Source organism: Necator americanus, chromosome IV (genome assembly GCF_031761385.1).
Source record: "Necator americanus strain Aroian chromosome IV, whole genome shotgun sequence".
Lineage (NCBI taxonomy): Eukaryota > Metazoa > Nematoda > Chromadorea > Rhabditida > Ancylostomatidae > Necator > Necator americanus.
The window spans coordinates 11,179,390-11,309,857 of NC_087374.1; the positions used below are offsets into that span (position 1 = coordinate 11,179,390).

Genomic DNA, 130,468 nt, shown 5'->3' on the forward strand with positions numbered 1-130,468 from the left:
AAATGGTTGCCCTTTGCGCAAGTTAATACCTCATTTTGATGAGGACAAGTAGCCTGCTTGGGTATGAATGGTCGATTCAAACAACCCAGGAGAATTAGAGAGTGAAATATGATGCATGTTTCTAGGGGGTTTGTAATTCACTGTGACATATCTCCTCAACTTGGAACAAAGACGAGTTTCCAAAAAAAAAGAACAAAAATAAAATGATTTCGCCAGGTGGATTGGTTAGATGCTATTTTTTTCTGGATGAACTAACCTCTGAAGCATTGTTTGATGGGCAACTAATCTTTTCTTGTCCGTCTTTCGAGTAAGTGTAAAGGATTAGAAATAAACCATGACGGATTGGAGACTCCGGTGATACATCTTAATCAAGAGCATTTCTGTGTGCTCACGTCATTAACTTGCACCCGCTAGTATTGAAGAAGGGATCTTCACGAAGAAAACTCACTAGTCGAAGAGATCGCAAGCCGAGGTTTACGGAAACTCAAACCTATGGAAGGAAGAGTTAAGAGAAGACATTTAAAAGCTCTTAGTGATGTTTCTCTGTTGTTTATCCCATAAGGGTGCTAGTTGTAAAACTTCCCATTGGCTTAAGTTTTGAGGAAGAGATTATCTGGAAAATATGTGTAGGAATATTTCTTAGCTGATAGATCCTGCGTCCCTGATCATCTTTACATGAACAAGTGTGAAATGAGTGAATGCAATGATCTTAAAGGCAACGTAACACGAAATTGACGTGCTACAGAAGCCGCAGGAAAGAAGTTGAGTTCGGGTTGGAGATTGCGGTACCAGCCTTCCTCAATTCTCCCTCAAAAGAACGGCGTGATAACATTAGTTTCTACGCCCCTTCCCCTCTAAACCCCGTACACGCGCCGGTCCACTCAGAAGCTTACTCATTGGTTTTACTTGGGTGAGGAGTCCTCAATAATCTTCAACCGGAGTGCGTAAAGAGGGTCCTGTCAGTGTTTTTAAAGAATGTCCCGATCATGCCTCCGCAGAGCAATTAGTAACGAAGTGTCTCCGATGGACTTTAACAGTTATTGCAACCAAAATAACTGACTATGCCTACCTACCGCTGATCATACGCTCCTTCACCGGCTAGGATATAATTCACGAGCACTAAATTGTTTTGAGGAATCAGACACATCCACTTAAAATTTTTCTGGTGCAAATTTTGAGGAGAAATATCGTGATGTAAGGTGATCTCAAATTTCTAACCTTGTTGGAAGCAAGAGAAATTCTCACGTGAAATGTGAGAGAAAGACGCATCTAATAGCATGAAATTACGTATATGAATATTTCCGTTAAAAACGGAATATTCCAGCTTTCAGAAGCAACGGAGTGAGGATTATCGAAATCCTGTATGATCCAAGCTTTTTGTGGCCTACATTTTTTCCATATGAAACTATCGAATAATGTTGCTAGTTGGTAAACAGGTGAAGGAATAGGTACAAGAGTAGTGATAAGAAGTTCCTCGTGTGGATGGCAAATAGGTGCTTGAGAGAAAAACAGTTCATTTGATAAGATTTCTATGGTTCTCGATGGTAGCACCTATACAAAAGCCGCTCCTTCTCTTAGAACCACAAAATATCATGAATTATAGTTGAGTCAAAACGACGTGAAGTACGGACAGTTGTGCAAGCGGCTGCGCTCGAAGCGGCGTGGTGGAGCGTAGCGGTTGGGATCGTGCAAGGACCCTCGCTACCGCCACCCATCTCTGCCTTTCGCCATGGTTCCACCTCGATTTCAACCGCATCGGAACGAGCGCAGCCGCTTGCGCAACTGTCCGTGCTTCATGTCGTTTTGACCCGACCGTATGAGTACATTAATTTTCTAATTGATTCCGTAATTTTGACAACTCTCACCATTCTTCTTTTCATATTTCCTTGTAACGGTGTAGTTCTCTGCGCATCCATGTTCAGAAGAGTATCTAAGACGGTTGCTTCTGTCTCCATGAACTACAATGTAAAATACGCCCCGCCCTTGCAGACACGTTGCATCGACGAGCGAGCGGTCGAAAATAAATAATCATTTCAAGATCAATCATCAGTCCATCATTATTTTCCTAATCCTTTAGACAGTGTTCATGGTTCTGAATGGAGTCATCACTCAGACTGTAAACTTCTTTTTTAACGTATTGATCTTGCTACGAAGTGTGTCAGTGTCAGTAGGTAATAAAATTAAAAAAAAAGAAATTTCGGAGGTCAGTCGAGAAATGCTATCTTTTCAGGTCAGTATCGTATTCACATAATACAGAGTAGAAGTGGAGGATGGAGGTTTCATCTTGTGTTAGCGGCAGTTTTCTTCATTTGTCCTCAACGGTTGCTGTGAAGTATTGCAAAAGAAAATCAAAGATCAGGCACGCTGGTTTTCCGGAGCGAAATGGGCGGAACTTCCGCTGACTGGTTGTCACAATGTGGAAACTGACTGGACAACTATTTCATGGGAATCGGGATGGGATTTCCAGTTAAACCGATAATCCTGTCTAATATTAAATTAGCACAACAACAGCATTAAATTACACTTTTTCTGCAAAGCATCAGGTTTCCACAAATAAATCAGCATTTGGCAGAACGTACGTTTTTCAAGATCAGGATAAAGAAAATTTTTCACAACCACTTCCTGCTCCTAAGAGTGATTAATGAATCCTACCTCCACAATCTGCACAATGAAAAATGGTTCTCCATTTTTCAATGCGGAGGATGTATTGATAGTATCCATTCATCACGATCGTTGAACATGAGAAAAAAGTCAAAAAAAAGAACGAAAAATGAAAGACCTTAGAAAAACCCTGAAGAAAATCTTCAGAAGCATGTTAGCAGATTGCGCAGAGTTATGCAGAGCTGGTAGTGGTTTTAAAGGCAGCATACCACGAATCTGAGATGGTGCGGATTTCAGGTAGAGTATCCGTATACGGGGTCGTAGATTATGGAGACGCGGGTAGTCACACCCATCTCTCCCTGTGTAACTGCAAACAGCCGCCTCCAGAATGTAGTTTTGTGCGACACCATCTATTGCAACGCTCCACCCCTTGCGCCGCCTCCGCCGTGGAATTCGTCGAAAATCAATTTGGCCTGCAAGATAGGCAGTAAGGGACGCTACTCATGCAAGGGTGACGCGCTGCAACAGAAGGGTTCGTGCGAAGCAGCATTCGGGAGGCGGCTGCTTGCAGTGATTCAGGGAGAGATGAGCGGAACCACCCCGCTCTCCATAATCTACGACCCCGTATACAGAAACTCCACCTGGAATCAGTACCACCCCATATTCGCGGTGTGCTGCTTTTAAATACGAGTACGTGGATATTAGGTGTTGTTCCGTTGCTAAGAAATGATTTTAACAACAAACAAACAAATAAAATGTATGGTTACGTAATAATGAGTCCGGCTGTCATAACGGAAATCGAAACGTCCAGAAGTGAGAGAAAGAATTAGACCCAGAAGTGTATTTATTGCTGAGAAACAATGCACCAAACATACACCACAGGTGCTGCAGAAGCAATGATACAAATATCTCCATCAGAAAACAAAAAAGTTGCATTTGTAGTGCACACGGATTTTTCTGATTGTCTTTTTCTCATTTACCTCCTCAGGGAGCAATGACACTTAGATGCTTAAATGGCCCCACTGGACGTCGGGCCTTAGCATCTTTTCCACTCGTTTTGTTCCCTTGCCATTGTCATCCATGATGTTCTCAAGTTTCGTGAGTGACGTTGACAAGGTCCTCAAGCCAGCTTCACAGGTGCACCAGCTGAGCTCTCAGTGGTACATCCGTGAAGCGCACACATCACTCCATCTCGTTTTCGGCCTTCCTCGATCGAGAGACTTTATCACCTCTTGGGATCTACTCTAGCGTTCTTTTAGTTCATTTTTGTTGTCTTCTCATAATGCAGCCGGCCCATATATGCTTTGATTTTGATATATGTTCCGCTTGCTCGCGAAAACGGGAGATTGCTCTTAAGTCGGAGTTGCGAAGACCGGGTAGGAGTTGTATGCGCCGGTTAAAATCCGAGTAGCTTCCTAGACGTGGCTGTGGCCTCTGACCGCTTTTTTCGTTGTGTATTAGAGCCTGGAAGAACTGTCGAGTCCAATACTTAGGCGCAGAGATTTTGGTCCGACCGTTGCTTCTCTGACGAGTCCGTATGCTGCGCACGCTGCTCGTATCCTTCTATACAGTTCTTCTTCTAAGCCGTTTTCCATATTTATCGAACCTACAAGGCAGACCTATGATGGTGTTCCAACTATTTGGAAGCCTTCTAGTTGTACTCGTCCATCCTCGCAGTTGACGTTCTTCATGAATTGTGTCTTCTTGCGGTTTATTCGCAACCCTTTTCTCTTCCCTGGTCCGTTCAATTCCTTGAGCATTGTCTCTGCTTCATTTGTTTTCATTCCCCCTGTAATGCAGCCGTGAACAGCCATGGGGATATAGTATCGTCGTATTGTATCCTCTTTTCAATATGGTCAGGTAGTGGTGGAAAAGCTGTATCATAGTGGTGCATCTATCGTAGCAATTGGCTAATGTAATCACATACGACGCGTCCACACTTTGATCAACTAGTACTGAAAGTATTGCAGTGGTTTCCACGCTGTTCAAGGTTTTCTCATAGTCAACGAAAGTTAGAACAAGAGGCAGCCGGTATTCCAGGCAAACCTCTATGACTCTCGACATGGTCCGGATGTGCTGCTGAGCCCTTGACAGAATCCAGCTTGCTCTTGGGGTTGGATTTCATCCAGTATCCTAGAAATACGCTTGACAATGAGCTTAGTGAACAATTTGAACAAGACGCTCAGCAAGCATATCGGACAGTAGTTCCGAAGGTCCTCTCGGTCACCTTTCTTATGAATACGAACGGTTCGCTGGTTTTAGACTGGACTAGGGATCCTTTCCCTTTGAAGATTGGACGTCATGTAGTCCGCTAAAATTACATGGCCACCCGTGGGGATGATCAGGCTTGACACATGAGTTGACGGACAGGAGAGGTTCAAGCATAACCTCTCCGTAATGATTTCCATCCCATGATGAGAACATATGCGGATCCCTTTTTCACTCAGCAAGGCTGTTAGTGGAATATCATATTCGCGGAGGTCCCTGCGGCACTTCTTTTGACTTGTGCTTCTTTGTGCTGCTTCTAGAATCTTCTCCTGCATGTGTTTCGAAATAGCCTCCTGCAAGCCCTTTCTGCAGATGAATTTTGCTTCTAACCGCTCATGGTGCGATTCATTCGGATCCAGCCTCAGAGTCCTTCTTTTTCCAACAATTCTTTGGTGGTCTTTGAAATCCAATGCAAGTTTGTCGTTTGGAGTCTTTAGAGGCTCGTTCAGCACAGATTCGCAGCACTCTGAGCTGGTGCTGAAGAATGCGATGAACAATTCTACAAAAGGATGGTACAACCAAGATGTGGTCCACGATTGGGTCCTCCACGTGCCATTCACCTTAGGACAAGGTGTCGCGAGTATGCAATTTTGGTGTACGACTTCTTTCCTCCTTCGTTGCCGATATCAGATGTCTTTTTTCCACTGTGTGGCTAAGTCGTATCTTCGCACGAATTCGATCTTCGCACTAGTCGTGGCTTTGGGCGATTCCACCGACGATTAACTTAGTTATGTTCCATCCTTATCACATAACCACAATATTACACACCATTAATGTATTGCTGACAGCCTCTGTAGCCCTCACCGAATTGCCTTTTAATCTCACCACATTTTGTCATCTATGTACTGTAACTGAGAAGCCACAAAACATAAAGGGGGCGCAGATTTTGTTTCGGAGGCTGCGTCGCGGAGCAGTGTTAGAGCGCAGCATCCCTTCACGACTGAGGTGATTCGTAGAGGTGTGTATTGAAGACAGTCTGGAAACGTTGTGCATATTATCTTTCATCCTTCCTCAATCAGTTCATGAGTCATGTTGTGCAACTTCTACGCATATTACTCGTTAAGTGACTGTTTGCAAAACAGGGGCAGGTATTGCGGGTTTAAGTCCAGTTTGATTTGTACCGTCTGGAAAATTTGTACTTATCTGTATTCTGGAGGGATGGTTATGGCGTATCCATACCACATCTTAGTAGCTTCAAACTACATGTAACTATCCTCTAAGACTCGTGCCTAGGCTTCAAGGCCCCGACCCCTGTAATTTCGTTCGCACATTAGTAACTTTTGCCTATTGCAGAGGAGAGAATTGACCCCTCCTCCCTCCACTCTCACCGGGGCACGTTGCTCCAACTGTTATTTGCAACTTCTACAACAGTTGCTTATCGTTCCAACATCATCACAGCAGAAAGTGGAGTTTGTCAAGTGAAATTTATTACTTCGGTAACAGCACTAACTTTTTCACATTTGAGTAGGACAGCAACACACTTATGGAGAAAATAAGGAACACTGATTATTTGCACACTACAGAAGCATCAACGTAAGGAAGGAAACATAGTTTAGGTGTTATAGTGATATCACTCCATGAAAAAAAATCACATGAATGAATACAACGCTGTTTTTCCCATGCGAATACAAAACTGTAATGAAGTAAGTGGAATTCTCTACGCTCCTCGTATCGGATCAGTAAATAGGACTTCGCAAACGACGTAGTTGAAGCAGCTAAAAGCAATAAGGGAAGAAAGTCAACAGATGATAAATTGAGAATAGATTACGTCTCTTTTCATGTGAATTGTTTCATGGAATGTATGTCAATTGAACTGTGTTCCTTTTTTCATCAGTGCTGCTGTTTTGTGCAAGTTACCGGTGCTCGTTCTTAATTTCTGCCTGTATTTTCGCCCAATTCAAATTTGAAAAAGATGGTATTGCTACTGAAATGGAATGATTTTTCCTGATCAAATTGGTGCTGAGGATTTCCTCTTTAGCTGATCATATGGACTAGCAGAGTTAGGGACTCTTAGAGAAGTTACAAATAAACGGTACATATTATAATGGAGCGATTCGTGCTAACATTTCGTGATAGAAAAACTCTAGAACAAAAAAAAACCTCTGTTTGGTAAGCAGTCAACAGATCAATAAGGTGTCTGGAACCTACAAATTAGGTCATATGTGACTAAAGAAGGTTTGTGTTTCTTCTATGAACTCCTGTTGTTTTCTTTTCATGTGTGCTTTCAGTTCCTGTCGTTTCTTCAGAGTCGCTCTTCACGTCAGTGTAGTCGTATTCGTAGTTTATGCGTCGTTCTTCTTTATTCATGTTCTCACTGCTACGCTGGTACTGAACCGCACCCTTCGAGTTTATAGAAAAAAACAGATATCTTCAATATACGCAGCGTAGCAATAAATTTGAAAAGCACAAATAGCCTATAAAAAGTGATGCTAGACTGGTGAGAAGAACGAAATTGGAGAAACGACGGAAAATGAAGTAAGAACATAGTCTTGAACAGCCTGACAAAAGTGAAATGTAAGCCTGCGACGAGGTCGCTCTGCTCTGTGGCCTGCCGCAACGCGGCTGCGGGAACAAAATCTGCGCACACTCTATGTTGTGGTGGCTTGTCTGTAACTGCATCTATCTTTGTAATCGTATAGTAGGGTCAAAACGACATGACGCACGTACGCAATTGCCTACACGGCTTCTTTCGAGGCGCTTCAGGGGAGCGTAGCGGCCAGGAACGTGGTGAAACCCTTGCTGGCACCACCCATCGCTGCAGTTTGCGACGGTTCCAACTTGGTCCCAACTACTGCCTTCACCGCGCCATTTCGAGCGCGTACGCAAATGCACCGCACCTACACTCGTGTTTCATGTCGTATTGACTCGACTATACAGTCGAACCTTGCTGACATGTGGCCATGAATAATTTTTTTTCAAAGTGTTTGATGGTAAGTCTAAAGTGTCCTCGATAAACTCAGTCGATAGAACTCAAGCCCATAACCCGATTAGTGTCATGTATCGTGATAAAGATCAAATCCCGGCACGCTACGAAAAAAAAAGACGATACGAGATCCGCGCGATTTTTCGGCTTTTGTCGAAGAATCATCTATTTTACTCCACATTTCCTCAGGAAGTGCCTTACGTATGACACAAAATCCCACATTTTTGTGTTTTTGTAGGCGCGTACAGTACATTTATTACCTGCTAACTGCAAACTGTTCTCACAATGAATGAAATCAAAGGACGATATAAAAAACAAGAAATAGTAGCAAGTGGTGGAATGATGAGAAGTAAAATGTGTTTATGGTATAGTCAATATAGGTCGGTATAGCACGAAATGAAGGACAAGGAGTACGTTCGAGGCAAACAGTGAAAGGAAGAGAAAACAGTAAGCAAAGGGTGAATAATAGCGAATAATGAGAAGCTATAGAATGAGTCTTATTCTTGCTAGGAGCCTGGAGATATTCATATAAGAAAGAGAACACCTTTTATAAAGAAATAGACAATAATAGGGGAATTTCACACTTTGTGGAAATAGCAATCATAGTTAATTGTAGAAGGAACAACAATAATTTAGTTGCTCGAGGGACTGCTTATTGTACAGTAATGCGACAATAGAAACAAAAGGTTGGAAAATTAGTTGAGATCGATCTCGTCGAGCACGCGATCGATGTGTTCTACTGCCGATAAACCCATTCCAGCCCATGTTTCATCGTCAAGGATCTGAACGCGATTCGAAATGAAAGTGTTGGTTAACATAAACGAAGAATACAACGATAATATCAAATTTCCTCACAACAACAATTATTGAACTATTCAAAACCAACCTAACTTGAATAAAGTGTAGTCAAGGGACCACTCAACACTGCTTTAAAGGCATCACCCCACGAATCTGAGGTGATGCAGATTTCAGGTGGAGTATTCGTGTACGGGATGGGAGACTATGGAGAGGGGGGTGATTCCGTCCATCTCCTACTAATTGCAGTAAAAAACGGCCCGGAAGATGCGGCGCCGCACAAGGCTGACGCGCTCCAGTCGAACTCCTTGTAGAAAATAGTGCGCCAGAACGCCTGAAGCCGTATCTTCCGGACTGTTTTTTTTACGGCAATTAGGATGAAATGGACGGAATCACCCCCCTCTCCAAGTCTCCCATCCCGTATACGAATCCTCCACCTGAAATCGGTACCACCTCAGATTCGTGGAGTGATGCCTTTAATAGAATTGCAGCAAAAACGTTACAAGAGCGCGAAAACCGTTCTTAACTATCAAAGGTATATTGCGGAAAAGCTAACTTTTAGGTCATTTTTGGCTCCGTTGAAAGTACTACATGTTATGAATTAGCTATTCGGTTCTAGTAGGACTGTTTGGAGAGTTTGGTGAAGTCAAAGCACTAGTAGTCTTAGCTCTACCTTCTTCTTCTTTTTCATTTAGTAGCTTTAGCCTCTATGTCTTAGATCCTCCAAGACTAAGCCGGCCGAGCCGAGTCTAGGCCTCGGGGCCCAGACTGACCCAACTATTCACCTCCTGTATGTCGATTTGTGAACATTTTCAGATGGTTCTCAAGTAGGGGATTTGTTCATTATTCACTTGAAGGCATCACTCCACAAATCTGAGGTGGTGCGGATTTCAAGTGGAGTATCCGTATACAAGGTCGTAGATTACAGGTTCATCTCTCCCTGCATCACTGCAAACAGCTGCATCCAGAATGCTGTCTTGTACGACGCCATCTATTGCAACGCTCCACCCCTTGCACTGCCTCCACCCTGCGATCATAGATGCGATAGTCGGAGCCGGTGCTCTGACCCCCTTCACTTTTGGACGGCTGGCGCAAGGACCCTGTTCACTTGAGCTGCACCCCATGAGCTAAACCCCCTTCACCTGGGGAGGGTTCGGCTTCTTTCTATCGCACCTATGCCTGCGATTCGTCGAAAATCCAATTCGGACTGCCCCGATAGGCAGTAAGGGACGCCACGCGTGCAAAGGTGGTGCGCTGCAATAGAAGGAGTCGTACAAAATAGCATTCAGGGGCCGGCTGCTTTCAGTGATTCAGGGAGAGATGAGCGGAACTACCCCCATCTCCATAATCTACGACCCCGTATACGGATACTCCACCGAAATCCGTACCACCTCAGGTTCATGGTATGCTGCCTTTATGGACGGCTTTTGTGCTCCATGAATGTTTCTGCGCTCAAAAGTGCAGTTCAATTAGAGCACTGTTGAACCGTGCCCCCAACTGCAGTTTACACTCTAACCTCTAATATCACCTTTATATGGGTCTCGAGATTGTCGTTATCTGTTTGAACCGCACAATCCCTTAACAAACTTGTGCCGTCCTCCGTATATTTCCTCCTTCCGTGAATCACTTGTGCTCCATCGTCTCCGAGTTGAATGTAAATTCCGGGAGAGCCCTGCTCATCTTCCAACACTATCCTTCGCTGTATTAATTCAGTGTCATCGTCTCTATAATAGGAATTCCATTAAAAAATCCAAGCTAACCGCCGAATATTTCAAAAACATCGCATGTAAGTGTAAAAAGAGGAACATACGGTAGTTCTACACCAAACTCCATTGTCGACGAATAACCGGAACTTGATTCTCTAGGAGATAAAGTCCTCCTCACCACCGGTGAAAGAGGTACCGAATAGCACCTTTCCGTTGGGAAAAACTGCGTTTCCACCACCAATGGTGCTCTCAATGAGCCTGCTTGCTTATTTTTATCTGAATATTCTCATTTATCGATGTATTTTCCAAATTGTACTCCATAAGAATAAGTTATTCACTAGTGATACCAGCGATAAGCGCTGCCATTTGTGGATTGCCTCGCATGTTGGCAATTGCATGAGGACTGTATCCGCATCCGTTCACAGCCAAAGGATTCGCCTCCGATTCAAGCTGCAAAAAAAGATGAAAATACTAATGTTATAAAATCGAGTAATAGTGAAAATAATAAATACAATATAATAATAATAATACATAAACTGAACAGTGATCAAATAATTGACGATTATAAGCAAGACGTGGGTCTTTCTCCAAAACAAAAATTTTTGTTTATGTCAAATCCAAGGTCAAGGAAATCCCCCAAAATCTCTGTTCTGTTTGCTCTGTTTAGAAACTAGATATTAAAGAATAAGTAAAAACTTCATTTCATGATTGGTGGAAGCTAATACTAGATGAGTAAAATCCGCAGCGTAGTGTAGAAAGCTCGATGAAAGTTAAATAAACTGTTTTTTTTTTGTTGAATCATGATGCGGATGGAGTCCTTCACTGAAAATCGAACATAGCACTTGAAAAAACTGTTTGTCATTAAACTTACGAGAAAAATTACAGCATTAGAATGACCATTCATTGCAGCCAAATGAAGAGGAGTGTTTCCTCGACAGTCCTGTAATGCCAGGACTAATTTACGCTTCTTTCGAGACCATGGTCGAAGAAGAAGCCGTAACACAGGAACACTACCGCAGTCTGAAAAACGAGAATTATACTACTGTAGTCATCATTTACTACTGAAGTAAAGCTATTTTTTGCGACGAAGAAAAATCGATCGAAACAAGTAGAAATCGAAATATAAATAAAATCGAGAAAACTTACATGCAGCACAATGCACAGCATTTGCTTTGTCTACTGTTGTCCATAAGATAATGTCGCTACCGCTCCGATTGAGGATCCATCGTACGATATTTTCGTGACCACAAAGAGAGGCAATGTGTAGTAGGGACTGACCTGAAGACGTAGTTGAATGAAAGTGTGTCAAAAATCGTCTCCTAACAGTGAACAAATTCGAAAAGATGTTTTTGTAGTCAGGGAATTAACGCCGAAAAAAGGAATATGAGAGATTACTGTAATTCTGCACTCTTTTATATTATTCCTTCATTTATTTTTCTCCAATCATACATTACTGCATTTATACATTTACCACATACATTCGTATATCCATATGATAGTTACAGTGGTGAATTTGGCTCCAACGCATTTGAGAAGTCAACTTAATTAAAAACACCAGTCACGATTTACTACAGTGATGGAATTCCTCCACGAAAGAAAGATAGGGTGAAAGGTGTAGATCAAGAGTACAAAAACGCACTAATAACTCTGTTTGTTCTGGAAAACGAAGCTAGAAACGACTTTGCCGATCGAATCTTCCCACGAGACACCTGACAACACATCACTCAATTCTCACTACGTCTTCTCCCTCTCGCACGTGGACGCGTCGCATACGTGACATGTTCTCGCGTGCCTCGTATGCGACGCGGTCGTTTTCTACGCTGTTTTTAAGGACTTAAGGAGGGATGGGAAGGGATAATAGACAGTGATCACGCACATATTTATGATCTACACATCAAACCCTACTTTTTCATGGAGAGATCCTAGCAATGTCAATTTCGCGCAATTTTAGTTTTGAGGACCATTTTTCTTGTTCGTGCATAAGTTTATTCTCGTAGTCAATCAAAATTAAAGGCATCACTCCACGAATGTGGGGTGGTACGGGTTTCAGATGGGTTATGCCTATACGGGATCGTAGATTATGGGGAGGAGGGTGATTCCGTCCAATTGTTCCTGAAACACGGCCCGGAAGATGCGGCGCGTGCACAAGGCTGGCATGCTCCAATCGAACTCCTTGTGGAAAATAGCGCCCCGGAACGCTCGAAGCCGCATCTTCCTGGCCATTTTTACGGCATTTCGGGAAAAAATGGACGGAATCACCCTCCTCTCCATAATCTTCGACCCCGTAGGCATAACCCACCTAAAACCCTCACCACCCCATTCGTGGGGTGATGCCTTCAAAACTTAGAAGGAATCAATTCCAAATCCATTGTTACTTGAGTTCGCTTTCTCGCGTCCAACAACTGTGGTCCTCGCTTGCCAAACAACAACTAACTCTGGAACTTGCCGAACTTCCACAGTCAGCTGTTAAACTTTGCAGAGTCTATTACTTTCAAGTTTCTAGCTCGAAAAAAAGTGCTGCTTTTTTTTTTCGCCTTTTCTTCTGAATTACTAGCTCCCGTAGCGGCATTTGCTATCGTTACTTTTTTATGGGCACCAGCTCCCTTGCTCATTTCCTTGACGCGTTTTTTTTAAATAAAATACGACTCATTTCAAATATTCATTTGTTTTCTGCTCGTCTTGAAAGAAAATCGGTTTTCCTGCTATTATTTTCCAGTAGTTCCTTGAAATTTTTAAAAATCAGAAGAAAAATAAGTTGATGTTGTTATAAACTGAATGTGAACGAGAGAAGTAGTGGTAATCAGCTAATGGGCATCGGTTCGGACCTCTCGATAGCTTTCTATCTTGTCCTCTACGCCAAGCTTTTAGTTTGCTTTGTCATCTAATGTTTGAAACTTCAAGAGGTCCAAATGAGTAAACTTTTCCTGACTATTCAATTTCTTCAAATCCTTCGGGATAGGTCATTGGTCGCACGCCGTAAATATAAACGATTAAATTTAAGCCTTTTTATCGACAGGGTGGATGCTGCGTTTTGTTTCTTGAAGGTTTTTTTTTTTGTAAAATAATAGGTGAAAATAAAAATTGATTGAAGTCGTAGTTCGAAACTAAATAAGCCTGAATCTTGTCATGCTACAAGTGGTAGCTCGATGTTGAACCGTCATCAGCTAAAACAACCAGTTTAATTAGTATAATCAGTAAGTAAATAGCAAATAGCAACAAAAAAAATATTTAAAAAATAAAATAGTGGTAAACAATTAATAGTAGAGATATTACTACTATTATTACTATTGTCATTGTTATAATTATTATTGTTATTATTAATAGAGGTTACTATCGCAAATAGTTAATTCCCACCTCTACAACTGACGCTGCTGATTTCAGCGTGAGCTTTCTCAACAAGATACCGTAACGCATAGATATTTCCTCCTTGCACAGCGTAAGCACAGGGTGTACATCCTAAAGTAAGTCGAGACAGTACAGTTACGTGTGGTGGTCTCGTTCATACAGTTCCTCACATACGGTGGAGAGAAACCTCATTTTCAAAGATACATATCGATAGACTCACCAAATACATCTCTGGTATCTACCGATTTCGGATCGCATTTAATTGCATTCTTGATGTAGTCCAGATTTGCTAGAATCAGGATTCGTATAAAATTTTACAAACGATAAAAAAGTAGTGAAACAGTAGGAAATGATGTTATTATCGATTATTATTATTAGTGGTTTGATGCATTGTTTTCTTCTTCAAAACCGAGCAAAAAACTCTTTCAACATCACGTGGAACTGTGAAGACACGTATAGAGAGCAACTGGAAAATTTCCTTAACGTAACTCTAACGTAAATTCAATCCTAATTTAAACTCAATTTGAACCTTGGAAAATTTAACTCAAAAGAAAGCGTAACGCTTAGAATAAAAAAAAAGTTCTTTCTATTTTAGCAGAACAAAGTTAGCAAGCAGGGAAAGAAATCTGTAAAGGACTAAAAAAGATTTTTTGGTGAGGTAAGATGAATGTCATCCTACCAAGAGAAGGAAAAACTGGGATTCCATTCCGAACAAGTCAGGAGAAATTTCATTAGCAAAAAATTAACGCTGTTCCAGAGTTTGTCACCTTGTGCAGCAGCGACGTGTAGCGCTGTCATTTTGCAAACATTCGGCAGTGAGGCGAGTTCTTTTCCGAAACGTTTAAGAAGCCATAGAGCAATTTTATTGTTTCCATGAGCGACACTTGCTATTAGCACAGAAGTACCGTTGACATCTCTGAAATTTAAAATCACTAGAAAAAATAGATGTAAACAAAAAAGGCGAAATTTAAACAGAAATAAATAAATTCAAAGACTAAATTGAAGTAAATAAAGTACGTAAATATTAAATATGAATACGATATTAAATAGATGTATTAAAATTCACCAGCAATTGTGTTCAACCGAGTAAGCGCCTAGCGTGTGCCGCAACGCACCCTCTGCCTCCACTTTACGCACGCACTCTCTTTCCTCTGTCCCGCTACAATCGAAAGTGGATCAATATATATTTAAAGGCATCACTCCACGAATCTGAGGTGGTACGGATTTCAGGTGGAGTATTCGTATACGGGATGGGAGACTATGGAGAGGGGGGTGATTCCGTCCATTTCTTCCTAATTGCCGTAAAAAACGGCCCGGAATATATGGCCTCAGGCGTTCTGGCTCACTATTTTCTACAAGGAGTTCGACTGGAGCGCGCCAGCCTTGTGCGGCGCCGCATCTTCCGGGCCGTTTTTTACGGCAATTAGGAAGAAATGGACGGAATCACCCTCTTCTCCATAATCTACTGTCTCTTATAAGGATACTCCACCTGCAATCTGCACCACCTCAGATTCGTGGGGTGATGCCTTTAAATCTATTCGACAACGACTATAGTTGAAGTTTTCGACTGCAACCTTGATTTCCAGTCATCGTACTAAGAAAACGTGTACTCGTATTGCTACAATAGTCCAGTAAACAGTACCGTTCATTTTTTCAATGATTTTTACACAAAACTACGAGAGAGAGCGCACTCGACACACGTTTCTCGAAACAAACAATTTTGGGTGTACGAGTGGAAAGGGTGTGACTCTTGAGAATTGTAAGAAGAAGGAAATGGTAAAAGCACGCTTCGTCGACAGAACGTGAGTACTCGACGCGGAAAAGGAGTCTCTTCTAACTTCTTGCTCTCAAAGAGTGCGCTGAGACACGTCACTGTGGCGCCATTGGAAAGTCAGACATCGACAAAATCGTAAAATAAAAAATCTCAAGTTAGGGGTATCTCGGATTTAGCTGCTCTCAGTTTTCAAAGAAATCTCAAAGAAAGAAGAAGGAAAAGAAAGAAATGTTAGAATGTGGAGACGAAGTTGCACTGAAACCGAACTTTTTAGAAGTTCTACTACTCTCCTTCATATTCAGAAAAACTGTGTACGAGTTATCTGTGGTATTTTGAAAGATGATGAAAATAATAATAAAAGATACGCAATTCTACATTTAGTGGCATTAGGATCCAATTTTAAAGAAATAATTCTACATTTACGCATTCACGAAAGGAATAATTCTACATTTAGTGGCATCACAGTCCTATTTTAAATATTATCTACGGATTTAGCTCTACCATTTAATATGACTATCTAAACCACCTAAGAGATCCTACAATTCGTCCACATTTCTCAAGGTTTGAAAAGAAAAAAAGGAAAGATCTGAAAGAAGGAACAGGAAGAACGAACCTGGTCAGCGCTGCTTTAAGCGTGTCCTTAGTCTTCCCAGATAACAACAGCTCAACGATATGATCATCTCCTACAGCGACAGCGATATGAGCCGGTGTTTCTCCGCACAACGAGGTCAGCTCACGTAGAATTGGAGCTTTTTCCAGTAATAATCTGAAATTATAATAGGTGAAAATCCACACTTTTCCCTCACAGTTTTCCGGAAATTCTTTCGTGTTCGTCGTCTAGCACCGGCAAACCGTAGAACAAACATTGGCTGAGCGGACGAGAGAATCCATGGGGTAGTGATTTGCTCAGCAACTCAAATACGTTGACGGGTAAACCGGCACCGGCACCGCGCGGGAAAGATCGGATAAATTGTTGAGGTACGTGGAAGTAACTCTACTCTACTGCTCTGATACAGTAACCCAGGGAATGTCATTCAAATCGAAACTGTCTACAGCGGAGTGCATTTTAACATTTCTCGAACTTCAGCTGACTTTAAGAAAGAAACCGGAATCATGTGTGGCCGATTCCTGCATATGAATAACGGCTAATCCGTATTGAACGGCCGCAAAGCACTTGACGAATCCAGCAAAAAAGCAAACAGAAGGCGAGATCAATTTACGCGATCATGACTTTCCACAACAGAACAATCTATTTCTTTGCTATAAACACTTTAGGCGAAGAGTAAATAAAGATTTGTTTTGTGAAGCTGATCTCTGTTTGCATTTCTCAAAAATAATGTGACCCAGTCAGCTACATCGTAAGTATTTGCTCTAAAGCTAAGCGGTACAGTACATAGGTGGAATGAATGTGTTCAGTGATTTAAAAAGTACACTTGTATGAAGAAGAGACGCTAACAAATGAAAATAGAATAAAAAAACGTTCGTAAAAGCTAAAAGAAAAACACTTTGTCATTTTTCAAGATATTATATTGTATTTTTTTTCACTATATAATAAATTAAAGTCATAAAGTTATGTCAAAAACATTTCAAGAAAAATACTCCCCGCAAAATGCTTAAGTAGCGTTAAGAGAGTATTTCGAGTGGATTGTAAACATTTACACCACAGAGCTGTAAGTTACCAACTGAAGTGAGCTAAAGTACTCAGTAAACCCCTTTGTTTGGTCAGAGAAATATCTCAGGTACCAGTAAACCTGGAAAATTTGAAGACTAAGGAAATAAAGCAGCTAACATTATATTTTCCCTTCAAGACCAACACAAAATTGTCTGGAATGTTTCGTTAGGTACTCTGTAATACTCTTTTTTTTCTAACCCGAGCGAATTTAATAACTATCAATTGGAAGAAATATTCATTGATTGTTTTAAATATAGATACGGTGTATCCATGCTTTCCATATAAATGTTCCAGCATTTTCCCGCTGGAACACAATATTGGATGCTCAGCCGTGAAGGACATTTCTGATGTGAAATTCAAATACCGTCTCCTCTCTCGTCGTGTGCTGTGAGCACGTAAAGAAAAGGGAAATGGGGACAAAAAAAAGAACACCTAAGAAAAAAAGGGAAAGAGGAGTCCAGTAGAAAGAAAACTCAGATCTCCAACATATACTTGAAGACACTTGCAAAGTGCGTCACTGGGAGCCACTTGAAATGATGAGTGTTGTATTAGTAATAATGCAAACAAAGCATTTAAATAGAAACGAAAATGACGAAGAAAATTTGCAAAAAAAATTGCAGAGGAATCGGAGTCACGAGAGTGATTTGAACAACATTTATTAGAATCGTCGCTGTTCTTTAAGGGATTTAACTATTCGCCTTCTAACCAAACTTATTTATCAACATTTGTTTATTTGATGGGCAGCTTCTGATAAATGCTATAGAATTTTATATATTCATTGATAAAATATTACGAAAAGAAATAAATATATTAGTGGATTGAAGCGAGGCCAATTTTATCGAGTTCTTCAAAGTACTATTCACTTCGAGATTGTTTTCATGACAGGAAAGTGTAAGAAGATATTACCTCGCCACAGATGTACTTGTGGAAACGTAAAATAGAGGTGTAATAACAATAACGGTGGAAAAAATCAATACTTCCTAAATTTTAAATCAAAAATAAAAAGGATGAAATTTTAGAGCAATTTCAAAGTAGAACAATATTTTCAGTGGCTTTTTGAATACTTCATAAGAGATGAAGAGGTTTGAAGGTTCTGGAATGCAGTTGAAAAGAAACAGACAGCAAATTTGTGTTTATTTTCCGTTTCACATACAAAGGTAAACAAACGAGATTTTTTTCCGGATTATATGGAGAATTTTCGAACAATTCGCTCAAATCGATATTTTGCGATCTTCGGAGCTTTCAAATTCTTTGAAAATTCGACATTCGAATGGCCGAAGGGTAGCTGCATTTGAGATTTTCAAATCATCGATTAATTCGAACAGCTAAATTCTAGAGTGTAATGAATGAATGAATTTATTCGAACAACCCAGCTCTTCAGACATCTGTGTGAGAGAACGAATAACTCGAAACGATTATTCGAGTCTTCACCATTGTAGTTTCGATACTATTTTACCGTTATCGTTATTTTTGAAAAAATCATTATAAACAACACAAATGCATCAGTATGTGGAAAAGAAATCAAGGACTGCGCCATTTTCCATTGTCGAGAAAAATTTAAGTACAAAATTTTTTGCGTTTTCTTTTAACTTGGACCAAATTTGGTTTCCCGTTTCCGTGCACAATCGATGTATGTGAATAAAAATAAATGAATATACATAGAAGGTATATGATAAGGAATGAACAAATAGTTCAAAACTATAAAAGTGAATGCTTCAATACTTAATATACGAATAAACGAATTTTCTCACTTTCTATGGGACCGCGTGAGTGAGTTGCTGGAGTATTTGAATGATGGAAAACTTTGTGAAAGATATACGAATTGTTTACAAATATGAACACCGATTTCTTAGTTTTCTTGTGCAAATCCAGGGGAAATTTGCACTCATTTCTAGGAGATAAGACCGGTTCAATATGTTGTTTAAGCTATTTCTGCTAGTTTGAGCGAAAACAAGCCGGGAAATGGGTGCGTAAAGGAAATCTACTCAGAAAAGTTCGTGAGGAAAACTAATCGGAAGCAAAACAGCAGAGAGAAGCAGGAGAGATGTAAATTGTAATATTGAGCCGATACAAACTTAGCCAATGCGTAGTCCTTCGCCCGTGCAGCTTTATGCATGGCGGTCTCGCCGAGCGGATCCTTCTGTAGTAGCTGTTCGGCGGACATCCGCAGAAGACAATTCGGATGTCCCAAGCGAGCTGCTATCAACGCATCACTACATTGGTGCTCTGTCGGTGGCTCATCCGATGTTTTACTCGCTGACCTTAAAGTAATCGTGAAATCACTGGTAGAAATCAGAACGGAGAAGAATATTTGACACAAACCGCTCCCCACGCATTTCGTCGATAACGAGGGAACTGAGGCGAGGATTTGTGACACGCCTCTCGACGAGAGGCAGGCAGGTCGGTTGCGGCGGTGTCTGTGCCGGTGCCAGGATTCAGCCAGTTTTTGAATGTTTGACTCGACGAGTAGTTTTCTGATTCGCACAAATAACAGCAAAAATATTTCCAGTTTAGTAATATCCTAGCAGAGCAGCGGATTAGTGTGCAAACATCCGTCAGCCATATATAGAGCGGAAAATTAAACGAATGAGTACAATTAATATATAAGACTAAGATCTGCTACGGCTTGAGTTTTTCCACAGTTCTTTTCTCAGTTACAAGTTAAGACAAACCTTTCGTTCCTCAGCTACAGAAGTAAAGAATTTTCCTCTACAGTCCCTATCACTATACAAGATCTACAAAAAAGTAACTAGTGAGTGAATAACGCCTAAAATGAAAAGTAGCATGAATACGTGGTCTCAGAGTTTCACACAGAACTCGTACTGCAACCAGAAAGCTGACCTACGGTCTTCCAGCGGATTTCTTTTTAGAACAGAGGTTTTCTGATTGCATGTTCTTCTGTGTGAACGTACCCGGCTAATTTCCCTACCTTCACCTCAAGAAGCCAAGCTGTTCTTCTGATAATGTGTACCGATCTATTATTTTCCTATGCTCACACAAATGTGTCACCTTCGCTTATTTAAACAGTCATACTCTGAAAAAGTTGAAAGTCGACCCGTCATTTGAAAACGGAAAGCTCGCATATTTTTGTGGCTAGTTCGAGTCGATTAATCGAGTACTCGAATACTCGTGTTCGAAGAGAATAATCACTGGAACAAACACATCAGTTCAGAACTACGGTACAACTGCTTCGATCCCTCTGGCATTCCATCACATTACTTCTGTATCGCCGTCTTCAAAAAATCGCTTCACTTCAGCTCTTTGAGTCTTAACACACTCACCTCCACATACGAGTTACGAACATCCTGACCGTGGATCACCGAATACACGACTAATCGAGTCCCGGTAAGTTCTGTTGGGAACACTTATGTTCCAAAAAAAGAAAAATTGCGAAAAAAAAAACTCTCAAAATTTTAAGATATCCTGGAAACATCCGCATGACACACGGCTGGTCCTAATGTTCTCTGCGAACCAGCTTCTGTCAAGAGTGTCGACAGGTTAAAACTGTTGTCACCGCAAGTGTTTTGGCGCCATTAAACTGGTGCAGCCGCAGAAAATTCGAACTCAATTGAGGTTTGAACCGTTCCACCGGCCAAATGTTAGAGAGTGTCCGGATATTTAGAGTATATGTGCATCGTCGTCCGGAATTTCTCAGAAAAATTGTGGCTCCTTGGTCTCTCGCAAAATAAGAAGCAGGAATCTAGTGTCGTTGGTGCAAACCAGCCACACTGCTCCGATTAGAGATTTTCAGCGATTTACAGCAAAAACATTAGCTTCGTTAATTCTTTGATATAGCGTTTTTTAACACTTTGAGGACAGCACAGCTCAACGATAAGTCGCCTTTTTATTTATTCATTTACTTGGTTTTTAGTCGCTTCGGACAATAAAAGATCAGTGAGTGGCAGACTTTTCGACGGTTATTTTTCAATATCTCCTAGTTTTTTCAGAAGGTTTTCCGTACTTAAGGAGATTATTATCATCGTGCTTGATAGGATTACTATATTTTAATGATACCACACACAATAAGGACCAAAAAATGAAAACAAGACCGCGTCCGATACGCAAAAAATCGTGCTGTCGTCAATTGGTTAACGGTAGTTAGCAGAGCCCGGTTTCTTATAACCACATAGCGAAGTGCAGCACGCAGCTCCTCGGAGACTAAACAGTGTACACACGCGGAACGATCGACAATAAACTGATCTGCACAGTTCTTATCATATCCGTTATTGACGGACTTCAATTTTTCTGTATGCATTCAGAAATTAAAAGGTATCTCTTTGCACTGGTTGTTCACCATCACTGTTGACGGCACACCATATAAGTTTCAGGCAAATTTTTTACGGAAACGTATCAAAAATCCAATGAGACTGATATTTTCGTTCTGAACTGTTGCCGTACTGGGAGCCAACATTTATAGAACGTTTTCTGTAAATTCATTTATAGAACGTTTTCTGGGTAATTTCTACTACAACTATTAAATGAAGGATAAAATGCAGGCGTAGATTAATCTCTGTAGGGATGCGTCTACGCGTTCGTCTTTAATTCAGAATCGTTTGAGGTTCACGAAAGAACTCGTGCTTTGTCTCTACAATTACTTGCAGGGGTGTACCGATGTATCAGGTCTGTGTTTTAATCCACGCTTACAAGTCAGGTAAGAATTTATCGACTCCGAGGGGATGACGGCTTTGGCTAGCACTAGGACGGATTCGTACCTCCGATCGATTGTAGCCACAGCGGAACCTCTCATCCACTGCGCTACACGACCCCAAGTAGTAAATAAAGTAGGCAAATTATAATAGCATCAGCATAGTCGGTGGATTGACTTAACTACATCTGGAAAGTAATAGTATGTGGGACCTCATTTTCAAACCATCAAACTGTTTGCAAACGGAATTGGAACAAAATCAGAACTAATATAATTATAAATAGGTGCTGTAAAAGGACACTTATTAATTTCCGTAATATAAAACTTACGTACCTAGATACATATTTAAATATGAACAAGTATTCAGTTATTATCCATATCTGTATGGAATGGAGAAGATAGGGAGTGGAAAGGAAAGGAAGATTCCAATGCAAAAACTTCATCGAGAGTTCATCGCAAATTAACTACAAGAAGCTAAATCACAATCCTCGCAGCAAGTTCTTTTCTCATTCGAAGCTCGCACTAATCTCTTACATGACACTCCGTTGGGGCTATTCTTCCAAGAACTTGACAGACAGCTTTTCTCTTTGCAAAGACTTTTAGAAAATCGCAATTAGATATCTAATTTCTAGAAGAATGTTCCTTGTGACAAGGCAAGGAGTTTTCGCGAGAATATGAGGGAAATTCCAACTTCAATTATTCCCATGAAGACTGTTTTTGTTCCCTATGTCTCCTTTTCTAACCATTAAGATAGCTTCTCTCTCCCCCCCCCCCCCTATTAGAGAGATCTCAGTCGGTTGCTCAGCAAGTATCCCCGAGTGGCGGAGAGATGGCTAAAGGCGGATCAGAAGCTGGCCTTTGCTTGCACTGGAGCAAGTGAGCTCAGGAGAAGGTAATGCTTCTGTTGTGTGAAGGTTATCCCACACTATCCGCATGATACAAGCTGGTCAGGCCAGAAGAATCTGTTACCAAGTTATTGGGAGGTCAAGAGAGGAAGTTTGAAATCGCTTTCAAAAAGAATTACCTTCACTGTGGTCCACTGCTAAAAAGAAGCGGCGAAGAATCTGAGATTACTTCACACCGTGGTATCGGAGCTTAACAAGTTACAAATGATAATTAGAAAGAGTCTCGATACTACAGAAGATCGAGTGAAGAGACGAATCGCTCACGGAACGTTGCCTGTACCATTTCAGAGCAACTGCACATCCACCAGCAGAAGAGTTGGCAGAATTCGTATCCTCGACAAGGTAAATGTGGCAATTTAAACAACTGACGACCCGGATCGAACGCCTACGGACAAAAAAGTGTTGACCAACGCCAGCTTCGACCACCTTCGTCGCTTACACTCTAACATCAAACCAAGAAAACGAGGAAGTTGAGGCCTTCTGTGTATGTGGGCTTCAAGAAGTTCACTTCGAATACCATAGATTCTACAAGGTTATGGTTGGAACAACAACCTTGTAGAAGATATGGTATTCGAAGTGAACTGATTCCAGAGGAATTCGTGAAGAATTTCGGGATCCACGGCCCATCAACTAATGAAGAGGATCACAGTGACAACTAATACCTTCACGTTAACACAATGTTCTCCTCCCTATCTTAAACATGGGAATCAGTGTTTTGATTAAAGCGAAAGGGGGGATTCGATGTTCTATTTGGTATCAATGATCTAAGATTGAGGACGCCATCATTTTTCCTAGAAGTTGAAAAAAAAACTGACTACGTAGTGCGTTCCAACAACCGGTCTTGAAGAATACCAGTGAGTAAATTGGTACACGAGGAAGGAAAACCGCAACCGTCAACTGCTACTAAACTTTCTCCACGAAAGTATTCGAAAGAACATTTTATGCCTTTTGTGCCGCACACGAGAAGAGAAGCGACTCTGACAGCTCTGACAAGTAGTCGAAACAAATAGATGCATCGTGTTTAATGTTGAAAACCGCTCGGATAAATTGAAGAATAAGAGGAATACAAGTGAAAGATAGTGTGTGTATTGAAAAAATTTAGCTTGTCAGCAGATTTTTCTCCATAACAGCCTTCATAGTCAAGTTTTTTTCTCTCAGTGCTTTGTTACGTTTACACTGCAAAGCGCCTTTCGCTTTCTCTTAAAGGCGTCACCCCACGAATCTGAGGTGGTACGGATTTCAGGTGGAGTATTCTTATAGGGGATAGTAGATTATGGAAAGGGGGCGATTCCATCCAGTTCTTCCTAATTGCCGTAAAAAACGGCCCAGAACATGTAGCGCGTACACAAGGCTGGCGTGCTCCAATCAAACTCCTTGTGGAAAATAGCGCGCCAAAACGCTCGAAGCCGTATCTTCAGTGCCGTTTTTTTACGGCAGTTCGGAAAAACTCCTGTAAAAAACGGCGCTGAAGATACGGCTATCTTGGGACGGGATCACCCTTTTCTCAGTAATCTACGATCCCGTATACAAATACTCCACCGGAAATCCGTACCACCTCAGATTCGTGGGGTGATGCCTTTAATAGTTGCCGGATAGAAGGAAATTCAGGAACCAATGATACTCACTAGAACATTGTTACGCGATTGATCAGCTTTCCGGAGCGATGAGCAATGGCGGAAATCGTTTAAAAAAAACGCGACACTCAAAATGTCAGTAAATAAAATAAAATCACTCAAAAAGTCACTAAATAATAATCCTAGATATCAGAGAAATGTTCTTGTACAATGACAGGGATTAGATGATTAAAGGCCGAAGGATAAAATGCCCAGCCTTGGTGAATCCGTTGGGATGCAGCAACACGTTCGATTACGATTTAAAATCGAATCTTCGGACAAGTCTGGTCCGAATTTTTTTTATCCACGAAGCGCTGAACCAAGACCTGGTTGGTTTCGTGTGGTATCGAAACATCTGCCGTGCAAGCCATACCTGAACCTCTCACCATCTATAGCCGCCCCCAGTAGACAATTACAGGTGAAAAGAAACTCATATACGATTTTCTCGACTAGTCCACGGGAATTTCGGAAAATCTCCCCACTTGTTCTCGTGGTGGAGGAGAACGTCTACATCGCCACTACAACCCACTTACCTAATCCGTGATCGCTATCGGAGAACCTCTATATGTGTACATACAGTATGGGTATCCGTGTTTGTAGATTCCACACCAAACTGGAATGCGCTGATGACGCTCTCCTTAAATGGAATGCAAAAATCGACGAAAAAGAAGCGAATCGACAAGCGAAATATCGAAACTTCGTCGTTTTGCCTTTTGAAGACCCATGGTTGTTTTGAATTTCACTTTCTTCGTAAAACAAACCAACATATCCATAGTTATGAAGTTCCGGTGTTCCCGTGACAATGTTTACCATGAGTGCTAACGAGTTCTGCACATTGCCAGTCAAACTAGATTGACGATTGCATGAATTCACATGCAAACATTTCCATTCTACATAGGATTAGAATCAAAATAAGTGTAAACCCAAGCAATTCCGGGTAGTGGTGGAACACGTAGCTTTCACTGATTTCCTTGAGTTGGGGAGGGGACCGTCGTTAAAGGCATCACCCCACGAATCTGATGTGGTGCAGATTTCAGGTGGAGTATTCGGGATGAAAGACTATGGAGAGGGGGTGATTCCGTCCATTTCTTCCTAATTGCCGTAAAAAACGGCCCGGAAGATGCGGTGCCGCACAAGGCTGGCGCGCTCTAATCGAACTCCTTGTAGAAAATAGCGCGCCGGTACCCCCGAAGCCGTATCTTCCGGGCCATTTTTTATGGCAATTAGGAAGAAATGAACGGGATCAGCCCTGTCTCCATAATCTACGATCCCGTATACGAATACTCCACCTGAAATCAGTCCCACCTCAGATTCGTGGAGTGATGCCTTTAAGGACTCAATGCCGATTGCGGGTGCAGCCGAATCTGTGCTTGCAGTGCAGATTGTCGGTAAAACAGAGCAAGCACATCCTGGACTCGCTGGGTTCAGTCACAAAACCCCGCTGGTCCAACCGAAGTTGTGGTCGGCGTCAGGCGAACGTTCGGATTTTCATGACAGAGGTAAATAGATGACGTAAGGGGTTACACTCGATAGTTATCGATAGTTGTCTTTGCAATAAAATCGAGGTACTATTTGAATATATGATTGGGAAGAACTCGAAAATTGTACAACGAAAATAACTTGTTAAGGTGGACAGCCCATAAAATGACTGTGAAAAAAATGTCATTTTTTAGATTTTGGGACACCAACAATTCAACATATTTTATAGTTTGCACCGTAGAGATAGAGGTAGTAGGTAATCATCATCTAATGTTCAATTCCCATGACTTATTTTTTCCATTATAATTTGTTTGTGGTCAACCAATCGATACTACGAAACGCATCCGTACACTCAATATATCAATAACTTTTTCATCGGACTTTTTCTCTAAGATGTGGCTGCAGAGAACTTTGCTGCTGCGAGACATTTTAGACTATCAGTAACAGAAAATGAGAGTAGATAATAACTTCATACTGTCAATTTGTCAATTTTAATGCACTTAAAAGTGAACTAGAAATCCAACTGGTAAGACACGAGTTTGAACAAGAAATTAAGGAACGAACGAAAAAATATAGTGGGTCAAAACGAGGTGAAGCCGCGTACGCAATCGCGGCTTCTCTCGAGGCGCTTCGGTGGAGCCTAGCGGCTTAGAGCGTGGTGAAACCCTTGCTGGAACCATCCATCGCTGCAGTTTCCGAGGGTCCCAACTCGGTTCCAGCTCCTGCCTCCACCGTTTCAAGCGCGTGCCCAAATGCACCGCAACAACACTCGAGATTCATGTCGTTTTGACCACCCAAGTATTTCAAACTTCAATCATAGCGCTATACTTCAAAATTTACCGTAATTAGGCATTGCTATTCTCCACGTCTATCAGTTTAAAAGGTGATTGTACTACTGTAAACTCTAAGCTTCTTTGCTAATGATACGTAAGTGCACTGGATCAGTGAGACGCTTGCCTCACGCAACTGCACCGCAACCGCACTATACTCCATTCAAGGGGATTTCACTTTTACAGGGATCACGTCGTAATTTCCTTCGCCGATGTATTAGTGCGATATAAAATACTGTAGCTGTCACAGATTCGTGATCTTCAACACTCCGAGAAAGATTCTCCTAAGTTCTTCTTTTGATAGCCGACAAGTCGATGGAGTACTTTTCGAGACAAAAAAAAATGTAGTAAACGGTTTAGCGCACAGCGCAAACTTATAGAAAAAACAACTTAGGTAAACTACCTAGTGAGGGAAAATCTTCAAAAGAATGTGTTCTGAACAGATTAACACACGACAGAACGACGAATCAAGTCCTTTCCGTTGATAAACACCTCCACATTGTCAAACAAATAGTTCTGTGTCCTATCAAACGTGCCTAGGAATGAATCCCAGTTCACTGCTATTATCGCAAGAATTAAGTGGAACACATTGCTGGCATTTCTAAATAATCGCTAATTAAAACGGCAATGACGTGGGGCCGCCTGGAAAAAATCAGGAATTTTAACAGAAACGAGAAATTTTACGAAACAACACTCTACCAGAATTGAATACACACAAATGAACCCAAGGAAAAAAACCGCTGAGAAATCAGAATACACACTCTCAAGCTCACAAAAGGGATGAAAATAATGGTGAGATTAGCTAATGACAACCCTAACACAGAATTAGGGTATCCCTATTGAAGTTTATCCCCGTTACTCAGCAAAGAAAAGTTACCAGTGTGAAAACTGGTAATAAATTTGAGCATTCGAATTTCTGAAAGAGAATTATTCAGGTACGGTTTATCGTTACAAAAACTAATTGACTTGCACCACCTTACATGATGAACTTCAAATTTTGTATTTGAAAATAATTGATTTTGAATAAATAATTCAATCCAACACGATAAAAGAATAGTCCTTGCTGAAAACCATTTGGGGCGAGTCAACGCCTTCCGCTTCAACCAACAACCTGAAATGCAGCGTGCAGGGGTTCCCATGCGGTTTCTTACGACGATCATGGAGAGATGAGCGGAACCACACTGCTTTCCGCCATCTACTACACGAACTCCACTTTCGGTGTGGGTTCCGCACCACGTCAGAGATACGCTCCCTTTAAAGGCATCACCCCACGAGTCTGAGGTGGTACAAATCTTAGGTGGAGTATTCGTATACGGGATCGTAGATTATGGAGAAGGGGCCATTTCTCTCTGTATCAGTGGAAACGGCCAACCCCGGAACGCTGTTTCTTAAGACGTCCTCAATTGCAGAGCGCCTCAATCGAAAACACATTCGGATGAATCGCAGGCGGGTCGGGGTTGGGCGGAGCACAAACGTTGCGCATTGCAACATAAGCCGTCATAAGAAAGAGCATTCAGGGTCGTCCGTTTCCAGTGATACAGGGAGAAATGGACAGAATCACTCTCTTCCCCACAATCTACGACCCCGTATAGCCATAACCCATCTGAAACCCGTACCACTCCAGATACTCCACCTGGAATCCGTACTACCTCAGATTCGTAGGATGATGCCTTTAGAGATCGCGTTGAGGCCGCCTACATACACTTCTTACTGATGTCAACTCAATGTTTTTATCATCGCAGAGGAACCCGGTATCAATTTATCTAGAGTGATAAAGAGCTTAGCCTTTCTAAAAGGCACTAATAAACTGCCGAAAAGACAAAAGTTGACGATAAATCGACCAATCCTGGCGACTGCTTTCGAGCTACCGCACTTTGGCAATTTTTCTATCAAAAAAAAGTTTCTGGCAGCGATAGACGACGTCAAAAGTGTTCAACCCGATGAGGGTGATGCGTCTGTCGCATCATGTGTTTCCTCTGCCTCTGCCATTCAGTGCCGACTATGAACGTCCGGTAAAGACCTATCTAACCCAATTCGCATTAGAGATGTAACTCAGTGATAACGAGTCACCGTTGCTTCTGCGCAATCAATCGGTCAACATCTCCAAAGGCCAGCTAAGACTTTCATCTTTCCGGAATAGTTCAATTGGCACCAAATTTATCAGAGAAGATAAAAGGCTGGGATCACAAATTCGATCACGCCTTAACACGATGAAATCAGCACGATTTCATTTGCTTACTGAAATTCTTAGCTGTTAGTGCTTTCACTTAGTGAATACTTCAATTTTTAGTCATAGTACAATGAGAAGATTTCTGCCCAAGGTAAAAGGAATTCTCAAGAATCCAAGAGGCTATAACTTTTAACTCGCGGTTATAGCACAGTTAAATTTTGTGAACTAGACATTGGATTTGCTTTAATTTCCATTCGCTGGAAAATTACAATTCTAACAACAATTTCAACAACAATGTTTTGCAACAAGCAAATTATAACAATAAGTAACAGCAGTAGATTTAACAACTTCAAAGCAATAGCTGTTATTGCTTTGATCTCTTCACTGACTTCTTCATTTTCTCCACCCATGCTTTTCTGTCCTTTCGGAACAGGTACATGTCACATCGCAGCATTGCAAATTTCCAGAACTTTGAGTCGTTCTGAAAATTTTAATTTGAACAAATTGAAGCATGTGAAATCGGGCATTGATGCAAACTCCTCCTCTATTCTCCACAACCATGTTAGACCCTTGTACGCCTTCCGAAAATTTTCATTTTCAGTCACGAAAAGGCGTCGGTTCTCAGCTGCCGCTAACATGCAGCCAACACCAAATGTCTTCAACCGAAAAAAAGAAGCACCATCGACTAGTGGAGGACAGATGAGAGAAAGGATGTGTCAAGCAAAAAAAAAACGTAAATCGTGGCAGACGGGTTGCGCCAACCCGGTCGAAAACATTCAACAATATGAATATACGTCCTTTGAAATTAAGAATCCAAAGAAATCGGAACAGTCTAGTAATGAGAAGATTTTGTCCAAAAATAAAATGATTACTACATTTTGATTTAAAAATGTTGAGTGATGCCAAAAAAAAAATGAGTAAAATTCGTTGTCAGCAAGAAACAATATCGGTTTCACTCAAACTCTCACTTTATTGTGATATGCGTGCCCGTGAATATGGTAGTAGCAAACATGGATCATGGACTTCGTTTCTTTATTGCATTTCATAGAGGATCTTATAAAGAAGTTTCAAGATACTGCCTAGGTAACTGTGTCGGGTCAAAACGATACGAATCACGAGTGTAGTTCCGGTGCATTTGCGTATGCGCTCGAAACGGTGGAGGCAGCAGTTGGAACCGAGGTGGGACCATCGCAACCTGCAGCGATGGGTGGTGCCAGCAAGAGTTTCAGTACGCTCCTAACCGCACCGCCTCGAGAGAAGCCGCGTACGCAATTGCACCATGCACCATGTCGTTTTAACTATACTATACAAAGAAACCGCTTAGGACAAAACTAATGCCCATAAATCTGCAACGTATGTGACACGAAACTAAATCTCATTAAACATAAATATGTGGCAACTAGAAAATAGAACTGATGTCCTAAATATGTGGATTTCACAAAAGTCAAATCTACATGTAACGTTACGAAAGCCATTGATGTCAACGAAAAGTACTGCCAGTTGGCTATATCCCAAAAAAAACATTGCTACCCCTTTTGATGATAATTTTTGTTTGCTCCTTAAATTCTTCAACAACTACCACTTTTTCTTATGTTACAACACTGAAAATGCGCTCATTTTTACTTTTTAACTCAATGTAACTTGCCCGCACCGCCAACCTGAGTACATTCCAATTATTTACAAATAATTATTGACGAGTAATTTTCGTGACACTAATCGTTTGGTTAATATTTGCAAAGCAAAAGCAAAAGAAAATCAAGAAAAATTCCAATAACTAGTCCAGTGACACATACATAGGACAGTAACAACAGTGGAGTCAAGATTTGCTAAACTAACATGGATTGGGACGAGTTTCTTCATCAGATCCTGACGTCTCTTCACGTTGAAAACGGAACAATCCCAGATCGTCTCAAACACATGACTGCCATAGACATCCGAAATTAGAGATCCCCAATCACTCTGTAAATAAATCGTTGTAGTTATGTGAATCTTGAAATAAGCCTTGTAACTCACTTCAAACGCAGAAATTAGTTTTTCTTTTACATTTTCATCAATCGTGGGACTCTTGAAAACAGCCTGCAGGACATGAGAAGCGCGGTTATTCTTCGCCTCAAAAAAAGTAAATTAAAAATTGCTCGAAGTGAAAAAGAAAACGATTAAGTATTAGCTTGAGATGATATGAATAAACAGAAATGACACCGGATGTTCTCAGAATCTTCACATCAATATTGCTAAGATTAGAGATCTGGTTCATCGAGTACTTTATTAAGAATATAAAACTCATCGAATTGTACAACGAAGAAGCCTCTAGAAACCTCACACACGGATCTACGAAGCTGAAAGCTTTGGCCCTGCTTGTAACTCATACTCATATAATTTGTGGTATACAATGGAAACGAAACATTAGACAATCCATAGGTTCAGAAACTACGGTGCTAGGCCGACCATTACAATCGCAGATCTGAGTTTGCCACTTTATATTTTCGAATCGTTCCGCAGAACACGACTGAAGACAGAACAGAACCCGCACTCTAGCTATGAAGTACCAAACTCCTTATACCTAAGAAGTATTAATTCAAACTTTGCGGTTGCGCTTAGGTACATATCCACTTTCTAATGATACTTCTGCTACAAGCGAAAGTTCTTCGGAGAATTCCTGACTACTGTTTTTCACAGTATCCGCCATCTTCTGTCGCTGCGCAAATCGAAACTTGACAGGAAATGAACATATTCTCTCGTGATCTTGGCTCAAACAAACAAAGAAAGTCCTCTCAAAATCACCTATCATAAATTGAGGATATGTTGATAAGAAAAACAAATGTTGGGCAAGGATTTGGGATCAGACTGACAGTTTTAACGAAACTTCAATATAAGGATGAAGTATTCTTTACGAGGTGAAATATAGAAGTCATAAAGTTACTGGCGTATAAATCCACTCGAGATGCGCCAACGCGTTTTACTGGAATTCGTAATCGTTGGGGTTTTGGAACGCGTGTTGGCCCATACAATGACTTGCGGGGACCAGTCGATGATCAAGTCAGTGTTTTTATCCTCCCAGACAAGTCTGGTACCAATTTATCGACCCCGGAGGGATGAAAGGCTTGGTTTGCACTAGGGCGGTAACGAACCCTCGACCGTGTGGCTTCAACGGACCTCTAACCGACTGCGCCACACCCGCCGCGAAGTGAAATATGTTAAGAATCAAATTGCTGAAAAGTAGGAGAGACGAGTAGCGAATAGAGAAAGAAAGGTTTCCTACTGAATGAATACCAATTCCGCACCATCATAATTATAGAATTTGTCAAGTAATTTTTGCAATGTAGCAGAGCAGACATTGTGTCAAAAAAGGAAGAGAAAAAAGCAAACAATTCAGTACTTTCTTACACTTTACCATATGTGTAGCTTAATAGCTGGGGTTAATTAATAGCTTAATAGCTGGGACAAAAGCTAGAGAATAGTCGAAATCCGGAAGAAAAGTCCACCAACCAGCTGCACTATATCACCGGGTGAAAGTGCCTCCAAACATGCGGTTAGTGTCTTAGTTTTCTTGAATGAAAGTAATACTTCCATTAACAGACATCCCTGGAACGGATGCGTTTATTAAAAACAACTAACACAACTGAATGAAACAGAGAAAAACAAAATACAGAACTAACATGTAGATTGCACGCTCCGACATTCAAAGTTTCTCCGTTGTATCCATTTAGTGTGATGACATTGTAGAAGAAGTTCAGCTTCTTATCCACCTGAAAACAGGATATAACAGCCTATGGAGTAAAAACGCATCACGATCGCTAAAGCCTGCTGTTCTAATAAAGTATGTGCGATTCTGCGTAAGAAGAAGGTGATTCAAAGCGGAATAAAAAGAAGTCGTAGCTTTCCAAAACTGCAGAGGTAGGCCCAACGGTAGGAAATGCTCACGTCCCTTATTCGAGAAGAGCCAGCGTTCATGTCTGGCTGTTCAGCACAGCATAGCCTTCAAAGTCTTCAAATATTTGAACTTTGCGTTATATATATATATATATATATATATATATATATATATATATATATATATATATATATATATATATATATATATATATTTGAGCGATAACTCGTTTCTTCCGCAACTGCTGGGAAAACGATGCTCTTCAGCGCTTAATCTACAACGAAACAGACTATCCTGCAGATGATTTGACAGAAATTGGAAGAATACAGCAGCAATTTTAGGAGCCACATGAAAATGCGACTAATGCAGTTCGCTAAGGTTTCCTTTAGTAGCCAAGAGCACATTGGATGACAAAACTTCAAGTCCTAATTCGATTTTTGACGTCGTATATCGTAAACGAAAAGTGTGAGGAGCCGGAGGGCTCTGTAATCAACCGTCGTTTTGTGACAAAAAATCAACAGTCTGCCGAAGAGCGCAATGCTCGAATTTAAGGTACTTTCAGAACTGGGAAGAATGGTTTGATTCTGCTGCATGAAAATAAAATTCTAAACGAAACCAACACATGCACTTCAAATAACACGGCAATGAAGTGAGATAGTCATGTTGAAACGACTTTAAACCTGATAACCATGAGCAGTGTGGCGGGATAATGGTTGTGATCGAGGTGAGATCCTCGCTAAAATCTCTCATCACTCCAGATCAAATGCAGCTTATGATGGTCCCACCTCAATTGCAGCCGCTTACGCAAGCTCGACAGGCTTCGGGTGGTTTTGGTCCAAATATGCATGATATCTCCTCGTAGTCAATGTTCAACAGTAGTAGACTAACAATAGCCAAAAAAGCATAGCCAACATAGCAGACTGAACCCTGCTGCTCTCATCTCCGCATGTATAAAAAAATTACCTTATCTGCTTTGAAATAGCGCCGCAATTCCTTCAGCAGCGGTGCTTGTAATTCTTCGTGTCTTGCAGCACATTTCAGCAGGGCCTCAGCAACTCCCCACCGGTTTTTAGAAAGAAACGTGGAGAGTAACGGTGTTGCTTCATGACAAACATCCGTAGCCTAAACAATAGTTACCAGTGAGCTGCTACGAAAAAAGGTAGGAATTTTACGACATATGTAAGTTTTAAAATAAAAGCTATGCTACCAATTCTAGGGTTTTTACACTTGCGAAGAACTTCTGCAAAGGAAAATTTGCACACGGATGAGATGCCAGATCAGAAACCTTAAGTAAGGTCAATATAATCGAAGTAAGCAATTTGCTAACATTGAAGCACCAACATGTCCGGTAATGACCGTCTCCCATAAAGACTGCAATGTCTCTTCACGGCATGTAACAACTAACTTCTCCCATACTCTTGAGCTATTTTTACCCTGCCAAAGTTGACGAAGATTCTCACCTATAAGTGTAAGTAGTGCGAATTGTAAGAAGAACCATATAGAAATAAGAGTTTCACAACATACCACTTTCACTTGAATTTGCAAGGAGTTTTTCCACAACTGCTGTTGACTTTCCTTGTTTAGCAATGCTATCGGCCTCTAGGACATCCTGTATGACAAGGGAAAGATGAACATTTTCCAAGGCTGCTAAAATATTTCTTATTTCAGAAATGTGAGCACATAGCCGTGGTGTCTAATAGTGTCTAATAGGGATATTCGCACAATTGCTCTTCCTTGTTTTAGCAATCATTATAACCATATTATTTTTACTTTTTACTTTTAACTGATTATAAATATACTTTAGCAACGAATCTTAAATCAATCTCTTCAAAATCTTCGAGCAGGAAAGTTATAAATCTGAGATAGGAACTCTTTCTCGGGAAGCTGCCTAGGGTGGTCAGAAATGGTAAGAAGAGTTTGACTTAAGCCACTTCAATAAAGAAGAACGTACGGCTGGATAAATTGTCCAATGCTAACAAGGTTATACGTTCAAAAACGCGAGATAAAGAGGTATTTAGTTCCTCGCTGCCTTTTCCTTTCGGTTGAACTAGCTGCATCTCCTGGAAAACAACTGCTGTCGGGAAAAGTTAGAGGATCCGAGTACTTTCGAAAGAAACGTGAAGGTAAGAGAACCTTTTCCTTGTCTTTTCTCGGTAGGCCACAAACAACTCTAGCGAGGCAACGAATAAGGAACGATGAATGTTGACTGCCTACAGCATCTTTCCAGTTGTCGCATAACAGTTCAGCAAACTTTTCAATGAGCTAAAAGTTCTTTTTTCTAGAGGAAAAAAGAATTGGAAGGTATGGGAAGAATTGTTATAACAAACTAAAGACATGAGAGTTACTTGGACTTGTTGAGTGTTGTTAACAGGATGGAGTGCATAAAGCAACGTTTCTATGGTTCGAGCGGATATTCCAGAGAAGAACAGGCTCAAGAGCCGTTTATGTTTCATTCGTGACAATCCAGATAGGAAAAGAGTTGCTCCGTGTTGCGACGAACCTGGTATCAAACAGCGGTGATATGAAAACATAATTTGTTGTTTAATAGTTAAGATAGTAAGGAAAGCAAGAAATAATAACACCTTGTAAGATTTTGGTTATTCAAAACGCTAACTGCAGCAATTGAATATGATAAGTTTGAAAACTTCCAGAACTTCCACCTTTCTAACAAAGGCGATCATAAATTCGCAAGACCAAAGAGTTTTCACAAGTTGAGATAGATTCTCTGCGAACACAGTTTGACTAGTTTTATCATCCCATACAGGAACGACAATTGGACCAAGTTGACAAAAAAAGCGTTCAGCGAAAACGAGAATTGCCCTTACTTCGGTCGCACCTGATATATCTTTAACTGTGTTTGTTTTATATTCTTTTCTTACAGTCGATTTATGCATTAAAAATGCTCTTCATTCATGTAGACCAACAGATTGAAGTTTAAATTTTCAAGCAATCTGCCTAACTCTATTGGAGAAACAGAGTTATTTTATACAAAATTTCCAAGCCTGAGAACAAAACACTCAACCGAACACGCTTTCCACGATGATGCAAGAATCCCTGAAGGATAGAAGCTTCTCTTCTTCTCCCGAGCACTCCTCTGCGCACTTTTCCAAAACGATATTCTCTAAAGCTACATGTTTATCAACTTGAAAACCAGAGGATTGTTAGATTCGAAAAAGAGTGCATGACTTGTAGAGTAGAAACTCTCTCACAAATTGCACTACTAACCAATATGGCCTTCTTGCTGCTTCATTTGTTCAATACTTTTCAAATAGGCAACCAATTCACTGGGAAAAGTCCCCTCATCTTCTCGACTATTATCCGTTTCTGTCTCAGGGACAGTTCTAGATCTTGACATTTCTTCATCCCCTTCATAGTGACCGGAGTTCTGCAGTATGAGAAGTGAGAAAATAAACAAACAGAGTTAAGCTTACTGGAGATTTTGTGCAACTTACTTTTCTGAAGTCGCTACCACCAAAGTGTCGGCTTCGTTTAGTGGGAAAGGAATGGTTCGAATCTGCTTCATTTTCCCAATAATCTCCACGAGACCCTTTACGGGGAAACGTGGGATTCTGTTGAGTACAACCACTGCTAGGCGATGCTTCCACAACAGGAGCGGATTGATATCCATATTCACCTAGTCCATTCGGTTTCCTTACTTCACCTTCATCTCCGGAATTGTCAACTTTCCGTTTCCTTGTCATCTCAAATATAAACTAGTAGTATTAAACAGGTAATGCACAAACCAGTCAACGATGCTATGGACAATAGCGACCCAAATGTGCTCTCAGAGTGTACACAACAGGATGCAGTTACAACATAAACAAAACCATCTGAACCACATAAAAGGTTAAACTCAAGTGAGCCCAAATATTGCATAGGCACATCTGCTCTTTCATCTTTCTTCATAAACTACAACATACATCACTGCATCGATAGGCAACGAATTCAGCACTCCGCAACATAACGCACCTAAAGTCACTTTCAAAAAGAGTTCGCTGCATCTTTGACATATTCTTCTACATCTAAACTATCATCTATCTCCTAATCGAACCAAACCGAAGGCCATAATTTGAATAATGACCATACACATCATTTGAATTTTATCATCTTTGTGAATCATAACTTTAAAATAAAGATAACACGATGAATTTTGTTGGAGAACACCACAAAAAGAAGGAATGACTATCAGGTATTGTTGAATAATTTACTGGAATTCGAATTATTTGACACATTTCTATTAAAGTACCACTCATCAACTTGCAAACTATAACATGGTTTAGTGAACAGCCAGACGATATCTTGTTTTATCAACAATACAAACTTCAAGAAGCATATGGCTTCAAGTCTTTTACACCGAGAAAAATTGAAAAGGAAGGAATGGAATAATAGAATTTTCGAGCTTCATATCAAAAAAACATAAACTTCTATAAAACTTCTGAGTGTTAAATCACTTATACGCTTACATTCCCACAGCAATTCGTGTTAGGAAAATCAAAATCAAAAAGTGGCGGTATCAAAGTAACAAAAACCGCACAACTATAAGAATTCGCGGAAAAATGTACAATCATAAAAGAAGACATAAAGGAACTTCTGAGCGACAAAGATTCACGTGCAATGGAACAAAACATATTCGAATAGAAGTATTGGGTAGAGAACTAACGGGTCCGAAAAGGCGCTAAATGGTCGAAATATAATAAAAGCAGGTTTATTTTGTTCAGACCCGTTCGAGCGTTTCGATTAAAGTCGCAATGAGAGAAGGGCAGCAACGGTGCAGTTGATGACTATTGGGATCGGGCCCGGTTCGAGGAGTACCAGCAAAATACCAGGAAGAAAAGAACCGATGAATAATTTAAAACAACAGCACATGATGCACACAAGTAAGGACGAATGCGCGAAGAACGATAAAGACGTTACCTACTGACAGGCACGTGGGAACATACACAAAGAAACGCTGCAAAGACATTGAGCTTCAGATATTACGTAATAGCTATACGCGATTGTCACATAATCGAAGCAAGAACAGAATTCCCGAACGGAAATGACTATGGAGAGCGAAATGATATGAGGAGACGCGGAAATGCTCTAGGTTCAAGGCGCTGATTACGGAGCACATGCACTCATTCACAGGATTGAGCACTTCTTCTTCTTTCTTGGCGCATCTCGATTTCGCTCTCGGTGCTGCAACAGAAGTAAAATAAGAATCTGCTCGTTAAAATCGATATTATTACGTTCTATGTGGAAGGTTAAGCATGGAAATTTTTTCCAGATGAAAGAGGACATCGGTAATTGCTGAGGTAAGGCAATCTAAAGGAACTAAAAAGAACTGAATTAGAGACGATGATCAATGCATCCAAGTGAACGACTTACGCTTGTGTTGCAGCGTAAGTCTCTTCTCTACTCGAAACGCACACTTCTCTTAATCCTCAAATCTAAATTCCAAAAAAACTGAGTCATCAACTGATATGACTAGAAAAAATTCTTCAGAAAAAGATATCATTAACTAGAACAAACAGGCGTTGTTCAACGGTAAAACAAGAAAGATATTCTTAAAAAAAAGGGCGTTTGGAAGAGAAATGCGTTCTGTTATGAAAGTAAATGGTATGAATTTACTCCCTCCAAATCAGCCATTAAAATTTTACAAAGGAACGAAGTTGTCTAAACCACTTATTTCTTTACTTCGTTTTCCGTGCAAAACAGTCAAAAGAGTATTGCAAATTAGTATAGTATTGTAAACTCGTTAGGTTTTCTAAAGTTGGTCTTAAGGAAGCATGAGAAAATACCAGCAACTTCTGCATGATCTTTCGGAAAACAATGCGAAAGGCATTTTTGTAAACTGTTGCTCAACGTAATAGTGTTACAAACGCGAACACGGAAACTGAAAATAATGTGTTTCTTAGCGGTTTTTGATAATAGCATGCAGAGATTCAAGGAAAACAGAACAAATAAGTTCTGGCCAAACTTCCACCTCTGGAACTCCGCATATTTTCTGGGTAAAGAATGAAGAAAACACTTCGTAAAAGTAATGTGGATAAAAATGTAAACGATACCAACATACAACTCTAATTCCCTACCAATTCCATATTTTCGGAATTCAGAATAAAATGAGATTAAAGGCCTTGATTGGACGATCCAATAAAATAGACTAACCCTTCTTATCTCACGAACTAATGTGTAGAATGCGTCGTCCACACCCATTCTGGTCTTAGCTGATGTGTCGACCATAGGTATACCTAGAATAAAACGAGCAACTGTAACAACAAGCTTCAACGTGACTCAAACAAAAGACCCGAGACAACTTTCATCCAGAATAGGTGACTGCGTATTTTTCCGCACCCTCAGAGAGGGCAGAAACATTATTTATGATGATAGCGACGGTACTATACCTCAGCATATCGCACAAATCACAAAAAAAGAGAAGGGCGCGATATCGTAAGAAAAAACTAACCAACGTTTGCGAAAAGCAAATTTCACAAGACAAGATGTAGGCAATATAAACACATTTGAAAAAAATTACCATAAGCTCTAGCGGCATCTGCCACAGTTCGTCCATCTACGGCACGTTGAGCAAGATCACATTTGTTTCCCACCAGTACCATCGGTACCTAAATGAAATTAAATTTAGAAGGTAATGTTTGCCTGCACGTCCGAATGTCTAAATCGGAATTACGTCATGCGGGTCATTCATCTTTTAGAAAAGATTTTTGATCATTACAAAAAGTGCTCAACACAACGGCTAAAACCAGAATAGGTGTGGACGGTGCATTCTAAACAATAGTATGTGAGATAAGAAAAGTCAATCTATATTATTTTTTGGGCATCTCAACCAGTAATGGACGTGAAATTGGCCTACTGGTACCTGGTTTCTTAAACAAATGTACCACTGTCCATGAATATCATAGAAAAAAAAACTAGTTTTCACTTCCCGCTAAGCAAGAATGAGCAGCTGTATTCGATAAGTGTTGGCAACGACACCAGCTAGAACAAAGTGGAGACCTCATTCGTTCAGTAGCTGTACAAATGTACTATTGAACGTTTGACGTCGAAAAAAAAAAACAGAAAGAAAACTTGACGAGAAAATTAAGTGCTTGCACCCAATACGTAAGAAGAAAAATAAGAGGTGTACCATCAACATCTTAAGAGTTCTCAAATATAATATTTTTCGGAACGATGAAACAAAGCATCCAGAAGTTAGACATTTTGAAACAACCGTGGTGAGATATCTAGAATCACACGAATCAGTAAATAAAAAAAAACTAAAGTTCTATTGGAAAGAAAACTGCGGCACAACCAGACAATGTGAAACGTAAATAGGGTGCACATCAACACAGTAGAGGTGGCTGTAGCGCAGCCTGAAAGAGGTTTCGCCACGAGTGCAGGGTCGATGGTTCGAAACCATGCTAAAGCCTACCAAAACTTGATATAAATAGGTCAAAACAATCTGAAGCTCGGTGCAGCTGCGTAAGTGGCTACGCTCGAAGCAATGCGGTGGAGAGTAGCAGTTGGGATCAACGGGGGTGGGGACCTCTGCAAGCAGCACTCACAGGTGCAGTTCGCGATGGTCCCACCTCGGTTCCAACAGCTAACTCCACTGCATCCCTTCGAGTGCAGCGTACGCAACTGTACCTAGCCTCGTGTCGTTTTGACCCGACTATACATAAGTAGCTCCCACAATCCAGTGCAAACTCGATCTCAAATTCTGAAATGAAGTCGAACCCGTTGGCGCCGATAATCCGAAAGGGATTGATCAATGAGGAACACTTTATTCTTCACCAGATTAGTATGTTAGCATCACAGGGACACTCAAAAAACACAAATGAGAACCTTAACGCACTGCATTCGGATAATGAAAGAAATAAAAGGTAAGGTAAGAAATAAGTTCATACTTACGTCATCACTATCTTTTACCCGTCGTATTTGTTCGCGGTAATTGGCGACATTTTCAAATGATTTCGATTCGTTTACAGCAAAAACAAGCAGGAATCCTTCACCTAAACGAATAAATCATGAACCAATGTAAAGGGTAAACTTAAGAGCAACTGATGAAGCAGAATTGCTAAACTAAATTGAGTATACCTGTACGCATGTATTGATCACGCATAGCAGAATATTCTTCCTGTCCCGCGGTATCCAGAATGTCCAGCAAACATGTTTCACCATCAATCACAACCTATAGATCAGGAAATGAAACTTTCTGAATTCACCAAAGAAATCATTCTACCTGTAATTCTACTATATAAGTATTAAGAAACCAGAAGTAATTTTCAGCTCACTGTTTAATCTACCATTAACATAAACGCACATCATAACAGGATATTAAAGGTCATAAGGAAAATTTCGTGCAGCGGCATCGTAAGCCAAATTGAGCACGAGTAACCAATCAAACCAGGTTTCACATATAATCGCATTAACTTTGCACTGCTGGGTGATACTGTTTGTAAACGTTTTTTCTATAAAAAAAAATAAACAAGCAAATAATCAAAAGAAGTACTGACGCCTGCCGAGACATTTTCAGAAAGCATCAGATATGTTGAGAAAAGATATAATATTTGGGTTAGAAGGGAGTGAGCCTTGCTATTTTCTACAATACGTTACTTCACCCTCCAAAAAAAATAAGTGAAAAACTCGGAAACATTTCGTAACATATCAAAAGAAATGATGACTGGTAAGTAACCTGTTTGCGGTAACTGTCCTCAATCGTTGGATCGTACTCTTCCACGAAATGGTTCTGAATCAGCTGAATAGTGAGAGCCGATTTGCCAACACCTCCATCGCCCACCACAACCAACTTGTATTCCGTCATTACCCAACCCTAAACAGTTCTCGAAAAAATAGCTCAACAACAAAGAGTTTAAAATTACCCACTACCAGAGGAGTCGAGCTCGTTTCTTCAAATATTCATTGGAGAAAGAGAGAGAGAGGATTTCAAAAAACTGAGGAAAAACACGAACAAATCTGTTCGGTAAAGGGTCCTTCTACAGAATATGACTGAGTACAAACGATCATAGTTGAAGACTATTGATTTATCAAAAAAAGGATAAGGAAATAACTCAGTGTTATTGACATACATTCAACCTGTCGTAAGATGAAATTTTCCAAATAGTGGTAAAAAAAAGTACCAAAACAAATGTTTGGTTCACTTAAAATCCACAGTAATAACAACTTGGTCGCTTCCTCTCCCTACCGTTGAAATAAACACCAAAATATCTATCAAATATGGATTATTATCAAAGTAGATTGTTGCAAAAGTAAAACCGCTAATGACATCCAATTATTACTTCATTTTCTAACAAATATCATTAAGTATTAGTGTGTCATCTTGCCGACGTTTAGAAGTACCGTAAGAAACTGTGGAGATGAAAAATAAGAGAATGAGAGAGCATCGAGAGCTTCGTTACCTTCAAGTGACGAATGTGAAGAAAAGAAACGAAAAATTCGGCGCGTTCGTTTCTTCGTGTGAGGAAAACACATAAGAAATGACAGAATCGATGCATAAGAAAGAAACGGAGTCAGTCTGCAGCCGGCTACAGCTAGCAGACGACGATTCTGAAGCGATAGCGAAGAAGTGCACGACCAGACATCGGCATTCGTCCGCTCATCAAAGTCGTGCCGACCGGACGCGACGCGACCGCGCGCGCGGGTTCGAGTCGGCCACCGCACTACGGCGGCCGTCCGCCGGCCACCCCGGTGGCATCGTGCCAGAATCCTCGTCGTCTCGTCCTCGGGGGGATTCCCCGATCGGCTTCTGCTGAAGCAGGGACTTAAGTGGAATGAGTGGGACTGGCGATATTACTTTCCCGTCGTCCGTACATTCACAATACGTTGACGGTTTTCCTGGCACGGAAACGTTCGTATGCTCGATGTCGTCCTGGATTCATTCCACAATCTAGAAATTTGGGTTCAAACGCAGTTTTGCCGTTTATAGTTCTAGAATTCAGCCTCCTTGCACATTATCCTATCCTATTCTGTTAGCTTACAACGTTACTCTATGTCCCCAGTTCTTTTTCCACGTTTCTTTGTCATTTTTATTCCGGAAACTCTTTCTCCTTCGAGACCTTTGAGAAATTTTTTGTGGATTTTGGAGAAGAAACACGTTCTAGTCTACAAGCACAATTTTCTTTAACTACTACGACAAAAAAGGATTTTTCTAGGATTGTAGTAGTACGATTTACTACGACAAAAAATCCTTTTTTTTGTCGTTGCTCTCAACTTTGATTTCAAGAATTTGGTCCGTCGCCTCTGACCCGAGGCTCTATCAGTTGCTCCACTAGTCCCTACCTCTATTTATTCGGTGTCTGCCCAAGTATGTGGGTTTTTTTCTGTTTAGGAACCACAGATGCGAGGTTTGGGCTTGATCTCATCGTATTATCACGGTTCTTGTTGAGTCCCTTCGATCTAACTTCTGTTTTTAGGTGGTTTTTACTCACTCAGGTCCTTCTTAGTTCAGAAGGTCCCTTACATGGGCTCTCGATCGTTATGAGGGAGTAGCGCTTTGTAGGAACAACCCGTGGTTCTCGTTCTCCTGGATTCTTAGTCCAATAAACGTGGCCCGCTTAATTATTTTCTGTTTCTAGCCGCAAGATACGCAGAAACTCCCATTTTTTATTCTCTTTTACTCAGAGCCTGCAAAAAAATTATTAAAGATAGACTGATTAAATTATTGGAAAATTTCCGCTCTTCACCATGGGCTCAAAATTGCTTTAAATCCACCTCATCCCCGAAGCTTTCGATGTTGAGTTTTCCCCAGTATTAAGTAGAGTTTAGGATGAACTTTGATAGGGAAACAGTAACAACGGGAGAAACTACACGAATCCGGGAATGAAAAACCAACAAAGAATCAGAGTTACCTGTTTATCCGAGGAAACAACTATTTGCTCCAATAATAATTCTATGGAATTAAATAAGGAGAGAGATGAGAACACGAAATTATTGGAGAAGCATCAGAGATGGAGTATGCACAGTTGAATAAAGTCAGCCAAATGACAATTCCCGTACCTATTTAACAGCTGCGTATTCGTTTTTTAAATAAACGCTCAGTGTTAAGTAAGAGTGGGAATGAAATTTGAGGAATTTCACCTTTTGGAATGAGTCACCTGCACATGACATCATTTGTTCGATTATTTCTTAATCCATAGTTCCTGCACTATTGACATCACCTTTAATCAATACATCTCCGCACACTCTGTTTTTTTTTTTTCAAAATGTTTTCGTCCGAATGTTTTCCACACCAATTGGACATCACCATATTATATTTTTCATTTTATTTATTCACATATTTTATGCACGTGTTTTTTTTACCCGCTTCATATTTTCATGGATTTTTCCTATTCGTTTCATCTATCGGAATCCACAAAACGGTGCTATGCTGTCATTCGGTGGAAGCCATATTTAATACGGCTTTCATCCATGGTTTCAAATGTATGTATTTCGGAGAAAATCCGAATGTTTTCTACCAAAGAACTTTTTTTTGGAAATGAAACTGTGTACACAGCAAATGAATATAGTAGGCTTTCTGCAAGTTGCAGATTTCTAATTTATTTCCGTTATTGAGTATAAAAAAACACCACATTGTGTTTACTCGTATTTTTTGTAGTTTGAATGAACTTCTATTTTGCCGCTCTCCAACCCGTCTGAATTCTTCCATACTGAATTTATTGAAGTGTATTCGGTCGTTGCTTTTCTCTAGTGGTACGAATTTTTTTAGCAGCTATCGATCCGATGCGTTAGTTCTTTTATCTATTCTTCTTCTCTTCTTCTTTTTTAAGCTTAAATATTCCTAAAAGTAAGAAATAATAGAGGAGTGCAAGTGGGGAGAAAATTCTCAAAGATGTGGTCTAAACTTTTATCAGTTTTCGATCAAGGATAAAGCGTTGGAGATTCATCCTCTTTAGAGACCATTTATTTATTGACAAGATATTTATTGATTCGCTCACTGAAAACACTTCCTCTTATTGAAGAATCCCATGCGATCCTTAATCAGGAAAAAAAAACCTGACAGGAAAAGCTAGCTTAGGGGTCACCTCAACTTCAACCACATAGTACTTCTCCTTTTCTAACGGTATCAACACTTTTTAGGCCCCAAACACCTGTTCAGCCATCAAAAACGCCGAAATTCCCCGAAAAAAGTGCATTTGTTTCAGGTTTCGCCTGCAATCCTGCTTCGTTCTATACTTTTCTAAACAGTTAAAAACATTTTCAATATTTTATATGCATTTCCACTCTGCTCGATCTTTCATGTTCATGCTTTGGACTTGTCTTCTTTTTTCTCAGCACATTTCCTTCCATCTGTTTGAAAAAATATCTGCAAAGAATGAAAACAAGGATGCAGGGATAAAAACTTGGCCTGCGTAACAACAAGGTAAAAGACACATCTAATTACCTAACAGGATTTCTTGCGCTACGTAGACTTTACAAAGGTGACGTTAATCAATCCGCTTGCAATGCGCCCCCACGTGCACTTCAATTCAGAATCGCTTGAAGTTTATGAAGGCAGCTTTGAAATATCTTGCGAGTTCGAATCGGTGTGTCAATCGAGTGTTTTTATCCTCGCAGACAAATCTGGTACCAACTTATCGGCCTCGGTCGAATGAAAGGCTTGGTTGGCAGCGAGCCGGGCCCGAACCGTCGATCGTTCAGTCAGAGCTGAACCTGTTACCGACTGCGCTACATCCTCCACCGCAAGTCGGATTGAAGCCGAACGCGTAGCGAATCCTCGTATCGAACGCATAGGCGCATCCTCGTAGGGATTATTGATCAACGCTCCAGACCTCATCGTTTGTGCACTGTTGTGTGGGAGGTAATATATGCGTGACAGTTGTACAGACCACGCAATGATTTTCGTTTGAGCCTTCGTCATAGGCCGTGTGTCTTGTTTTATTCAATACGCAACTGAGCAACTCGACTGACAGACAAATCGGTCAGTCCAGAAATGGTAGTTCCTTCAATCAGTGAGAATAGACATGCCACTCTCTTGCTAGGTCTTACTATGGTTGGCGTATTTTTCAATTTTCCGGAAGTATTTCTTCATGCACAACTAAAGCTTCCTTTTCTCTTTCCACTGACTTTTCTCGTTCTACTGAATGCTTGATGGCTTGATGCCTACCTGATACTTGTTTCTTCTACAATTCGTGATTCTTGTCTCAATAGCAAAAATCAATTCCGTTTATTTATGTGTACTCAGTTTGTTCGAAGAGTTTTTTTTTTTGCCATAGTGCACCATAATTTTTTCTCTTTCAGACGGTTTGGCACGGAGGCGCATTGTGCTGTCATCTGAAGAGAACAGGAATATCCCAGCACCCTAAGGGTGCTCTAGCCGAATGTCTTTGGGTAGACTGCATCGTCGTCGAATTTTTAGGCTCTTCTCCAACGTTTACCCTAGTGAGTGAAGGTTGAAATACAATTTTTTCGTATATACGCGTAAATGTCCATATACCAGATTTTTTTTCCAAACCTAGACGAGCTATGTGCTGTCGTAGGACATGAATAGTCCGAAAGAGTGATTATTTGCGTCGTCCTAGTTAAGATGATGGAGGATAGGGGCAGGGTTCAGTGAAATCTCAGTGATACGTAGTTCCCTCCACTGCTAAATGAAAATTGGGACATAGCTTAAAAGTGTTACAGCGAAGACTCAAAATATTCTCTATTCAAAATATTTCTCTATTCTAAGACTCAAAATACAAAATATTCCCTACAAATCCGGAAATGAGCTCCCGGATAAGACAGACGAGGACTTCAGACTGACCAGTTTACCCGCATAAGCACCTTTTTACAAATGTAAGAAGGATGAAATGAAAAAAATACGAATGGGATTTCTACTAGTTCATAGAATTGTTCTATCGACAGTATTCTGTTTAACTCGTTCTCACTTTGCATTCCGTGCAGTGAGTGGTTAGATGAACTGATCGGAAGTGGAACATCACTATGGGTATACTAACAAACGTAACATGTTTACTGTAACATAGAATTTGCTCCTAAATCAATCTTTTCTATTTTCTGGATTATATGGACATCGCACTTGTTCCTTTTTATAGTTGAAAACTCTGTCCTAACATCTTTTTCGTGTTGGAGAGAACTGAACGACGAACATTCTTCTGGTGGAGTTCCTACGATTCACCTTATAACGCGCGACCACGTGCACCCGCCGGTTCACTCAGCAGCTTCATTTAGTCGTTTCACTTGAATGAACTGCTAGATAAACCTCGTTGTTTGTTGTGCATTCGCGGTGCGTTACAAAGTGCCTCGTAGGAAGATTCGTACAGGGAGGTCGTTTTCCACGTTGTTTTTCAAGAATATAACGGGGAATTGAACGTGATATTCTTCATACTTGTGAACTACATCCTTAACCCTATCGTCTGCTGAAGAGATCTCCACACTGTAAATTTCGTGGTTTGTTGCCTTTTGGCGAACCAATGTGATTTCTAACGTTACATCTAAACTAATAAGTAATTTTATGGGATTGGCTCTGCCCGGATATGTAGATGAGAGTCCCGAAGTAATGCTTAGAGAAAGTTTAACTTTGGTGAAGGGAACTTGGAAATGTCTAAGTTTTACAGAAGTTGTAATGTGGTTTGTTCAGTTTTCGTGTCGCACATTTCTATCTTTATCTAAGAGGAGAACCGAGAGTACGAAGAAGGAAAAAAAGAAAAATAAAAGAAATATATTGTTATGGGCTTTCTCTTGCACTTAAGAATACGCTACGGGCGGGTGTGGCGCAGTCGGTTGGAGGTCCGTTGAAGCCACACGGTCGAGGGTTCGTTACCGCCCTAGTGCAAACCAAGCCTTTCCTCCCTCCGGGGTCGATAAATTGGTACCAGACTTGTCTGGGAGGATAAAAACACTGACTTGATCATCGACTGGTCCCCGCAAGTCATTGTATAGGCCAACACGCGTTCCAAAACCTCATCGATTACGAATTCCAGTAAAACGCGTTGGCGCATCCCGAGTGGATCGATACCCCAGTGACTTTATCCTTTATCCTTTTTTAAAGAATGCGCTAGAGAAAATGTGGTGGATATTTAGAGGATACTCAACTAGAAATCTGTTGTGATTGGTCTATTTGGTCAAAGGATGAGAAGTTCTGTACAATATCAGTTAATATCATTTGTTTATTGTTTGTGTTATTTCTTTAAGTGATGTAAAATCTTAGGGCTTAAAACTTTACGTAACATCTTTGGAATTCTATCTTTACTACCCATTCGTGTTTGCGTCATTGGCGAAAGTTTGTTTCCATCGTTTCAATTGAGTCATACTCAACGATATTCCTTAGAGTGTTTCCACGCACTTTTAGGGGTGTTCCTGGTTTTCGGGCGTCTTGAAGGCCGAAATCTTGGCTGTGAGATTTAGATTCCCAATCTTCTTAGAAAATCAGAAAAGACATTTCTTAACATGTGAAGCTTCTGCATTAATTCCTAACGCTTATATGAGCAGGGTTGACAAAAAATACATGTGAAAGTGATTGGAAAATGGCCTCAATTGTTTGGTGTAAGAGCACAGAAATTTGAAATTCAATGTCTCCTCGCAACCATTGCTGGTTTTATACTTTCCCTCGGTCGCGAGACCGGTCAATGGGGCGATTCTGCTGACTAAAAAGGGTGTTACTAAAACTATGACCATTAAGTAATCCTAACCACACATAAGTTTACCAAAAAAAGAACCAGAAACTCTTTTTTAAAGAAAGAAAAAAAAAGCTCCTAGAAGTTTGCCGACGCCTTCGGCCCTTAGGTGCGATAGGGAGAAGCCAGACCCTTCTCAGGTGAAGGCAGTCTAGCTCATGGGGTGCAGCTCAAGTGAAGGGGTCCCTTCCCCAACCGTTCAAAAGGGAAGGGGGGTCAGAACACCGGCTCCGACTATCGCATCTATCCTTCGGCCTATCGATTATCGGTCTATCGATTAGTAGAGACGTGCTGATGATGAAAGGCGCCTGTAACGGTCCACAAAACAACTTCGACGGCAACCAAAAATATTCATCATAACGCAGCGCCACGTAACAGGGCACATGTTTCTGTAGTCAAACGCGTAGGCTTCTGGTTAGTGAGATAATGAGGATGATTTGAGTCGATTCAATCCATCCGGAGAGCATATTCCTTGGTCGGCATATTTCTGGACTCCATTGTTTCAATCACGGAAGGTCACGCATTTCCTATGGATATACTCACAAACATAACATAGTTACCGTAACGTAGAATTTCTCATTCTATTATACATCAATATCTAGCTGTCATACATGCCGAATTCGATTGCTTTTGCTAACCACTATGGATCCACCGTAATCTCAAGGTTGTCCCAGCATCAATGGCAGCTGGTTTTACTTAGTATTGGCTCCCTGTTATCTTAAATGTATGCTGAGCAACCGGGCCTATTCTTTTTTTTTTTTCAAGCGCTATACAGCAACAGGCCATCATGTCACGTTTGTAGGATGATTCTCGTTATTGCACCATCCGGAAACTTTTCTCACATGAGGTACCAATCTATACTATAGGTTTACGTTCGACCATTCATCTGAATGACTTGGCGGGTACGATTCAAATCGGATCTTTAACTGTTCCACAAATCCCGCCAAATGGTATTCTAGTCATTGCACATGAATCAATAGATCATTGCTAAGAAGAAATAAAATTAAATTGTGATATTTCCAAGTTGTGGAACATATATCAGGTCAATCTGGAGGCAGATTTCATTCATTCTCATCCTGTGATTTTCTTCTCTTTCCTTTTTCTTGGAATTAGCAGTTTTCGGAATGTGCTACCATTTCTCCTCCATGAGAAAAAGTTCTCGCTTTAGCTTGCAAAAAAAAACCAAAAAACAATAAACGTGATTTCCATAAGTCTATTATTTGATACATTTTAGTACTTATTTCAAAAGGAACATACTTAATTTTCCTTTTGCAGTAGTCATAATTTGTACGATCATTTGGGGAGAATGGTTGAACTTCTACTACTGGAGATTATATTGGAACATCCGTCGATCCACCTCAGACGAATCATTAGGCATTCTAATAGTGGCTGATCCACAACTAGTTGGTTTCAAGAATGAAAATCATATGCTCGGACCGTTGACAAGATGGGATTCGGATAAGTGAGTCCGCATTCAGCTCATCGGATTTTCCCAAGAGTGGAATGCCATCGATTTTTTCAAATTTATGAGTAAGTTGGAATTTTTAGGTTTTTATCGAAAGGATTCTCTCATGCATTAGCCGCTACACAACCAGATCTCGTGATCTTCCTTGGAGACCTTTTCGATGAAGGTCTCGAAGCCAGCGAAACAGAAATTCAGTGGACTGTTTCAAGATTTTTCGACGTTTTTGACTCTCCATTTCCGGTGAGTAGAAATTTGTGAGTTTTGGATTTGTGACGGTTGGAGTGACGGGAGATCTTTGCTCTCTCCGTTGCTGATTTTAACTCGTTTACAATTTGAACTCGTCTATGGATGTTGTCGATTTAAAGGGCGACTCTCTTGGGTCGTTCTCTTCAATGCAGTTGACTTATGCAACTGATTTAGGAGAAATCTGAAAGTTAAAAATTTAAAAAAAAAATTAGTAATCTTACTCTGAGGTACCGGACTTGAGATCGTCGCTCATTTCGGCAGCTCCGACTGGACCTGAGCGAGGGTCCCAGCCATTTACGGAAATGCACCACAACTGAACTCATTTTAATCATATTATAATGTTGTTGTTAATACATCGCTCATCTTATTACTTCCAGAAAATTTTCATCAGTGGCGATAATGACGTCGGCGGTGAAGCAGAACCTGTGCAAAGTCATCTAACCACTCGTTTCAGCCATATTTTCATTAACTCATTTCCAAACTCACACAAACTCTTCGATCGGCTCTCCTTGACAGAGGTAGGAGGATTTTTAAAAAAACGTAGAGTGTGAACGTTCTGTAGACCCTTGTTTCGACAAAATGTTAAGTCTTGGTTTTCAGAGGATTTCTATCTTTCATGTCTCATTAAAAATCTGGTGAATTTAGTTGTTTTGGGAGATATTTTTGAGAAAAAAGAACAAATTTTTCCTAAAACAAGTTTACAACTAAATTCACTTTCTATCGTTACTGTATTTCAGGTGAACTTGATGAATGGTGAAGTCACTAGTATTCTTGATTCTTCGCTTCTTCCGAGCTTAAACCTAATCTTCAGCCATGTACCTTTTGCCATCCCCTCCTACCATGATCCGAACAATTTCGTGAGTTACTTACCATTTCTCGTTCACTCATCTACGTAACATCCACTCTGACAGCTGTCATTGTCCGCCGATCAAAGTGTCATTTTTGGCGAAAAATAAACTCCAGAGCTGGCAGAGTAAAAAGTACAGTTTTGTTGTTGTTCCTGAAACTCCTTGTTAGTTCGCTTCCTATAAAATGGCGTATTTGGTTAATATTATACACCTTCATTTCTTGTTCGCCTCAATCAGGTCCTTTCAATGAACGACAATCATTTATTTCCATAAGAAATTTCTGATTTTAGGTACAGATGCGCTAACACAATTGACATTTCGATTTCTCATGCGAAAGAAAATATTTTTTGATTTCAGATAAAGACGCTTCAGCCCGATCTCATTTTGAGCGCTCACGATCATAAAGTGAGTTTAAGTCAAGGCTTAAGACAGCAATGATTTCGTATGCAGAAAAGAATTTCTGTTGATGAGGTTCAGCGCAACTTCCATCGTTTATACTTATTTGATTGAACAAATGAACTAAGAATGGTGAATGAAGCACTCGTCAAGGTTTTAATTTGTTCCCAAAACTTGGAAGTTTGACAGAAGAAGTCTTATCAGAGCTATTTTAGTCTGTTTGAGTAAGAATACTATTTTCATTCTCTAGAAGTATTTTATTACTAGTGTTTGTTAAGCTGGCACTCATCAGACCGGAATTATGGGTCAAGAAGACCAAGGGATCCTTAGGGATATCTTCACCACCGTCAGCTTTGCAGGCTTATGTCCATCGTCTTCCACGAACTGCTGGAATAGCAATAAATTCTACAAGTATCACTGGTTCATACAAATCGGCGGTGTTTTCTGTTGGTGGAGATGAGCCCATACTCGAATTACAAACTCCAACATGCTCGTATAGGTATGTCACTTTTTTTCTCTCTTGCTACAGAAATTCCACAAATTTATAATGCATTCACCTCACAATTGCTCTTTTTACAGGATGGGAGTGTATGATGTTGGCTATGGATTTGTTCAGTTAGAACATTCGTCGGATAATGAAAAATTCATCGTATCATTTTCAATTCTTTGGCTTTCTAGTCGTTTTTATGCGTTGATTCTTTATGCGATCGTTCTTAGTGTAGGTTTTCTTATTCTAGTCATAAAGTTAATACTTACATTGTTTTCTAAGAGATTACGATATCACCTCCTGCCAAAGTAGTTTAATGTCTAATTTCTGTGAAATTCTCTCAATTTTACTTTTAGTCTTTGTACTTCTCGTTATTGTTTCACACTTTTCTCAGGTGTGGTAAGTACGGGTAACTGTAGGTGGTGATTCGCGCTTAATATTATCGACTTGATATTATTCGGATTGTTAATATATTATCATCTTATAAGTTCGATAAAAAAGTTAATAAATATAAAGGATAAAGTTTCTGACGTTAATCAATCCGCTTGGGATGCGCCTCCACGTTCACCTAAATTCGGAACTGTTTGAGGTTTACGAATGTGTAACTGGTCCGGAGGAATGAAAGGCTTGGTGAGCACTAGGGCGGATTCGAACTTCCGCTCGATTCTGCAGGAGGCGGAACCTCTAACAGCTACAATACACTATTTATATATACAATAAATATAAACGGCAAAATATATTCTGCTAAAAGTTACAACATTTCTGAATATAATTCATTGTAAGAATTAAGTATTAAAACGTTATTTAGTTAATCATTAAAACCAATAATATAAGAAAATTAACTTCAAATAGGATCAAAAATAAAGAAATTATGAAGATGTCACATTTCTCTGTCTGAAACCACAACGAAGCACCTTGATCTGGGACCTTCCGGGGACCTATCGATAGTTTTCTGCTAACTAGAAAAAAGTTAAATATATATATATATAAAATATAAAAGTGCTTAAGGAATTCTGAGAGGACGTTAAATTGTGGATGATGCCTGCAAAAACAAAATCACTCCTAACAGTGAATTTTGAGACTATTCCCCAGGATGTACCTGTCTGATTAGTGCATATGGTAAAACGAAGTTATTTAAATTGACGTTCAGCTCGTTTTATGGAAATACTTCTTTGAATTTAAGCCACTCAAAAACCTCATCATTTATGTGATGACCTAATACAACGACCACGCGTGTTGACTAATCGTTATTTCAAAAAAAAGTAGTAAATTTCGTAAGTGACGCTGACCAGGAGCAGATCACTGAGTCTCCAGCTCGGCCTTCCGAACTATGGACAAATGGTTGGTCTCGCGAGTACTCTCTATCTCCGAGCATCCACTATTAACGCTTTCCCATTCATCGCAGGGTTTTTTTTTTCGGAATGTAACCTATGCATTTGCGTTTCGCTTCCAATACATTTGTTTATTGTTCAGTTTCTTTCGGAATTCGGAATTTCCTCAGTAGTGCTAAGAGATATCACTAAAAAGCAACTAGTTCAATGTAGAATGTTCTAGAACTATTTGTTCGAACGGTAAACAGAAATCGTCAAGCTCAGCGTATATCCTGAAACCTCCGCGTAAGTCTCGGGAACCAACAAAGTCCGCCTGGAGACGATCAGCTAGCGGACGGTGCGATTCTGGTTGTAATACTTCCCTCCATAACGACGATACTACTGTCACACCTTTGGTCCGTAGAAAAGCAGATTTTTTACATACATTTTTGAATTTGCATTGATTTGCTTCTTAAAGGCATCACCCCACGAATCTGAGGTGGTACGGACTTCAGGTGGAGTATTCGTATACGGGATGGGAGACTATGGAGAGGAGGTGATTCCGTCCATTTCTTCCTAATTGCCGCAAAAAACGGACCGGAAGGTACGGCTTCGAGCGTCCGGCGCGCTATTTTCTACAAGGAGTTCGACTGGAGCGCGCCAGCCTTCTGCGGCGCCGCATCTTCTGAGCCGTTTTTTACGGCAATTAGGAAGAAATGGACGGAATCACCCTCCTCTCCATAATCTACTATCTCTTGTAAGAATACTCCACCTGAAATCTGCACCAACTCAGATTCGTGATGCCTTTAACTCTAACAAGAGTTGTTTTGGAAAGCTCCAGATTCTCTTTGTAGCGTAATATAAAATACTACGTTACGAACATTGGATGTTGCTACGGTATCAAGAGATCAAGAAGAGGCATGCTGAAATCGACTGGAGCAAATGTTAAAAGAGTGGTCACTATCCAGATTTCACTTTGAGTTATTGCTATTCGAACATTTCTCTCAAGTCTTGCAAACGGGTTTGTTTTCTTGCTTTTCTTGTTTTCAAAAGTCCATGATGTGCATCTCGGGACCTATCTTCGCTTTTCCATCGACTTCTCACATATCGGCTATCCTTTGTCTCCTCCTATTTTGCTAACCGCGCCCCTCACTGATGCGCGACAACGATCTCCGCAATGACACCAGGCACCTTAGTCACTTCCCTTCAGTTCCCGTTATCGTTTGCTTTTTCCTTCACTTTCATCACAATCAAATTATCCAGCATCTTCTCCGTTCCCACGCCTGCTTCTACCCTATCAGGATCATTTCTACTCTGAATGTCCTTGTGTTTGTTGTCGGTTTTCTCCTCCTGCATGCCTATTATTGATCGTCCCACGGAAAGGAGACGCACCGATAGCGTAGCCGTGCGTCTGCTGAAGCAATCACTTCGGAAATGGACAACGCGGCGACGTTATTGTTTGCTTAGCGGTTGAAAAAAGAGGGAGAGAGTGAGTGTTCAGTGTTTAGTATTCCTTGGTTCATGATTTCCGGAGTGAATCCTCGGAGTTAGCTTCTCCTACGTGGTCTAGGGCCCTGTTATTTCTTCCACTTTGCAACGGATATAGATTTTCAAGTGGCTCTCCTCCTCTGGACGGAACTCGTTCGCATTTATCTTCGCGCTAAGCAATTCCCCAGCCCTGCGCTTCCATCCGCACAACTTCTCTTTGTCTTAGAAAACTAGTTCTCATTTGTTGTTCACTTGTTTTTCCTAGGTGTTGACCACTATCCGCTATCTTTTTTTTTCTTTTGATCCATCATTTTGCTCACCAATTCTATCTGGAAATAGGAGAGAAGTTTTGAGGCAAAAGTGAGGAGAACGTTCTTTGTGAACGAAACTTATCTACCACGGGAATCTGCTCAAAATTCCATTACTTCCCCCTTTAATAAATGTCCCCCATCATTTCGTTTTTTGTGAACGAAAAAAAGGAAGCCATTAGGGCACTCATGAAAAATCCAGAATTTTCCTTTCCCGAGGACAAAATTAGAATGCAAGTCTTCACAAGTACATAACTATTCATAGGAGTTTTCAGATGTTTCACATTCTCGCTTTTCAAGTTGCTAAAGAATACACATAATTTATTTTCACATTTCTAATGCTTGTTAAATTTTCCATGCAATTACAAAAATGAAATTTTTTAGAGTTAGAAATAGGAGATAATTCTTCTCAATGCCACCTCTTCTGCTATTATCTCCCCATACAATTTTTTTTTGTAATTCTAAATACTCTTCCAAATAATCCAATTCCAAATAATCTCATATATTACTGCAAATTCTCCAGTATAATTCCTTCCTAATCCTATGCACTTCCCATCCCGATTTCGGCAAAAGAGACGCGCTCAACAATTTGATTTGTCAGTAGAAGCTACAAAAAAGAATTTCGAGAGGTTAAATGTGTTTTGCTTTTCCGAGAGTAACTTCGTTAATCATAAGGTCGTAAGGAAGATAAGAACAGTTCTCGTCTATATTTGAAGGAATCTCAAATTTTTCTCTAGATCATACTGTTGATTTTTGCAAAGACATTTCCACCTGGAGGATAATGAGGAGAATGAAGCACATTGCCAGAAATTTTCACAATAAAAAATATGGAGCAATGGTATATTTTCAGAATCCAAGCATTTCTGGAAATCTCTGACTTTTCATCTGAACGATGCACCAGTCTAACATTTTGAACAGAATTAATGCATTAAAATTGAAAATGTCTTACTGAAAAAATGGGAGCAATATATTGTTCTCATTATATTGTTATCCTTTATATATTGTCCAGAAATCACCAAATCCCCCTCGTTAGAATTTCGGCATTTTGCTTTGAATTTTGTTATTTTTATCGGGTAAACGAGGCTTTTGTGAGATATTATTCATAGAATGAAATTTTGACCTTCTCACCGTCATGGAAAGACTATTTTCAAAATGAAAAATGCATTTAAAAATTAAATCTAAATATTATTCATTCATTTCTGTGCAATTTCTTTACCTGAGTTCCAAATCCCTCTTATCATCCCATGACGTCATTAAAGCGCTGTCGTCACTTCGATGATTCAGCACCACAAAATAGACGTTTGGTCCATTCACTCAGTGACGTCAGCACGACTCACTCGAATTTAAATATAGAAATTCATTTGGAAAAGTAATGTGAAAAAATCGGCGGTGTAGTGCAGTGGGTAAAACGATTCTTGATTGAAGTGAACGTGGGGACGCATCCCAAGCGGATTGATTGACGCCAGATGCTTTCTCCTTATTTTTTAAACTTATTTTCTTTACTTATCTTTCTTTTTTTAAGTCTATCTATCTTGTTTTTTATCTGTCTTTTTAATTTATTTATAAGTATTTTTCCACTTTCCCCCATGAAATACTCATGTGAACAAATTCATTTCCATTCTATTAATGGAAAACGCCAGCATCTGCGATCAGATTCGGGATTTCACGACCTTTCCACGAAATTTGTTTCCGTGTTCGGCCCATGATCGTTGTTCATTTTCCACAGCGCTCATCAGACATGTTACCTCCGTTAATTGAATGCAGCCCCGTAGTCTTTGACCCGGTTTTTGCTCCGAAAGAGCATTGCTTGACATTCAGTTGAAAACAATGTCCGTTCTTGAGCTCATTGAATTCTCGTCTTGGAGTCTTAGTGGAGTTATCCGGCTATTTTAATAATTAGTAAGAAAAAGACGGGTTTCTGAGCAAATCACCTCTGATCACAACCACCTCAATGTCCTTTCATAGATGGAATAAATAACAAATAACGAAATAACACGCTTGATTTGAAAACGCTTGCAACTTTTGTAAATTTTGTTTATTCATTATTTACTTCCGTCTGCTCCTATTGTTATGGATGCCATTTACTTTTATTCGTTTAATATTTATTGCCTTTTTGAGATTTTTGGTTGCCCAACGCCACTTGTGGAAATGCTTGGAGTTATAGTGGAGGCAGCTAGTTTTTTTTTTCGAGAGAATACATTGCAAACTTATGTTATTTTACTGTAGGCGTTATTGATCGATTAGTTATTAGATCGAGATATCTCTCCCTGTGTATTTCAGACATTGATCTTTTGTCTTTGACATTGTTATGATTGAGAATTTCACTTGTGGTAATTTTACTTTCTGACATAATTATGAGTGAAATTTTCACACAATTTCGTAGATATCGCCGTTTTTCGTCTTCAAATTTAAAAAATTTAGCAAGAAAAAAATTCCAGATTTCTATTTATTCGTAGAACTCGTTGAGAAGAAAAACTTCAAGTTAATGAGTTTGAATACGATCAAAATGACGATGACCAGAAGGAGTCCACCTCAGTTACCAAAGAAACTTCCCACCTCTTGATCGCAAATTCGAAATGGCAATTGTTCAGGACGTAGTTTGCACTTATAGCACAACGAAAACGAGAAACAGCTACAAATTCAGGAGATCTGAGATCTCATGAGCATCAGAAGCGCTAGTTTATCCAACAAAACGACTCTTTACACCAATTAGATTGACAAAATGGAACATCGTAAGATCAAATTTTCATCACTCATGCGGAAGTTAGCAAAACTTTGTTGCTTAATCTCACAACCGATTCATTTTACAGATTTTCACCTTGGTTTCACTTTTTACTCAAGCAAGTAAGCACTTACCTTGACTATCTTCCAACAAAACTCCGTAAGGTCAACCTGTATTCAAGAAATAAATAGCAGTACTTCGTCAGACAAGTGAAATAGGAGTAAATCCGAGTTCTTACCGTAGTTCATGGCCTACCACCGTGCCAAATACTTGCACTTCTAACAAATTTCCTTGGTTGTAAAGTCTCGCAAACAAATATCGTGCATTTATTTATTGAAAACACCTGCAGATGTGCCATAAATTAAAAAAAACAAGATGGAACAGAGCTCACTAGAATTTCGCCTGAATTCTACACAACAAGACTGGCCCTTCAAAGCATGAGGAGTGGTGGATTGGCAGGTCATTCTCCTGCTACAGAAGGCGAGAAATCCTCACGCGAGATCCTTTTCCCAGACCCAGAACGCTACGGTAGATAAACGGATACCAGAGTTTGAGTGTTAACCTCGAACGGAGGAATCCGTCAGGGACCCTGGGCGAACGGGTGGGGGGACCTCAAGCGCGAGGGCTCACCAACTACATGCGATCCATTTCAATTAATTTCTATCCTGAATTCCTGTCACTTTTTCATTAGACATCAGTAGTTTTCAATTTCATATGTGCAGCTGTTGGATGTTTTTTTTAAAAGAAGTGCCAGTGTTCAAAGCATTTGTTCATTAATGCAACGACAAATATTTTTATCTCGTCAACACCGCTGTCATTCAGAGAGCGACGCTGAGCAGATAACTTTTTTCAACGTTTTTCTCTAGCAGCAAACACTCCAACATTATTTTCTCCATAATTGTTTCCTGATATTTTTACTTGGCGAGAACCTCACGCGTCCACTATTCTTAATTAACGAATTTTTTATGCTATCCGTTCTTATTCGTGGTCAGCCGCTGTTACTGAAGTTTTTTTGAAGGTCTCAGCTTTTTCTGCTTTTCTATCTGGCTTCGAAATTAATCAGATATTTCCAAGGATAGTGTTGAACCTCTATTTTTAAAGTAATAGCACCTCTAGTACGTTGCTGCTCCTCTGATCCATTTCTTTTAACTTCTTCCCGCTTTATAAAATTTCCATTCAACTGTTTCTAGAGCACGTAGATGTTTTGTCTATTCACTACATATTGTTGGCAAAATATTAATTTGTGAATTTGGTTTCTTCTTACAAATGCGTTTGTTCCCCTGTTTGTTTGTTTGTTTTTCTACAACTAAAGTACGCTTAAATATTGCTAATTACTTTTTATTTATTTTAAATTTCAAATATTACTAATAAAATATTTTAATTTTGAACCTCATTAAGCATTTTCGATTATCGCCTTCTGGCGCAATTCCTTTTTTTTAAAGAATTTCCATTTTCAAAGCAACTGCTCTTCATTCAACTGATAATATTTATTGATCGTTCAAAATGTTCAGATTTCTGTAAGAACTGCGACATGAGCGCTTAGTTATGCGTAATACATTGAACTTCCATGCAAAGTGCGCTGAAGAATTCTCCTCTCGAAGATTTTCTTCCTTTTTTTTCCTTCGCAATGTCCACAAAACATCTGTTAGCTCAGATGTGCACGTACGAGCAAACACCGGTGGCTGTCACCGCTCATCCCGCTTCATTAGAATAATTATTGAAGTTCCTTTTGCGGTGAAATTTTCCAGCAATCCATTAATGGAGCAGAGAGAGCTGTATTTGGTTGAAAAGATGAACTAACTTTACCATTGTGAGGTGAAGTTTATGACTTTTGCTCACTTTTTGAAGCAGAGGTTGTTTTCTTTCTAGTACAACTGAAAAAACGAAATTTTTTCGAGATGTGAGAACGTTTTCCAATAATTTCCCGGTAGCTGTCCTCCCTCTGCATTCGCTCATTCTGCAAATGATACTGTTTTTTCAAAGCATAAACTGAAACCTGGAGGAAGAATTTTGAAAGAGCAGCATTGAAAATCCAGGAAGAAAATGGAGGAGGTTCCATGAAGTGAACGGAACTCTAATCTAGAAAAGTTTTTGTTTATCTGACTTTTGAAAAAAAATAGGGAATCGTTCTTTCTGGATTCTCATTACTTGTCATTTCCTATAGTAGCGACGCTTCCTACGTGCTCACTTCACCTCACAAATGAGGCGGTCTTTTTCATATACACGAATCAATGCTTAAGAATTTATAAATTTATAAACTATATCTTTATTTATAAATGTATTTTATTAAAATTGTGTTGTGTTATTATGTAAACTTGTATTTATATTGTAAATTTAAAACTTTTTAGCAATCTCTGAGAGTTTACAAATTCATAAATCATATTATAACTTATAAATGTGTTTTAATAAAAGTTGTGTTGTTGTATTTTCTGAATTTTTGAAACTTATGAATCTATGGTATTTAGAAGAGTTATCTGTATTCCACCAAAAATAGCGGGACTGGTGACTGGTGTTTGTGTAAAATTAAGGACTTAAGCTTGATCAAATTCCTCAGATTTTTCTGGTAAAGTTTCTGCTAAACATACATTTCTGTAGTCAAAATTAGGGCCCTTTAGTGCTAATAAATAAACTAGTAGTAGTTAGCAAGTTTCTGCTAAACATACATTTTAGTAATACAAGTAAATGACAATGTTTTTACACGTCATAAGATTAATCAATTGATTTTATCTCCATCGGGGAGCAGCAGTGTTGATTGTTTGCGAATGTCGGCATTTTATCTCTCGTATTCAATCAATCAGCTGAGAAGCATCTCATGTTTTCAAGAATCACTCCAAAGAACTCTTATGAACGTCTTTACTGCAAAATATTCTAACAGAGAGGATCAGCGTACTTTCTATTTTAGCAACCTCTGAGAGTTTACAAATTCATAAATCACATTATAACTTATAAATGCATTTTATCAAAAGTTGTATTGCTGTATTTTCTTTAAACTTATGAATCTGTGTATGCAGTCACCAAAGATTAGAAAATGTCAGTATTACAGCCTTAGCGCGGAAGAATTTCCAGAAAGGAGGTCAAAGAAACCTTCACCTCCTGCTGGCTCTCTGTCCTTACAGAGAACTTTTTTTTGAAATTTTGAAAGCTTCATTTATGAAATTTCTAGACATTCTCCAAGGCTAAAAGGTGTAATATAGAAAAAAATGCTCTGAATACTTATATATGTACTTTGTAGTGCACTGGATATTTAATAAGGGTTGTAATGTTTTTTAAAAAGTGCTCTGGAGGCTACTTGCGGTGCATTTGGTATTTCCACTTAATTTTTTTAATTGTATAGAAAGCGTTTTATTTACAGTAATAATTTATCACTGTAAAACTAAGCTATTTCTCGAAGGAAATCCTATGGTAATTCCTCATTTGTTACTACTTTTCCGAGATAACTGGTCAGCTCAAAAGCTGCTGTCAGTTTCTTATTCCTTCTTTCATTTGTCTTCTTTTTTCACTAAGGCAAAACAGCGTACATGTGGTTTGATTGAGAGCAGAAATACCTAGGCCATTCATTCTTTGTTGTTCTGCGAAACACGGAGGACAAATAACTGGTGCTGCTTTTCAAAGTGATGGGGAATTCTGTTGACAGCAGGTTGTTATTCTTGTAATCCGAGCGTTCCTATGATTCTTTGCCCGTTGTACTATTCACTCTTCAAATTTTTGTCGTTCTCTTTCTTCATCCTGATAAATGTAGAAAACTAGCAGAGTTCTTTTTTTCAGCTTAAAATTGAAATCACGTAGTTTGATCGTGAAAGAATCGAAGCTTGATCGACGAATGCTCAATGCGCTCGAGCCGAGCACCAGCACACCCTCGGTGGTCCTACTGCTTACACTGAAAGCGAAGTATGTTTGAAGTTTTTTTCTCGGATTTTTTCGTTCTTGATTACTAGTTTGTTTACAAAATTGAGTTTCGGTAACATTTCATACTCTAACTGAAAGATTTTGTAACCGTAGGAAAGTAAGACCCTTATGAAATAGGATCTACCCAACTGGAGAACGATCTCTGGCCCAGAAATAGGCGCAGCCTGGACGCACGGTTGTCCAGTGCAAATTCTCCTCGAGAATGAACGCATCACGATGCGTACGCTCGCTGTAGCTCTTTTACCTGGGAATATCTATCCACATGTTCATGGATATAAATGTAATGTATATTATACACGATATTTATGGAGAAATGGTGAGGTCCTGCAGCGAGGTGACATTGCACTGAGTCCGCGGCAAGACACTACCCAAATAGTACTGGATAAAATGCCAAGAAAAGAGGGCACTGATGATTTCATTTCCATCGTATATATTCTCCCAAGTGCAAATAAATTAGATCACAGGTCAATGAGCGAAGGTGGGCAAGAAAGGAGTGTACTACGATGTTCTGAGTACGGTAGTTGAGTCGAAAATTTGTGATGTGTGGTGCATTTGCACAATGAGGCCAAAGTGGGAGGTCCCAAGTCCTAAATTCCTTTGATTTTGATTTAAAATGAAATACTGCGGACATTATTTAACAAATGACCCACTAGAAATTGAGTTTTTTCTTGGACCTGTCTGTAGTGAAACGGATTGGGTTGTTTAAAATGTGTTATTCGATTCTAGGCCCAATTAACATGCGAGTTTCCTACGGTAATCACAAAGTAATCGGTTCCTCACTCCTGTTTTTTGGACCATTTGAAACAAACACCTTCGATGCTCTCATCAACTCGAGACGCAGCACTCTACGACTACAATTTCAATTCTGTAAGGACCTATCACCTGTCAATTATGTAGGGCTGAGTACATTGGCGAAACAGGAAGATCACTGTGTATCCGCGTCAAGGAGCACCTAGACGGACTCGTAAAATCAAAGACATCATCCCCTTTAGGTGCTCATGAGCGCTGGTCTGCTTTTCTGACGTTGCTTTCAAATATTCTGCTTGCTAGATCATATCTTGTGGGAGGACGAGGCGTTTGAGAGAGTAGATTACACATGTCTTTGATTTTTCCAGGCTCTGAAGAGGGCGACGACGCCGAAACGTTAGCCAGAATAAAGTTCAATAACAATCTTGGTTCTGCTTAAGAAAGTAGTACGCAATCAAATTTCAATTCTGCCTTCACACCTTCTCAGATTGCGATTCAAATTTCTACATAAATTTCACTTCTCCTCCAAAGAGATCCTCCAAACGCTCATCATATAATCTTCCATAAATTTCACAAAGCTAGTTTTCTTCAGATCTGCTAATAACATGCTGCTCCTCCGCTTCTGGAACAGAATTTCAAATCTTGCAGAAGAATTTTAAATTCTAAAATCCTAGATGTCACCGTTAGAAACAAATAATAGTGTGCCAATAAAAATAATTATTAAACGAGTAATGTTAAGCCGTTTAAGAATTCCGTAAATGATCCCCACGATTTGATTACGTGGAAGTTCCCATTTGTAGGTTTCTTCTGAGAAATTAATTCTTCATAATCAAATCTAAACTTCTTCCAAAAAAAAAGTAGAACTTTTGGGCCAATGATTTTGCCGTAGCGTCACGATCCACTAGAGATACCTAGGCTGGAACTTTTCATCAACCTAGCAGCTTACAGGTCTAAGAAAAAGTTAAAGGGATTATTTTGATATATCCAGATGACTCCATTAAAATTTATTTTCAAATATCTATTGTATTCTAAATGTTTATTTTAGCAAGCTAAGGGACAAGGATGTATTCTCGAAAAGCGACCCAATGTGTGTCGTTTCGCAGTTCGTTGGACGACTTACTGGTGAGTTTTATACTGCTTTCTATGTATTTGTATTGTATATCTGTCAACTATACACATATATTCGTTTTATATAGTTAAATTACATGCGAAAGCAAAGCACCACGTCCATTTATTTTTGAAGATTTGGATCCAGGATTTGAATGTGTTGGATCCAGGATTTGAATATGTTTTTTTTTACTCGAAAAAAGATGGCGTTTTTGAATAAACTCTCACCGACTTCCATGTAAACCCTTCGTTTTCACCAGCTTTTCGGCTATATCTGCGGTGGATGTGGCGAAGTGCGTAGGCACAGGATTTTTTTCTATTACAGGCAACGGACATTGGAAGGAGTGCGGTCGAACTGAACGACTTCAAAATTCGCTTAATCCAGAATGGGCTACTCAAATACGGATAGAGTACTTCTTCGAGGAGAAGCAAAGCATGAAGTTCGAAGTGTAAGTGCTTCCTCAGCATTTAATCAGCTTGGGATATTAGAACGAGAAGCGCGCGAAGAAAGAAGACCTCAATTTCTCACAGAATTATTATCCTACAGAGCGTTAACGTTTTAAAAGAGATCATCAGAGAACTGTCATTAAAGAATTACACTGTTGTCCACTAATTATGTTGCTTAGTACGGTTAATAACGTCTCATCCCTCGTTGTAGTCTCTCCTTATTGGGTTCAGGAAAAATATAGCTGGATAAAAACATATTTTCTATCCGGCTATTGCAGTTTTGATAATCTGGTCCCATGAAAAAAGCAAAATGAAGGTCGTCTCTCATTGTTAACATGAAAGAATGACACTACCTGGTAGCAGAATAAGGAGCATTTTGGGCTTGTTTAATCAATCACGCATGGAGGAAAATTATTTTCTCATTTAAACACACATTTTTGTAAAACGAACATGAATGATTTGCACTTGACATGAAACAGTTTTGAGGGATTTTCTAAGGCATCCAGAAAACGGCGGTCAAAATTAGTCTCTGTAGAGTTTAACACGAAAAGGTTTTCATCATTTTTAATTGACTGCTCCCTCTCATTTTTTATTTCTTACTCTCGCCACTCGCTTTAAAGATATAAAAAGGGAAAAGCTTTGCTACATCGATCAACATCCAGACAAGCGTGACTGCTATTTTGCTCTTTTTTCGTTACCGGTTCTCAGTGTTATGCTAATTTTCTTCTGTTACCATGCAAAACCACAACTCAGTAGACAATGAATGGTCAGATCATTAACAATTTTCTTCGCTATGAATTTCCCAGTAGTCACAGTATTAGGCGCTTACGTGTGCGAACACTTTACAACAGTAATCTCTGGTTGTTTCACGTGCAGATGTGGAGCTCCGAGCTTATAAAAGCGCCGTCCTCACCAGATGCGACGCTAGCGGCAGAGACTGTTGTTGATCGGTCCGTGTAGTGTTGAAAATTGCAGTTTTGCGGCGAAGAAGTTTGTTCGAACTTTTCTGTTGCTCCTAATGAAAGTTAGACGAAAAAAAAACATGGACCAAGTAGTGGTCATGTTCGACCGTCAGTCAACCATGGCACAATTTAGTCAGTAAATGTTTCTAAGTGGAGGTGTTTGTTGTTAGGATCCTCATTCATGGATAATGTTTCTCTGAATACCGTATTATCAATAGTCTGGAGTGAAGCCGAGTGTGATCTACCTTACCTGCTTCACAATATAGGAGCTACATATGTCCACTGTCAGAGTCTAAACAGTTCCTCAAAACTGGTAGGACTGCTGCAAAAGCTGCAAAATTGCTACGTAATGGAATTTTAATGTATTTTTTCAAGAATTTTTAACTTGTTTCTCCTTTGCTGATTTATAGACGAATCAACATTGCTAGTAGTTTACGATTAATTCGAAACAGACGTTGCACAACGCCAGCCTCGACATAGCGATAGTAAAGAACACATGTGGCTCTTCCAACGCAAAGGATCTGGAGTTGGAAGCATTATTGGATGGCGTACTGTTACATGCAACGATACCGTATACCTGAATTTGACGCACGAAACCCACAAGAAAGATAATGAAATGAACGCAGAAGCTGGAACTTATTAATTATTTGTTAATTCTTACGATTAAATCCCACCTTCAAAGTTTGAAATATTCTCATACTATGGGAATGAGCAGAGAACGAGCGCCACAGACAGGAACAATGATCCAAGCAACTTATCCACTCCGAACATACTTGGATGCACCAGGCCATCTACAGGGAATCGCTTGACCACATCATCTTCTAGTACTGAAATCTATGGGACGTTTCTGGAGTAGAAAACAGTTTGTTTACGTAAGAAGTATGGATAGTAGTTCTTGTAAGAACTGTTCCTCTCTGGTGCATGCAACATTGGTAGAATGTATTGGGTTGATCCATAGGTGCGATATGGAGGAGCCGGACCCCCCTGATGTGAAGGGGATCTACGTAGCTCTTTGGATCCAGGTCAAGCGTTTAGGATCGTTTCGCCAACCATCCAGAAGTGAAGTGGTTCCTTTAGCCAACCGTCTGAAACAGAAGGGAGTCCTTTCGCCAACCGTCTGAAAGTGAAGGGGATCGGAGCATCGACTCTGATTATCGCATCTATAGGTTGGCCTATGAGTTCGGTTCCTTTGAGTTTAGGTTTTTTTTTAAATGAAGGCGCTTATTGGTACTGGTCGAGCATTCAATTATCTCCGTCAATTATCTTGTCGTTTGTTCTGGATCTTCTTGAACAAGCTGGCTCACTCGCTCATTATCGAACTGAACGGGACGTATGTGGCGATATATGCCTTTGAGCCCGAATTTGTGAAGCCGCGATTTCAAGTTTCGAAAAAAAAATTCGAAACTTGAAATCGCGCGCGATTCAAAGACCGCAAAAAGCAGAAAAGCAGAAAATGCTCTTCATTGTCGACTTTACAATACATTTTCATGACCTGAAAAGAACAAATGATATATCTGCATCAAAAAAAAGAGAAAGAACTCAACAAACTGCTTTGTAAGTCACGTAACTCTCTACCGGATAGCATAAAATTCATTGCCAAAAATATTTTATTTTCGCCCCAGAATTTTAAGATTAATAAAAATCCCAGTATTAATGGGTAAACCCAATAATTGTGCAAAAACACACGATAACTCGATGTTGACTCGAATGGATCGATTAGTTAGAATATCCTACTAACTCAACAATGTGTCACTATTGTTTTTTTTTCATTTTCCATTTTCTATTTTTCATAATCAATTCCTATTCGTTCCGCCGGATAACGCAGGCTTTTTTGTGGACGGTTGGAAATTGGACTTCTTGAGAAAAACTGAAGATAAGCGATGTAAACTGCCAACTAGAAAATGTCGACACATGTGTTGCCAACTCGCCGTTAATTTCCATTGCACTGGCAAATCTTAGAATTGTACTCGTTTTGTGTCAAAAATTAAAAAAAATTAAAGTATTATTAAATAATAGTCTAAATTTTTAAATAAATATTAAATTAATTATTGCTACATGGTAATACTAGAAGGTCAAAGCAAACTTGCATTGAGATAAAGATATCATCTGAGGTGGAGCACTTTTAGACCAAAGCTTTTTTGAGCCAAATTACTGTTAAGGGCTAGTTGGACTTTCAAAGTGAGTCGTTATCTTATCTTTGAACCTTATGGCTGAAAAGGATGCGTGCTATCGTCTCCTTTGGTTTAGTGGATTTGCGGCTTTTAGCTTGCAACAGCGACGAAAATCAACCATTCACCTCTTTTCTCGAAAGTTATTTCGCTTTTTTAAGCTATGACATCGATTCAAAATCTACGGAATTGTCTGCCCATGATTTCCTTGGTCGCATGGAATGTGATCTCGCCGAAATCGTCTCGAATCGTCCATTCATCAGACCATTAAGGTGATCACTATGATCTCCAGCTGAAGGCTGTGTTATTGCCCTTTTCTCCAAAACCTTAACTTGCTTTTTTAGTGGATTGAGAGGAACTTGCGGTGAGCTTACTATTTGGAGCGAAGAGGTCGACGAAGGTTCTAAGGAGAATGTTCTTTTTCATTTGAGCGCCAGAAAGCTCGATAAAAAGGATTTTTTCGGAAAGTCTGACCCCTTTCTAAATATTTATCGAGTGAACGATGACGGAAGGTATGTTCTCTTTGAAATCTCTTGTTGTGCTCTTTCTTATCTGGACATATTTCAGCCGCCTTTTGGTGTATCGAACTGAGGCTATAATGAGGGAACTCAATCCAACATGGAAACCTTTCGAGGTAAACGTGAAGTCATTGTGCGCTGGGGATCGTAGCAGGTTGTTTCCCATATCAAATTTTCGTTTTCTAGTGAAATTTCTTGCCAAAATTTTCTTTTCGCAAGTTTTCAACTACAGCAGTATCTCAGTGCAGTCGCTAAGTTCAAATTCGATTCTTTGAAACCCAGATCGTTTAAATTCTTTTACAAATATTTTCTGGAATAATCTTTTCTGCAAGAGCACTATTAAAGCCACCAAGCCACAAAATTGACGATGTTGAAATCTCTTCACGAAGAGATTGGGTTAGGGCTAGATCACGACTATGAGATCAACCGCACTCAGTTCTTCCTAACTGTCCCCAAAAACGGCGCGATGGCGACACCGCAAGCATCCGCAGGCACAGCACATACGCAGACGCGGTGCGTGTGCGTGCGGATGTGGCATGTCATTAGGTGCCTCAAAGGAACATTCGATCACTAAAGTCGTTTTCTGTCCCGTTGTTGAGGACTCTTAGAGTGTATTGAGCGTTCCAATATCAATTTCGTTTCATGCTGCCTTTAACATTTCATACGTTCCTCCTCAGTCTCTACAGTACTGAAAATCTCATTGTTGAGAAGTTTTGGTGTGCGGATTCAATTCAAGAGAAAGGAAAAAGGAAACAAAGAAAAACCATCATTTATTTGAAGTGTTGCACAGTCCTGTCCAACAACGAAAAATACTCTTATTTTTCGGTATTTCTGAACATTCCCAGATTTTTCAATCACGTGCTTCTTTATGCGAGTCGAATTAGCTCTGTTTCACCTCTCTGTCACGAATATCTTAAAATGTCAATTTTTTTGGTGAACTCAACAAGCAGATTTTCAAAACTTTTCCGTATTTCAGACCGTTTCTTGTGGAATGCTTTGACTACGATCGTGATGGCGGGTAATTTTGTTTGCAGTTTATTATTATTATTCTTCCAACAACATAAAGAAGTGAATATTACGGTACCACCCATTTCGTACTTGTCCTAGTATCGTTTAGTTTAAGTCACGACTTTATCGGAAGCTGTGAAGTCTCCCTCAGTCAACTGCTATCAAATGCAGTAAAATCGCTGCCGGTAAGTTATAGTTCCTTTCAAGCTCATCTGGGTCCGTTAGCCTAAGCGGTTATTGGTTTTAGCTCATAAGTGAAAAGAAAAAAGCAAAAAAAGGTGACAAGTACAAAAACTCTGGAACATTGGAGTTTGATGGTGTGCAAATCCTCAAGCAACACACTTTCCTGGATTTCATTTCTGGAGGGTAAGTTGATCGCAGCCGAATCTTTTTAGACGTCCCACTAAACTGAACAGGTTTTCTAAACTGTTCAGCAATTGCTAAGTTTCATCCTTTCAGGACCCAACTAGACTTCGCCGTTGCCGTTGACTTCACTGCCTCGAATGGTGCTGTGCACAAACCGACCTCTCTCCACTGTATAAATCCATCCCAACCGAATCAGTATGAAATAGCTATTAGGTACGTACCCAAATGTAAAAATTTCTTGTTTTCCCTTTAAAATCCTCATTTTGAGGGCTGTTATTGACATCTGTCAACATTACAACAACAGCAAGCTGTTCGATGCGTTCGGTTTCGGTGCGATTTTACCTCCGGAAACGTGTGTTTCTCCAATATTTGCCTTAGTGGGTGCTGACTACATCAGTTCTGCCTTTTCCCGTTTATTCTATCCGTTTTGTAGAACTTCGACGCAAATCCAGCAGTCGTAGGACTACCAGGAGTGATGGAAGTGTATCGTTTCGCTTTAAATCGCGTCAAGCTGTACGGTCCAACCAATTTTGCACCAGTTATTAAGGAGGTTGCGAAAAAGGCGGCAAAATTTGCTCATGACGGTGCCAGATATCAGGTATGTTGGGAAAAAAGGAACCCTTTTATGAAAAACAGCCTTTTTTTGCAATCCATAACAACTATCGGGTCAAAACGACTTAGCTTTTGCTGCAAACTATTGCGTAAGTGGGGCGACGGGACCTTTCACGATCTCAGCAGCCCGATTTGAAGAAGAAAGGTCCCACCGAGAGCGCAAATTTTCACGGAATTGCAGCAGGGGTCAGGTAGTTTTGACACGACTGCACAATGTTTTTATATCAGATGATGTAATTTGTAGGTGCTGTTGATAATCACTGACGGTGCCATATCTGACATGGCTGCAACAAAATCTGCAATTATTGCGGTAGGAGAACTTTTGTTCATGCGGTTCCTGACACTGGTTATTGATTTTCTATTAAGGCTTCATCTCTTCCACTTTCCATCATCATAGTCGGTGTAGGTAACGACGAGTTTGAGAATATGAACGAATTGGATTCCGATGACCGTATGCTGTCGCATGCGGGTCGCACAGCTCAGCGAGACATAGTCCAGGTAAAGTAGGATCACCAATTTTTTTGAAATTATGATGTTAGTCACCTCCATTTAGTTCGTTCCCCTGCGAAATTTTCTCCATCAAGGATGTACGGGTGCTGAAAGTGAACGAGTGATGGGTCTTCTAGCGAAGGAGGTGTTGGCTGAGATTCCTCTTCAGTTAACGTCTTACATGAAAAAGCGGAATATTGTTCCTCGTCCGGCTGATAATCCCTTTCCGAAAGATTCTGAAGCAGGTAGCTTCTTTCAGTTCGCTAAGAGATCTTCCGTCTAGTGCCAACCAAGCCTTCCATCTTTCCGGGTCGATAAATTGTTACCAGATTTGTCTGAGAGGATAAAAGGCTGAGTTTATATACCGGCTAGCATCCGCAACTCATTGTAGGCCAGTTACACGTTCGTAAACCTCAAACGGTTCTGAATTGAAGTGAACGTGGAGGCGCATCCTAAGCGCTTGATTAACACCAGTCACTTTATTTGTTGTCCTAATTCATGACCAAGTGGGCGATTCGCTTAAAAGCATACCACAAATTTAACGAATTGGCTTCTCTTCAAGATACGGTTAAAGGTGTAGATTACGATTACGAGCTCAATCGCGCCCAAACCATCTTACCTTTCCTGAAAACGCCTCAAAGACATCACCCCACGAATCTGAGGTGGTATGGATTTCAGGTGGAGGGCCGTAGATTATGCTGAGGAGAGTGATTCCGTTCCTTTCTTCCTAATTCCCGTAGAAAACGGCCCGGAAGATACGGCTTCGAGTGTTCTGGCGCAAGGAGGAGTTCGATTGGAGCGCGCCAGCACTGTGCGGCGTCGCATCTTCCGAGCCATTTTTTACGGCAATTAGGAAGAAATGGACGGAACCACACCCCTCTCCGTAATCTGTGATCCCTTATCCGAATACTCCACCTGAAATCCGTACCACCTCAGATTCTTGGGGTGATGCCTTTAAGGGCACCTCTTTCCACCGAAATTTCTTACTGGGCGCCCAGTAACGAGCCACACGAACGCAAGTGCCGCACGCAGAAGCAGATGTACAACCAATGGGATGCTGACATTGTCTCTCCCGCTCGCCGGCGGTGCGGTGCGTTTCCTTGCGCGGGCATACGTGACACGTTGCCTCGTAGGAAAACTCGGTCGGCTGGGCTGTTCTTCAGCACGGTTGAGGGGAATCGCGCTCATGCTCGTGATCTACGTCCAAACCTATCTTTTGGCGGAGGAATCCCTACGTTATCAGCTCAACTGAATCAGTCGTGGTAGTAGCGAGTGGTACTGTTGCATGGCCACTGTCTTAAAAAATCGTAGGACGTTTACCACATCCCTTTTCGAACTAATTTCTTTCATTTTCTCAGTCTCACTTCTTTGCCTTCATACTTGCATTTTCTTCACGTTTTTGTTTTTTTCCTTACATTCATTCCTTTCACTCGCCGCACGATCCATATGTCTAAACATCTCGCTTGATTATGTTTTCTGTTTTGAATTGTTTTTATTCTAATTAGTTTAAAAATACTTATTTAGTGTTCAAACCAAGTATGCCTCCAGCCATGCCATATCCTGCTGTGGCTCCTCAATATAGTGGCCAACAAGGTCCATATCCTGGACCACAACCTCTACCCGCACAGTATCCAATAATTCAGAACGTGCCTTCACAGTATCCCACAATGCCTCAGGTAATTATATCCTTGGATCTCTGCACCGATTTAAATATATCGCATTTTCAGTTACCTCAAGCATCCGCAGGTTATATGAGTCAGGTCCCACCACAACCTCAACCCGTATCATATCCGTATCCGATGCAACCATTCCCGACCGCTCAGCAGCCGATGCTATATCAACCCTATCCGAACGATCCTTCCACGTACGCTTTCGGTGGTGGCATGACATACCCGGCATATCCGGGGACGGCTGCTCCAGGAGGTTACGTGCCTCAACAAATGCTCATACAGCAAAGTGCTGCTCCAAGCGCTCCAACCGCTCCTCCAGTGGATCTCAGCGACATACAACCACAAATGGATGTTCCAGACATGAGAAACTTAAATCTTGGACACTGACTTCTTTTTCTTGCACTTCTTGACTGACTAAATTTCTTTCATTCTGCTTCACCTCGTATTGCGCTGCTTTGATTAATCTAAATGGGTATTTTTCTTTGCTTTCTCTTCTTCCTCTTTTCGCATATGCCGCTATTTGATCTCGATCACTTTGATTCACAAACATTTATTATTGATGTACCAATCCGAGTCACTTTGGTTTCTTCAACCTCAGCTCCTAAATCTGTATTTATTGATGTTTTTCTTCATATCTTAAATTTACTACTAATACTTTTGAATAAACGCAGTAAAAACTCAGTGTTACGGCTTGTTTTGTCATTGTTTGACACCGGAAATCTCCAAACGAACAACCTGATGTGATAAACGCAAGTATATTCAGGCATGAACTCGAAATTTCACAAGAATTTTAGCAGTCTATGAATTTTAGGTAGTCCTGTGTGGCATTATTGAGAAATATTGAGGAATGAGATCGAGTTAAAGAAAGTTATGAATTTTGTGAACATCACGCTTTGTATTTTCCTGAAAACAAAAAATGTTTTGAACAAAAAAGGAACTATACGCTCTTTGCGTAGATAACAGCAATTACAAAACGAATTTCGCTGAAGCTATTTCGTCGGCCAAACGTGTTAAATGCTCGATAGAGGAGGGGACCGATCTGGCCGATAAGACGAGAACCGACCACAACGACGATGTCAATGAGAAAGGACGGTTCTTACAGCTATAACTATGAAGCAATTCTAGTTATGCACGGTTACACAAAGAAGAACAAAAAATTACAATTAAAAAATAAGAGTTGGAAGAGACACCGCTGCACAGACTGCTAAAGAATAAAACAACAGAGAAAAAGCTTAATACGATACTCCGCTGATGCTTTTTTTCTCTAGGTAACACCTCAAAAAAAAGGAAAATTGATGATAATTTGATGCTCATCGAAGCTAAAAAGTTGAGGAACCGGAGGGTTGACTTCTGATTAGCTGCACCGGCACTTATGGGTTAAGCAGTCGCTGTATGGTTAGTCAATGTGTTGGCTTACATAGCACTAATAAAACCCGAAGGACGGTTATAGCGCTGTTGGTTAGAGGTTCCGCTTGTCATTGTATAGGTCTGCACGATCAATCGGAGGTTCGAATCCGCCCCAGTGCTCACCAAGTCTTTCATCCCTCCGGTGCCAATAAATTGGTACCAGACTTGTCTGTGAGGATAAAAACACTGACTTGACGCATCGGCTAGCCCCCGCAAGTCATTGTATAGGCCAGTTACACGTTCGTAAACCCCGAACGATTCTGAATTGAAGTGAACGTGGGGGTGCATCCCAAGCGGATTGATTAAGACACTTTATCCTTTGTCCTCAAGCAGGGCTCGGATGAACCCCTTCAAATCACAAAAACTCTAGATCAGAAGCAAAGAAGTTCTCACACTAACGCCTGCGTGCAGCCGTGTTCCGTGCGCAGCGAGTAGAACTGATCACCATTCTTCTACTCATTGGAACATTTGCGCTTTGGTTAATTTCTATGAATTACTATGAGTCTTATTATGAGTAGAGGGAATATTCATTTGTTGGAGTTACCAAAATTTTGTTAGCTACCTACCTAAAGAGCATCATCCCACAAATCTGGGGTGGTATAGATTTCCGATTGTTAATGACTATACGGGGTCGTAGATAGGAGGAACGGTTGCGATAACGCTCATTTCTTCCTCATTGCCGTAAAAAACGGCCCGGAAGATGCGGCGTGTGTACAAGGGCGGCGCGCTCTAATAGAACTCGACTACAAACTAAAATAAACTTAGAAAACAGCGCTCTGGAACGCTCGAAGTTACGGAGCATTGTTTTTTTTTGCTCAATTGTTATCCCACTCCATTTCTTTGATTGATTTGATTCGTTGGATTTCAATAAGATGCCCTTAATGAAGGTAAGAGTAAAGAAGGTGTGTAGAAGTTTCATTTAAGCAAGCAAAACCTTTAAGCAATAGAACTTCTTGAGATACATTGTGGTAAGGTCAGAGAACGTACACACACATATTAACGAGTAGGATGAGCATGAGCACGCTACGAGTGATGACAACCAAATAATTACTTCAATTACCTAAGTATTGGATAGGTTATGGAGAGGTTTGAGGGATATTCTCCATGGCCGTATTTTAGATATCAGTAATTTAAATTAAAGTTTTTGTTTCATCCGTAGCCGACAAGGCATCTCTCTACCTCTTCAAAGTCAAAGAAAAAGAAGAACCAAACTAATGTTGACCCATTTTGATTCCATGACCGTTCAAAAACATTGTTCATAGTGGAAAAATAAACAAAAATTTACTTGTTATAATTATTAACAAGGAGAGGATAGTTATATTCAGCTCAGAAAAGAAGGTGGGCTTATTTTTTACCAAGGAAAAATTTTGATTTGCAATATTTGGAAAGTCCTCTCCCCAGCGAAGTATGCGAAACCACGTGACCTTAAATTTCTAACGGTGTTTTTATAGCAGCAACATTTATATTAATTTTATTCCAAAGTTAATTAACATTCGCATGTAGGACTAATCTCTCATTTTCGCCAATCATGGCTCTCTCGTGGTCGTTAAACATCAATTGAATGCAGTAAAATTATTCGAGCGCTTTTTTTTAACTGCAGACGCTCCTTGATCTCATTCTCATTCATCACCGCCAAAATGCTACGACTTGGTGACGTAAGCGCCTTGTTGTTCACTCTATCCCCGTAATTGTGTACGTCATAGCTGCTATTTTCGTCCCGTTTGTTCAGCGAACGCGTCCGGACCGCACCTTAAAAGTTATTCAAGAGAGGCGGTGCCGACGTCCCTCATAGACTGCACTGCGTGGTCTAAATCAACCTCTTCCTCAATTCTGTCATCCCTCAGATCTCATTCATTTTTTACCCTTACTCCATGACTCATATGTTTACAGTTCAAGATGTTTGTAGTGTGTGTAATCTGATATAAAAACACACAGCTGCACGTGTTGATTACAGAATACGGGGATGACGTGTTGTTCGTGTTCACTTTACTGCGAGACCACTAAATCACCTGGCGTCTTTCATTCAAACCCTCACATTTTCCAGTCATTTTAATATTTCTTACAGGAAAACCCAATGGCTAACGCATTCCTTCCTGCCCAACCATGTTCCAGGATTTATCTTACAATAAAAGCCAAGTAAAAAGTTGTAGACATTAAGTAATTGTCCCAAATTCCACTAGAAAAATATCAACTCTTCCAGGAAACTAAAGGACAAGGACACCTTTTCGAAAAGCGACCCTCTCTGTGTTGTTTACCAATACACCAAGAATCCTGATCGTGAGTGATCTACTCAACCTTTCTTCCGCACAGACAACAATATCAGTTCAGGAAATGGTGAATGGACAGAGCTAGGACGCACGGAAGTGGTCTGGAACTGCTTGAACCCAGAATTCGCAACGAAAATCCTTTGCGACTACTTATTCGAGGAACGTCAGATGGTGAAATTTGAATTGTGCGTTGAGTACCACATTCAATTTTTTTATCTAAGAAATTAGTTCCTTTTCTTTTTAGAAATGATCAATTTTACATCTCTTGGTTTACGTGTAAATGTTTCGTTTCCAGTTATTTAGTGCTTTTATTCCCTTTGTTTTTTAAACAACTTTCAACAACATCTATTTCCAACCAAAACTTACTTTCGCGGTGCTTTACAGGGAAGATTTGTAAGTATTTCTTAAATGTAATTTCTTTTGTAGGTCAGTCTTAGCCCAGAACCTCCTTTTAGGAATTCTTTTTTTGTAATAATGCTCTAAAATAATTACGATCATCGTGCTATATAATAACGGGCTTATTCTGTCGAGTGTATATGTCTGTGTGTGTGTGACGAAATTCTTCCAATAAAGAAGGGGACATGTCCCATGGCGTCGAATTGGCGTGTCGGGGTCAGAGCGCTATGAAATGGGGTGAGACGGGTCACATTGCGTCGGATTAGAGGGCCGCCTTGCGATTGTACCGCGCAATAACTCTGAGTGAATTTGTGGAAAAAAGAGCTGAGACGAAACGTCTGTCTGTCCCGTCTCATCTCTCTATATATTCCCCACATCTCTCTTTCTCGGCACGTTTCCTCAATCAAGAAGGCAAATGTCTTCCGTCAAAAATTGGAAACACTCATGCAAACAGCTGCTTAAAGGCATCACCCCACGAACCTGAGGTGGCACTGATTTCAGGTGGAGTATTCGTATACGGTATCGTAGATTATGAGAGAAGGGTGATTCAATTCATTTCTTCCTAACTGCCGTAGAAAACGATCCGGAAGATACGGCTTCAAGCGTCCCGGCGCACTATTTTCTACAATGAGTTCGATTGGAGCGCGCCAGCCTTGTACACGCGCCGCATCTTCCGGGCCGTTTTTTACGGGAATTAGGAAGAAATGGACAGAATCACACCCCTCTCCATAATTTACTATCCCGTATACGAATACTCCACCTGAAATCCGTACCACCTCAGATCCGTGGGATGATGCCTTTAAATAGCGCATGATCTGACATGGAACTTTTCTTCATAAGAACGATGATTTCGTTCACGTCACTTTATGTTAAAATATCCTTCTGTGATAACTGTTGGGGGAAAACAAGGCAAAGCAATGTTCAAAGTATAAGGCAAAGCCTTACACTTTTAACATTGCTTTCAATTCGAGTCTATTGGTATCGAAGGCGTGTTCGAAGTTGATGTTTGAATGTGCTCCAAATGTAGAACTTTAGAAAGAAAACTACGGGATCCTGATGGCGAAAATGTTGTTAAAAACAAAATTCTAATATCACAGCAAATGCCACTAGTATTAATTTTTCATTCATAAGTGAGTGCGAACAAAGCGAACTCCACAGAAAGTCTGAAGTTCGGTTTAAGCCGGACGTTCAAACTGGTTCTTATATGAGTCCTTATCCCCAACGTCTTTTTTGTTGTCCTAAAACTTTTCTTTTTCTGTTGCTTATTTCAAAAATTGTGTTTTGTACGGAACTTCGGACAGGTCTGACATCCTTCTGGCTAGATCCAAAAAAGAGTGGGATCACTGTTGCCTGACAGCTAGAAAATCTCCAGAAATTAATTAATTCAAATCTTTGATACCCCTAAATCAAGTTTACTAACAGCGTCGCAGCTATCGCTTAAAAAAGAGATTTAACAAGAATTCCAACAATTCTGTGAGATTTCCAATTAGTTGAGGAGTTTCTACACGCCAATCGTCACGTTACATCGTCCACGTCACCGTTTTTCGTTCGATAATACTCGATAATAAATTTGATTTTGTAATTAGGCTTCTTTTCACTGTAGACATTTATTAACATTTTGCGAAGATTCTCGAAGCCACCACAATCCTTCTACTTAGAGATCTCTTCAGATACGATGTAGACAGCAAGTCAAGCGATTTGTCCAAGCATGACTTTCTTGGATACATGGAATGTCATCTGGCCGAAATAGTCGGAGCACGCATCTTCACCAAGGAACTGGGGTAATGTTTTCCTTAATTAATTGTTATCAGTAATGGTAGTCGTTTTCTAATCAATGGAACAATATTTGCTGCCCATATGTTACATGTATCTACATTCACTTGGTCGATTAACTTTTTCTGGATAGCTCTTGGAAATCCCCAACCTCTCACATTCACTTATACATCAAGCCCTGTTATAATCATTGAGAGAGCTCATGTACTAATGTAAAAGCAGGATACCACGAATCTGGAATATTACGGATTTCAGGTGTATCCGTATACGGGGTCGTAGATTATGCAGACCGAGGTGGTTCCGCTCCTCTCTCCCTGAATCACTGCAAGCGGCCCCTGAATGCTGTTTTGTGAATTCTATTGCAGTGCGCCACCCTTGCACGCGTAGCATCCCTTAGTGCCTATCAAGGCTGTCCGAATTGATTTTTGACGAATCGCAGGGCGGAGGCGGCGCAAGGGGTAAAGCGTTGCAATAAATAGATCGTACAAAACAGCATTCTGGAGGCGGCTGTTTGCAGTGATGCAGGAAGAGATGAGCGTAACTACCCCCGTCTCCATAATCTACGACCCCGTATACGGATACTCCACATGAAATCCGCACCACGTCAGATTCGTGGTCTGCTGCTTGTGGACGGCAGGCAGGTGTCACGGCCTAACGCTGCTTATTCGCATTTTTCCTGAATTAAGTCGTCGTTTCACATATTTGAGGCCATTTCGTTCGATGCTCCGCTAGTCCTCGCACAGGATATGTCCATCTGTCGCTAATCCATATCGTCCCGCCCAAACTGTCTCACGATGCCAAGTATCTTCAGATTTTCCTTCACATATCCTTCTTTTACGTTTTTTTTTTCTTTCTCCACCATCACCGTGGACAGCTGCCCAATTCTCTGATTATCATAGGGCGAGTTGCAGATAAGTGGGCTTACTGCTTTACTTCGTTGGCGATGTGGATCATGTTTCATTTTGTTAAGGAGTTTAATGCAGAAATGGTCATAACGTATTTTTGCTGAATATCTCTCTCCCAGTTTCACCATGCAGCACAAATAGCAGTGCTCGTCCAAAACTTTAATAAGTTGTACGTTTACCTTGATTCCAGCTGAGGGTCTCGCGTAGACCCACATCTGCTCACGTTCATCAGAACAGAGTCGTAAACAGTAGGCTGCAGCTGATTTCGACCCAAGATCGGCAAAATTTTGCAACTTCGCCCTGCTTAAAGCAGATGTTAATACGTCGTCGGATCACTCTAAACCGATAAAGGGACGTTAAAATGGCGCAAGAATGTGCATCAATGGAACATTGCTCACACTGATCCACGGGTTATAGCATCGACAGCAAAATTCTGTAATGGGTAAATTCTTGTGGACAGAAACTATAATAGCATATCTGCGCAAATCAGGTACCTTTTCGTCGATCCATACTGAACTGGTTATCTTCATCGTCTATTCCCAGGAAAAAAGTAAAATTTCAATATTTCCGCGCTAGTTACATCGTACGAAGTTCAGGGAGAGACAGCGCTTTCCGCTTTAGCAAGGTGTTGAAATGAAAATTGAAAACGAAAATCTTCTAAACTGAAACCGTTGCCTCACCGACAGTGGCTCCACTGGCAGTGTTGAGGGCAGGTGAACAGCTCCTCATTTTACCGCCGTACTGTCTCAGTGCAACACCGCTATTAACTGTGCCCCAAGCAGACGAATTAATGATAGTGAGCAAAACTAAATTTTGAAGTTACCATTCGAATGCAAATGAGCTGCTGATTACAAATATGTTTTCTGAATTGCACTTTACTCAACACCTGCTCCGGAAAAGGGCGAAGTTCCGCCAATCTTCGCTACGTTCACACCTCCTCTATCCTGCCATTGGCGTATCCGGTGGATATATCGCCGTGGAACAATAAGCAACTCCAAGAAATTGTAAATTTTTTGGAGGACTTTTACCGAATTCCAAGAAAGCGACAACTTATAAGCTGTTAAACTTGCGTGTTTGCAAGAACTCGCAGTATTTTTCGAAACTTCAAAGTTCAGAAACACGTTCGTTCTAAGTGTATTGCTGTCGATAAGTGGTACAATGTAGGAGGAAAAGCCATTTTTATTTTTAAAAAAAACCTCCCTGAAGTTCTCACAGAGAACACCGGTGGACATCTGTGGATGTTCAAATTTCGACGCAATTTTATGAAAATGTTTTCAAATGGATTTTTTTGCACACCACGGTTTAACCTTTGCGATGACTGATATCAACGTAATCAGCGAAAAAATTGCTACCACATGGTTTCAAAATTGCATCGATTTGTATTTGTTGATTTTTTGTCATTGAGAGCCGCTCTCTTGGAGGCCCTCCTGTTCAGCGTTGGAGTTGTGGCTCCGAATAGATGCATTTCGCTAAGACCTCAGGTTTTCCCACAGGTTACGCATATTGCCCTTGCATTGGATGTGGGGCAATTCAGGAGCATTTTGGGACAATCGAGCAAGTAAATACCTTCAACAACAAAACATGTAGATGACTGTGATTAATAGTGGTATTTAAAAAGAGTTTAACATTGTATGTCTATTTATGTTTTCCTATTATTTTATTTATTTTCCTATTATTTTAGTTTGAACAAATTAAGTTTGCAATCTACAATTTGTAACATTCACAAACTAGAAATGAAACTGCAATCATCTGGATCAATTCTTCTACCTGCTCATTTTTCTTTGTTATTCTGTAAACATAGTTTGAACTGATTTGTGGACTCAAAGTTCTCCAGCACTGAATGATTGCAGCCTTCAGTTCGTTCAGCTTTGGAATCCCACGCTTTCTACAAATAATATTCAACTTTTTTTTTAGTACTTCCATTGCACTGCGGAGTTTCAAGGTTCTAAAGTTTCAACTTGCCACTCCTCTATTTTCCTTTTCGTGTAGAAGCTGACGTGTGCAGAAGCGTTGTTCTGCACAACGCGACCAAAACCTCAAGCTTGCAAATAGACAACTGTAATCATTTGAAGCTGTGCGCTCACCGTGATTCGTATCTTTCAGGAATGGGAGTTGAGCGGCGCGTTTGAGTATTCGACAGTAAAGTTCGCAGTTGATTTGTAATGATCCAGACATGATTACAATATTCGTTGGACCTCTTGCAGAAATCCCACCCCAAACATGGACCTTGGGTGGATGATTGGCCCTACTGCGTAACAGGGCAATATTTTCCGTTTTTCTGCAGAGCAGAACTTCGTAGGGAATTATTTTACAGATCGCACAATTCTTTTTCACTCTCTTGAAAATAAAAATGTACCTCATGAGTAAAGCGACCACGATCTATTACTCTATCGTCTATGTTCCGTTCTAGTTCCTCTGCATCACCTATGTACACCTCATCCTCCAAACATTTCGCAAATTTGCAAGGATTTTCACATTTTTCTTCTTCAAATAAGCTGCGAATCCGATGAGGATATTCGCTACGAATTCCTTCCTACGAATTATCTTCATGAAGTAATGATTTTCTTCCCAGGTTTCTCACATATTCAGTGAGAACCGTTTGTCTCTCTTCCAGCGCACCAAGTCTCGGCACGACTTCTTGCAGAAGTTGAATTATTTGGCAGTCCTCTGTTCTGGCTAAGGTGATCCTCTCCCTTATATCCGCATCGATATTGGCAATATCGAACTTATCTTTTTCGACGAGTTGATCTATTTTGATCACTTGTTCAATCTTCATTCCGCAAATTTCTTTCTCGCCAGTGAAGATAATCTGAAAATAATTGGTAAGAATTCACACCTCATAGCATTTATTCAATAGATTTGCCTTCGCTGTGTAGGATCTCCCTCTCTGACGAACTTTCGTCACCGAAATGAGTGTGACTTCTCCAAGAACACGAGAAACAGGCACGATATCAAATTAACGGCTAGATTCAAAGAATACATGCGTAGAACGCATCATTTTGCTTTGGCCGGCCTCGACAAACCTTTCATAGGATTTCATGTAATTGCAGTTTGCTATAGGCACTCATTAAGAAATTGGGCGGACCCTATGGAGCTGGCTACCATCCCTTAGACGTGTGCAGTAGTGTACGCTTGATATGCACTTAGTTGTTCACAGTTTTCACAAGTCATTTACTTCTTCACACTCCTTGTATCATCGACCTCGATTAACAAATCATCAAAGTCCTAGAATCAATTGATTCATCCCGTCAAATCCGTTCAAATCTCGCTCTTTTACTAAGTGTCGGAAGCTAAATCTCCTCTCTAAATAAATCAGAGTAACTCACCTCAGTTGTAATTCGCACCCGTACGCAGTACCTGGAGCTAAATCTGTGACTAATCACAGCAGAGCAAACTTCGGAAAATCTTTCAAAAAAATGGCTCTTCCATTTGCATAGAACACCAATTGTGTTGAGCGCATCAACACTCAAAAATATTGTCTCAAGATACAAGGAGTACACAATAAGAGTACAAATACAGATGCAAACGGAAAAACAAGCGTTTGAAGCAATTCGTTTTACTGAAACGATTACAGAGAAATTTCGGGAATGTTAGGAGTCGATACTTGAATTCTCTTTGACAAAATGAGAAGATGAAAGATAAAGATAAGAATGATTACAAGCAACTGAGACATCTCAAAAGAAAACATCCGGAGCTCGGAGAGGTAATATTATATTAATCGAGCAAGATCTGGTACCTGAAGGAGATTGGAGATACGGCAAAGTAGTGGAGGTCATGACCGCCTAATAAGGTCAGCAGGAATCCCTATGCCTGATCATCTGATCATCCAACGTCCGCAACTTCCCTCAGCAACTATCAAAAGACAGATGTTGACTCGCGCATCAAAAACACGAGCATACAATGTCATAAAGGATTTCGAAGAAGGATTGATAAATCGGAAAGCTTCATTATTTCCATATGTTCACTTGAGGGCGTTGTTCAGCAACCGATTCACCGGTCAGCTGATACCATGCAGCTACAGGGACACAAAAATCAATTGCTTACCAATCAAACGACCGTGATTGTTGTCGTCCTTGCTCCGTTCCTCTCAAGTTGCTCGCTTCTGGGTTACCAGCCGATGAAAAGTACCAGAGCAGCTTAGGCCGCGAAGCAAAAATGGATCGGAGATCAGAAAGATCAAAGATGCCGCAAAATATGTAGTGCGAGCTTTGTATTTTACAGTCCTATGCACGATCACTTGTTTTCTCTCGTGTTTCAACACGAGAAAATGTACAAAGTTAACATGTTTTCATTATCAGTTGTATATACATGTTATCAATTATGTTCATACACGTATGCAGAAAAGCATATTATCCCGATCGGCTTTTTCAAAGATATCATCGTTTTGGAATAAGCACTCCGTTTATAACGATGTGACTTCTCGGGGGCCTGCAGTTAATTACAACGTTTTTATTACGCGCTCAAAGTCACTTTGACGCATTATCAGAAGCAGTGGAAGTTGCATCCAGGTTACTCGTTGAGGGCCAGTTCAAGATGCGGACCACCTAAACATGTATAAATAGGAGTGGGAAGCATCAAAAAACAGAAAATCGTGTCTTCCTGGGCTGATGCTATGCTCTTCGCCTTGGACGATTTTGACAGGTGCGACATCGCCAGTACTACTATCAGCTTCCTCCTCAACAGTCTCGAAAAGCCTGCCAAACGCTTCTGGAAAGGACTGCTCCTAAATCCAGCTGCGTATTCTGTACCGTGGACGAGAATTGTGACGATCACCAAGGCAGAAGATGTCCACGGTTCCCCGATCCAGTCTACAAAACAGCAGAGGCGACAAAGCTAAACCTGTGCCTTGTCTGCCTGAAAGCGGCACACGAGGACGCGTGTGGAGTCGAGCACAATCTCCTCCTTTGCTATTCTGGGAGATCGCGGCCGCCCACGAGGCGGCCATACAAGAACCATAATCTCAACGCCTACCGTCATCAAAGAGCCATCAATCTACCATCAACAAGCCAGCAACCCATCATCAAAACGCCACCAAACCACCGTCAAGCCGTCAACGACCACGAATCACCTACACTACACCACTTCAAGACAGCCCCGTACGAAATAAATGATCAGTCGTACTAATTGTATCGAAATTATTATCGCGATTTGTTCCTTATTATTGTAGTCTCTTGCTGCAGTATCATCGACCATGATGATCGCACAGGGGTGTAATATTCAATGTGCTTTGCTGTTGCGGTTATTTTGATGACATAACTACTTGCATCGTCCCAGAGTGCACAGACAACGCTCTGTACGCTCATTCAGTCGTCCACTATCATTGCACATTCCCCTCCCTATATAATAAATAACTCCATTGAACTACCTTGGTCTGTTTAAATAGGGTTTTAAAAACCCTAAGTCTCCAGCAGCTACTCTGTGCCTAGTACAATTCCTACTGACATTCCTATTTCGTGATAAACTATGAACCACTTTTGACGTTTCTGTTGTTTCTGTTCTGTTCTGTTTGGTTTCTTAGGATATTCGAAACTTATGATCGTAAATGCGTTAGCATTTGCGATCCAAAGATTGAGTCCTCTGCAAAGTCGTACAAAGTCACTTCTTGACGACCTTGATCCAAACTTCTCCACCATGTTATTGTAGTTCTTTCTCACGCTCGCAGCCTCTTACTTCCTTTTCATCAGCATTATCCGAGCATATGGTGTACTTTTCGATGCTGGTGAGGAGATGACCGCTGATGCATGTTTTTGCAATGCAGGAAACATCGCATACAGATATCGTAGCAATTATCTACACAGAGCGGCTTGCTGGAGGTCACTCGAGCAACCGGCAGTTCAGCACTACAAGGCGGATGTTTGGTGCTAAAGACTACATGTTTTCTTTGAGCATTTGACCTTGAGTGTGTGGGGTCTGGTACTGCGCTGGACGATAGCTCCTTTCTGTAGTGCTTGGGATACTTGCGCCATATAACAGTACAGGTTGGATAGGTCGCACGTTGCCAAGGTGTATATTTGAATGCTTGTACTTACTTATCCTTAAATGTTTACTGGAATCAGAGCCACTACGTGCAAGTAACAATGAGAATTGTACTCACAGCTACAGTATGCAGGATCACATATCATTTACTCAAGGTACACAATCATGAATTCTGAAAACAGCCATAGAAAATAGAAGGATTGCAAGGTTTTAAACAAGGAGGCTAAACTTCTCTTATGCTTTATAATTATATTTATAGCAAATGCTCAGAGATCCAAGTATATTTCAAACACCTGCAACAGTCAATAATGTTTATGAGCCCCAAACATTGAAGCTCTCATAAGATTGTTCTTCTTAAAATCCAAGTTGGAGTTGATGAAGTTCCTGATGAGTTGTAGTCGTCACAAAACATGTTGTATCGGGGTGACGAAACTTCTCGTCGCGACAAAAAAGGAGTTTCGAAAGAAATTGTATGACCTCTGCCACGCAAAGCATATACAATACCACATTTAGATTTCCTTACAATACCACTAATTGAAGTCTCGCAGACAGAAAATCCAATAAACATAAAAGAAACATAATCAACTGTTTAAAACTTAAAATTAAAAAAATAAGACAGTACAAATTACCCCAAACATAATCACAAAAGAAATATCTGCTGGTAACAACAGAGAAGCCAGACTTATGAAAGGATAAACGCATCGCCTGCCTCTACAATATGTAAAAATTCCTTAGACTTCTTTTCTTTTCTTTTTCTTTCTGCTTTTCCAATTTTCATTATTATCTTGGGTAATGTTGCATGAATAGACACACGTAGTCTTACTAAAAGCCTTTAACGCTAACTTCATTTTTTATCTTGATTAGCTTGAAGCCAAAATTGAGCCAAAAGAGCCTGGAAAAATTAAAGCCATCGGTGATTTATCCTCTGAACGGCTTCCTCATCTGGAGAAAGCATTTAAACGATACTTAACGAACAACACATCACCCAGTGCTTACCCCGTTTGTTGAATATGGTAACGTAACAGACCACTACGTACCACAATTATGAATCACAAGGGCTTTTTTATAGGGACCTGATGGCCACCCCGTAGATCAAGTCTGCACAGATTTCGATAGTTCGTTTGTGATAGCTATGCACTCATCCTTTCTGTTCATCTTTAGACTTTTGGCGGGTATCCCAAATGCCTCTAGTGTTCTGCGTGCTATGACTTTATGCTCTTAGGATAGTATCGTATCTTTTACTTCTATTTCGGAGGTTTGATGGCATACTCTACAGTATCGTTTGAGTAGGGTAGAGAGTTTAGATTTTGCGTGTCCAACTAGGTGCTCCTTGGCCCGAATATACAAAAGGCGTCCTGTTCCTCCTATGTAATCGTCACCACACGACCTGCACGTGATACGATACACTACGATACGAGAGCACTTTGTGAGCCAGATATACGGAACACGTTTTCTCTTGGCTACTTGACTCTCTACCCCACTCAGACCACATCGTAAAATATGCCATCAAAACTCCGAAATAGAGGCAGAGGTTACAATACTATCTTTCGAGTCTGAAATCATAGCACGCAGAACACTAGGAGCATTTTGGATGACCGCCAAAAGTCCTAAAATGAACAGTAGGGATGAGTGCTTTGCGATCACAAACGAACTAAGCCCATCGAGATCTGGGCGGCTTTGATCTACGGCGCGACCTTGAGGCCACTATACAAAACCCTTGCTATTCATAATTGTGCTACGTGGTGGTATATTACGTCACCATATTCAACAAATGAGGTAAGCACTGGTTGATGTGTTATTTGTTAAGTACGTACGAGGATTTTCAGCGCTCTGACGAAGGCGATAACGCCGAAACGTTAGCTGTTAATAAGGATCGATACCAATCATAGCCACAGCTCAAGCAAATTAATACAAAAGCTACGAATTTAACTTGCCAAGACAGTCGAACATGGACAATACTAGCCTTATCGTTTGTTTTTGTTCCTGGGAGGCCTCTACGATGTTAGCTTGTACGGATTCACCTTCTGTCTCTCTTTTCTTCGCATAATTGACCATGATAAAGGTTTGTTGTAATCGCAATAAAGTCCCAAATTCGTCTCAGATGAGAGCTAATTAAGCATAGTTACAAGAAGGTTCGGCAGAAATGCACCTGCTACAGACTGAACTCTTTGAAGAGATACCCCGGAGTCGGGATAAACTGCTAAACTGAGCAAAAAAACGTTCTTCTTATTACTGCGACAATGACATAGGGTGCACAATTACACAAGGAAGATGGGACAGAAATTGAATCTCTTATTGCTAAAAAAAATAAGTAGCTCCGTTCATGCAGTATTGTGCGAAACAGGTAAACGGGAAAGAAGAGGCTTAGGAAGTTTTTCAACGAGACCAATTGCGGCATCACACAACATAAGAACTACGTCAACTCTAATTGGTAGATAAAAACACCAAGTTTCAAGAGATGTCCTTTTGAAAATTTGATTCACAGCAAGTTAATTTTTATGAACTGATGAACTAGTTGTGAGCAACTCTTCTCTTAATTGACAAATGAAACCCTTTCACACAAATCACTTGTAGTGGTCTCCGAGGATACTGCGGTGCGATCACAATCTCCGCGGAAGAGGTCGACGAAGGAGCAAGAGAAGAGGCAGAATTCCACATGCGAGCTTCAAAACTGGATAGAAAGGATATTTTTGGATCATCTGACCCATTCCTTAGGATATACAGAATAATTGAGGATGGAAGGTATGCCCATAGAAATAACACATTAGAGCAATGCAGTTTCGATTAGTCCGAAGGGACACGTTCGTCAGTCATGTAAAGGGATGAGTTGCGGCAGATACGTCGCAGTTTCTCGGTGGAACTCACTGGGCGCAAACAGCACTGTTAAACACACACTTTTAGCCGTCAGCTTACTCATCAAACAAAGCACTTGAATAGAACGCTAAATCCGGAATGGAGCATATTTCGTGTCAATTTACAAATGTTATGTGGAGGAAATAAGCAGAGGTGCTGGATTTCTGACCATTTTTGAGGCCTGCAAGCGTGGTTTAATTCTTGTAAAATTTTAGACCGTTCTTGATAGAATGTTGGGATCATGAAAGCAATGGGAGGTAGGCTTTCTCAGCTAAGTTCCTTTATTTTTGTTTAAGATGACTTGCTTTTCCTACTTTCAGTCATCAGTTCATTGGCTCGTGTATGACTTCAGCTGAAGAAATCCTCTCTGGGCGAAAAACTTCAATTCCTGTAAGAAATTCACAAAGTTCTGGCGCTAAACACGCTCACAATATCAGCCTGCATTTTTAGCTTTTCCATGGAGGATCCCGCGGTGGACTACTGTGTTGTGTTTCACATCGGAACTCTGGCATTCTTCACTTCACTCATTTCCAGATTATCGAACGATATACATTCCTGGATTTCATACAAGCAGGGTAAGAGTTTGATCTCAATTACAAAAAACATAGCCCAAACGAAAAAACCACCGCTTTGAACATTGAGTGAACAGTTTTATTGAAGAACTCAACTTGATTTCACGGTGGCAATCGACTTGACAGCTTCGAATGGGGATCCAAGAAAGCCGAGTTCCTTGCATTACATTAGTAACAAAGCACCATCTCAATATGAAGTTGCAATCAGGTAAACTCCACCAACATATTCAAATACTCTCACTGGAAAACACCTCAGTTTTCTTTGTTTCGTTCTTTTTTGTTGTCCCCTTGTCAAGGGCAGTCATAGTAGCAAAAAACGTCTTTTGGTCACAACTAAAACAGAAGTTCACGGTCTGAAACTGTTATCAGCATCTTTGCGAGGTGTTCTTGAACACATCCGGGGCCATCCTCTTCGATCTCCAGCTGGAGCTAGCATAGCATTCATCCATCCATCACTATTCTATAATGTGCGAAACGTTACGTCTCGATTCAGCTAACTATCAAGTCGAAGTGACCTTGGATCTTCTTTAACCACGTCTGTTCACAAAACTTTCTTTTACGACAAGACGCCGTTTCCAGTTTAAGTCTGGCAAAGTGCTCAAGACAACATGGACGATGCGATCAGACGGCCTCCTCATGACGTGATCAAGAAAGCGAAGACGGTTTTGTCAGACTACTTCAGATGGCAAGATGTTAGTGTTTCCACGTCTCATTCGCTGGTACACCACATCCACATCAGCGTAAACTTTTTGAATTCCAAAGCACGGAGTCGGTGCGACGATGCCAAAAATTGAGACCAACGATAATGCGCCAGCAGTCCTCAATAATTCCAAGTGGTTCTGCTGTAAAATAAATGAGACATTTGGAATAAACAGTTTAGTGACCCTGATAACTGCAGGCACCCTAATGTACACCTCCATATGAGTAATGTACTATTGGTTGCACTCACCATGTTTGCCGGATCATTATTTAAGGACCGGATGCATACATGTAGACAGCTGCTCAAATAGTAGTTGAAGTTTACTTGATTTGTCGTAGCACCCTTATCTTTATCAGAATGACGAGAGCATTTATGTCTTTTCTTGCGTCCATTTTACGTCAATTGCAGTGTAGAAAGGCGAAAACTTTGTCGAGCAAAAAGCAAAATCTCGAATTATGTTCTCAATTTGCTGTAGTATCGAAAAAAAATAGATGTAAAATGATGTTTGAATGTCCTCTTAATGTAGGAAATTCAGGCACTTATAGCAAAATGATCAGAAGAAAACCATCCACCACTGAGTACCTTTCTTAAAAAAAGCAAAATAAAGCCCGCCCGGAGGAGGGGATCACAACGAAATCGACTTCATCATCGTCACTAAAAGCTTTGCCTGACAGATGTTGATGTTGTATTTCTACATGTTATCGGACCACCGTTTTTTACGAGAAACATTTTCTTCACGCGAAAGGAGAAAAGGCAGCAAAAGAGAGCGAAGCCGCAAAACTATCGTTAACTAGCATCTAGGATCTTCTCCCTACGCCAGCCGGCTTTTGGGAATATACCAGAATGAACAACATCAGCGAGAAGCCTGTCTTCAGAAACTCTTGAGAACCGTAGAAATACCTTGGTGTGGGGCTGCATGAGTCGCATGCAATCAGGCAATCGTACTAGCAAGACTTTGCAAAGAGACGATAAAAGAAGACCTTAACGAGGGAATAGGAACAGTATTTGCTGAAGCAGCAGAGGGGTTAAAGAACTGTTCCAGTCCGCGTTCGCCAATCGCAAGGAAAACATCAGTGTTTTTCGGAATCCAAACGGGACCACTCTATCAAGAAAGATTATGGTAAAGATCAGCAAGACCGTGTTGTTGTATAAAAGAAAGGAGATCCACATGACATCGGCAAATATCGCCCAATCTGCCTTGTATCTGTCATCTGCAAGCTTTTTGCAAAAGTGTTTCTTAATTGGATTGAAAAGATGTTAGACGCAGTACAGTTGTGCGAGAAATAAAAGGCAAAAAGGAAATGGAAATGCGAAAAGGATTCAGCCAAACTCACCACATTCACACTGTCTCGAAACTCATCAAGGTATCGCGAGAGTACAAGTTACAGCTATCTCTCGCGTTCATCGACCTAAACTAAGCCTCCGACTCAGTTAAGAAGGAAGCGGTCATGGAAGCTCTGGACAACCAAGGCGTCTTTACTCAGTACATAAATGTACTTCGACAGTTGTACAATAACTTCACGACCGGAACTCCACCCATGTGCAAGAATGTCAACGACATAAACAGCCATCGGGTGAAGGGTCTTCCTGTAGTGGGTAATATCGCGTGGAACGTAGTCGTTCGCGCGCCTGTTCCAACGGTTGTAGTTTAAACGCATCACGTGTCCGGGCAACCTTATTTTGCTTTCCTTGGCGAATATGGCGAAGTCTCTTATTATCGATGGCTGACGTAGGAGAGAACTTCACATCCATTTCATGTCGTTCTCTGTTTGCGTCGTTGACATTCTTTGCACAATGGTGGAGTTCCGGTCGTGAAGTTATTGTACAACTGTCGAAGTACCTTTATGTACTGAGTAGGGAAGCCTTGGTTGTGCAGAGCTTCCAAAACCGCTTCCTTCTTAACTGAGTCGGAGGCTTAGTTTAGGTCGATGAAACAAGATGGATGTTTGCTGAGTTTGTATACGCTCTCAATTAACCAAGGGGTATACATCACAGGAGTACCTTTCTGAAAAAAATGGGAAAATTCTGAAATTTAACATCGATTATAGCTCCCTTCCATGGTATCTCAAGTACCCGTCTGCGTTGCATAACCCATACTGGACAAGTTGGCATGGATGAGACGTTCTTGCATTATACATTTGGAAATTGAGTGGAGGCATTTGATAACTCTTCTCCTCCAAATGTCTAGTTAGATATAAAGGCAGTTCCACAGCTACACGATTTACTCAAATGCATATGTTGAAAAACCGTTATTCGCCATTATATTAAAGTATTCAGAGCTATGATTGATATTTGTCAATATTACAACAAGGCAAACATTTTCAACGCTTTCGGATTCGGTGCCATCATTCCTGGTCAAAGAAAAGCTTCGCCCATTTTTAATCTGGTGAGTTATCTGAATCGATAATTTTTTGCAGAAGCCACCCGTAGCCACCCAATGCAAAATCAGAGACCCGTTTGCCATTTCTGTGTGAAAATAATTTAAAATTTCCTGAAGAGAGAATGTTACGTGTGTTATATTACAAAGAGAATAAACTTCAATTAAATCGCATAACGAGGAAAATTTACACTCTTTCGTTCATAATTATTCAGGGCTAACTTGCGACAAAAGTGATAAAATGGAATAGTTTTTTTTTTTCAGAATCTCTCCCATAATGGGGAAGCCTTTGGGCTGCAAGGCGTTCTAGAAGCGTACCACCAATGCGTCCCTATGGTACAACTTTACGGTCCCACCAATTTCGCACCAGTTGTGTTGGATGCGGCGAAAAGGGCTTCAGAAACTCTTGATGGAACTCGCTATCAGGTTTGTTTACACCAACTCTACTACCAAATCCAGCAGTTCTCGAAGTGCCGCCGCTCAAACGGCTGTGAGTTAGGAGGTTAGGCGGAGCTAGCGGTTGGAAGCTAGGGAGGATCTCCTCTAGCTCTACTCATCAGTGTAGTCCGAGTGAAGCTAGTGATGGTCTGATTTCGATCCCAAGCCCTCTAACGCCGCTTCGGGCTCAGCCCCTTACGCAACTGCATCAAGCTTCAGGTCGTTTTGACCTGAGTATATAATTATGGTTATAATATCGAATAAGTGAACTCCTGGTCGTTAGATGTGTTCCGGACTTTCGTTGCACCCTTTTTTCCTTCCTCTTAAATTTACGGCAACAATTCCAGATTCTGCTAATAATCACAGATGGAGCGATCTCCGACATGGCGAATACTAAGAGAGCCATCATTGGTGTGAGTGTCATTCATGTAATGCTCGAATGGACAACCATAAATATTTGTAAAGAAGTGGAAAATTTGAAGGATCATTTTGAAAGTGAACGAAAAAACTTACAAAAGACCGTTCCTCCTCCTTGACAAGCTATATTTTCTTGATATCTACATTATATCTACAGTACATATTTTAATAATTCTTTGAAGAACAGTATCTAAGAACTCCTCAGTTTGTCTTCTTTAGCAATACATCTGTAACTCCACATAATGGTAACTTTAAGACACAGCTCTCAACCCGTATCCAATCCATTTGTCTCTGGGAGGATAAATATGAAAAATAGAAATCTATGTAAATGAGTGAATAATGTAAATAAATAATGTAGTATAAAAATATGGAAGCGAACCCATCGGTGACTTCTTATACCGGTCGTCCTATTCATTGTTACTTAGTTATCATGCTGACGCAAACTGCAATGGCTTTTCGCTGCTGGACTTAGTCGTTTGTCGCAGCTACATTTCTGGTAAACATTTTTCGCTGCGTGATGGGTTTGTCCTCCGACAAATTTTTATTGGACAGCAATATATCCAACCACGGAGCATTTTTCCGCTGAAGCATGTTAATCCAACCGGGAAAAAATTATATGATATCGGCTCATCGGCACTTAATAGTGTGTGAGTTGCACAAAAAAAGAACTCGACTCGACCCTTCCCATCGTTGTTCGCTTAGTTTCAAATGAGAAGGAGTACTTTTTTTTTACAAATAAGGAGAAAAAAGAAATTGACACTGTATAAGAATTTAGGCGTCATTTCTTCCACTTTCTATCATTATTGTTGGTGTTGGAAATGAGGATTTTGAGAGCATGGAAGAACTGGACTCAGACGATTCGCTCCTTGCTTTTGAAGGCAGACAAGCTCTAAGGGATATTGTACAGGTAAACACTACCACATGCTGTTCTACCCCTAATGCGCACCGCTCTCCCCCTCCCCCCATTCTTCCAATAGATCATGCACCGACATCACCCGGTTAAGCACATTCTTCACCGACTGTGTTTTCTACAAGGATGCTTACAGCATTAAGATTCCTTCAAATTCAGTTCGTTCCGTTGCGACAATTCCTCCGTGGACCAGTCACTGGTGTGGAAAGCGAAAGAGTAATGTGGTTGTTAGCGAAGGAAGTTCTAGCAGAAGTCCCCCTTCAGCTTACATCCTACATGGAACTGAACCGTATCTCACCGCTAAAACAGACAGGTAAGATTGTTCGTTAGCAGCTGTACCCGTTTATGAAAGGAAAAAAATTATAGATGACACCGACGGCTTGGAAATGACCTTCACGGCAAACCTACAAGACCGCGAGCATCACTATCCATATCCCACTGCACCTCCTGATGCCTGACATTCGCATAACTCCCCAAATGCCTGACGGCTCCATTCTTCTGCGGAGACGATAATAAGGACATACATTTTAAGTGTGTTAAGATCCTTTCACACTTAAGATCCTTTCACACTTCGACTTTGCCCTCCTGAAGTGCCCAGACATTAAAAAGTAATTGTAGGAATTGATGTATGTTAACTCATCACACTATATGACCCAATGACGAAAGCTGATTATAACATTCTTGTTTATTTATTGTATAGAAGACGGAAAGTAATCGCACCTGGAGTGTTGAAGTTAAAGCTGGTAACCAAATAATATTTATCCGCCTTGTGTGGATATTTCAAGCATGGTCCATAGCGTGAATAAGTCCATGAATTTTACTCATATTTTGTAACATACAAAACACCTTTCACGTGACTTTTCCAATTCCGATGTATTGAGCCTGTCTTTCCTCACTCGCGTAAACACTTCCTATGTTCCATATCAATTAGATGTTATCCCGAGCAAAATAGTGCGTGTTCGTGTTGTGTAATTATAAAGATATCATGAAAGTCTTCACTCGTAGATCTTGTTTTTAATTTGGTGGTTTTTTCAGCAGTTTTTGTTCTTCAAACACATGTAGTACAGGGCTAGGAAGTACTGGGGCGGGTGTGGCGCAGTACGTAAGAGGTTCCGCTGCCTGCATGACCAATCGGAGATTCGAATAACGCCCTAGCGCTAACAAAGCCTTTCACCCTCTGGGATCGATAAATTGGTCCCAGTCTTGTCTGGATGTGCTAAAAACACTGACCTAACAAATCGGCTAGCCTCCGCAAGTCACTTCTTAGGTTAGGTACACGTTCGTAAATCTCAAGCGATTCTGAATTGAAGTGAACGCGTTGGCGCATCCCAAGTGCATTGATTGACGCTAGACACTTTGTCCTCCATCCTTGACGTAGTATGGATTCAGCACATATCAGATCGGGGAAGAATCTCGTCAATGCTACAGATTATGCAAAAGTTCAGATAGTTTAGGGAAAATTTGAAAAAATAAAGTTTGTTAGCGAGCTGATGTTCTGACTTCTGTCTTGAACATAAATCATGGTTAAGAAACATCGTAAAATAAAAAATCTGGAACAGGTTGAACGTTGTTAATTGGTTTTACTCCAGGAACCAAGAACCCTACATCTTTTCAGCTTGTTGCATGCACGAAGCCTGGCAGATGTGTTTTTTTTCTCCATTCAGACCTGTCCATCCCACTGCCCTAGCGATCCCTACTTTTTCGCCTTTTGTCTCTTCTGAATCTGATGAAGCCACAAAGATAACCCATATTTACAGTTTATTTCCGGCGTGGCCGCCTCGGCGCCACGTCGACGCGTTCGATTCGCAGAAAGTGTGCAAGCATCCTCTGTCTTGAGGGGTCACAGTACCGTTCCACTTTCCCACTTCCCTGATTTAAACCGATGCCATAGGACAGCAAGACTTTGAAAACAGCTTTCACTTTAAAAGTAAATGCATAAACTAAAAAATAAGATCACAACTTCTTTATTTATCTCCTCTGTGCTGAGGTGAAGAAATTTTAGAAAATGATGTCAGGTTCCCTTCTGTAGAACGGAGGAGGGGCCCACTCTGAAAATTTAAAATGAAATTGGAAGGTTTGAAAATATTGCGCTCTTACCTTTGCCACACACTATTGTTGCTATTACAGCCAGGAACACCTTAAATGAGAAATTTGATAAATTATTACGGAAATGCATTCTTAATTTATGCATTTCCGTAATAATTTCTATTACAGAAAGATGAAGCAAAGCCGACGAACCGCGACTATTCTCGAATGCCAACCTTCCATCTTGTGAAGCGATAAGACCTGCTTATAAATCCCTGCAAGCGACTACAGTAACTATCACAGTGTGTTAAAAAAGTATTTTAAAGACGGAGTGCGAAACCATGAATATCATAGTCCCGGTGGGTTCAAAAAATATTATTACGAAGAAGTTATGAGTTATAAGTTATAACATATGAGTTATAACAAATATTATTATGAAGGACAACGTGTTTAGAAAGCACTTTAAAGGTTGACTAGAAAAATTTTAAAAATATTATTCGAAAAATATTATTATAAAAGTGGGTAGTGGCTAGTTGGACTTCGAGATATTATTTTTTATTCATGTTGTATGGTCCGTTGCTTTTTATTTGTGCCCATATTAATTTATTAAAATACACTTTATGGAGCTCCGGGATCGAAACGTTGTTTTTGCAATTGAACAGATGTCCGATATTTTTTGGAAGAGTGACCTCCAATGTGTTCGTTTTTTCGCATGGTGGGAAATGAGTTGTTCTTTAATAAAGGATGGTGCATATTCTTTCTTGTTAAAATTTCGAAAATATATGCTAAAGAGCAATAGGTTTGCGGAAAGAGCATTCAATGTTTTCCAGCGAATTTGAACTGGCCTGAATCTTAGATAGTGCCGACGTTGCTTCTCTATAAATTGACGATGACTTTGATTTTAATGCATTACTAAAGAGAACGACATGGTGGGTGAAAACTCAGAACTTTGGCAGAGGAGAAATAATCAAGAAAAAAATGTGATTCGTACAAAATAAAATAAGGAATATCAGAACAGTGAATTCTCGGATAATGCCAACGAATTAAAGTTGACATTTAAAAGAGGTTAAAATTGCCAATATCAAGAAATGTAGCGCGGAAGTGAGGTGGAAGGAGCACAGTGACTCTTATATATCTCTTACCACAATAACGCCTATCCATATCGATAAGTGTTCTATTTATAGATTATAGAATGAATTACAGCGCAAGTGTTTCATAAAAAGCAGTATCTAAGCAAGGCGAATGCTTTTTTAATGTGTTGCACATTAATGCAGCTAATTTACATAGTGTAAAGAGAACAGCTTGAGATATTTTTTAATCGAATGAATTTTCATTTCTATTGAATGTAGTCTTAATCACACACTGTGAGCATGGCTCAAATCTTCGGCAGCAAGACAGGCGTAGTTGGGTCAACGAGACTTGAACCTCGCTTGTGTGGTGTACTGGGTGAAGATCTTTAATAATTACCAATTTGTTTCTGGAACGTGTCGACTTTTATGTCGACTAGCGATGTACGTCAGGTAGGGCAAGCTTGTGCCTTCAAAGTTCGAAAAGAATTGTATACCCATTTATTTTTTGCCTATACGAATAAGGAGGATTGGCTCTTCTTCCTATTAGGTGTCTCTTTGAACAATACCCTCTATAGAGAAATTTTGTGTCGATTTTGACTGTCACACGTGAAAAAAAACTCTGCATATCGTGGCCAGAATTTGTCGGAAAAGTCCCAATCCTTCTTTCTTTTCAGATTTAAAGAAGCACAAAACGTACTTGTATTGAGGATCGACAATGAAGATTTGGTCAAATCCGATCTGACTGTTCTGCTCTTTCTAACTGTTCAATAAACTTGGAAGATAGATATAACATTATTTCGTTGTCGACTACTGCTTTCTCTGCGTTTCATGCTGCACGAAGGTCCTCCGACTCTTCCGTATGAAAAGGTCCCATAACTTTCTTGCTAATTGAATCAAACAAGCAAAAAAAAGTACCTGTACAGAAGATCGACGGTTTGATCAATTCCGATCTCGAGGAAGCTACCTCAGTTGCTGAATTTTTGTATCTAACTGTTAGTTAAACCTGGATGATAGTTTTTAGAATCTTTCATTGTCGACTTTCCTGCGTTCCTTACTGCTTTCCCTGCGTTTCACGTTGCGCAAATGTCTTTCGACTTTGTAGTGAAGCGTTTAAATCCTTTTTTCGTGTCCCTAAAAGGAAGGGATACCCAACTAGTTTACCAGAAATGTGCAGATGTTTTGTGTCTTCCTGTTCTCCATATTTTCCATGCATCGCTTGTCAAAGAGACTGAGAGTCTGAGACTTGAATCAAGCTTGCAAACATTTGGAAAGAGGGCCTTATTACCGCAATACCAAAAAAGTAACTCTCATACTCTCTTCAACTCTTGCCCTATCACCATTATATTCTCTGCAAGCAAAGTTTCGGAAAACATAGCAGCGATCAGAATTTCTGAAGAAAAATAACTTTTTAGATGACACCTGCAGTTTGGAGATAAACTTCACTTTTCACAAAGTCGTTTTCACTGCTACCCGTATCCAACTGCACCTTCTGATGCCTGAATTTCGTACACCTGATGGCTTTAAGGAGAAATACATCAATGCGATTGGACCGAATATTTATGCAGAAAATATTTCAAGAGTTTCTCTCTGATTTACATTTGTTTTACACTTATGCAAATAAGTGTCATTAATGTGCAACACGTTTAAAAATAGATGTCTTGAAGAAAGATCCCTCTTTAATACTCTGAATATATTTGAATCTGTAATCTATTGAACACTTAGTGATAAGAAAATTTTTTTTTAAAGATATGCTTGAGCTGTGGCCAAGATTAGCCAAGCCTTGAGCTAAGAGATATGAAGAGTGTTGTTGCCCGCTAGCGAAAGTTGATTACGAGGCAAATAACAGTCCCTGCGCTGAACTCATCTCTGTTCCGTGCTAATTGTCTTGATAACGACAAAATTATCCTCTTCTAAATGTCGAGTTTAATTCGTCGACGTCACCCCTGAATTCGTCCTCCGGATAGGCGCTCTTCTTATTTAGTAAAGGTAACACAATTTTCATGACTGTTTCTCTTATACAAAATGTTCCTGATGAGTTTTCACCCACTATACCTAAAAGTAATTGGGATTTTTGAATATCAGTTTTTTAAACGCTTCTTTTGAAAGATTCTCGCCATTATAATTTGTTTTTTGATATTTTTTGATGTATATTACAAGTATGTAGTTGTGTTTCTTTTTGAAAAAAAGTGCGCCAATTTCATTCCCATTTGTATTTTCAGGATCAATTTAAGCATGAAGTGTCACGAGGACCATTTTGCTTTTTCACTTCCGTAGGGCAGAAAAGCTGCTGATGCTTTCCACGATATATGTAAAACATATGGTGTTAATGTCTTATCACGGAGCACATGTGAAAATTGGTCCACAAAATATCGTTCCTGCAATTTTTCACTTCAAAATGGGCAACGTTCTGGCCGGCCAGTAGGCATTGATGATGGTCATTTGATAGCATTGATCGAAGCTGACCGTCATGCAACCGTACGAGAACGTGCTGAGAAGATCAACTTATCCATTGGAATTGGTATTTAAAAAAGCTTGGACTTGTAAGAAAAAGCTAGATGTTTGGGTGCCACATGAATTGAAGGGAATTCGCTTAATGCAGCGAGTTATTATCTGATTATCTGCGATTTGCACTTCAAACGCAATGAAGACGACCCATTTTCAAAGCGAATAGTAACTGGTGATGAAAACTGGACTGTTTACGATAATGTTGCTCGTAACTGATAACCGTAACCGTATGGTCAAAACCGGATGAACCTGCTCAAACGATGTCCAAAGCTGATCTCCATCAAAAGTTGGTCATGCTATCAGTTTAGCAGGACTACAAAGGTGTTATAAGAGAAAGACCTTAAGACCTTTCACTGACTTCGAGAAGTATAAATGATCTGATTTTTACTCCTGAAGGAGTACCAGGCTGTGTAGAGTGATTTCGTTAGAAATCCTTATACCAGGGAAGACTTTGGAGTCCTCGTAATGAGTATAGGTAACGATATTTGTTCCAGATGTCCGCAAAAGTTCACTAAAGTCAAGTCCACCTGTGAGAACAACTTTCAGTATTCACAAATTTGCCGACAACTGATGCGACTTGAAGTCTATTGGCGCCATAATGGGTGAAAACTCATCAGGAACTTTCTGTATAGGAGAAGCGGTCAGAAGAATTGTGTGATGCTTACAAAATAAGAAAAGCGCCTATCAAGAGGACGAATTCACGGATAGTGTCGATGAATTAAAATTAACGACATTTAAAAGAGGATAATTTTGTCACTATCTAGAAAGGTAGCATGGAACAGAGGTGAACTGTGCACAACGACTGTTAATTGCCTCTGACCAAGGTTCGCAAACGGGCGATAACACTCTTCATATCACTAAGTGTTCATTTTCATACTACCATGTGTTCCACAGAGATTACAGACTTTGTTCAGAGTATCGCATAAAAGAGAGATCTTTGTTCATGATATCTATTTTTTTAATGTGTTACACCTCAATGGCACTTATTTGCATAAGTGTACAGGATCAGAGAGAAACTCTTAAAATATTTCTTCTGCATAAATGTTCAGTTCGATTGTGTTAATTGGACTCAATCGTAATCACATACAGTAAGCGTCGGTGAAGTCTTCTTTGGCAGCAAGACAGGTAAAATCTTCATTAGTCTTCATTAATGAGTCAAACTGGAGTGATCCCCCTTACTGATACTGCGAAATTTCTGATTTCTGTAAATAGCGATAGAAATTGTTGACTTCGAAAGAGGCTTTGTATTTATATAAGAGGATATATATATATATATATATATATATATATTATAAAAGGAATTTTCTTAGGGATGTTTTTGTTTGACGAAGACCATGTTAGCAGGCCCTGTAAAGTTCAATTATTTGTTAGATGTCGCAACTTCGATTTGTGCGTATTTTTTGTGGAGGTGAATTCCACCAGTCCAATTCGAGCATCCTTTATGATACGCGTTCAGAAACGTGGAGAAGTGCTAAGCGTTGATCGATCCTTTTTGGATCCGTTAATGCACTCGACTTCATTCCAGAATCGTATAGAGAAAAGAGCATCTATGCGATGTGCGATGCGATGCGATGCGACGAGCAAGAGCAACGTTTGCGCCCCACCCCACCTACGATTCTGCAAAAACCCATTGCACTGCAACAGAAGCCGTGCGAAACAGCGTTCCTGGTGGTTTGTTTACACTGATACAGGGAGAGATGGACGAAATAACCCTCTTCCCCACTATCTACGACCCTCTATAAGCATTACCCGGCTGAAACCCGTACCACCCAGATTCGTGGAGTGATGCCTTTAAAAATGTGAAGTCCAATCGAAAGTGTTATTCCCAAAACTTGAAAGATGCAGAAGAAAGAAGAGATACACTCTTTATTAACAATACTAGAGTTCATAGGTAAGAGGTTGACAGCAAATAAAGTAGGTTACATCATAAGACGTACAGTTTTTCGTTAGTGGTTAGGTTATGTACAAAAGTGGACACAAACTACATAAATAACAATAGCTATCAAAGCAGGTATTTTTAACACATGAGTGAAACCAACACAAAAGGCAGTGAATTAAATCTAGGTTATAAGAACCATCCGTAAGGTAAGAAACCAAAATTCTTCTGAAGAACAAAAATGAGCGAGAACTAGGAAGAATAAAGATTTTGCTATAACTGAGGCAAGGCACCATCACAAGTAGTGATAATGAGACGTACGAATAAAACAATAAATAGCAATGAAATCTTGGTCATAAAACTGCGATGATAGGACTCAACTCAAGGTGAATCAACACCTTCAGCTTTTTTGTGAGACCCTATTCCAACCAATCGGAACAACGCAAGGGTTAGTTCCAGGCCGAAGAAGCAGGCTGCATTAGCTGGGAAAGCTCGCAACATCACCGGCGTGAAACCCTAAAGTTGAATATTCTTGCAGAATCGGAGATAAATATTTGTAAACAAGCTTCATTATGAACACTGGCGCACAACACAGCAAACACCACTTCTTAGGAAAAAATTCCAAATCCATATCACGCGGCGTGTCTTAGGTAGATGAAGGGCAGAAGAAAGAAGGAGTGGGTGTAGGAAAAAACTATCCGTCTTTAGTATTGTCCGTCGCAACAGACGTGTCGCAGTCACTCGACTGAAAAACTCCGATACCTGCTGCTAGGCTGCCCACAGAGTCCACAACCGCGCGGCCACACGGTTCTGAACTCTGCGAGCAGCCTTATATACTTACTCTGGTCTTTATTTTAAAGGTGTATTCATCATTTCAGATCCATTCAGGACCACTGTGATCAATGACAGAACTAACCTTGAACAACGCTCGAGGCCCTTCTTCTCTCATAACCTCCTTGAAAACTCCTCGTATACCATCTGGATACTTGCCTTCTGGCGCTGTTTGCAGTCGCGATTTGAGGACATCAGCGGGGATACAAACGGACCTGGAAAAAATTTGCTGATTTCACAATGTCTCGCAAAAGCAGGATCCCACTACGAGAAAAACCTGGTAACGGACGAAACTTGGTAACTCCAGCTCATTTCGCACTGGAAAGCTGATTTCCAAAATCTCGGGAATTTCTGTTAGTTAGCAAGGAATAGCCATGTGTTGTTTAGACCTTTCTAAGCATTAGACAAGTACATCCTCCATAGATAAAGCATCTTTGATATTTTCGAAAGGATTTTTTACATTTCCTCTATGATTCCTCCCCGCTCATATCTACTTTATTGTTGTTGTAAATTTTCCTGAAATCGCTGAAGTGATCTCATCTATTCTCAAATACTGTACTTCATTTTCTCACATGGCCCCTGATACCTAACGTCTTTTAGATTTAGCATGTAGACATCAAGATAAATTTCTGTACCATGACTGAAAAGCGAAAGGAACTCATAAGCGCTTGAGTAGTCTTTTACTTGAACAAAAAGGAAGATTTTTATTGTAATGACTAGAAGCAACCACTCACTGAGCATTGTATAAGAAATGTTAAATCTTGAAGTACACGACGCTGATCGACCCCTGTGAGGATGCACCTAAGCGTTTGACTTCAATTCAGAATCGTTCAAGCTTTATGAACGAGCGTGCACCCTTCTAGAGACTTGAGGGGGTAAACCGATGTGCCAAGTCAATATTTACACCCAAGTCAAGGACAAGTCTGGTACCAATCTATCGGCTCCGCGTGGGTGAAGGGCTTCAAGATGGACAACGCGAGAAACAAAAGTAAGGCTAGATTTAGGAAGTGCTCTTACCAGTTAGCTATTCCTGCAAGACCACCAGCAAGTAACGTAGCGCCGGGAGACAAAGTTCGCTCTTTTCCTTCTCCGGAGAACTTCTTTTTCAGAAATTCGTAGACTGACAGATAAGCAGCACTAGCTGGTATGTCTAAATGAGAAGATGAAAAACTCTTTCTAAAACAGCTAGTAGTACATCCTCACCAACACTTACCTCTAAGAAGCGTAGCACCAGTTCCTCTGTAAATACTAGTGATTCCACCTTGCTTGTATAATTTCTTTACGACATCCAAGGGACCATTGTAGTGCACTCCTGAGGGAGCATGTCCACTCGATTGCACCTAAGATTATAGTGAATTTTAGGCTAAGTATCTACTAACACATAATAGAAACTACCTGTAGAAGACATTTTATACGTTCACCAGGAACCATCACGATAGTGGTGAACACACCAGCCAGGGCACCACTATTCATATTCTGGACAAATGTCATCTCCTGATCTGACGTTTAAAAAAATTACTTTTATGATTATCCATATTATGAAGAGATGGAAGCTTACCAACCAGGATCTGAAGTCTGAAGGTGTTTACCAACAGCACAACCAGCAAAGAATACGGCAAATAGCGGACTCACTCCCGCCAACGGAGCTGCCATTCCCTTAAATGAAGTGATCAGTTCCATAAAACAGTTAAAAGCAGTAAACGCTTGTTGAATTTGGCATTCTTTTCATGTCAATATAGGTGTTTATTCAAAAGTGAAGCAATATTTGAATGCAAGGAGTTTCTTAAGAACTAACGAAACAATGACTTGAAAAAGTGTGCACGTAGATCTGTTTATTGCCCCTCATAGCCAAGCTACATCCCTTCAGTGCTGTGCTCTGATACAAGGCGATGGAGTTAAAGTATGAAGTGCGCCGCGTTGATCAATCCCTTTCAGATGCGCCTGTGTGTTCAACAACAATTAAGAACCGGTTCATTAAAGTGTATCTGGCTTATATAATGAACTTTGGATGTCAACCGACGTATCATTTTTTAATAGTTTCAGACAAATCTAGTGCTAGTTTATCTATTCCGCTGCGACAAAAGATTTAGATGATTCCAGCGCAGTTTCGAACTATCGACCACGCATTCAACGGAGCCATCGAATTTTTCACGCTACACTCGCCTATGCAAACTCAGGTGATGTAACATAAAAAGGTGGTGGGCGTAATAAAAAAGTGCTTCCATAGCCGTATCGTAAGGTTTTTACATATTGGGAGTGTCTGGAAGAAAAATACTGTTAACCAACCTTGTAAAGAGCGAAGAAACCTTCCTTTGCAACAGTTCGTTTCACACAATCCAGGGCTCCAGTGTACATAGGTGCTTCTCCTGGTTTCGGCCTTGGCATTGTCTGAAGTCTTACCTGAAAGGAACAGTATCTTCATCGTAGATATAATTTTCAACAACTACACACTCTTCACGGACATTCGACATGAACCCCTAGTTCCCACGTGACTGCGATTTTTCGGTCGAGTGTTACTAAGTGAGAGCCGAGTTTATTTAGTTGATGCAGCATGTTTTCTCACCCCTTAGCTCCTATCGTATACATGAGTAGTGTTAAGTGAAGACAACGATAAAAACAAAGCACTTCCTTCATAATAGTAACACAATAAGTGGTTTCATTTACTCTGATCTTCAGGAGCTCGTTTTTGATGTTTTCTTCGTATTCGTATAAACCATATTTGGTTACTGGATCCAAGAATGCAAGCCATGACGTCATGGTCATCTCCAAATTGTCCTAACACCAAAATATACTACGATGCGACTTATCGCTTGGAGCCTTATCGTGGTTGACAAGAGAAAGTGATTCGTGTAGATGAGTGAGCAATAAGGAATATCACTAAATAAGAAAGAATAGACGCTATTGGAACATCCATGTTTCTGGAAACGTTAGCTACAAGAAATGCCTCAACAGTTCCTTAAATGTGCTCAAAAGGGCCTCGAGTGAAAGAAAATAAAATAAAGCAACGGCAGAAACCTTCAAATACTTGAAACTATTCCAGTACTGTACCACAGGATCAATAGGATAAGGTGAAAGCATAAAAAGGAATGCAGTGAAAGAACATCTAAGAACAAGCATCTGATCTAAGAGCATGTTTCTACAAAAAATATGAGTTACTCGAAACAAAGTACGAAGATCTCGATAATGAGAAAATTTCATCGTGCGATGATGTTCTTTCATTTGTTTCGGCTAGCTTCTCTATGCTTTAACTAATACGACACAAACCACATTCTTACTTCAGGTTTAACTCAAATCTTGAAATTTTTGTGAATCACTTCTTTTCGCCCTCGTAGCCTCGTGTAATCTTGAATTAGAGTTCATTTATTGTAATGAAGCATATGCCGCTTGCATAACAAAAACATTTTTTCGGTTACGTTATGTGTGCGATAGGGGAGGTCTGTTGCAAACTCTTTTCGAACTTTGATTGAACAATGTGTTGAGCAATTTTTTTTCATGTCTACAACTAGTATTACCGGTTTCCACAGCAAAGACAGTTTCCCGCCTTTACTAACTTTTCGTTTCCTTCTCACGACCTTCAGAAACATTCACGAGAAGAACTATAACAGCTCTTTCTTTCACTCTACAAGTTATAGGAATTTTTAAGTTATTATTAATTTCTGTGCACTTAATCTAGGATGACAATCTGTTTCTATAAGAACAAAGTGGTAAGAAATACGTTCGAACACTGTACAATAAAGCTACGTATAGATGTATATAATTAGTGGCGTAGTTCTGAATTAGAAACATATCTCAATGATATTTGTGAGGGAAAGTCCTTGAACTTCACCAAAATAGACCGCTTTTTTAATATACCAGCAAAAGAGTTCTTTAAGAGAAAGCGATACTTGTTTATGGAACTGCTCCCTATAAATCCGGCTTATAAACATGATATTTTGATTGCTGGAGAAGTCAGCATCGCACAATAAATGGCACATTAGAGAAAAATATAGCATATGCATATAAAATAAAGGTCAAGGTCATACCTTCACAGTGTCGAAAGGATGTCCAACGATCACAGTACATGATCCACCAACTCCACCCGCAATGAAATTTGTTATCACATCAGACATCTTGGTGAAAGTAACTGTAAGATCTAAATGTAAGAACTACTCATGAATATAGTAAAGTATGTAATGAAAGGAAAAGAGCTTCAATTTACTAGTACAAATGGACCTCACAATATTATGATATGTTTCAATTTGCCAACGCGACTAGCTAACTATACTACATTCAATTAGGAGTTTGTTTACGCGTGGACAAACAGAAGGAGAGTGGCGAATGAACGAGCGTCCAGTCCGCACACAGGTGACCCAACTACGTTGGACTTTGTACTCTTGCGATAGTGGAATGCGTATACGATCCCTACACCACAGACTACACTGTTCCAAGCGACCAACCGTGACCTGATAAAAACATCCGGAGACCTAGCGATCGCTACTTCCTTCCATACAAAAGCATAACTCGTTCAAAAGAATTCAGGAAATCGATTGGTAAACACCATCCTTCAATTGTTGAATGATCAATAACAAGAGGTGCACCGGCGGGAAATAATGGGAATTTTGGAAGTATTCATATACAAAGAAACTCAGTTTTTATCATTAAGAATCTCTCAGTTTTTCCTAAACAACGAATACCGACTCCTGCAAAATAAAAATTCGAATAATATGGATAAATAGAGCAAAACGACAGTCAATAAAACCAATAAAACACATGTATTCTTATCATATCTACATCGATAAGACGTGATACATGTGTACTAACAGATCTCCATGGCAAGAAAAAGCTAGACCTATTGCGCTGTTCTTGCAAACAACATCTGATGTTTTTATTGGTTTTCTAAACTCAGACCACGGAACAAAGTTTTTGTTTCTCCGGAACACCAGACCAAATGACGCATTTCGGTGAAACTGAAATGATCTCCTTACGGCTTGACAACAAATCTGTATCTATTTTGTAAATTTTGAAGAAACCGAATGTAACTCATCTTCTCTAAGCATTAAAAAAAGTCCCAAGAATTTTAGAAGAACGCGAAATGCATGGGCGGAATCAACCGTCACAACTTTCGTCCAAAGCACAAAAAGTGAGTGAAAGATATCGTCTACTAGATCAAAGAAGTGAAGATTAGTACCGACGAAGTCAAAGGAAATACGACTGCAGACAGATGACTTGGGGATCCTTTATAAACTTTCTCGATCAGTTTCCGTCAGAAATTATTGGATGCTTTCGGATTATCTCGATCTTCCACAAAGTTTGATCAAACTCCTTAATCCCTTACTTTCCAAAGGCGCAAGTAAAATGCAGAAGTAATGTTGTTTTACAGAGCAAATAGCGTCCGAACAGTAAACAAATGTGAGTGTAGATGAAAAAAGTATTTGCTAGGCTATGTGTAATCGTTTCATGAAAACAGCACAGTGCAAATAACATCGTTCAGAAGTGCAAAGTATGAGTAATAGCTATGATGGAAGAACAAATAGTATTTTCGACCCCATTCGACACAACAAATTTCTCTAACAAATTTTCAAAGCATATGGTAACATACCACTTAGAAACAGGGAACACTCATCTTAGCGTTACCCACCTCAGAATATAGGCTGAGTAGAAAATTTGAGTATTTTTAGCAAAGAGGGCCACTCCTTCCCAAGTAAGAAAAACCGCTATTTCTGGGACTAATTAAATTAATTAATTAATTAATTGAATTACAGGGTAAACGCAGAGTTCAGGTTGAACGTTACAGAAACGAGCGTGTCTCCGCTCATCTTCCTCTCATCGTCCTAAAAAACGACAAAAACGTGGAAACAGCTTTAGTCTCTACGAGAAACGTTAGAACCCGCCCTTTTGTACATGCTTCGGTCTCCTCTCAGCAGCCTCTCAGCAGCTTAAACAGGCTGAGGAGACCTCATTGGTTTTCGACCGCTCGCATGTGGATGCAGCGCGTACACAAGGAAGACGCATTGCAAATGCTCTCATAGGAAGGAACACCATCCTTCACGCTGTTTTTTTCTCACAGCAGCGATTAAAGGAAGATGAGGAAAGCCGCGCTAGTTTCCATAATCTACAACCCGAACTCCACGTTTCCGCTGTTGTTTCCGTACTACGTCTGCCTTTAATTAGGACCAGGAGTAGCGGAAATTGCCGTACATATTTTTTGGAATTAAGAATACAATCAGAGTTTGTCAATTTGAACCAGAATTACAATAAATATGGAGGTGTAGACATTGAGGAGAACCATTTAGATAACTTCAATGTATAAAATTAAAATGCTCGAGCTATCCGTTATTACCAGCGAACGGGGATTGGTGGTGAACTAGTTGGTGTAATGGCGATAGTCACCTCTCAGTGGTCGGGATTATTCTGTTTAATAAAAGACGGAACTTTAACCTAGGATTTACTACAGTACCGCATGAGAACAACACACATCTTAGAAACAATAAAGCTCACCGAGCAGAGAATAATTTCAAGCTCAAGCGTTCCATTGATAAGCTGCAAAAACTACACTTAGTTCGCTTAAACTGCTTCGAAAAGAATTAGCACAAAAGAAGAAACATGAGAAAGTTGTGTTTTCACACTCGACGGTATAGGGAACAGATGAAGAGGAATAGTTTATACCCGTTTCAACAGTTGCTCAGAAAATATCTTTCTTCCTCTTTTGCCTGTCACCAAGCTCCGAGCGGACCCGTTGTTGCTTTGCTTGCGTCTTCTCGATTGCGCGTTCAACGTCAGCAAGATTACTCTTAAGGCGATCCACAGTACGCTTGTCGTGTTTGTTTCTGGCGATTCCCTTAATATTTTAGATTTCATCGATGAGAAGAAGATTCGTATTTGTTTGAGCAATCTTACTTCTAGTAACTTCTTCTCTTTGCTTCGCAACTGTTTGAGCTCCGACTCAAGATCAAGACCTTGCACACCGAGCGACCTTAAATTCACAACCACAGTCCACCATGACGTGAGGAAACAACCGAGTTTGAAACAACACAGCTTGCGTCAGTACATAAATTTCTGTTCCAAAGCCATTACGGAGTGCACACAAACACAGCCAGTACAGTGAAGGTTGTAGCCTTTGTTTTACCCAAGTTTCTCCCTCTTCAGTGAATATTATGTTCTGCATATTGTCGCCGAGGTCTACTTTCTAACACACTGCACTTCTGAAGAAGTCTTCAAAAAAAAAGCTTCCTGGTAGGTGGGACGGAATGGTGGAGTTTACAGTAGATCACCTAGCCTGCCCACATTCTCCGCTTCGTATCAAAACAGTGATGATTCCATGTTCATGACATATGTTTTTATTAGCACAACCAACTGGTCTACTGAAAACTCTCACTTCACATGAAAACTACATTCGTATTACAGAGAGGTAAATAATGTTAGTGTTTTCAAAGGTTGTTTTTAACTTGGAAGGATAGAGAAAAACAGCGGAATTGTCGGAGTTAAGCACATCCACCCCCACCCCACTGTTCAACTCCACTTCCTCCTGTGGCATGAAAGATCCAGTAAACTGGTGTGAAAGTTTCAAAGACCATATTCGAATAGAGTGCGTAAACTGTACAAGTTCAAAAACAGTCACGACGATGTGTTACAGTATAAAGAAGTCATTGCCATCATAACTGGTAACTCTTCGAATCTAACTGCGAACAGAAGTGGGCATTTGAGGAACTTTTTGCGTGAGGCTGGAAGGTGTATTGATTCGAAAGTAATAAAATGACATTGATAGGAGGTTCACTTTGTCATGGTATTCACAACGTTGTATACAAATACATCCAATAAATACATCCAAAGGTCCGCCTTGATGGCAGAGGCACATAGGATAGCAAGTGAGGGTAGCACCGGATTCGATCGAAAATGTTCAATCGTGTCTTACTCAGCCGTTATTCCAGTAGCGGTACCGTGACTGGATTACCGACTCAAAATCCCTCAGCAGGTATCGCAATTATAAAACTGTATTCGTAATATTTGTTACATATTGATAACACCAAAAGGGGGATACACTAAACAGGCAGGCCAGCCGCAGTCAGAAATTTCGAGGATACCTCTAGTCCCGCACCTAAAAAAATGGGTGTCACAAATTACGGCGATTTAATACTAATCAAGACAAGAAGGGACGACAGAACCTTGAGAGATAGATCGGATGTGGCGATTTGTATAAAATACGATCACGGTGTGATTACGGTAAAATTAACAAGAGAACGCGACTGTGAGACAACGAAATAATGAAATATTTTAGGAAATCTACTAAATATTTGTTTCGAATAAAGCGTTGGTAAAATCAAGAAAAACTTACCAATAACAGCAAGATGGCGGGTATTTCTGTGCAGTGAAGTTTCAGCGAAAATCAGGTATAACCAACGGTGTTACATTGGCTATCGTAAACAAAACATAGAATATTAATTTAAAATATTTGATCAGATTCTAGTCCCTCCAACAGCAATAGCAAACAGCAAGACATTGTCCTAAATCGGCACGGGAATACCAATTATAGAGAATTCCTCAGAAACAAAGTGTTTGAACAGGACATTTTCTACCTGGTCTGCGAGTGCATCGCAGAAAGAATTTTTTGTGCATTGGGGATGTCGATTCAAAGAACAACGGTTTTCAATTTAGATCATCTTGATACGTGGATATTAGAACTACGGGGATTTGGAAATCTCTCCTATTGTTACAGGCATATTTTTGCTTTATATAATAGAAAATCAAACTCACAGTGTATCGAAGACTGGTGTGGGAATCCTAATAATTTCTGGCTGAATAGAAAAGAAAGCGGCAATAACCAATGTAAATCCTCGAAAGAACATCTATGATGAAGCAGAATGCGCTGGGCATGATCGTGGGCGCAAGAAAAATTTAAACAATAAATAGCTTCTACATGTCAACTCAGCTAAGGCGTCTACAGCAGTTTCGGTCAAAGAGGACCAAAATTGAAGAACATAGAAAACGAAACTGAAAAGCCACCTTGAGCTACTTTTAGCGAGCATGCGACGTTCTTCCTTTAATTCCTCCTGTTCCGACTTAGTAGGTGGCTGTTCAAGTTTTTTGTTAAGAAAAGTGAAAATGTCAAGATCTATCGAATTATGTGTATGCTTCATTCCTTCGCGGACTCGCGTTTTCACCTAAAATCCAAATCTCCCTTCGCTTAAAAATATTGGTGGATCTACGAAAGTAATAACAGCCACTTGCTTTTTGGATGCCGTCCACAACCTTCACTTTCGCATTCATGCAAGCATCAACAGAGCTATCTGCAATAAAAACAGAATGTGGGGACAAAAAGAATGTTTTCTTGAGAAAAAAAGCTGGGCTTACTTTTAGGACAAATCTTTGCCTGAATTGCGTGGACGATGCCGTCGCTATTTTTACCGAGTCCCTGAAAAAATAAAACTGCCTTGGATAATTTGCATGTAAAAACATCTAAATATTCTGCATAAAAAACTACCTCGCCTAACTTGTAGCCCATTTTCTGCATAAGTTTTAAGCCGAATCCACCACCATGCCAATTACCTAGGTCCCCCACTGCTACGTTCCCGCACCTGTCCTCTTTTTGCTCCTTCCAAGAGTCGTTGCCAATACTGGGACTTGAAGCTGTGACTCCGTCGAAATTTGGTGTATATGGATCATCAACCATTTCTAGGCAGTGATCATACTTCATAACCGGATAAGATGTGCAAAAAAAGCAGAGCAACAAACCGATCATTGAGATAACATGAGGAATTCGCTCAAAACATAAAGTAATAGTACCTTCAACTTCGCCGTCGAGAGGAACTATCTGATCCAACTTGGAGGACACTTCGCTATTGCTTTTGAGGATCTTCACGGCAACTTCGTCGTTGTCAACAGACACGAGACGACCTACTTCCCACAGTGGAGGAGTGGTGTTAACCGACACCAGAACAAGGCTTCCGACAACCAGTGAACTGAAAAATTTCTTCTAACATATCGTTGACAGTAATGACTCTTTCGCCACTGGAATGGATATTGTATATTTCATACAGGAACTACATCAAGCGTCTAATTGCAGTGATTTGACGGGTTAGCGTTTATTTAAAAAGACAATACTAACAATAAAGGCAAGACAATACTAGTTCTACTTCAAAATCAAACTCTGGGCTCCAATCTCATCTCAAACCTTTGGAACACCTAGCTCATGTTTTCACCCTCTCCCTACTGATATACAAAGTGAAATTTAAGTAATAGCTCTGGTGCTAACAAAAGCAACTAACTCGAAATCGGGATCCTTGTACTCGTTTAAGTCTGCCATCTCCACTACCTCTCCATGACTGAACTTGCATTTTTCATCGAAACGGCAGGTGCCAGAAAGAAAATGAGAACAGGGTCGCATAGCATGCAGCATAGGATGGCTATACAAAACTTTGGCCTGGAATAGGAAGTTCTAAGGATTTTGAAACGATGCAGAGAACCATCCGACTTATGTTACGGAAAAATCTGTATTTCATTGGTCAAATACCTGCAAGCTTTTGTTTATTCCTGTGAGATCTAACGGCAAAACTTCCAATATAATGGCAGCATGGTGAGAAACAGGAAGGTTTGTCTTAGGATAGGGCGCCATACAACGCATTCCGATGAAATCATCTGAAAAAAAAAACATAGGAGAAGATGATCGAAAAAAAATTACATCAACAAAATACCGTAGCAGTTGAAAGATTGACAACCTGTAGCAAAATCATTTACAACCGAGGAGGATTCCACAAGCGCTGAGCCTGCCGTTTGTTGGGCATCTTCTTGCACACTGTTCTCCTCGGCCTACAAACCATGGTTTAGGCATAAGACCTTTTAAAACAGGAAAAAATCAGCTATAGATACCTGCTCTTCAAGAAGCTGCACAAGTTCCAGCAAGTCAGATCGCATTTCAAGTAGAGGTGCTCGTTCTTCATCTCCTGCAGTTGCTAATAACTGTTCATCAATCAGCGCAATCTAAATTAAGAGTAACATATTTTGCTGGAAATTGACTCGGAGATGAAGTTAAAAAACCAACAGGATAAATGCCCATAATACACTAGGGATTATTTCCTCATTCATGGATCATTCGCCATTCACTTTATCAGAGGAATCATATCCATGTGGTCTACTTTCACCTTCAAACCCTTTTTATATCGCATATAATAAGTATGATCAAAAATCGAACGAGTATGCAGTATTTTAAACTGCGAAATGGAGGTGAACACAGAAAGGTGCGCATAAGGCGACAAACACAAAAAAAGCTGTGCCTGCTGAACATATAAATCTACCCTAATCAACACGTTTACTTGTATGAAATGAAACATTTTGTCCCTGTAGCCCCTATTTGCAAACAAGCCGGGTACAGCGATTGATGATCCGGATTTTTCTTTGAAAATAATGAGGCATAGTTCTGGTGAAAATTGGATGTGATGTGAACAACAAGTTTTCCGCTCAACACAAATCTGAAATCTTCCACAGGATTTGTTCAAACTGGTCCACTTTCGTTTACATGCGATTCTTTCTCTCATTACAACATCACTCAGGCAGACTGCAGAAAGCAACTATATCCTGAAATCCTATTCTTCATGCTCAGGCTATACAAGGAAGCAAAAATAAACTAAACAGTAACTACGCTATGCTTTCAACCTTGTTGCATCGAAATACTTCAGAGCAACTTTTCGATTAAATTTATTTTCTTAGAAATGTCTCAAAACCACAGTTTATTTTTGGAATTCCTCCTACAATATAAAAATCTACATTTTACCTGATCCAAATATGCTTGAATTTCACTTGAGATCATTGAAGTTTCACTGTAAGTTTTGCATTGTTTTGTTTTCAAGTATCAACGATAGCTTAAGGACAGGTAGCACTCTTGTGTAGTCAGGACCGTGCAAAATAAATCAGCAAAATTAGTGATGACACTTTATCTAGGTACAAGGACTAGTCATAGCTACATCATATGTACATCAATGCCATTTTCAACAAATAATGAACGCTATTCGTCTCACTCTAAGTGTGGATCGGAACCGAGATTACAGATGTAAACAGTAAAATCACAGTAAATTCCAACAGCGACGACACATATTCTGAACTACAACAGGCGAGGAAGAAATACACAGTACCTCTCGAACACGGAACTATTACATTTTTTAACACTATTCTTAGCATATTGGGACCTGACTATATAGTTTTGCTCATTCTAATATCTTGTGTGAAACATTCAGCAACACGATAAACGAACGCCACATATCTTTAAAGCAAATCATATTAAATCACGACAACAGCAGAGTAAACATCAGAGGGGAAAGTAACTAAACCAGCGAATAAGTAGGTACAAGATTTTCATTTGGGAAAGAACGTATTACGCCTTAGCGAAAGCAGAGACTGTGAGTTATCTTATTTAGCAAACAACGTCTCTAATAGCAATTTCCTGCGTACATGTGTAGGTACTTTTAGAGATCTATGATTTTTGAAACTGGATCTGTTCGTCAAGATTGTTGTAACAGTCCAGATTGAATCAACTCATTTTTTAATGAATTGAACACTGCAATTTGGTCTTCCGGTTGAAGCCATAATATTTGTGTGACGAGTTTTGCAGGATTCGGCACTCTGAAGTAGAAATGACTGGGTGAATATTAACCAGACATATGAAGGAAACAACAGCAAAGTGAACCAGCGCAAAAGACTGATACATGAATAAAGGACGAAACGTAGACTAACCTGATGAATGTGTGAATGTAAACACTAACGAACGTTCCCATTAGCAGTTGGCAGTCAAACCGATCCATTAAACCTCCATGTCCGGGAATAACGTCTCCAAAGTCCTTTAAAAATATTTTCGGGCTTTTCATATCAAGGAAGAACAAGATTGCAGAATTCACTGAAAACTTGTTGAAGTTATAAGAAACGAAGGCGAAAAGTACCTTAATTTTGAAAGCACGCTTAAATCCACTGGCAAAGAAGCCGCCAAATGGTCCAAGCAAACTAGCGAATAACGCCATGACAATCGCATGGCCAACAAAAGGGAAAATATACAAATGAGGGTCACGCCTGCAATTGCAAAAAAAAGTTGGAAAGGACAGGATAGAAACACACAAAGTATCTCACTTCAACACTGTGAGGATCCACGACAAAGGGCGAGGCACCGTGTACTGTTGCAATTGGAACGAAGGAGGTATCGTGCAGTTTGTGTTGTCAATGTAGTAATCTTCCACTGGACAGACGAAAAATGGCCGGTTATAGAGAGAGTAGGAGAGCTAAAATAATGCTATTGCGATGTTCCTTTTCACAACATGTTTCACATTCTACTGAGGTCAGGCGGAAAGTGTGAAGAGTCAGAAGCATTTGATGCGAAAAGACACGGAGAAGATGGACTACCAGCACACCTTTGATAGTTAGCTTTTTTACTTATCAACAATCAACAAAAAACAAGATTTGTATTCACGAAACAATCCGCTCACGTATTATGACACAGAGAACTGAAAAAAAGGCTGGAGTAAAAAGAGTAAGAAATCGAAAATAAAGGAGCACTAACCAGCACTCCAAAGAAGACAGTACTTATAGCTCCACCAATGAATCCTTCCCATGTTTTCTTTGGAGATAACTTGATCAAAGGTGTGCGACCAAAGAAGAAGCCAAACATGTACGACATTACATCACAACAAATGATCATCGCGACAGGAACGAGGAACCTGAACAGTTGAAGATTATCACTACACAGTAATATGATTGAAAACCTGCAGTCCTCCATCTCATGATTCTGGAGAAAAGCATCTTGTCCTTGACATTTTCGCAGGATCTATATGAACGCTCCCTATAATCAACAGTAGCAAATTTCGTTGCGTTCTGCTTTTTTTTCACGATTCAAGGAATAAACAACACATGAGAAGAAATTTTCGTCCCAAAACATGAATGTTGAGAGGGTAAAAATGCTCATACTCACATAGTTACTACAGAAACTTCATATTTGAAACACTCGCAATAACTTAAAGGCCCCCACATATCTGGTGTGGTATGGATTTCGGTTGAAATATACCTATATCGGGTCGTAGATCATGAATAAGGGGTGGTTCCGCTCATCTCTTTCTGCATCACTGTAAACAGAAAAGCTAACAGGCTTCAGAATGCGGTCCCTTGCGACGTCCTCTACTCCAAAGCCCCACCCTTGCCCCCCGTTCCCGCCTGTAATTGGGCGAATCGGTGGAATGAATTGCCTATCGAGGCGTCCGAATGGATTTTCATTTTAAAATCCATACCACGCCAGATTCGTAGGGTGATGCCTTTAAGCTGCGCGGTTTATAAATATAAGAAAGCATAGGCTAACACAGAAAAAGACCATCGATCTGAAACGTTGCTATTAAGGGTTGCAAACAATCTGAGGCTGACTTAAGCGAAGGCCATAAAATACTTATTTGAACATTGAGATCGCTAAAAAACAGACGAAAAGGATATACCATATGGTGCCCTGGAAGATATTCTGAATTATGAAGAACGATTGGCACACGATCAACAAAAGCGTTATGTGAGTCCATGCGAACTGAAAAAGAATGATTGAATGTAAAAAGGGAATACCTCCAACTACAGAAAGAAGCAGAAGCGCTCACCAATGAGAACTGTCGCATGTAGTATCCTTTCTTCAGTGATAGCACAAACCAAACGAAACCCAAGCAATATAGGCCAAAACTGATCAATCGATGGTAGGAATTAAGAAATTGCAAGAAGTTCTAAAAATTAACTCTTAACTAGAAGCAATGACGTTTTAAAACAATTACTCACATCTTTCCTCAATAAAATCGCCCAGTAGTCTATGAGACTTTCTCCAAAGAAAAAATAATTACTTGTAAGAAGGAAATACCTTAATGATAATCATATAGTATAGGAAAAGACGGAGCTGACGAACGCACAAATCACTTCAATACCACAGAAATACAAAAAAAACCTTTGGTGACTGGATGGCAAGATCTTTCACATTCATAATTTAAGCATCAATTCCAAATAAAAATATGTTCATTAAAAATGTTTTACCTAGACGGCTAAAAGCGTTGCACCTAGATAAAGGTAGCAATGTTCTGTAGTTAACTGCATCTCAATTCAGCAGCTAACTATAGTGCTCATATTAGAACGTGAATAAAAACATCCAGTGAGTAGTATTTAATACAGTAGCTAATCTTAGTGCCACTGACAATGAAAAAAGCACTGTACAGGCAACCGCTGGGTACCACTGAACCGAGTAGCAACTACTTCCATAGTTGTTCTGCTTATAAACACACTTATAAGTAAAGGATAGAACATTTAAAGGGATACTTCTGCGTTGTAGCAAATCTAATCTACTGAAAACAAGCTCAATACTCTACTCAGCAGTTTGAAAAACGCAAGTAGAAAATAAGATGGATATCATCAAATGTGAGGAGGACATTTCAAAAACTAAGCTTCAGATTTAAAAGCTTACCACGAAAGCAGGCGAAACCATGGAAAATCGTACATTCTGTAGACAGCCAAGCCGATACTTATAATCTCATGGAAGCATTTGAACTGGATCGCAAAGACCTGGAAAAGAGCACACAGAGTATTTATGAAAAGAGCATCTAGAGAATAGGTTTTAGAAAAGTTACCAGCGCCATCAACCATGTTGGTCCTCTGCTCACTATGAAACAAAACATTGATACCATTATTATGGTGAACACACCCCGAACCACCCAATTTCGCCACCTGCAACGGCTTTCACTGTTTTCGTAAACGAAAAGAAAAGGGAAGTAAGAAACACCTTGATGGCAGTGGTGCTAGAACTGAGTCTACTAGTTCACCCATACTGCCAGTGTCCTGCGGAATGATCTTCGTCAATCTGGAGATTCTGGAAAAAGAAGTCGTACAATGTGCATGATACTTAAAAAAAAACATTGCTAACACAACGGAAGCATTTTGAAGTAGTAGGCCAAGCATACGGAAAATTTGAAACCACCGGCCATTGAATAAAACAAGGACTAATATTGCTCACACCTTCATGCTGTCAAATGATAAAATTTCAGTCGGAAAGGAATATAAATTACGTGCGACTAATGCGAGGATGTTCTTCACAAAATCTAAGCCTACTCTGTAAACCCGACTGAAAATTATTGCAGGTCAACAAGAAGGAATATGAGTCTAAGAGTTACACCACCACCACAACAACACATCAGCAACTAACGAATCGCGCTGAGCAGATTCCCTCGCAGCTGCATCGCTGAAAAAAGAAATGAAGCTAAAACAAGTATTAGAAAAAAAACTGAAGTACAGAGTGCTTCAAAACATAATTAAGAAAAATACGTACTATCTAGAAAATATTGGATGCTTTGATTCTGTTGTGAAACTCATATGGATAGTAGTTTGCTTGCCAACAAACTAACATCCATATGGTTTTTGTATTATTTTAAATATTTGTGTTCTCAGACAATAACACAACTTTCCGACACTGTAACTATTTTCTCATAAATTTGAGTGCATGTGCTGTAAGAACTCAACGTGCGAGTTTTCATTTTACTGAAGTCTTCTTGCGGAAGGGATGAAGTGCTATTCACAATCATCATCTGTTTTAGGTGTAACTTCATTTTTCTCAATTTCATGCAGTTATAATTCAGCACATCTGCAAAAAAGTACTGTTATTAGAAAAAAATTACTTCCGTACTCAGCGTTTTGATGCATAATACCACTTAAGCAAAGTCGAGAACTGATTTTAGAAGGGAAAGGTAAACTTAGTGCTACTGGGCAAAATAATTGCCATGTTCACTGAAAGAAATTCCAGACTCTAAAGGAATCTTTTTCCTCGAGTTTGTTGTCAGTTAGCGAGAACGCTGAGGAAAGGGTTAACAAGACAAAGTCTTTGCAGTTTCAGACGTCTGCATTACTTGGGTATCAGTTGGAAACATAAAACTGTAATACCGAGCTAAAATATCTAGGAGGAAAACAATGCGAAGAGAAAAACCCATAGATGCTCCAGCGAAGAAATGCTGTGATGTATCTTGCATACGAAAACCCAGCATTAAATCCAACTAGGATCTTCAAAAAAGTGAACTTGAAGAAAAAAGAATGGCTGTTTCAATGAAGTGATAAAGAAAGAACCTTTCTTCATCGTGCACAACACCGTCCATATCACTCTCGTCGCTTGTTGGTCGTACATCCTCCGAAGCTTCATGATGCCTTCGATGTCGAACTGATTCTGCGCTCGGGGATTCTGTCATTAGCCTAAACAAGGATTTCTCCTAAGAATGACTTTTATAGAAGAAATACGTGAGAGTGAAGTTTATGACGAAAAGTTGTCGAAGGAAACATGCGAAATGCTGCACAAAATCTGATAAAGAAAAAGGTCAAGGCGGTGTGACCCAGGCAAGATACGACGTGCAAATAACAGTACATCTCGTCTCAAGAGCAAATATGATTCAAACAAGAGTATGTGCGTGAAGGAAAGAATGTCAGAGTTGTGAAGACAACTGCGAACATAGTGGTTCTGTAAGACTACTAAAAACTAAGGATAATAGGACTTCAGCTAAAGAAAAAAGCCAGTTATGACCAGCATTTCGAGCAAATGAAATGATCAAGACAGAAAAATCCGTTTATTATTAATACCTCTCTAAAGGGAAAATCAAGAGTGAAATGTGATATCCGTGCGCTGAATAGTTAGTGCAAAAATGCGTTCGCACCCTTCAATGCGACTAAATTGTTGCTATTTTCGTGCAGAACTCGTGATGAGCGACGGCGCCCATCTCACTCACACAATAAAACTGCAGCGAAGTATTTTGCTATTAGAGCCGTTATGCTTTCTATACGACGCAATACTATGTTATGCATATAATGAACATGAAAATAATTAACTGAAAGAAGAAAATTGCAAGAGACCCCTAACCAAGCGTGAAAAACATTTTATTATTGCATTTTATTGCGAGCACACTTATTTTCACTTACTTTATACGCTCGAAGTGCAACTTCATTGTTACACAACGAGTGGTGATGATAGCTTCTCACGATCTGCCGAGGTGTTGACTTCATCAACCCCTTCGGAAGCCAGCTTCAAAACAGTTGAATAGTAAAGAGAAATCCAGAATCGTATCATGCAGGAAAAAACAAACGAGAGAACATAGAGAGAACCGAGATTGGGAGGATAAAGAGTGCAAAGGGGAAAAAAAGAGTGAACATGAGGACAAAGGAGAATGCGAGGGATACAATTTCACCAAGTGTTCATAACAATAAAGTGTTCATAAATACATGAAATGTTCGGAGAAGTGAGAAAGTAGAAACAAACGGGAGATCACGAGGAAGTGAGATATGGTGAAAGAAATGGTTAACCACATCTACATGAAAAGAGTAAAGACATATGAAGAAATAAGTACATTTCGCCTTATTCCGGAAATGTGTCTAATGGGATAAAAAATGACAGAGGATGTCAGGGAATTGAAGAATAACAGGTGAATAAACGAAATCGTCATTTGAGACCTCTGACTATGTCAACTCAGACAGGGTGACGTCCGCCCAATGTCATCGTTCAACAACTTCCCATAAATTTCCATAAACGTTGTGTTTATTAAGAATCTAGTAACTCCTTCAAATCTTTTCGACACCTAAAAATACGACCTTCGAGGCATTTTACTTCTTATTCCATCCATATCTATTAGCTACTTACGCTCGTGTCTCACTACATTCAGTCTATTTTCGCATTCTACGTGACTTTTTCGGCTGTATTTCTTTAATTTCGACAAGAATTTTATAGAACACCTATAATTCTCTATCTGTACTTCTCCTTAGGTCGATAGTAGCGTGATAAATGTTTTTTTTCTTCCAGTTGGGCTCAATCGTTTTTACACTTACATGACGAATGTAAAAGTAGGAAAATGTCAAAGTACTCGCTGCTCTAGGGTCTGGAATGCAACCGTGGGAACTTCAATATAAAATTATACCCTTGGAAATCCCATAGATTTTCAAATTAATGTCATTGTCAACAACTGTCTATTTGTTCTAGAAGAAAGCCGAGATCCAGTGCTCACTCAAAGATGTGTGAACCGGTTACATTAAAGATCCAGTGAATAGCACTGAACAACCTTCCTGTTAGATAGAGCTTACCTAAATTCTAGGTTAGTGAAGTGTTCGACTTCAATTCAGAACCGCTTGAGGTTTATGAACGCGTATTTAGCTTATAGAATGACTTGCAGGGCTTACCGCAAAGTCAACTCAGTGTTTTTATCCTCCCAGACAAGTCTGGTGCCAATCTATCGACCTCGGAGGGATGGAAGACCTGGTTACCAGTAGGGCGGAACCGAACCTTCTATTGATAATGCTGCAGCCACAGGACCTCTTACTTAGTGCTCCGCCCCGTGATTTTTTTTTCGAGATAGTTGTGAGAGGGACCCACTAAACACTGCTCCAATTGAAATTGCGCTTTGAGCGCAAAAATTGTTTCTGGAGCACAAAATCCTCTTTAGCTATCGAATGCGGATGGCAGTGAAACCACCTCCCCCGCCAATTTCGATTCTTCTTCTTCGTTGAAAGTACTATATAGTATCACCTAGGTACTGAATTTTAGTAAACCTGTTAGGAGAGTCTGGTGAAGTTAGAGCGCTAGTAGTTCCGGCTCTTCCTTCTACTACTAATGGCTTTAGCTTCCATGTCACAGATCCTCTAACAATAATGCTTAGGTTCCAGGGCTACGATTGACCCACCTATTCACTTCAAATCACGACCTGTCGATTTATGAACCATCGCCTTCTCAAATGGGAATGCCATTTGTCACCTGCAAGTTGTTTTTGTGTCCCATTAACACTTCTGCGCGCAAAAGTACAATTCGACTAGAGTAGTGTTGAGTTGCTCCCCAACTTCCTTTGCACCGGCACCAATTTATCGACCCCGGAGAAATGAAAGCCTTAGATGGCCCGGCACGGTTTCGAGCCATCCATCAGAACAGCCACAGCGAAACCTTTCATCACTGCGCTACATCTGCCTTTAAAGACAAGACAGGAAAAAAGAACAAAGGTAGAATTTTGTCATCCTCATGCTCAAATCCTATACAAAAAGCATTTGAATCTATGCATGCACTCATGACATTGCGCTTGCAAGATCGCAAACTATGCAAATCTGCTTGCCTGAACGAACTCCACGCAGCAGTCGAAACGTGCGACTTTGAGCACTACCGCAATTGCACTACAAACCAGGTGGTTTTGACCCAGCTGTACGTTCTGCTTCCTATCTTCCTAATTACCTTTACTCTATTGGGTAAAATGTAGTTGGGGGCCATTCTTGACTGCTTTCCTACTGTAATTCGTGCGATTATTTGGGCGATTCGTGGCGGGAACTTCCACTGTGCCTGTACTGTACTCGGGGCGCGAAAAAGGTCATAGAGCACAATTGAGTAGCTGAGTCAGTCGGGGCACTAAAACCTAAGCATAAGTCTCAGAGGATCCACGACATATAGGTTGAAGCCATTGAGGAAAAGGAAGACATAGTAGGGATTACTACTGTTTTAACTTTACCAAATCTTCCAAACATGGGGGAGGGGGGAACGTAGTTGTGGGGTCACTCAGTGGCACCCTTACTTCTGGACGATCTGCCTTACTTTTTTCTCTTAGTAACTTTAGCTTACATGTCATAGATCCTCCAAAGTCAATGCTTAGGTCTTTGGGGTTCCGATTGATTTAGTTATTTTCTTCCAGAAATAAGGCAGCTCCCAACTACGTTTTACTCCGAACAAGTTTACGAGAGATAAATAATTAAGTCATATGATGTGCTACTTCCAAAGGAAAAAAAAAGAACCGAAAATGAACTCCATAGCAATCCACGATCACTAAGCATTCATGCAACTTTATCCACACATTTTCAATTTGAATTCGCAAGTTGGTGGCCCTGAAAAGGGCCGTTGGGTTAGCCTTTATGAAGGCAGTTCACATTCGTCAGCTTCGCGACTTTAACTGGACTTTGGGAGTTGGGGCTTCGATGCAAACTTCAGCCAAATGGTAACCAGTAATCTGAGTGGAGTCACGAAGAGTCAGGAAGTTAGAGGCACCCACTATGAAAATGAAATGGTTCAACGACGAGAAAGATTAACGTGTTTTATGGACGTCTTTGCGCCTGTTGTGCTCCAATACCTTTTTTGCGCTCTGAGTCCAAGTTCTGGCACAGTGGAAGTTCCAGCAACGAATCGCCTCAAATAGTCGCACGAAATACAGTAGGAAAGCAGTTCGATTTGGGTGCTTCAGAGGCTCCCCCCCAACTACATTTTACCTCTCTAGCTGGACTTCTACAGTTGCCAGTCTGTCCAATTCCTCCACTTTTTACAAGCGTCGACACCTGTGCCTAATTGAGCGGCTGCGATGTGCGCTCGATCTGAGCAAGGGATGGCGTAGAACGAGTGGCTCCCCAACAGAGTATGTGTACGCTCTGCAGCAGACGGACGCGTCGCGGTCACCCAGGCATACACACAGAAGAGTTTGAGCCCTCATTCCACATCTCAATGCAAAAAATTCTCAATCTCAATGTAGGGCAGTTGTAGTGTGGCGATCAGAGGTTCCGCTCCCTACACGATCGGGGGTTCCAATCCGCCCTAGTGCTCACCAAGCTTTCATCCTTCTGGGGTCGACGAATTGGTACCAGACTTGTCTGGGAGGATAAAAGCATTGACTTGTCACATCGGCTAGCCACCGCAAGTCATTGTAAAGGTCAGTTACACGTTCGAAAGCCTCAAACGATTCTGAATTGGAGTGAACGTGGGGCGCCTCCGAAGCGGATTGATTAGCGCCAGAAACTTTATCCTTTATCCAATGCAATGTATAGAAGAGGAGGGCGTCCGCTCTCTAAGTTACAGTAGTGTATAAGCTTCGAAAATATTTCATGGTTTGCCCTTGGCAAATTTTGCCGAGCCCGAGCCCAGTATTTCCCTTCATCTACTTTTACGACATGCTGAGTTGAGCGTTTAGGAAAGGGAAATAACAAATCTAACGCTGGAACTATTTGGAAAAGTTTTGATATAGCGACTTGTGGATTGCACCGAAAGAGAAATATTACATAAAAAGACGAGTGTGAATGTGCATGAACGAGCTAATAGAAATCCCAGAAATGGGTTATAGTTCCCGGAGACTGCCGACGTATGGGGAATTGAAGAGTCGTATCTCCTGCAGTACCCGTGGATATGGTAGAGTTTCCGTCAAATAGAGCTAGTAGAAATCATATTTTTGACGTTGACTCTTAACATATAGTATCCCTGAAACATGTAAAGTCCGATCAAAACGAACTGAATTGCGCTGCAATTACGTACGTGGTGGCGCCTGCGAGCTGCGCCTACTGGCTCCTATCAGTCTCCAATTTTGTTACTACCTAAACTTAATTTCAGCTTTGTTAACTTGCGCATCTGCTCCGAATAAAATCCCGTAGATGCCACTTATGAGGAGAACTGTTGAACTTCGATTGGAAAGTGATATAAGTCGGCTTGTTTCTTTTAGCCTTTGGAATGCACTAAAAATCAGTAAAAAAAAAAACTTCAGTTCCATGAAGAGAATCAAGAGGAATGAACAATAAGCTGACACTCTTGCTAATTCCATTTAAAAAAGGGAAAGCGAGTGAAGAAGCGGTGTGAATGAGTCCGCTGTGCAAACAAATGAAGTTCTTGAAGCTTAACACAAGAAGACAAATAGCTTTACATTCACCAACGATAAACAAATAAAATAAAGACGGAACACTAACTAGTTGGTTATGTGTTACGGTTGGCACAGGAGGCACTCACATTCCATTGCGAAGGCAGCGAATTCGAATCGATAACGAAGCAAGAAGTCTGCTGAAAATGGCCGAGTGCCGGAAGAAAACAAATCCACAAAGAAAGTGCTCGTTTCCGGAAGATTCAACAACGGGATGCAGGGGCGAATGCGGAATGTGTGCGCTGCCGAAACGCTAATGAATGCCCGATCACCGTAGAGCCGAGTGTCACTCGCTATTACTGACGATGACGCTGACTATCGGAGCAACGGTGGCCCGACTGGCATCGATCCACAAAGCATCGAAAAATTCCCAAAAACTATGCGAACACTCACGTTCACATGTTCCGAACCAGTTCGAAACAATCCGGAATCGGTCAAGATTTCCATATTCACGAAGTATATGGGTAGTGGGAAAATTGAAATGTGATGAACCGAATTGTCACTCACCGCTATCACTGAGTGGGAATTCTACTTTTCACATTTCTATTTTCTCACGAATTACCAACAAAAGTGAAGTAATCGAAACGAATCAAATGGATTATTCTAGAATAAAACGAGAAAAAAAAAACTAGAAAGGTTTAATTAACTATATATTTAATCCGTAGTTGTTAGCTGCATCCCATACCATTCCTCATTCCATTGTATTTATACCAGTGGATAAATCCTTTGTAAAATATGAACCAGAAGGAAATCATTTTGTTAAGCAACGAATGTAGTATAATATTCTTTAGACCATCATCTTCTGGATCCTTTTTCTCTGTTACTTTGAAATTCTCAACTAATACTTGAGATCAATTTGGGGGCTTTCTCGCAGTCTTGTAGAACCCAAATAAATTCTAATCATCTGGAGTAAAGGAAATCCCTTGAACGGTTGAAATGACTCGGATTTGAATGAAACCACTTTCTTCACAAGGCCATTTTGAACGAAATTCTATTGAATTCACGTAGCTCTCTTTGTTCTAATGCACGGACCTAAATTATTCCGGATTTTGAAGTTGCCATGGCGGACAAATCCAATTAACGGCTCAGTGCTTTACTTAGGTATAGCCGAGTCGACATGAAGCACGGAGAGTTGCGCAAGCGGCTGCGCTCGAAGCGGAGCGGTGGAGACAGCGGTTGGAATCGAGGTGGGACCATGGCGATCTGCAGAGATGGGTGGCGGTAGCGAGGATCCTCACACGACCCCAAAAGCTACGCTCCACCGCGCCGCTTCGAGCACAGCCACTTACGCAACTGTACGTGCTTCATGTCGTTTCGACCCAACTATACTAGTGCTGTTTCGAACCATTGATCGATCGTGTGGTCCCAGCTAATCCTCCTACTGACTGCGCTAAACCTGCTTAAGTAAATTCCGTAGGGAGCATGGGAGAACGATAATTGTATCGAGCGAATTTGAGAAATTACATATACACTCAGCGTAAAAATGTTACATTGCGTTGACGGGTTCTGTGTGAAAGCGTGTACTGAGCTCTCGCTACAGTAAGCGGAAAACTCACCGGACTTTCTTCTTGTTACTTTTTATGGTTTTCATCATCACTTTTTATATAACAGTGCATAGATAGGATTAAATAGTCTTTGTAAAGCTCTTCTCCATTAGTTTTGTTGTTTCATATGCTCTGAAAGCTTCTCTACGATCTTAAGTTGTAAGATTAATTTCTGTTTTTTTTTGTAATTGAGCTTAATTGGCAGATTTCGTAGTCGTAATTATAGTAATATAACAAACTCCTTTTCCCTAGTTCGGCACTTTCTCCTGATTCCAAAGCATCTCCTCAAGGAATTCTGTTTGCAAGAATGAAATTCTGCTCCCCTTTTGTGTAACTATATAACTAAATAGTTAGCCTTTTCTGGGATGGATTTTGGTATTTTACTATACTATACGATTACAACAAGCGCTAATCATGCATAATTACGCAAAAAAAGGGCAGTGATCTGAAATCTGATTGGCGTAAAAGATGTTGTTGCATTGCGTTGACGCGTTCTCTGTGAAGGCGTGCAAGAAGTGAAACTTAGTGAATCTTAGTGAAACTAAGATCGTAGAGGAGTAAGGCAACAAAGCATAACGACAAAACTAAAAGAAGAAAGATCCTGTTAGGACTGCGTAATCTGTATAGTATCACGCATCATTGCGCGAAAAAATGAGATGTATAAAAAACGAAGAAAAGAGATCCAGGGATTTTTCCGCAGAGAAAGAGCTTAGTGCACTTCTTCATCGAGGTTGCGTCGCATTTCGCATTAACGCATTACAACACATGTTACAACACTCGTTTCGTGCCTTCTGGTACGGTAGAGTCATGTACGGTAAAGTCAAAACAACATAAAACTCGGTGCCGTTACGCAAGCTTCTGCGATTGAGGCGGCGTAGTGAAGCAGCGGTAATATCGAGGTGGGACCTTCGCAGATTGCAACGATAACTGATGCTAGAAAGGGTCCCCCTCGATACTAACCGCTACGCTCCACCGCACCGGTTCGAGCGCAGGCGCTTACGTAACTGCACCGAGCTTCATTTCGGTTTGGCCCGACTGCAGCATTTCAAGGAAGCAATCGCGATATGTGGCAAGGACAATTTGTCAAATTTCCTTTCTTCCTGAAGATCCCATTATGCGACAATTTTCCTTTCTCGATTCCTTAGATAACAGTCAAGATTTCATTACTGGTTCTCAGCGAATAAAATGAGGTTGATAGAATCTTTTCGTAAAATGAGGGAGCAATGAATAGAAAGAAGAATTCGATGATAAGTGCCATGAACCGGTTAATAGCACTTTTCATAGAATTTTACAGCATTTGTTGGGGAAGAAGAGAACATTTCTAATAATAATTCAGGACGAGGGGTGGATAAAAGTGCATCGTTGCAACAGCGGCCCATGCAATAGATGTGTCTGTGTGTAAATAATGCATAAGGACCATACATCATCCCATTTTTTTGTGACTACCTAAATTCTTCCGAATAGAGTTTCAGATCTACTGATTGCAGAGAATTTTTCAGCATTCAACTACTTTTAAGACAAAAAAAAACACTGTTATCGTACTATATATGTCGAAGCTTATGATGATTTTTTTTTAAATGAGAAGTAGCGAGTTTCTGAAAAAAAAGCAAAGGACAAGAGAAAGGAGAGAAATGAATCCTCTGGATAATAGAATTCGTAGTGAGTCCAGATTTGCGGTTTAGTTGTTACACCGCTATTCATATGATCTTCATGAAAAAAATAGGGAACTGGAGCTGGCATACGATATTCTTAATCAGAAAAAAAGAGATATTTCTCGTAACTGGGTGAGGGAGAAGGAGTTGTTTTCGAGTGCGTATCCAGAGGCACATAGGATTACAGCGCAACTGTGTTAGGTTTCATGGTTATGATTTAATTCTTTTCTTGTAAAACTTCGAATTTGTCAGCTCAGCATCATTTTTTATCACATATCGGCTTCTTTTCCTTGTATTTAATTCAGTTGCATCAGGACAGCTCTTCAGCGCCACTTGGTACACCGTGAATATTATCAACATTAGGTGCAACATAAAAAGAAGATCGAAGAGCGCCTTCGGGAAATTGCTTTCGTACTTTTACTTCCATTTCCATTTCACTACTCGGGAATCAATTTATTTCAATCAGTTATTCCTTCTACTCGTTAAAACAGAAGGACAACTTTTTTATTGTTAGAAAACAGAGCGAATGACTGGTGCATGACTCGCAAGCACCGACTCCTGAGGACACATATGTTCGCTGGAGCTTTACAAATTATCTAATTTCAGCATTTGTGTTCATGGATCTATGGGAATTTTCGGAGCTATGGGAAAAGGCAGCAATTGTCAGAAAAGTGTAGGATTGATTCGTAATAGGTAGATATTTTACGTTGAAGCTTCTTCAAAAAAAGAACATATAATAAGTAGAACTATTAGTCTTTGTCTAGTAAATAATGCGGCACTCTATACTTTCTCTATTTTCCAATGCTCAGATAAAGGAAACTTTTTTGAACACAAAATACACTCTTTTCATTTCCCATTAAATACTCTTCGACCTTTCAAGAAGTAATCCTCTATATTTCTGCTATGCTTTCACTGCTCCGGCTTTATTTGCCCCAGGTGAAAAAATACTGCCGTATTTTTTAAAGAAAAAACTGACATTATTTTGTCACATATTCGTAACGTCTAATTAGAACTACATGATCAATCAAAACTGATAGCACAAACCAACCAAAACAAGCAATAAAAAGCTATGAAATGTTAGAATAATAGGAATAAAGTGATAGGAGAGACGAACTGGATAACAGTCTTTGAAACTGCTGGTTTTCAATTCCAGCATCCGAAACAGAAATGAAATAATTCGAGATTTGAACTGAAGATGCATGTAACGAGGCCACGTGGGTAATCTTTGAAACGCTGCCGCAAATAGCCCGCACCGCTTCGAACGCAGCCGCTTACGCAACTGCACTGTTCTTCATGTCGTTTCAAACCCACTACATACAATGCCATTTTGTTTGAAGCAATAGAATCAAACATATGACTTTTTTTCTGGCAAAGATCATTCCAATTAATTAAACTCGAAACCAATAAAGAAAAAAAAAGAAAACAACAAAGAGAAATGAAGCAATTTAAACGGACCACTGGAGTCACTGCGTTTGTTCTCTGAAATCTCTGAATTACAGCACTCCCTACATAGTCAACGCTAAATTTGTTCACCTGGACGAACGTAATGCGTTTTCAATGCTGCCAGAGGGAAAAGGAGGTGTGTGTAGCAGAGAAATGCGCGCGCCACAGAGATGCGTCGCGTTTGTGAGGCTGAACATATTCGATGTGGTCTATGTGAGTAGAATGCATGAAAGATATGTTTTGCGCGAGGCTTTTTTGAGTTCCTAAAGTGGAACTTTCGATCAGAACAGCTCAACGCTCTTGGGTTTTCAATCTTCTCCAATATGGCCAAAAATATTTCTCCGGTAAACTTCGTAATTTCTTATTTCTTACGAGAACTAAGATTTATTGAATTTTCTATCCGAGATAGATAATAGGTATATCTAGCTTTTTTTTCCTAATGAATGAAACAATGCAACATATGTAAGAAGTATAGATTTTCTTCAGTGAGGAGAAAAATGAATAATTGAAGCAAAAAGTTCAGGATTTGGGATCAATGGACGACCTTCACATCACTGAGGGAAGAAGGGAAAATAAAAGAGGAACCATACTATCTAATGTTACGGAACAGTTTGAAAGGATTCGGCAGTCCAACAGCACCTGGATGGGTCATAAAGTTTCGGGAAACGAACTAAGGCAATAAAAACAGCACAATTAAGCGAATTACAGCCCCACCCTGTTGAGGAAAGAAGTTGTTTATGTCAGGTGTGAGTTGCACACCTGACGTAAACAACTTTCCTCAGCAGGGTGGGGCTGAAATCAACAATTATTAACCTCAAATAATAGTAAATATCACGAATGGATTATTCTAGAATGGAAGAGACCCCTGGATGCAAAAAGTGGGAGATCATTTCGTATTTCTAGTCTCAAAATTTCAGGAAGGTGTTCCTCCGGATTTGTTGTGACTGGAAACATCTGCCAAGAAAGCAGAAATTGGACTGAAAGAGTCTAGGGTATAGGCAGAATAATAGCGGGAGCACATGCTGCGATTATAGTCGCTTTATGAATTGGTGACTATTGATCTGGTTTCGGGCGGACGAAACTCACTGTCGATAGTCACCAAATTCATGTAGACGCCGAAAAATGTGGAGAGGATCCTCGGAAACTCTGTTGGAAGCTTTTATTTGCCTGTTATCCGCGATCGGTCCCAAGTCGCATGATGTTTTTGACTCGAATAACACTATAAAATGAAGCAGTCCTATCATTGCCCTCGTAGGAAAGCAGACCCAGCTCTCGTAGGAAAGTAGACATTGTTCATTTCTTTTCCGACGCTAAAATTCTACACGTAAAGGAAGAGAGAAAATACTTCCCTACTGCAGGAACCTAAAAGTCAAGAAAGAGAGAACTTAAACGCCATTCCCTTTTAAGCTTTTCATTAGCTCACCCTGTGCTATAGAATCGTATATATCGTCTAGAGTTGTCTACACCTGATCTCAATTCACATTTTGCTACTGATTATCGTTTTTTGATAACGTACAGGCATGAATCCTCAAATTCAGAAGTATTACTTCAGCGAAAATGTGTAATACATGAGCAAGATGTTACACATTTCCAAACAAATTTATGAGCGCAATAGTTTTACAGCAATCTTTGTTTTTCGTTTCGGGAACGCGCCGAGGATTACTCATAGGGGTGCACGACATGACGTGCACGTACATGTAGCTGCAAGCACTCAGATTTCGCATGAAATTTCAAAATTAGGTATATAATTTTCATGACGTACAAATAATTCTATGATGAAAATCTTTGAAAATAGTAACGAATTAGTTTCTGGAAGTTCCGTACAACTTCAATCGTCTCATCCCGTTAAAATCCCGGGGCAGAAATCCTCGGCAAACGATGCTATTTGTCGGATTTCGTAAGTCCAACGCTATATACTACCCTTCTTTTTGTTTCTGTAACCTCGGAAAATCTTAGAAACTCCCTCGGATAAGCGCGGTCACATGACAATTTTATGATGGCGCCTGGTGTTAAAGCAAAGAGATATCTTGTAGCGATAAATGCATTCCACTCAATCCGTCGCTAATAATTTTCGCAGCGGAAAAAATAAATTAAAAGAGCGAAAGTTCAAACGATTATTTGATTGGAAAGTATGGTCATAGCTCCACTCAAAACAAAATAATTCCTAGTTTTTTTTTAAAAATTCTATTGTGCTCATTATGATTGCGCTAACGTATCACGAAGCTCTCGAAACTTTTCATAATAAAAATATGGATTTCTCATTTTATGGTAAACTAGCACGGAAACACCTTTCTAGCTAATTTTTTCACAGTAGAATGATAGAAACATTATAATGATGTTTTTAAAAAAGAAAATAACTAGCTGGGGAATTCAAACCCAACCCCATTCAATCACCGAGTCAAATGCTTTGGAAAATAAGGTATAAAAACACATT

General features: G+C 40.2%; 9 protein-coding genes across 17 annotated transcripts; 3 read left to right on the forward strand and 6 right to left on the reverse strand.

Annotated features, from left to right (window-relative positions):
* Window positions 1-4,220: 4,220 nt before the first annotated feature.
* Window positions 4,221-4,726, reverse strand: RB195_000935 (uncharacterized protein; the record flags this gene model as incomplete). Its single annotated transcript, XM_064197497.1, has 2 exons — window positions 4,221-4,390; window positions 4,648-4,726. 2 exons carry the CDS (start codon window positions 4,724-4,726, stop codon window positions 4,221-4,223), a joined length of 249 nt encoding a protein of 82 aa, XP_064053378.1.
* Window positions 4,727-8,487: 3,761 nt separating this feature from the next.
* RB195_000936 (uncharacterized protein) lies at window positions 8,488-19,420 on the reverse strand (the record flags this gene model as incomplete). Of its 2 annotated transcripts, none has more annotated exons than XM_064197499.1 (12): window positions 8,488-8,574; window positions 10,116-10,311; window positions 10,398-10,569; window positions 10,641-10,743; window positions 11,165-11,313; window positions 11,440-11,571; window positions 13,648-13,749; window positions 13,859-13,927; window positions 14,406-14,554; window positions 16,026-16,178; window positions 19,160-19,345; window positions 19,407-19,420. In XM_064197499.1, the coding sequence occupies 12 exons, from the start codon at window positions 19,418-19,420 to the stop codon at window positions 8,488-8,490; spliced, it is 1,512 nt and encodes a 503-aa protein (XP_064053379.1). The 2 variants fall into 2 exon arrangements, with proteins under 2 accessions (XP_064053379.1, XP_064053380.1); XM_064197498.1 differs by having other exon boundaries at window positions 10,632-10,743.
* A 9,670-nt stretch (window positions 19,421-29,090) lies between these two features.
* Window positions 29,091-36,298, reverse strand: RB195_000937 (uncharacterized protein; the record flags this gene model as incomplete). Its single annotated transcript, XM_013436762.2, has 15 exons — window positions 29,091-29,207; window positions 30,563-30,685; window positions 30,740-30,835; window positions 32,213-32,308; window positions 32,383-32,472; window positions 33,561-33,719; window positions 33,805-33,882; window positions 33,939-34,057; window positions 34,122-34,244; window positions 34,549-34,657; window positions 34,731-34,859; window positions 34,943-35,097; window positions 35,620-35,718; window positions 35,823-35,982; window positions 36,050-36,298. 15 exons carry the CDS (start codon window positions 36,296-36,298, stop codon window positions 29,091-29,093), a joined length of 1,902 nt encoding a protein of 633 aa, XP_013292216.2.
* Window positions 36,299-37,718: 1,420 nt separating this feature from the next.
* Window positions 37,719-41,397, reverse strand: RB195_000938 (uncharacterized protein; the record flags this gene model as incomplete). 2 transcript variants are annotated; one of them, XM_013436760.1, is made up of 6 exons in its annotated part: window positions 37,719-37,775; window positions 38,745-38,827; window positions 39,112-39,199; window positions 40,485-40,585; window positions 40,671-40,764; window positions 41,269-41,397. In XM_013436760.1, the coding sequence occupies 6 exons, from the start codon at window positions 41,395-41,397 to the stop codon at window positions 37,719-37,721; spliced, it is 552 nt and encodes a 183-aa protein (XP_013292214.1). The 2 variants fall into 2 exon arrangements, with proteins under 2 accessions (XP_013292214.1, XP_064053381.1); XM_064197500.1 differs by lacking the exon at window positions 37,719-37,775 and adding an exon at window positions 38,021-38,026.
* Window positions 41,398-45,910: 4,513 nt separating this feature from the next.
* Window positions 45,911-61,068, forward strand: RB195_000939 (uncharacterized protein; the record flags this gene model as incomplete). 2 transcript variants are annotated; one of them, XM_064197502.1, is made up of 13 exons in its annotated part: window positions 45,911-45,971; window positions 49,481-49,667; window positions 49,754-49,910; window positions 50,294-50,434; window positions 50,654-50,773; window positions 51,122-51,169; window positions 51,520-51,659; window positions 51,740-51,878; window positions 52,962-53,053; window positions 53,202-53,373; window positions 53,812-53,913; window positions 60,909-60,933; window positions 61,025-61,068. In XM_064197502.1, the coding sequence occupies 13 exons, from the start codon at window positions 45,911-45,913 to the stop codon at window positions 61,066-61,068; spliced, it is 1,428 nt and encodes a 475-aa protein (XP_064053382.1). The 2 variants fall into 2 exon arrangements, with proteins under 2 accessions (XP_064053382.1, XP_064053383.1); XM_064197501.1 differs by lacking the exons at window positions 52,962-53,053; window positions 53,202-53,373; window positions 53,812-53,913; window positions 60,909-60,933; window positions 61,025-61,068 and adding an exon at window positions 53,121-53,201.
* A 21-nt stretch (window positions 61,069-61,089) lies between these two features.
* On the forward strand, window positions 61,090-71,862 carry RB195_000940 (uncharacterized protein; the record flags this gene model as incomplete). 2 transcript variants are annotated; one of them, XM_013436757.2, is made up of 18 exons in its annotated part: window positions 61,090-61,112; window positions 61,241-61,363; window positions 63,174-63,250; window positions 63,561-63,684; window positions 66,974-67,084; window positions 67,157-67,324; window positions 67,380-67,484; window positions 68,307-68,348; window positions 68,448-68,523; window positions 68,586-68,704; window positions 68,798-68,917; window positions 68,973-69,081; window positions 69,138-69,302; window positions 69,561-69,626; window positions 69,683-69,814; window positions 69,870-70,050; window positions 71,330-71,481; window positions 71,533-71,862. In XM_013436757.2, the coding sequence occupies 18 exons, from the start codon at window positions 61,090-61,092 to the stop codon at window positions 71,860-71,862; spliced, it is 2,223 nt and encodes a 740-aa protein (XP_013292211.2). The 2 variants fall into 2 exon arrangements, with proteins under 2 accessions (XP_013292211.2, XP_064053384.1); XM_064197503.1 differs by having other exon boundaries at window positions 68,454-68,523.
* Window positions 71,863-74,956: 3,094 nt separating this feature from the next.
* Window positions 74,957-92,924, forward strand: RB195_000941 (uncharacterized protein; the record flags this gene model as incomplete). 3 transcript variants are annotated; one of them, XM_064197504.1, is made up of 16 exons in its annotated part: window positions 74,957-75,018; window positions 75,083-75,159; window positions 75,211-75,334; window positions 77,216-77,326; window positions 86,774-86,941; window positions 87,101-87,205; window positions 87,268-87,309; window positions 87,373-87,442; window positions 87,503-87,627; window positions 87,713-87,832; window positions 90,602-90,710; window positions 90,966-91,127; window positions 91,487-91,552; window positions 92,332-92,463; window positions 92,626-92,779; window positions 92,833-92,924. In XM_064197504.1, the coding sequence occupies 16 exons, from the start codon at window positions 74,957-74,959 to the stop codon at window positions 92,922-92,924; spliced, it is 1,719 nt and encodes a 572-aa protein (XP_064053385.1). The 3 variants fall into 3 exon arrangements, with proteins under 3 accessions (XP_064053385.1, XP_013292209.2, XP_064053386.1); XM_013436755.2 differs by lacking the exon at window positions 92,332-92,463; XM_064197505.1 differs by lacking the exon at window positions 91,487-91,552.
* Window positions 92,925-100,323: 7,399 nt separating this feature from the next.
* On the reverse strand, window positions 100,324-112,552 carry RB195_000942 (uncharacterized protein; the record flags this gene model as incomplete). Of its 3 annotated transcripts, XM_064197508.1 has the most annotated exons (21): window positions 100,324-100,458; window positions 100,859-100,988; window positions 101,791-101,923; window positions 101,987-102,113; window positions 102,169-102,272; window positions 102,336-102,429; window positions 103,060-103,173; window positions 104,796-104,896; window positions 107,419-107,433; window positions 107,470-107,590; window positions 107,650-107,725; window positions 109,753-109,910; window positions 109,978-110,036; window positions 110,101-110,161; window positions 110,231-110,421; window positions 110,533-110,708; window positions 111,015-111,169; window positions 111,260-111,384; window positions 111,465-111,555; window positions 111,616-111,726; window positions 112,517-112,552. In XM_064197508.1, 21 exons carry the CDS (start codon window positions 112,550-112,552, stop codon window positions 100,324-100,326), a joined length of 2,313 nt encoding a protein of 770 aa, XP_064053387.1. The 3 variants fall into 3 exon arrangements, with proteins under 3 accessions (XP_064053387.1, XP_064053388.1, XP_064053389.1); XM_064197507.1 differs by lacking the exons at window positions 100,324-100,458; window positions 100,859-100,988; window positions 101,791-101,923; ... (4 more) ...; window positions 104,796-104,896; window positions 107,419-107,433 and having other exon boundaries at window positions 107,435-107,590; XM_064197506.1 differs by lacking the exons at window positions 107,419-107,433; window positions 107,470-107,590; window positions 107,650-107,725; ... (8 more) ...; window positions 111,616-111,726; window positions 112,517-112,552 and adding an exon at window positions 105,210-105,228.
* Window positions 112,553-113,240: 688 nt separating this feature from the next.
* Window positions 113,241-117,965, reverse strand: RB195_000943 (uncharacterized protein; the record flags this gene model as incomplete). The annotated part of the gene is made up of 12 exons (XM_013436751.2): window positions 113,241-113,361; window positions 113,473-113,576; window positions 113,676-113,802; window positions 113,860-114,008; window positions 114,287-114,443; window positions 115,206-115,288; window positions 115,356-115,475; window positions 115,528-115,606; window positions 116,201-116,298; window positions 116,364-116,460; window positions 116,516-116,602; window positions 117,847-117,965. 12 exons carry the CDS (start codon window positions 117,963-117,965, stop codon window positions 113,241-113,243), a joined length of 1,341 nt encoding a protein of 446 aa, XP_013292205.1.
* Window positions 117,966-130,468: the final 12,503 nt, after the last annotated feature.